We start from the raw sequence: 144,179 nt of genomic DNA, 5'->3' as shown, positions 1-144,179 counted from the left end.
CAAGAATTTTGGACCTAAGGGTTTTTAATTAATTAATTAATTAATTAATTTTTGGCTGCGTTGGGTCTTCGTTGCTGCATGCGGGCTTTCTCTGGTTGCGGTGAACGGGGGCTACTCTTTGTTCCGGTGTGCAGGCTACTCATTGTAGTGGCTTCTCTTGTTGCCGAGCATGGGCTCTAGGTGCGTGGGCTTTTGTAGTTGTGGCTCGCGGGTTCTAGAGCCCAGGCTCAGTAGTTGTGGCGCACGGGCTTAGTTGCTCCCCGGCATGTGGGATCTTCCAGGGCTCGAACCCGTGTCCCCTGCATTGGCAGGCGGATTCTTAACCACTGCGCCACCAGGGAAGCCCCAGACCTAAGAGGTTTTGAATTTTAGATTTGGGATTTCTTATAATGTCCTTACTGTCACAGTAGTTATGGAGCTGAAACTTGGGTCCATGAAAAAAGAAGTATTGCCTTTCTCTCCTCCCTTCCTCTGTATAGCCTAGCTGTCACATAGACTAGTTCATATAACAATGATTAGTCCAGGGTGGGATCACATCAGATGGGGATAGAATTATAATATAAACAATCGTATACAAATGAAGTAAAGGTTAACGAGAGGCAGGAACACACATATTTAGCTAATTTCACTCGGATGGGTAAGTCTCCAGAGACATTTGGAAGGGGTTAATATGACGAAAAAATTGATGAGGAATATAATTTGGATCATAGATTAAAGGATTTACGGGAACTGGTGTACATAGGGCAGACACTACAGATCTGCTAATTCTCCAATTTACTTTGGTCAGTTGTTGTAAGTAATAAATAACGTAGATTTTCTACATTTTCTCACAGGTTCGAATACTCATTATCATTTCCGACTGAAGGAAACCTAGGAACTCAGAGCTGGGCAATCAATTAGCTTTCCTTTAGATGTAGTTCTCTCAATGCTCAGCATTTGTTTTATGGAGACTAAAACAATCTGGCAATGCGACAATGGAATTGGGAGCTATCGGGGAACTGAAATGTGTTATAATTATTTGTGCTTTTGTATTTTATGAGCTAAATCTTGTGGGACACAATATACTCATTATAAAAGTATTTCGGATGGCTAATATATCAACTTTCTAATCAGGAAAATAGGCATTTACAAATTGTAGTAGTTAGCATATTTATTTGATAATTCTCAGTATTAATTTGGATTTTTTTCAGATATCTTTTGTCTGGGTTGGGAGGACTTGGAGTGATAAATATGTAACTAAGGTTTTCTGTAAAAATCAGAGTTCACTAGAATTCTTGTTCCCCGAATGAGCATTGATAAAGGGAAAGGAAATTAGAAAGTAGATTAAAATAGTAGATCTCAAATATGGGGTTTTAAGCATGTATTTTGGTTCTTGGGAATGAAAACTGGAAGATTTTATGCAAAAACCTTGAAACTCAGTTATTGTTATTTTCCACTGAGTGCATGGGTTTAATTTGTTGGTCTAAGTGCTGTATGCCTTTAATATTTTCGTGTTCCTCTGGGACTAGTTTGGCTTTCTTTGACTTTTTAGAGAGGCTGGGCTCAGGTGAAGCTGACACAGTAGTTTATCTAGACCTGTACAGTTTCGAGCCAACTTCAGAATAGTTTGGCCACTGATCCAAATGAACAAAAAGAAATACTCATGAAAGGAGGAAATACTCATGAAAGGAGATTTAAAGTCTTACATGGGATGGGGGGAAATCACGATAATTTTAATCACATACACAATATATAGCATGGTATCTTTAAGAGTGGATAACTCTAAAAGACATCACTCAACAGAGAAAAAAATAGTGACATAATAAGCTCTCAGAGTAGAGTCTAAAGATAAGCAAAGGTAGAACTAAGTTGGAAAAATCAATATGAACGCCTGACCTTCTGACAAGGGAACTCTTCGTTTTTCAGGAAAGTGACCTAAGTAATCTCTGGCGCCATCCTGGCTACTGAGGTCATTAAATGCAGCATTCTCCTGTGCACTCTAGTCTCCCCTATTTTTGAACCCAGCATTATATTCCACTAAAAGGAAGAATTTCTTATTTGGGGCAGAAAAAATAAAGATAAGCTTAGAATATCTTATTATCATGAGAAAGCTAGGATTCATCTAGAGAAGACAAAGTGGTCAGCGTAGAAAGAGGGCTGCAATTTGCCAAGAAGTGAAAATTTGACATTAAAAAGGGATAGAATGATTAACGTCAATTAGAATGAGTTTAGAAGAAGTTCTGGTTTCATGTTGATACTGTAAAGAATAAGAGAATTCACAACCTGTTAAATGAAACTGTAATGCATAAACTATAGCTATGATCTAATAGTGTCTATAAAATATGTTATACATCAATTACCATAAATTAGATAATTCCTATACTGGACTACTGATAGATCATTAGGCTGTAAAATACAAACTTTTAAAAACAGAAGAATAAAAACTTTAATATGAGAATGCTGAGTGGGAAGTAGAATGGGAAGTAATAAGGGAGATCTAAAAGGGCAAGCTATTGTATAAGAGAAGGGAATAACATAAATGATATCTTATAAAAATAAAAGGAATAACTTTATACATTTAAAATAAATTTTAGAGATTAGGCTGACCTTTGGGAGGAGGGAGAGAAGAAAAAAACAAGCAAAACTGTGGAATAGTTTGCATTCTTTTGACCACAGGAATGAAGGCAGTGAAAAACACAGTAAAGGTCAAACTAAATGGAGTGATTAACCAGATAGTGGGTGAACTGTGTATGTTCCAGTTTTGTTACAGTGGCAGTGGGTCCCAGTCCTCATGCTAATGGAAACGTGATTAAAGGAAAAACATCACATTTAAATTGTGTTTGTTGAGAAGTGAGGATAGATGTTGTCTCTCTCTTTTTTTTTGGATCTAGATGTAAAGTCTAGGACCAAGTTTGGCATGGATTTGTATGGGAGACAGAGAAGTGACGTCATTTGGGAAATCTGAGTTATGTACAAAAAGATGAATATAAGCCAGCACACTTAATGAGGTTTCTAGGTACTGCAGACCTGCCTCTCCTATTCTCTCTGCTCAAATCAGTGGGGTTTTCAAATAATGTAGTTGATCTATATTGTCTTAGACACTGCACTTGTGGGTTTCATTGTTTGGGAGAATCCCTTAGGAACTCAGCCTGGAGAAAGACTGGGTCACTTGGCTTGAGTTGAGAGTAGTACAAGCAAGCAGGAGGGTTTGGTCCTGTCACTCAAGATAGGGTCGAGTGGAATAAGGGAAGAATAATTACAATGTCTTTTAGTAAATCCTTGCTATCAAATATCAAAAGGCTAAACCAGAATGTAGGTTCCTTGAACACTGGCAGGTAAAAGTTTCATTTCCTTATGTTACACATGGGATCATGAGGCCCGATGTGGTGAAGTGATTCACCCAAGATCACCCAGATGCTTCATGGCAGAGCACACCCTTTGGCTTTTCAGTTCAGTGTTCTGTCTTCTGTAACATGAACAGAGAACAAGTAGCTTCATGTGTGATCTGAAGATGACTTTTTTTTTTTTTTTTTTTTTAACCGGTACGCGGGCCTCTCACTGTTGTGGCCTCTCCCGTTGTGGAGCACAGGCTCCAGAAGCGCAGGCTCAGCGGCCATGGCTCACGGGCCCAGCCGCTCCGCGGCATGTGGGATCTTCCCATACCGGGGCACAAACCCGTGTCCCCTGCATCGGCAGGAGGACTCTCAACCACCGCGCCACCAGGGAAGCCCTGAAGATGACATTTTAAATGTTAACAGTTTCCCACATATAAATGATATACACACAAAGATAACCAAAGATTTAGAAAAGAAAGAGTAAATCAGGAGAAAAATATTAATATGACTTAATGTCAGAAATGCATAGACAGACTAATTTGTCTGAATTTTACCAAAGTTGGTTCCATTCACCATGTTAATGATGTGTAGAAATACCCAAATGCATCAAAATTTAAGCCTGGCAAATGAGAGAGGCCAGCTCGATTTAATGGCAAATCTGATTCCTAAAATATAATTAAAATTAATGGAGTGTTATTACTTTCAGAAGAGCATAGTAACTAGTCATCATATGAAGTGTTTTTATCTTTTGTTGTGCCAAATTACTCACATCAGAGTAGTTACTAATTAGTATTTTATTCCATATGGGGACTGCAAACATTTTTTAAAATACTTTGTTCTTTTTGGTATGTTAAACACCTCTCTTGCTTTTTAACGAATTGCTGTGAAAATTGCATTTACTAATAACTGCAAAGATAAACACCTCAGAACCATATATTTTAACTTTTATGTATTATATCTTAATAAGATTTTATTGAACTATAATGTGCAAAAAGAAAGTAGGTGTCCAGGGACTTCCCTGGCGGTCCAGTGGTTAAGACTCCGCACTTTCACTGCAATGGGCCTGGGTTCCATCCCTGGTCGGGGAAACTAGGATCTTGTACGCCGCATGGTGCAGCTGGAGTGGGGGGGCGGGAAAGAAAAGAGCAGGTGACCAGCTCAGTGTATCGTCACAAGTTGGGCACACACGTGTAAACACTACCCAAGTCAAGAAATAATAATTTACTAGCGCCTCTGAAACCCACCTTGGGCCCCTTCTTATTTACTAGTTGCTCCATTCCCACCAATAATTTAGCACTGTCCTTACACCATAGATTAGTTTTGCCTATTTTTGAGCTTTATCTTATAAAGCGGATGATATGGTAGATATATGTATTTTTCTGTTTGGCCTTGTTTGCTGAACTTTGTTTGTGACAGTCATCCATGATGTTGCATGTGTAAGTAGTTCATTCATTTTCTTTGCTATACAGTTTTCCATTAAATGATTACAGCATGATTGACTGTCAGTTTTACTGTTGAAGGACATTTGGATTGTCTCCTACCTTTGGCTATTATGAATATTGCTGTTTCACATGCTCTTGAGCATGTCTTTTGGGGCACTTATGTACCTATTTCTGTTGGATATATCAAGAAGGGTGTGATTGCTAGATCAAAGTGTGTGAGTATGGTCAGCTTTAGTAGATATCGAAAATCGTTGTACCAATTTATACTCCCACCTGTAGCATATTAGAGTCCAGTTAGCACATACATGTGTCTTAGAGTTGTCAAATTTTGTAATATTAGCACTTCTAGTGGGTGTGTAATAGTATGCCACTGTAGTCTGAATTTGCACTTCAGTGATTACAAATGAAGTTGAGAAACATTTTTATGTTTATTTACTACTCTGGGATCATTTTGAAAGGGCCTCTTCATGTCTCTTTCCCATTTTAACATCAGCTTCTAGATTGTGTCTTTTTTATATGTAGGAATTCTTTTTATATTATAAAGATTCCTTATATATTACATATTATGGTACGAGTTCTTTGTCAGTTACGTGTATTGCACATATTTTCCCCTAGTCTCTCTTAACTTTTTGCTTTCCTAATGTCTTTTCATTTAGAGAATGTCTTAATGTTAATCTAGTCCAATTTATTAATGTGTTACTGTATTGTTAGTGCTTTATGTATCCACTTAAGACATCTTTGCCAGATACTGAAGATGCATTCTAAAATTTATTTTATCACTGACATTTAGATTTACAATCTGTTTAATTAATTGACAGTGTCATTTATTATTATAAGATGATCCCTTCCCCACTGCTCTTCAGTTTTACCCTTTTGATTATGCAGGTGTCCATACATGTGTGTGTTACGTACTTTCTATTAAGTTCTATTGTTTTATAGGCTATCCTTGGGAGAATAACATACTCTCTTAATTACTGAAACTTCATAACAAGTCTTGATAGCAAGTGAAGTAGCTCCTTCAACTTGTTTGCCTCCTCGAGGATTTTCTTGCTTTTTCTTGACCCTTTACATTTCGATGTGAAGTATAGAATAAGTTTATTAATTTCCACAAATAAATTTCCATAGATGCTAGGTTTATAATAGAAATTCTGTTGAATACAGATCATTTTGAGGGAGAATTGATATCTTTCAACATTAGTGTTCCAATTGATGAGCATGGTGTATTCCTTCAATTATTTAGATCTTTATCTTCTCTTAGTAATATAGTATTTTTTGTGTAGAGGTCTTATGTACATTTTGATTTATTTCTATTTTATTGTGCTATTAAAAGCAGTATTGGTTCAAAACAGTTTTTAAAACTGTTCATTCAAGTAAAACATACATACATACATAAAACTGAACATACCTTATATGTACATTTTGGGGAACTTTCACAAACTGGACACACCTGTGTAGCCAGCACCCATGCCAAGAAAGAGAACTTTGCCACAAGACCTCACTGTTCTCCCTTTCAGCACCTAGAGCCCTAAGTGTATCCCCTATCCTCATTTTTACCAGCAGAAATTAGTTTTGCTGTAAAACTAGAATCATATAATATGTCCTCTTCTTGGTAGTTACTCTTTTGCTCAATATAGTATTAATAACTCATGCATATAAGTACATGTAATTGTAGATCATTTGTGCTGATAGTTGTATAGTGCTCCATTGACATATACTGCAATTTAATTATCCATTTTACTGTTGATGGGCATGGTAGTTTTCAGGTCGGAGGTTTGTGCTAGTATTATCCTTTTTATTTTAGCCAACCTAGCTGATCCGGAGTAGTATTTCATTGTAGGTTTAATTTCCATTTCTTCAGTAATGATATTCAGGATTTTCATGTGCTTATTTGCTATATACCTTTGTAAATATCTTTGTAAATTGTTTGTCTTTTCTCAATTTTTTCATTGATTTTTAGGACAGTAGAATGCTTTGTGTATTCTCCATACAAATTCTATTTGATATGTGCTTTGTGAATATTTTCTCCCAGGGTGTGCCTTCTATACTTTCTTGTGATGTTTTCTGATGAAGAGAAGTCTTTTAAAAATGATGTCAAATTTATAACTTTTTTCTATTGTAGTTAATGGTTTCGTTGTCCTATCTGAGAAAGCACTGACTCCCTCAAGTTTATGAAAATATTTTTTAATAGTTTCTTCTAGAAGTTATATATTAACCTATATATCTAGGTCTGTGGTCAATAGTGAATTAGTTGTTGTGTATTGTATTAGGTAGAACAGAGCTTCACGATATTTTTTCAGTATATATATTCAGTTATTCTAGGGTTGTTCGTCAAAATGATATGTTTTTCCTATTGAACTGTTTTGATGCCTGTTTCAAAATCATTACACTATATAGAACATCGTCAAAATCTACAAAATAGCAAACAGAGCTAATAAATCAGCAGTGTTTCAGAATAATAAGTTAATATGTAAAGATAATTTTATTTCTCTAGACTGAACAGTTGAAAAATGCAATTTATAGAAATATATAAAATAGCACCAAGAAATATAAAATAGTTAGGATCAATTTTAACCCAAGATGTGAAATGCTTCTATATAAATATTAATATTAATACCTCTATAAAATAGGATATTTTTGTATAGTGATAATAATACCTTACTTTAAAAATTAGAGAATAACTAAATTAATGTAAATATGTCCTATGTTCATGGATTAGAAAACTCACTGTTAACATATGAAATGTCTTCAAATTGATCTACAGATTCAGTACAATCCCAATCAAAATCCCAAGAAATTGAGGAAATGCAAACAGTATTGGCTTTAAAATTGACAAGGTTTACAGAAATTGACGAGGTTACTCTAAATCTTATGTGGAAATGCAAACAGTATTGGCTTTAAAATTTTTTTTTTTTTTTTCTGCGGTATGCGGGCCTCTCACTGTTGTGGCCTCTCCAGTTGTGGAGCACAGGCTCCGGACGCGCAGGCTCAGTGGCCATGGCTCACGGGCCTAGCCGCTCTGCGGCATGTGGGATCTTCCCGGACCGGGGTACGAACACGTGTCCCCTGCATTGGCAGGCGGACTCACAACCACTGTGCCACCAGGGAAGCCCTATAGAAATTTTTTTTTAAATGTATTTATTTATTTATGGCTGTGTTGGGTGTTTGTTTCTGCTCACAGGCTTTCTCTAGTTGCGGAGAGCGGGGGCTACTCTTCATTTCAGTGTGCGGGCTTCTCACTGCAGTGGCTTCTCTTGTTGCAGATCACAGGCTCTAGGCAGGCTTTAGTAGTTGTGGCATGCGGGATCAGTAGTTGTGGCTTGCGGGCTTAGTTGCTCTGCGGCATGTGGGATCTTCCCAGACCAGGGATTGAACCCGTGTCTCCTACATTGGCAGGTGGACTCCTAACCACTGCACTACCAGGGAAGTCCCAGATGTGTTGTTTTAATATAACCTTTATTGTTTCTATTTGAGGAGTATACTTGTGCTCCTCTAATTTCTCCCTAGGGTTTTCTCAGATAAATGTTGCAGTCTGACCATGGGAACTTACAGGGAAAAATCCTTCCTTATTTCTCTCCCTAATAAAGTTATTTGGCTTTGTTTCTAAGCTAACCAAAGAGTATCATCAAAGTACGTAGAGTTTGAAACCACAGTTTATCACTGTGTGTCAAAATGTGATATCATATGGAAGTGATTTTTTTCCAAAAATCTCTTGACTACTATTGAAGTGATAACTAAAATTGACATGAATTCTTATCATGTTTTTATTTCAAATGTGTTTGCAGGGACTTCCCTGGTGGCACAGTGGTTAAGAATCCGCCTGCCAATGCAGGGGACACGGATTCGAGCCCTGTTCCGGGAAGATCCCACATGCCACGGAGCAACTAAGCCCGTGCGCCACAACTACTGAGCCTGTGCTCTAGAGCCCGTGAGCCACAACTACTGAAGCCCATGTCTCACAACTACTGAAGCCCACACGCCTAGAGCCCATGCTCCACAACAAGAGAAGCCACAGCAGTGAGAAGCCCACGTACCACAATGAAGAGTAGCCCCCACTCGCCGCAACTAGAGAAAGCCTGTGTGCAGCAACGAAGACCCAGCGCAGCCAAAAATAAATAAACTTATTTTTTTTTAAATGTGCTTTGCAGTCCTCCTTAGACTCATATGCACCTGCCACTTATATGCTCAAGCATATATGGACTTGTATAACAATTAAATTAAACCATTAAGGATTGGTTTGCTTAAAGGTTAGACAGATGGGCTCAGAATTTGTACAGGGAGGGTAGGGAATTGAGAGCCAAAATTTAATAGCTGCTCATTTCTTTCTCAGGTCCAGACTCTGAACTTATGATTGAGTCTCAGGAAGAGAGTGCTGAACTCAAATTAGAAGTGGTGGGCATCAGAGGCTATGGTCTTCCCTGCAGTGTTGCAGAAAACAAAGGGCATTTCAACATATCTCCTTAATAAGGGATTGGAACAGGAGAGGAAGATCATGGCAGGTTCCACTCTGATAGGTAAGTTTATTCTATGTGCACATATGGGTGATTCCTTAGTGAATTGTGTCTTCAAAATGTAGTATATTTGATTCTTTATTTAAAACATACTGATGGTAGACAGTAATCAGAATATCAGATGAGAAATCAAGACTCAAACTGTCATTCTCTCTTTATTGTTGACACTCTTTAGTTAAGCTTTCTGTGGCACTTCGCCCCCCACCCCCACCCCCATCCCCCATCCCCCTGCCCCAAATTGATGATGCTGTCAATAGGTTAATTTACCAGCTGCTTCTATTCCTGGTAAGTTGAGAACCCTTGTGGAGATTCCCATATCACACAAAGAATAATTGTTAACACTACTCTCCTAACCTGGGTAATAATAATAGTTAGAAGCTGAGTTCCTTCCTTCATTTATTATTCATTCACCAACTCATTTGATACTCATGTTCTGAGCACTTTTGGTGGTCCAGAGACTCTGTAGCTCCCTAGAACTTCCTCTTACCTAGATCTCTACTCTTGTGTGAAAAAAAAAGTCATCATTGCCTTGATGGTTCTCTAATGCCTTCAACCAGATAATTTTTAAATGTGTCCATTTAAACTTTTAGTCCAGAATTTCTAGTTCTTAGCAGGAGATTGATTTTTGACCCCTAAAAAACTACAGGAAATACTCTGTACTCACTTTGTGTCTCTGCAGAGTAGTACAGGACCATAAAAATGATTGTGTGGTTTGAAATCATGGAAAGTGATCTTAATAATCAGTGGGGAAAATTATAATTATTCTCTGACCTTTGAAAATTCTTATCAAAATACTAAAACTCTTATTTTCAGTTATAAATGTAGAGAGAAGTAAAATAACAGTAAAACTAGTGTGTGTAGTACTCCATTATTTAAAACGCAGACTGTGACAATTAAAGTGTTTCATTTCTTTTTCAACAACTTAGCAAGAATAGTTTGAATAGTGCTTGCTTTCTTCTTGTCATGTAACTTATGACACAGAATAAGAATCTTTTCTATGCTTTGATGAATTATCATACCCTTTTTCTAAGATTGGATCAGCTTCCAGTGTTTTATCCATTGTTCATTCAGTGTCATGAAATATCTCCCAGAGTTCCTTGGAACTCTCGTGAAGATTTTGTTGCTGGCATCACTCCTTATGGAACAATATCATACTTTTTATCACAACCACTGCGCTTAATTATGTCACTAAGTTCACCTTCCCTAAGTTCCTCTGACTGCATAACGAGAGTCTCTTCAATGGTTGTGATACCATTCCCACAGTCAACTATTTCTTCTCTAAATCTATTTATGTTCTATTTGGATTTCACTTCTAGGGTTATCACTTTTTGTTTCTTTGTTGCACTTACATTTTGTTGCCCAATTGCCTATTTGTATTATCCATTAAAAAAATGTCATGTGGGTTTATCATGGGGAAACAAGGAGGCAACAGAACTATACACTTTGCTGTCTGTGTGTGAACTGAATAATACATGCTCAGTGACTAATCGCTGACAGATTTTGAAAGAAGGGACTTGATTTGTCGTTAATCATGATATAAAACTGTTTTTTACAGAATGATCTATGGAACTGAAGAGCTAACATCTTCGTTTGTAGTTTAGGCAATTTCTCACAGTTAATATTACTGTGGTAATTGAAATTTGGATCATGTGATTTCCAGGACTGGTATTTTTTAACTAAATCGGGGTAACTGAAATTTTTGTGTATCAGGACCATGCGAAGGGAAAGTTATATGTATAATATAAGCATTTTCTGCTCAGTGAAAACCTCTTACCGTGAGTGAAACTTAGGCTGGCAAAGTCACCATGAAGTGGAACTTTTCTCAGGACTTTGATCAGGCATTTCAGTAGATGACAAATTCAGTTGCTTAACTTTTGTGGCCTGCCGGCGTCTCAGTATTCTAGTTCCTCTTTGCATAATGAGGGATTCCTCTATTCAAATAACATTTAATGAGGCACTCAGTTTAGAATGCAATATTGGCCAAATAGACTAGGAAACAATTCAGACACTTGACAGTTCACAAATGCGGAATGACTTGTGAGTATTAGTGGAATCAAGAGATTTCACTTGACTGACTGTGGACCAAGTCTAAAAGGGAAGCGAGCCAGCTGGAAGATTGTGAATAAAATGAGACGGTGCTATTGTAGGTGGCTGTAACTCTGCAAGAAAGCAGAGCATGGTGCTGCTGGACACCAGCTGTGGTGCCACTACGAAGATGAGCCAAACTCAATTGCCAATGTTTTATTGTTTTCATCTGGTTCATTCATTACTTATAATCACCAAATTATTTTTAATATTTTCACTTAGAATAGTGTTGGAGGGATATCAATTATTATATGAAAGCCAAACAAAATATGTCCCCTGATGTGACATTGTGAAGTTGACTTATGGCACAGAATAAATAATGTCCTGTAATTCAAGCTGTTACTGTCACTGCTGACTCATTGAATGACAGGAAGAAGCCACTTAAATATTTTTATGTTTTGGCTTCTAAGCTGTTTAAGAATAGTTATAAGAGCTTACTCACTGCTGACTCATTGAATGACAGGAAGAAGCCACTTAAATATTTTTATGTTTTGGCTTCTAAGCTGTTTAAGAATAGTTATAAGAGCTTACCCACATCACAGAGATCTGGGATTTACGAAGTATTGGTTTTAAAATACTTTGAAATTTTTGGATAAAATGTGTTAAGGTTATTTAAACATTGTTACTAAGTTACTACTTGAATCAAACTATTGTAGTAATAGATAGTTTCCAAATTTTAAATAGTTTTTAATATTCTGCGCATGCCCAAATGAATCATTTATATATCAATCCAAATTAGGAATTTCATAGGGAGTGGTAATATGGGTAATATGACTTCTAATATTGAGGTGATATAATTGTGCTTTTAAGTGCTTTGTAGAAGGACGTATTAGACTGAATCGTATGAGTACCATTTTTGTAGGTCAAAATGTTAAAGTACTGGGACTTTCACATAGTTTAGCCTAAATTAAGGCCAAAGGTTATTCTATTTCCATTCTTTACCCTAGCTAATCATTTTAATCTCTAAGTCCTACCTAATTTTAAGTTGGGCGTGCTGTAGTCTGCCATTTAAAAGATGTAAGAATGAACAGGAATATTTTTCTCTATCATCTTCTCCCCTGTGTGCATCTCCTGCTTGCCTATCTATATATTAATGCTGATAAGTCCTTTGTTTACTGGCTCTGTGAGGTTGACCAAGTTATTCAATACCTTTACACCTTAATTTTCAACTATAAAATAATAATAGTAAATACTAAATCAGACTGCTATTCAGATTAAAAGAGGCGATCTGTGTTAAGTATATAAAATAGTACCTGGCACTTAGTACATGTTTAACAAATGTCAAGTATTAATTTTATAACTTCAGAGCAGAAGTAAAGCATTATTCCTCATGTTTAGTCCTATCTTTACATTTCTGTCTAGTCAGAAAACTTTCTGTTGTCTGGTATGATGTTGGTGTGATTAATAAAATATTCTGAGGAAGAAAAGTACCATATCTATCATTCAATTGTAGATAATAAGTAGGCAGTTAAAATGTTTAATTGACTTAATTTCTCATTTAAGAAAATAGATTACAGTTGAGTTCCAAATTATTCGAAATATAATTTGTTCACCCATTACTAACCAAGTACTTCAGAATGCTGTAAAGCCTGAGGGTCTTTCTTGTAACCATATGTTATGATTGCATTATGGATGTGTAGGTGGGTCAATATTAGTCAATAGAGTCTTGGATAAAGTAGATTGTATTGTGTGGTCCAACTGATTCATCTTTAATTCTTTAAAAAATTTCTCTCTTTCGTTATTGGAAGGCACAGTTTTCTTTTTCTGTTAATAACCTTTTCTCCATAAGTGATGATCTAAATGGAGTTTCTCATATTGGAAGTTACTGCTGTAATGCCTTTTCTGCAAATATCAGTGGTACCTATTGGAAGAGCACTGGTATCCATGTTGATCTTGCCCTCTTTGGAAGGCAGTTGTGCCAGAGCTGTCTTGTTTGCCTCCATTTGCTCACACTCAAATTCAGTATCCATCTGGCTTTTGACTCTTGGCTCCTTCTCTGCCATTAGTGAGCTTGCTTCTCTCTCTGGACTTCGTGCTTCTTTCTGGTCTACCTGGCTTTGACTCTTGGCTTTCCCTCAAAGACTTTGGCCTGACTTTGGACAGGAAGCTCTTCAGAGCACCCTGAATATTCTGATTTCTTCAGAATCTATTTCCTTGGCTCTAATAAGCTAGACCAATAACAGCTAGCTTGACTGGCCAGTGCATTCACTTATGCCAAAGAGCGTTGAGAAATGGGGGTGTTCAAAAGGCTCTATCAGAAGCTTTGAACTCATGCAGAATCATTTCCCTTAACAGCCTTCAATTACCTTTGGGGGAAAACAGACTTTGTAAGTCAAAATAAATGTTTGACATTTTAGGAAAAACATCATTTGAAGTATAGAGTTTTATTTAAAACTCTAGGGTTACATGGCTGTCATCTGTCTGTTTCTCTATAATGCATTGCTACCGAATACCACTTTTTTATAGGCATATAAAAATGCATCTACATACTTCTCCCTCTGCTGTAAAAAAAAAAAACCTGGCCCTAATGACATCTTCTATCCATGTTGATAATTATTAGAGGAGACTTGCTGTTTCTGCCACACAGAAGAAAATGCAAGAACACAAACCTCAAAGAGTCAGATTAGAGAGCTTTCATGATATTTGAGGTCAATTTTCCAACAAGCATTCTTGCAGGCATAATTAAATTCTGTGTGATTTTCAAGTATCACCCTAGAAATGAAAAGTTCCTCATTGTTTTATTTATATGTCTGACATAAACACTAACAGTTCCAAATAATAAAATACAATGGAAAGTGTTGACATTTTCAGTTTTCACGTAGCAATATTGTTTTAATTAATTAATTAATTTATTTTTGTCTGCATTGGGTCTTTGTTGCTGTGCGCAGACTTTCTCTAGTTGCGGCGAGTGGGGGCTACTCTTCGTTGTGGTGCGTGGGCTTCTCATTGCAGTGGCTTCTCTTGTGGAGCACGGGCTCTAGGCGCACGGGCTTCAGTAGTTGTGGCGCGTGGGCTTAGTTGCTCCGTGGCATGTGGGATCTTCCCGGACCAGGGCTCGAACCCCTGTCCCCTGCATTAGCAGGCAGATTCTTAACCACTGTGCCACCAGGGAAGTCCCAGCAATATTGTTTGAAGCACTTACTTTGAAGTAAAAATTTGCACAATTTTGACATTTATAAATGAAAGCATTCGGCTGATTGATTTTAATGGTTGAATCATGAGAGATGCATATTTCAGGAAACTGAAAACTACTTTTTTTCTCTATTATCTGGTTAGCGTTCCTGTGTAGCCATTTGTTTTAAACATGTCAGCTTTCTTTAATTATTCATTTTGAGCAATCACCGATTGCTGATGTTATTTAAGTGATCTGGGAACATCTGTAGACTAAAACCAAGGTCAGTGTTTTGAATATGGGAACAAGATTGGGACATTTTTCCTAAGGTCAAAGACTGACCTGAAACTGGGGGAGGTCATGTTATAGAAGAATCGAAACCAATTATAAGATCAAAGCCAATTGGTACTGGTGCTTGGCAGAGGCTAAAGCGCTTCAGAGGTGGCAGAAGCTCAAGCAGTTGCATTCAATGGGGAGCTCTGGTGGTGCGTTCTGGGGACCCAGACTCTAGGAAACTAGGCTGTAGGCGAAGTCAGTGAAGTTAGAAGAGTGGCTGCAGGAACAGTGGTAGAAGGTAGTCAAATATGATTAGGGAACGGTGAAGGGAATCCCCCTACTGAGGACTCAGAAAAAAACAAATGGTCAAGCCACGTTTGATGCTTTTTTACTGGGCTGAGTACTAACGTTGTCCCTGGACAAAAATTAGTCCCAGAGAATGGGGCTAAACCTTATGTGGGGAATAAGAATGATAACTTTTCTGTGTTAGAGTGTTATAATTAAAGAAGCCAGACTGCTGTAACATGAGCCTTGTCTAGGATCCTGGCAGTGAAAGAGAACATACAAAAGTAGACTTGAAATGCATCATGAGGGAAGAACTGATTGAATATGTGGATTTGTTGGAGGTTGAGAAGGTGCCTGTGAGCTTTTTAAACTTAGTGTGCCTGTGACCAGTTGATAGAAAAAGGATAGGCCAATAGGAGTGGCTCTTTGGTGTGAGGAGGAAGATTAGCTCTGAGTTAGGCCTACTGAGTTCAGTGTGATTGTGGAAACAGTGATAGAGACAAGTGCGCCGTGTGAGGAAAAATATTGCATGTCCCTCTACTGTGAATGTTCTTTCCTTATTTACATAACCATTTTGTTGGCATCAGTACCATTTCTATAGTTTGCAATCCTGAGTGAACTACTGAGATGATAACGAAGAAGACAAAACATTTAAACTTGCAAAGAATATTTGCCTTTCTTCTTAAAAATACAAATTAATTTAACATTAAAAATAAAGGATATTAAAGTATTCAATTTTTTAGCTAGAAAGCCAAATTCAATTAAGTATATTAAAATATTGAGGCTGCAGACAACTCCAGGGTGTATATGAAAACAGCACACTAGAATTTTACATTACACAATCTGAGCAGCTATCCTCAATGATGTGAGAAAAAGTATTCCTAAATAAATTTTAAAACAATGTTTACAGTTTGAAAGATAACAAATATAACCAGTTAGAAGTAAAATGAAACAAAATATTCTATCCCCTTCAAACAAATTTAAAGCCGAAGAACAAACTTAACGACAAATGTGCAAGACTTATATGAAGAAAATTACAAAACTGTAAACAGAGTCTTAGAAGGATTGGTTAAATGGAGACACATACTGTTCTCCTGGATGGATTCCTTAGAATTATAAAGATGATACTTATATCTCAAGTCGGTTTATACATTTAACACAATTCTCATAAAAATCCCAGTGGCATATTAGTTTTTTCTGATCTTAACAATAGGGATTCTATAGTTTATCTGAACAAATAAACACATGAGAATAGCATGGGCAAAATTTTAAAAGAAATGTATCGAGAATTATGTAACATTGCCATAGTATTTAATCTTAAACATATTATAATGTATTAGAAAACTACAGTAATTAAAGTGGGTTTTGGTTTACATATTGATAGACAACTGAGTTGAGAAGAATTGAAAGTACAGAACGAATCATAATTTGAATACAAATTTATCATACTTTGAAGTTAGCATTTCAAATAAGGGTTAAAACGTTGCACTATCCACTAAGTTATATAGAAGCAACAAGTTAAGTATATAAGGTAATAAATTTAGATGGTTATGTTATCTGAGAGAAATTGCAGATATGTCAAAGATACAGATACAAAAATTAAGCAATAAAATGCATAGTGAAAATAGTGTTGAAAATGTTATAATTTTGACATGAAGGGGGGGTTTCATTAGGAGGGGACATGACAGTAAACAATAAAAGCCACGAAGAGAATTATAACTTGAATACCTATGTATTAATAATATCTAATTACCTAAAAACATATAAAATCTACTGGAAAAAATATAGCATAATGCAGTAGTCAGATTTATAATAAAAATTCTTCCTAGTTAATAAGAAAAATATGTATCCTCAAAGCAAAAGATGTGAAGGACATGAAGAGGTAATCCACAAAATACGAAGACAAAATACAAACGTGTAAAAATCCCAAATCATTGTGGTAATCAGAGAAATTGAAATTTGCAAATATAAGTCAGCATAACCTTAATATTAAAACAAGACAGACAAGAAGGGCATATTACAGTCAAATCTCTCATGAAAATTGACGTACAAATTCTAAACAAAATATGTTTATATATCTGTTATGGGTTAATTTATGTCCATTCTCCCTCCCTACCTCCCCCACCCCCACCCACATTCCTATGTTGACCTCTTAACCCCCAGTACCTCAGAATGTGACCTTATTTGAAGATATGGTCTTTACAGAGGTAATCAAGTTAAAAGCAAGACATTAGAGTGGGCCCTAATCTAATATGACTGAGAACGTTATAAAAGGGGGAAATTTGGAGACAAACAAGTATACAGGGAGAGTGCCATGTGAACATATAGACGGCTGTCTGCAAGCCAAGGAGAGGGGCCTAGAACATATCCTTCAATCATAGCCCTCAGAAAGAAGCAACCTTGCCAAAATCTTGATTTCAGACTTCTAGCCTCCAGAACTGGGAAATAGTAAATTTCTATTAAGCCACCCAGTTTGTGATACTTTGTTATGGCAGCTTTAGCAAATGAATACAATTGCTAATCTAGCGATGAAGAAAAAGGGTAATAGATTAAAACAAATAGGATTTATTCTTGGCATGAAAAAGCAATTTACATCTAAAAATCAAGCAATGTAATACAGTACATTAACAGAAAAAGGGAGAGAAATCATATGATTATAAAATACCTTAGGAAAAAAAAAGAAAAAAATACCTTAGTAGATCAGGAATAGTAGGGAATTCCATAATTAGATAAAGAATATCTACACAAGTTCTAAAGCAATCCATATAGTTGATGGCAAAATATTGAAACCTTTCCCCCAGAGATTGGGAATGAGACAGTATGCCTGCTCTCACCACTTCTATTCAACATAATAAAAGAAGTTTTAACCAGTGTAGTAAGTAAAGAAAAAGAAATAGTAGGCATATGGATTAGCATAGAAGAAATAAAAAGGAATATGGGCTGTAATTGAAGAAATAAAACTGGAATAAAAATGAGAAAAACTCAAAAGCATCTACAAACAAACATAATTACTTAGCAACATACAACATATACAAAAACCAATTATATATAGCAGAAGCAAACACACAGAAGCACACAGAAAATGAAATATACTACTTACAATAGCATAAAATACCCAGGAGTAAACGTAACAAAATATGCCAAAATGTGTGCAACTATGTACAATATAAACTACAAAACATTCTCAAAATAAAGACCCAAATAAATGGAGGCATATACTACATTTATGGGTTGGAAAATGCAGTATCCAGAGATGGCAGTTTTCCTAGGTTTTCTCTGTGGACTCAATGTAATCATGGTCAGAATCATAGCAGATTATTTCTTTACTTTTGGAGAATCTAAAAAACTGATTCTAAAATGTATATGGACATCAGTGGGCCAAAAAATAAGCCAAGGCAATCTTTAGGGAGAACTAAGATGGAAGATGTTCACCCGAGATATCAAGTCCTACTATAAAGCTGTGATGATTAAAAGTCTGGTGTTGGTACATGGCAGACAGACTGATCAATGAACTAGAATAGCTTAGAAACAATCCCACACACATATGATTGTGTGATTTATGACATTATGGTGCATTGGGAAAGGAACAGTTTACTAGATGGTGTTGGGTGTATTTGTTATATACATATTGAAAAAGGCCAATCTGTACTCTACCTCACAGTATATAAAATTAATTCCAGATTGATTTCAGTACTAATTACAAAATTAAAGCCACCATAATTTTAGAGGGAAACAGAAAATACCTTCATGATTCTGGAGTAGGCAGAGATTTTCAGAATAGAATATGAAAAACATTACTCATAAAGGAAAGAAAAATGACAAATTAGAGTATACTAGAATTAGGAACTTTTGTTCGTTGAAGGACACCAGTAAGAAAGTGAAAAAGCAACCCAGAGACTATAATAAAATACGTTCAAGATCTATATCCAAGAGAGACTTGTTTCCACATTACAGACAGATTCCTGCAAATCAGTTAAAAGCTGTACCATAATAGAAAAAAATGGGGAAAAAGTTGAATGGGCACATGACAAAAGAAGACATCCAAAAGCCTAAGAAATATATGAAGAGGCCCTAAAATATCACCAGGCATTAGGAAAAAAAAAAAAAAGTGGACAGGGAACAAACAACAGATTTTGCTTTCCCAGAAGCCTTTGCACAAAACTACTATTTATATCTCATTGGCCAGAACTGTATCACTTGGTCAACCCTAGTTGCAAGAGAGGATGATGAAGGATTACCTGGCTTCTCTAATTTCTCTTCTGTTACTGGCCAAAGAGGAGGAGGTTGGATATTAGTGGTGAATTGCGTGTGTCACAGTGCGTGATCGAGTCAAGTGAAACGTCTAAGAGCTGTACTGAATACACAGGTCTGGAGCGCAGCAGAGAGGTCAGGCTGGAAATAGAAAGTGAGGTTCATAATTGTGCAGAGGGCATTTCAAAGCTATGCCTATGGATATAATTACTAAAGAAGGTAGAGTGAGTAGAGAGGTTAAGATAGAATCCTGGTGTAGACAAAAATTTACCAATCGTTCAGAGCAAGAGAGGGAATCACAAAGGAGTGTGAAGGACTGCAGGAGAAAAGTCAAGTGAGAGTAGTGTTTGGGGAGCAAAGGGAAGTGAGTTGCAGGGAGAAATAAGGCAAAACTTCAAATACTAATGCTGGATCTGAATAGGCAAACTCTGAAAGAGTTCTCTTTAAAGCCAAGAACAGGTGGAAGTGTTAACTTAGGCTAATCAGAGAATACTTAGTAAGTTGAGGGCATTTTCACCTCAGTTCTCTACGTATTTTATGTCAAGTGTATGGGATTTTTGGGCTCAGCAGGATTCGAAGGTATTTATTCAGATGATAATAGTTGGTACACATTTCATAATTGAACACCGTCCACGACAGTTACACTGTCTGGTCATGGACCCTAGGGTTGAGTGACACATTTTAAGCTCATAATGGTCACCTGTGCAATTCAAGACAAAGTGGAGACTTTCTAAATGTGTGGTCTCAGGGCTGCCATATTAGCCTAATGGGAACTGGGATTGATATTGGCATGGTTCTCATTGTCTTCACTGAAGGTGATGATAGTTTCTTTCTCCCAAGTTTCCTCATAGCCATAAAGAGACTCTGGGTATGAACTAATGGCCTTGCTACTGCAGTGCTGAGTATAGATGGGAAAAAAATCAGTCATTTGTCTTGTAGCACACTCATCAATCCATTCCCATATCCCTGCCAACAGTACTGATTTTCAAGTGTACTGTAAACTACCTAAGTAGAAATGGGGAAAAAAAAAAAAAAAAAAGTTGGTTGAACAAAATTGTTACTTTTAGTGACATTTTGTGCCATTGATGTCATTAAAAAAAACCTTCCTGTGGCTTTGGATTAAATTAACAAATTTACAAACACTATAAAGCTATTTCCTAGCAGAGAGGGAAATCAACAAGGTGGACATTGAATATTCTTTTCCAAATATATTGAGGAAAAAGGGGTCTATAAGCTAATATGTCTCAATGAGAATTTCCCACTTCATTGTGTTGTGTTTTAACTGGTGTTTCATTTTAGGTTGACTTCTTCTGTTACCAAAGTTGTAACCTTCCTCTTCCAGGTTATCAGATGGTATATGCTTGGCGAATAGAAAATGATTATTAAGAAACTGAGGAATTAAAATGGAGAATGGCATTTCTAAGAGCATATAAAAGTTTGCAGACTGTCATCTCTCGGTCTCCCGTCGGCCCGATGGAGGAGGAAGCGAGGGCGCTGCTGCCTGGCGGCCCCAACGAGGCCGGCAGAGGCGCCCCCGTTACACCCCTGCCCCCGGGGCGCTGCCGGCCCTCTGCGACCCCAGTCGCCTGGCGCACCGGCTTTTGGTGCTGTTGCTGATGTGCTTCCTTGGTTTCGGCAGCTATTTTTGCTATGATAATCCTGTTGCCCTTCAGACTCAGGTTAAACGGGATATGCAGGTGAATACCACGAAATTCATGCTGCCGTATGCCTGGGATTCTTGGCCCAATGTAGTTTTGTGTTTCTTTGGTGGCTTTTTGGTAGACCGCGTATTTGGAATACGATGGGGCACCATTATTTTTTAGTTGCTTTGTTTGCGTTGGACAGGTTGTTTTTGCTCTGGGTGGAATATTTTGTGCTTTTTGGCTGATGGAATTTGGAAGGTTTGTGTTTGGGATTGGTGGGGAGTCCTTAGCAGTTGCCCAGAATACATACGCTCTGAGTTGGTTTAAAGGCAAAGAATTAAACTTGGTGTTTGGACTCCAGCTTAGCATGGCTAGAATTGGAAGTACAGTAAACATGAACCTCATGGGATGGCTGTATTATAAGGTTGAAGCTTCGTTGGGTTCTGCTGGTCACACAACCCTTGGGGTCACACTTATGATCGGGGGTATAACATGTATTCTTTCACTAGTCTGTGCCTTGGCCCTTGCTTACTTGGATCAGAGAGCAGAACGAATCCTTCATAAAGAACAGGGAAAAAAGGTGAAGTTTTCAAGTTAACTGATGTGAAAGACTTCTCCTTCCCCCTGTGGCTCATATTTATCATCTGTGTCGGCTATTATGGTGCTGTGTTCCCTTTCATTGGACTTGGGAAAGTTTTCTTTACAGAGAAATTTGGCTTGTCCTCCCAGGCAGCGAGTGCTATTAACAGTATCGTGTATGTAATATCAGCTCCCATGTCCCCAATATTTGGGCTTCTGGTGGATAAAACAGGAAAGAACATCCTCTGGGTTCTGTGTGCAGTGGTGACCACTCTTGCTTCCCACATGATGCTGGCATTCACTCTGTGGAACCCTTGGATTGCTGTGTCTCCTGGGACTCTCCTACTCATTGCTTGCCTGTGCATTGCGGCCAATGGTGGCGTTTGTAGTTCCCGAACATCAACTGGGAACTGCATATGGCTTCATGCAGTCCATTCAGAATCTTGGGTTGGCAGTCATTTCCATCATTGCTGGCATGCTATTGGATGCTTGGGGATATCTGTTTTTAGAAGTTTTCTTCATTGCCTGTGTTTCTTTCTCACTTTTATCTGTGGTCTTACTCTACTTGGTGAGTCGTGCCCAAGGTGGGAACCTAAATTATTCTGTAAGACAGAGGGAAGAAATAAAACTTTCTCATGCAGAGTGAGAAGTTTAAATGACTGTGTCATGAGAATGGGCTGCACACATCATTGGTTTGAAAACCTCCAATTTTTTTTTCTTTTAATTTAGAGTTTAGTCGTTAGGAAAAATAATGGTCTGGAGAATTATTATATTCTGAATATCTCTATTTTGAAGTATAACTGTGAGGACTGTTTTAGCCTGTGTCTTTTGTATTGCTGAAGAATTCTGCTTTGGAATAGGCTAATCACTGATGAAGTTTAGAAAATTGCATCTGGTACATGCAGGTGATTTTGAGTAAGGACAGTAAATAATGGAAATCTTTGGATCTTGTAGTGAGATAATTTTCACAAAGTGTATCTTAGGGATGTGGCCTTTAATCTTAAAGCAAAAAAAAAAGCTTTTGAGGGATTAGCAAGGATATTTTATATAGAATAAACAATGGCATTTTAATAGGCATTCCCTTTTGTAATAGGGAATATTTGAAAGATATTTTTATGAAGTCTCATTTCCACAAATAGCAGATTGTGTTCTGCTCTCTTTAGTTACCAGAGGTTGCTGAGCAGTGACCCTTTTGAGCTTCTTTATTTCTCTGTTACTGAGGACCCTAATCCCTTAGGGACATAATTTTGTGGTACAAACTTCCTGTACGGTTTTTCTTATAGTCCAATTAATTACTAAAAAAACGTCCTGTAAATTATGATAATTGCGTATCTACAAGGATACATAAAAACACTGCAAGAGGAAAAAAGAAAAAAAAGTTTGCAGAAATCTAGTCTGCCATCTCCATGCCCAAAAATTTAGTTCCTCTTTCCTGTTTCTCTTAGTAAAACACTAGTTTTATTTCCTTGTATATTCTGCCTGCCCCTAGGAATTAAGGTTTTAAAATATTCTATTTAAATTAATATTTGTGATTTTTTTTTTTTTTTTTTTTTTTTTGCGGTACGCGGGCCTCTCACTGCTGTGGCCTCTCCCGCTGCGGAGCACAGGCCCCGGACGCGCAGGCCCAGCGGCCATGGCCCACGGGCCCAGCCGCTCCGCAGCACGCGGGATCCTCCCGGACCGGGGCACGAACCCGCGTCCCCTGCATCGGCAGGCGGACCCTCAACCACTGCGCCACCAGGGAAGCCCCAATATTTGTGATTTTTGACAAATAAAAATTTCTCACAATTAAGACTTCTCCTTCTACATACAGATTCCTTAGACATTGCTACAGCCTGGAACCAGAAAGACAAGATTGAGTCTCCACAGTTGTTTACAGATTGCATTATGGCATTGGCTTTTGGATGACTGGATGAATATATTTTTATTTTGGACTTGACTTATTTTTCAATATGGAGACCTAGTCAAACATATGTTTCAGGGTCTTCATTGCCAGTATTGAGGCTTCCTCTTGGGATGACACAACTTGGAGAAGTAGCACGCCCCAGAAATTATACACTTACGATTCCTCTGGTGGCAGTATCAGCTTCCCACTTTATAGAGCCATTTAATTGATGTGTTTCATCCCCTTTCCTCTCATTTCATCCGTTTGTATTGAGATGTATGTAAATGACACGTCATTTCTGAGCAGTTCTCAGGGAATTGAACATGGCTTTGCTCTCCAGATTCCTTAACTTCCTTCCTTCCCTTCCATTCTTCTTTGCTTCCTTCCTCCATCTCTCCCTCCCTACTTTCCATCTTTACTTCCTTATTTTGTCCTTCCTTTGACAAAGATTTACTAAATGTCTACTATGGGCACTGAACTCAAAAGCAAAAAATATAAGCAAGCACAGCCTTGGCCTGAAGGCACTTAGAGTCTGACTGCTTTCTTCCACAGGTGCCTGAGGCTTACACAATGAAAGTCTCAGGAAATCCAACTGGATTTGTTTAGCAGATTCTTTACTTGTGGTTGAGATTTTGAAAATTTGGAGGACCATGTGCAAAGTCCTTCATAGCTTTCTGAAGCATTTTTGGAAGGATACATTTATGTGCAATTGGTATGCTTCTCATAAATCACTCCTACCCGAACACCAGCTAGACAGCAGAACGAGTGAACTCTATGAGCTTGATTTGCATTTTTTATTACACTCATTTTAAAAATGAGCAAAGTTTTGAGAATATTCTTCAATTCATATTTTCACAGCCAGAATCATCTTTGCCCTAGTCCTAATTAGTGTGTTTTCCTGCATTTTTGTCTCACAATTACACTGTGCCTCTTTTTCTCATCATTGTGTCTTGGTAAGGGATGAGTGGAAAAATGTGAAGATTAAACATTCTCTCTAGAAGAGTTTTATTTGTCTATTCATAGTCTAAGATTTTTTTTTATTAATGATTTAGAAGTACATGAGTAAATTTGATGATGTTAATTCTGTGCTTATATGAAGATCTCCTAACATCAAAATAGATTTTTGTAGCTATGTCTCAGCTTTAGTGAGATGGAGTTCAGTGATGTTGCCAAAGAGCTGATTGATTAATTTTATAAAGTCTAATGGTTTTTGTCTTTGCAAAATTTAGGTTGGCCTGTCAGTTGTGCTTATTTTTCCCTCAGAAATTTGAAATGGCAGCTGGATGTTTTACCAGGTTTCTTAAGGGCTTTTTATTTCTGGGATAGCTGCTGGGCCATCAAACTAGAAGGAGAACTACCATTTGGCAAGATGGTCACTGCATGAGGTTAAGGAGTTCGAAAGTTCTATCCTCACTTTGCTCCAGGCAATTTTGCAATCGTAATAGATTTTTACCCTTTTAACATGCTGTTCATCTTCAAAAACCATGCAGAAGAGCAAAAACAAATTAAAACCTCATTGAAATAAATTTTCAAGCATGAAAATAATTGTTTAAAATAAAATGTTGTCTATGCCTCTTATGTTAATGATGTTAATTTTTAAATAAATTATACATGGTCAAAATTAGAGCAGAAGTACAAAAAAGAAATGAACTCATCCGAAATACAAAGAAAAAATAAAAATTTTCTTAATAAATGGAATGAAACTATAGTATAATTAATTTTTTCATTCCAAATATCTTATTAATAGATACGGAGAGAAGGATATCTGGAAGGATAGAGAAAATTCTTACAAAAATAGGATTATACTGTGCATGCAAATTTCAAATAAAATCATTAAATTTTATTTGAATTCAACAGGAGGAATAAGAGAGGTGCAGGTGTTTGCTAAACTTCATTCCTCAGAGGTAATGACTTCCCCCCACCAACTTTATTTAGATATAATTGACATATAACATTGTGTAAGTTTAGGATGTACAACATGTTGATTTGATGCACTTATGTACTGCAAAATGATTACCATGATAGGTTATCTAACACCTGCATGATGTCACATAATTACTATTTATTTTTTAAGGTTAGAACCTTTAAGATTTATGAGATTAGCAACTTTCAAGTACATACTACAGTATTATTAACTATAATCACCCTGTTGTATATTAGATCCCCAGAACTTATTCATCTCATAACTGGAAGTTTGTACCCCTTTGACCAACATCTCTTCATTTCCCCCACCCCACCCCTGGTAATCACCAACGTACTCTGTTTCTATGAGTTTGGCTTTTTTAGATTCCACATATAAGTGATATCATACGGTATTTGTCTTCCTCTATCTGACTTATTTCACTTAGCATAATGCCCTAAAGATCCATCCATGTTGTCCCAAACCGGAGGTGATGACTTTTGAATGTTTTTTAATACTTCAGGATATTGCCTACTAACTCTAAAGGATGCATTTGCTTATCTCTTTGCTTTGGGATTTATCATCATTAGGCAATATGCATTGGCTCCAAGTTATGAAAGAGGATTAGCTTCCTTATGCCATATATCACTCTCCTATATTGGGGTTTGTTAAAAATCAAGTTTTTGATTACTGATATTATACTTTTACTAATCTCCATAAGCATATGTCTCCTTCTTCATCAACTTGGGAAAGTATCTCTTGACTTCCCACCACGTAAAACAAGGAACTTAGACCCTGTATTTCCCTCCAGCTCTACTTCCCTCTTTCACCTATCACTTTCTGTCAGTCATAATATCATTTTTATATTGTCAAGGTATATAATATGTACCTTCTGGTTAAGTGCTTCATGCTATGGGTTGATTCTGATAAAAAAAATTTCAAAACTCATAAAATACATTAACAGAATCAAGGAGTATGGCTTCTGAGGTAGCTCTAGTCATGGCCATTCCAGTGAGGAGGGAGGATGAATGAATAGAGCAAACTTATATCTTCTTTGGTACAAGTCCCTATGACTTCTGTCCATATTTCACTGGGAAGAATTTAGTGGCATGGTCATACCTAACTGCAACAAGGGTTGGGATGAGTGATGATCTGAAATATCTGGTTTGTATCTCATTTTGACTGAGCACACGTACATGTGTAGGATCAATGCCCAGAGGTGGAAATGTTCGGTAAAGCAGCCTATGTATTTCTCAATTGATAGGTATTGCCGAATTGCCCTGCATAGGGGTTCTCCCAATTGAAATTCTTACAGTGTGTAAGAATGCCCATTTCACTATATCTTCAAAACAGAGAGGCTTACAAAATGTTGGATTTTTGCCAATTTGAAAGATGAAAAATGGTATTTCGGTGTCATTTAAATTTGTATTTCTTCTATTTTGAGTGACGTTCAGCATACTTTATATATTGAATATCCATTTGAATTTCTTTTTCTCTGAACTGCTTGTTCACATCTTCTGCCTACCTTTTTTTTTAAATATAAATTTACTTTATTTATTTTTGGCTGCGTTGGGTCTTTATTGCTGTGCACGGGCTTTCTCTAGTTGTGGCGAGCAGGGGGCTACTCTTTGTTGTGGTGAGCAGGGGGCTACTCTTTGTTGTGGTGAGCAGGGGGCTACTCTTTGTTGTGGTGCACGGGCTTCTCACTGGGGTGGCTTCTCTTGTTGCATGCAGAGCATGGGCTCTAGGCACGTGGGCTTCAGTAGTTGTGGCACACGGGCTCAGTAGTTGTGGCTCGTGGGCTTATTTGCTCCGTGGCATGTGGGATCTTCCAGGACTAGTGCTCGAACCCATGTCCCCTGCATTGGCAGGTGGATTCTTTTTTTTTTTTTTAAATTACAGTACATACAAAGCTGCCCCTTTCTTTCATTCTCTTCAACTTTTTTAAAAATTTATTTATTTATCTATTTATGGCTGTGTTGGGTCCTCATTTCTGTGCATGGGCTTTCTCTAGCTGTGGCAAGTGGGGGCCACTCTTCATCACAGTGCGTGGGCCTCTCACTATCGCGGCCTCTCCCGTTGCGGAGCACAGGCTCCAGACACGCAGGCTCAGTTATTGTGGCCCATGGGCCCAGTTGCTCCGCGGCACGTGGGATCCCCCCAGACCAGGGCTCGAACCCGTGTCCCCTGCATCGGCAGGCAGACTCTCAACCACTGCGCCACCAGGGAAGCCCAGCAGGTGGATTCTTAACCACTGCACCACCACGGAAGCCCCCGCCTACCTTTCTTAATAGGCTACTGGTATTTTTGCTTAGTTGTAGGACCAATGAGTATTATGGAGCATTTGTCAGCAGTGAACAAGAAACTAACATACTTATTGACTTAAATGAAGGCCAGCCCATTTGAAGCAAGCCATTTTTTTTTTAAAGATAGAATTTTCCCTGGCATATTTGGACTTTTGAATTTTATCTTCAATGAGGCACAAGTCTGGGGAGCAGGGGGTCCACATTTCTACACAGAACTTGCCCAAGGTAGGAGCTAGCTTTGCCTTTAATTCTGTTTCACCTTAAATTTTGTTTCACAAATGAAGCACCTTTGATGCTCCACCTCTATGTTTGGAATGAAGACAAGAAAAACTAAAATACATTGAAAAGAGTTTCCCATTTTCTATTAAGGAGAATCTAGAGCTGGTATGGGAACAAAAGGAAATGACTTTAAATACCAGCAAACTGATACTTTCCCCAAATTTAGAAAATAATATCCATTAGGGTCCAACAGAAGTCAGAACTAATGTATAATCATTAGTGGAAAAGAATTGGTAAATTGCAGTCTGTTGAAAGCTCCAAAATTTGTAACTTTAGGCAGGGCAATTTTTAAGTCATTTATTATACAATTATAAATCAATATTATCTGGAAAACCCCTAAAATTTATAAAGATTATGTTAATGACATAAAATGAATTGAGGGGAAAGAAGTGATATTAAAGAGCAAAGTTATTTAAAAATTGACATGTCTACAAAAGTAATTCCTGCATCTTCAATCTGTTTTATTATCTTAACTCAATGTAGTACAGTATTCAGTTTTATTAGGTAAATTATTTCTTTATGCTGTATATTTTATTTTTTTTTTATTTTTTATTTTTTTTGTGGTACGCGGGCCTCTTACTGTTGTGGCCTCGCCCGTTGCGGAGCACAGGCTCTGGACGCGCAGGCTCAGCGGCCATGGCTCACGGGCTCAGTCGCTCCGCGGCATGTGGGATCTTCCCGGACCGGGGCACGAACCCGTGTCCCCTGCATCGGCAGGCGGACTCTCAACCACTGTGCCACCAGGGAAGCCCTATGCTGTATATTTTAGAAATGAATAGGCAATTTCCTTTCATTGGCAACTATTATATCCTACATCAGTAATGTACGATTTTTGAGGACCGTATGCACTAATAATAGTGTGAAGAAAACTGGTGAGTGGACTTCTAAACACAGTGCATTGCTACTATCTATTGACAGAATGGAGACACTGGTACCAGTAAGTGCTTCCAGTTAATATAAAATAGTAATAAGATCATAGAAATAAAGAAATATTATTGATATAAATAGTAAGTACAATTAATATTGTACAAATGAAATTACTTTGTGATCGAATGACAGCACTAAATGGTTAAGTCAGAAATTAGCAGATGTGGAAGAATGCAGACACTGAACTTAATTTAAAAGTAATGGTTATGGGAGTTATAAGCATTATTAAAATTTTGGGAGAAGGTCAAGATGGCAGACTAGGAGGATGCGGAATTCGTGTCTCCACACAACTAGGGCACCTCCCAGGCACCGGTGGGGGACCACAGACACCTTAAGGGGATAGGAGGAACCCCCAGTGACCGGGTAGGATGTGGGAGGAGTGAGGGGGGAGGAGAAGTGCAAGCAGGATGGGACTGGCGCCCCTGAGGGGTGGCTGGGGGAGGGGAAGGGATCCCACGACCGAAGGGGGAAACTGGGGGACCACTGGGAGGGCAGAGGATCAAAAGGGAGCGTGGCCAGGTTCCCCTGCCCTCTTGGGCCCCCAGGAGCCTGCTGAGATCCCAGGGCTGACCCTCTGCTCACCGAGGCCCCCTGCAGCTGTGCGGATCCTGAGGGACTGGGAGGGAGGGAAGGGGGAGCAAAAGTAGAGCCTGGACCTCTGGGACGACACCCCTGAGGGGTGGCTGGGGGGAGGGGAGGAGTTCCTACACTCACCAGGACCCATCCACGGTCAGGGGTCCAGCAGCGACGGGGGAGACCCTGGGGGAAACGGGGGACGTGGAGGAAAAGAAGCGAATGCGGCCAGTGCTCTCCTGTCCACTTAGGCACCAGGGAAGCCTGCTGGGCTCCCTGGCCTAATCCTTTGCACCCAGAGCCTCCCTCCTACTGCGCAGAACCCAAGCCCCACCCCTACACCCCCACCCAGGGCCCTACCTCTAGACTTAGAGACCCCCTCCAATGCACTGGGCCTAAACCCCACCCACACACCCTCACTTTAAATCATTTTAAATCATTTAAATCACTTTAAATCATTTTTTATCACCTGCCAAAAATGGCACACTGGTTTGCCTATAATAGATGCTTAAGTAGGATTTTCTTGACTTGTATTGCTGTAGATACATTCAGCTGGCTGATGGTATTGTGGAGCCATTTCCTTGCTGGATCATAATTTTTGTTAGAATTCTAATCATCAGTACACTTGCCATGGTGTGGGGCACAAACCTCAGGAGATCATTATTATCTGTGAAAGAGACTGTTGCACAATTTTCTTTGTGTTTCATACTTTCTCTTCCTTCCCTGCCTTATTCTGAGATGTTAAGGAGTGAAATATGCAAAAGCTGAAAACAATGTGGGTTTTGCATACATTTGTAATAAGAACAGGTGACGGAGTTTTTATATCCACAGATTGGATAATTAATTTCAAATTTAAACGGAGTCTACTGATTCCTTCCTTCCTCCCTTCCTTCCTTCCTCCCTTCCTTCCCTCCCTCCCTTTCTTTTTTTCTTTCTTTCTTCACCTTAAAATAGAACCTAAAGGGAAAGGCAGATAAACTAATAAGCAAATAAACTAATACGAATCGTTTATTTGAAAATTGAGAAATTTTCTGTGAAGGTCATCTGTGGGAAGATGTGATGTGTACTGAGTTGGGAGGTAACTGTTTCTGAACATGATTACAGAAGGCCTGACTTAGAAGATCTTCAAACCAACACTGGAAGGATGAAAAGAGCCTGGAGGACTGTGCAGGCAGGATCATCTAGGTGAAGGGAAGAGCATGTGCAAAACATCTAGGAAGAATCAATTTTGAAACTGAAAGGAGACCAAATATTTCTCTTTAGGTTTTTTTTTTAATTTTTTAAATTTATTTTTGGCTCCATTGGGTCTTTGTTGCTGTGCACGGGCTTTGTCTAGTTGTGGCAAGCAGGGGCTACTTTTTGTTGCGGTGCACTGGCCTCATTGCAGTGGCTTCTCTTGCTGCGGAGCACGGGCTCTAGGTGCGTGGACTTTAGTAGTTGTGTCACACGGGCTTCAGTAGTTGTGGCTCACGGGCTCTAGAGCACAGGCTCAGTAGTTGTGGCGCACGGGCTTAGTTGCTCTGCCGCATGTGGGATCTTCCCGGACCAGGGCTCGAACCCATGTCCCCTGAATTGGCAGGCGGATTTTTAACCACTGTGCATCCGTGGAAGTCCCTCTCTTTAGGTTTTATTTGCATATATTCAGTATCTTAATGAGACTTCTTCTTGGTTCAGAAGGAAGGTGAACTACAATTTCCTGACTGTCTACTATGGGCCAGGCTCTTGATGTTTTACATTTCTAAATGAACGTCTTATGAACCCCTCACATTCCGGAGGCTTATCAACCAACTCACCGTCTTCCCATTTCTATATGCTTCTTTTGAAATTTCTTATGTTGGTGAGGAACAACTACCATCCATTCAGTTGTCCAAGTCCCAATCCTAAATCTCCTTCTACATCTCCTCATCTTCCATACCCAATTTTTCTGCATATTTATTCAGTCTGCTCCATAATAAATTCTTGATGTATTTGTCTCCATCCCTTCTGCCACTACTCTCACCAGATCCTACCCACAGCATTGAATGTCCTGTTCACTGTGCTCTCCTCCTTAATTTTACCCTTCTCCAATCCATCCTCTAACATCTCTTGAGAATGATCTTTTGAGAACAAATATGACGTCAGCTCTTTGCTCAAAATATGTCATTGGCTTCTCATCATCTTTAGGAAAAAAACCCAAACAAACAATTCCTTGGCATGACATACCAGTCTCTTCCTCCTCTGGCCCTTGCCTACCTGATCAACCAAATTTTCTATAACTGCTCTTTAATATCCTCTTACAAACCTCTTGCCCAAGAGCACTCTTACACCTTCCTGTCATTTACACCATTGTTCTTTTTGCCTAGAATGTGGTCCTTAAGTTAGTATCTCTAATAAATGCCTATTTGAATCCTTGAAGTCTCAGCCCAAGCCCAAGGTTATCTTCCTTGTGAGGAGTTCCTCGATTCTTCCAGGCATTTCTGGACTTCTTTCCCCTGTCTTCCCACTACACATTATAATGACGCTGATTACCATATTCTATTATAATGATTTATAAGTCTGTATCCCTACCACCCGGTAGTCCCCTTGAGTGCAGGGTTTGCCCTTTTATCTGCATCTTCACAGCCCTTGTGTCATCCATGAAGTACAGTAAATGCCCTATAATTATTCGTTGAAGAACACTGATCTTCTGACCTGACAAAATACCTCTCAGTCTTCTCAGCAGCTCCTCTCTATTTTGCTAATGATCATCTGAGGCTTAGATGTCTTAAATTATTAGTAAGTAGTAGAGTTATCATTTGGTATCAGGATTGTTTAATGGCAGAGTAATTGCTTCCTCGTATAGGGGACTGTTCCTGTATTGGTTGACTACACTTTAACTTAACAGATCCCTGAAGACATTCTTTAGTTTAGCTTCAGGAGTTCCAGAACTTTGCTTGATCAAATCTGTCAGGCAAATCAGGATGGAAGCATACGGAATCAGTAGGCAAGTTCCCTCTCACATCTTCAATTCTTTCCACATAATCTTATTAGTTCTGCTAGATTCTAAGAATATGTCACTCCTCCTGAATCCTAGGAGGCCTCTGGGGGGTGGGCAGGGAGGAAAACATCTTTTTAACTAGTCGTCTCCCGTGCTCTTGCCCTTATTTATGAGCAAGCAGAACTATGGTGAGGTGAATGCACACAATAGAGACTTTAAATAATTGTTAAAAATGTTATGGTGATATTTGCATCAAGCAATTTACAACATAGTGCTTTCCCACCATTATATTTCAGTATTTCTAGGGTTATCACCTTAGTAGAAACATAATCACTTTGTGAGATGCCATTTGAGGAATTTCTTAACACAAGTAATAATACATCTATCTCAACTGAAGGAAATACTGAGGTCTTTCACTGGTCTTCAACCAGTGTCATTAAAGAATGAGCGGTCTTGTCAAATATCAACCAGCTAATAAGAAAGTTCTTACTTTAAATATTGAGAGGCGAGAATTAACTGATGATGTCATAAATCAACTGTACCTTCTAATAAAAAAAGAAGATTCAAAAGTCCTCTATTCTCTGAGAATTGAGAGCCTATCAATGAGACAGCTGTAATATCGCAAGCAGAAGGACCACTGAAAGAACTTATATGGCTATTAGCTATGAAAAAGGCCAACTATCCAATATCTGTCTAGTAAAGCTGCTACATGGGAGGTATTTTTTTTTTTTTTTTTGGTGTGCGGGCCTCTCACTGTTGTGGCCTCTCCCATTGCGGAGCACAGGCTCCGGACACGCAGGCTCAGCAGCCATGGCTCACGGGCCCAGCCGCTCCGTGGCATGTGGGATCTTCCCAGACCGGGGCATGAACCCGTATCCCCTGCATCGGCAGGTGGACTCTCAACCACTGCGCCACCAGGGAAGCCCACGGGAGGTATTAACATTCACTGATTCCCTGTTCTTCTCTAAACTCCCAAAGGGAATTGTGTGTGTGTGTGTGTGTGTGTGTGTTCACAGCTTTCTTGCTGATATGCTGCAGCTGTATCTGTCCTTCATCCCATTACCATAGAGCATTCCTCAGAGTAAAGTTGTGAAGTTGTTTGAAATATAAGAAGCAAATAAAAATGACTGGTATTAAGTACAAAAGAGGCAAATAGAATTTAAGTAAAAAAATCTGGTTGTGCCAAAATGTGAAAGATGACAGTAAAACACACACGTGCATGTGTGCGTGTGCGTGCACACGAACACACACTTGAGGGTGTATAGCAAGTTGTGGAAGGCTTGAAGGGAAATGGACTTAATTTAATTCACTTTACTAGAACCACTAAAAGAATATGGATTTCTAGCAATCTTAAATTCTTTCCCAAATCCTGGCCTGAAACTTATTTTGTGATCCCTGTCAGAAAAATGTCCCTTACTTCTGTCTATCACAATACCTACAGATTTAATAGATAGGATATATTTTAGAAACGGAACTTCCAGATAACATTTACTTCAAAAATAGTATTTTTAGAGTTTAAAAAAAGTTTGTATACATGAACAAATTATAATTGATCTAGACATTAATCAACGTACACTATGTATGATTCAAGAATCAACAGAAGAATTAGCTATGGTCTTAGAATCCCTATGGGAAAAAGACTCCATGAAGACATCTAACTTTATTCCTAGCAAGTCCATAAGCAGTATCAGCTGAGGGATGCTTCAATCTCTATTTCAATAGTTTAAACATAATTCCTACATTGATATTTCACTAGACTTGAAGCATCATGTTATTGGTTTAATTTAACAAATATTCATTGAACAATTACAGTGTTTATCTGTAAAGTGTGACTCTTCAGTGTTCTCTAACTCATTACTATTAGCTAAAATAGTGGTTCTCAACATTAGAATCTCTTAGCTTTTTACAAATCCCCTTGTGCAGTCCATACACCAGCTGAATGTAAGAAGAATTCCTGGGGCTGGAACCCAGGCATCAGTGGTCCCATAAGGTCCTCAGGTGATTCCAGTGTGCATCCATGTACTGAAAACCACTTCTTTTTATAATTTCTGCATATGGTAATCTGACACCTCACTTTGGAATTTCACATTTATTTGGCATTGGTGGCTTGGTTTAAACTTCAATTTTAACATGTTGTTATATAAGGGATCTAAATTAGGTTTTATTTTTCTTCTCTAATCTTGTCACTGAGATAAGGAGAATAAAACACAGGGGAAGAAACCTTATTCCCAATGTTTACAAGCTGAATCTAAAATATGTACTAGATTGAGTTGAACCGTTATTCATTTGAAGTCTGAACTTTCTGCCACAGATTCTGAAAAAACAATATGAAGAATGAAAATAGTGTTAGAGGCAAAATTGGAATGAGAACCCATAGTTTATACAGTTTGACATTATATTATACAAAACTAAACTAATACATTTTTTTACTTCATCCATTTATCAATGTATGATAGAAGGATGAGTCAGAAAAAGAACTATGAAAAAAAGGAAGTGGAAATATAGCTAGACTTAGTGGAATTGGAATAGGAAGATGAAAAGCCTCAGAAAGAAGTGTTTACACTCAAAGTGCACTGCTTTCCTCATCAATTTATGATCACGTGTTCCTAGCTTGTAATTAATGTAAAGAATGGGTGTAAATTCATGTCATAATCGTTAAGTTTTCAGAGCTTAGAAAATAGAATGATCTAGGGTTACCTGCTACTCTGATGGAGCATTTCATCATCAATGAATCTAGCTTTGCTAGTGTCCTTTATAAAAGCTTAAACCTTGGAATATCTAAGTCAGTTTTTAGGGTGAATCCTACCTAAAATAGTTGAAGTTATAGAAAGTGGCTTGTTGATAGAAAGGGTATATATCTTCATGGTAAAATGTCTGAGGAGGATAATTTATTTCCCTTATGTCTATGAGTAACTTATTATTATTCAAGATGACTCATAAAAGATAAGATTGAATTCCTTATTGTGTTCAGTTGGTCTGATTAAGCCCCTGCACGAGGAAAAATAAAATGTGAGTCAGAATCTGGGCTAGGAACCTTAGAATTTTTTTTCCTTGATGTTTAGCATGTGAACTAAGTATATGTCATGTTTAGAACTGCCCTAGAACATTGAAGTCATGTTCTTACAATCCATATTATTTCCCTATCAGGATCATAACTAATCGTAATATTAAAAAGAATGTTTTTCCCACAAAATAGTATTTTATTTTGAACAGTTATAGGAGAAGTCTATGCGGAGAAAGCGCTTATACAATCCTGAAATCATCAGTAATAGAATTCACACGTGTGCGTGGGCACGCTCGAAGTGATACTGTATATACAATTTGGGTCAAGTTGACATCAATATTTCAATCATTTTGATAATTATAGCTTTACATATTATTTTTCTTCACTTTACATGTGAGATACAAAAGAGATACATGTGAAAAATATTTTGACTCAATACTTTCAATAAGTTGAATTCTCTTTAAAATGTATTTGTTGGGCTTCCCTGGTGGCGCAGTGGTTGAGAGTCCACCTGCCGATGCAGGGGACATGGGTTCGTGCCCCGGTCCGGGAAGATCCCACATGCCGCGGAGCGGCTGGGCCCGTGAGCCATGGCTGCTGAGCCTGCGCGTCCGGAGCCTGTGCTCCGCAACAGGAGAGGCCACAACAGTGAGAGGCTCGCGTACCGCAAAAAAAAAAAAATGTATTTGTTTCTATAAAGTTAAAGAACTATGAAAATGGACCACCAGGCCCTTGCCGACCTGGTCTGTGCCCTTGTCCCCAGTTAACTGACTGACATGCCTGCCATTCTACCTCTCATTTACTCTTCGCCAATCTTACCTGGATTTCTTGTGAAGCTCCACAAACCATTCTGCCTCAGGCTTTTGCAAATATTCCCCTTGCGAAACATTCTTCTCCACCTCCACTCTCTTTTCTCACTTTTAAGAAACAAATTTTCCTCTTTCATCTCATAGGATAAAGTCACTTCTTGGAAAAGCATCCTTTGATCCCCAGAGTGGGTTCCTTTCCACTGTGTTATGTTCTCCCTGCTACCTGCACTTCTTTGTAACTGTTGTCGTGAGTGAAAGTATTCATGTGGTTATTTAACATCATCTCCCAGCTAGATTGAAGGTTCCATGAGGATAGGGCTGTGCTACACAGGACATTTATAAATGACAGTATTACTGTTCTCTAACTGGTTTCAATTTCCCCCAAAATGTGGGATCCATGAAGATAATGCCCTTGTCTTTCTTATTCACTACTCCATTCTTAGCCCCCCTTGGTATAGCATCTGGCTTATGGTATTCGTTCAATAAATGATTTTTGAATGAATGGATGGGTGTATGACTGAAACTCATTAACTTTTAGTATGCAGGAGAATTGTCTCTTTGTTCTGTCAAGTTTTAAAAGTTTCAAATAGCAGGTTTTTAAAAAATTTCTAGTTTTTTTGATACTTGCATATTAGGTATGTTAAAGAGACATTGCAATTCATGTCAACTTTCAATCTTGGAATATCTTTTGTAAAAGTGAGACTGCATAACATAATTTATAAGCAGGAATGCTTCATTAATTATGAATCGTGATTGTAACACAGCAGCTCAATAGCAAGATATGGTTGTAAATATATATGTTCAATAATTAGTAGAAATAGAAAGTCAGGATTTGAGAGCTGGAGCATCCATAGGTTTAATTTAGCACAACCAAGACATGTTAAAAATAAATACTTACAAATGATGATCGATTTACCCAAGGTTGTAAAGATAAATTAGTACTAGAAGAATATTTTAAGTCCAATTCTTGACTTGTTTTTATATTGGACAATACTCCACTGTTCTCCTATATTTTAAGTATCAAATTTTGAGTGATTATGAGGCCAGGCCAGATTTGTTCATTTCTCTTAAAGTGCAATCAGGAGACTGGAATAGAGGCATTCAGCAAGAGAATACAACTCCCTGAAACTGGACCAAAGAGCCTTACCTTTTACCATGGTGTGGCATCCATGTGTGACAAACTTCCTTTTCTTGGATCTCAAAATGGCTAACTTGCCCGTCTCTTATTGCTAACTTGCCACACACATCTCTTTGAGTGATTTTCCTGGCAGCCCTGAAAACGTCCATCTCTCTGGTTGGATCTTTGTTCTGTGGCCGGCCCAGAACTCTGTCTTTCCAATCCTGCCCCACAGAACCTGGCTGAACCATGCGAAGTTTTTACACTCCACTGTACTGCGACTCTGGCGCCAGAGTTGGCAGAGGTCCATGTGAACCATGTGCTATTCTCTTCACCACTTGAGATTCAGGGTGTCCTCTGGTGACAGCGGGTTTTCAAAGGGAATTAGAAGCCACACAAGTCAAGCTGTAAACCACTCAGGTTTACCTTTTAATATACCTATTGCATTTTGCCTATTAGAGGGAATCATAGTAGCCCTTAATAACCATGCTTGCTAGGGGCCAAAATCGTAACATTTGAGGAGCTTTGAGGAAATCCTGAGGTAATTGAAAAATTAGTACACGGTGTTTTGGAATCAAATACCTCAACATCTCTTGGACGTGGATTATAACATAATACATTCTAACACATTTGTCCCTGATTTTCTTCCTACTAGGAAAAGGGAAGTTATGCACATAAACTGTAGTGTTGAGGAGGACAAAGAAAATCTTTAAGAAGACTTGGTTGAGCTCTGGGTCAGAGAATCTGAAGACGCCCCAGATCAGTGTCATTAAAGGAAATCGAAGTTATTAGGAGAATGCCATAATCTGAAACACTGTAGACACTGTTCTGAGACAACTATTGATTCTTTGCTTTCAGGCTATTCATTTGTTTAAGACTCAATGTGTAAGCTACACCACAGAACAGCAAATCACCTTGGAGTTGCTGCCTCGGCAGTGGCACCACAGCTAACAGAGACAGGCCTGCATTTTCTCCTGAAGTCTTCTGTCTTCCTTTAGTGTCACTGAACAAGGGCTGCTTGAGTGTCAGAAAAAATACTTATTGCTGTTCCGTATGCCACTGCCCTCCTGCCAGTGACATGTGTACTCATCAGTCAAACGGAAACGACCCACCATGTTTGATTTACTGCAGTTGTAGGAGATCTGTTTGTTGGTTCCTGCAACATAAACCATTTTGCTAGAGATTAATGCTCTGATTTGTATGCAGCTCATGGGAGTTACATCATTAGTTTTCATGATGTGTCAGGACTAAATGTAAGAAATGCAAGTCTATTTTTTCTCCGTGGGGTCCTGCTCTTTTCCTTTCCCCTCCCTCACCTTTTCATTAAGTTTCCCCTTGTTGTTCAGTAAAGCATTATTTTTTTTAACATCTGTATTGGAGTATAATTTCTTTACAGTGTTGTGTTAGTTTCTGCTGTATCACAAAGTGAATCAGCTATATGCATACATATATCCCCATATCCCCTCCCTCTTGCATCTCCCTCCCACCCTCTAGGTGGTTGCAAAGCACCGAGCTGATGTACCTGTGCTATGCAGCTGCTTTCCACTAGCTAGCTACCTTATGTTTGGTAGTGTATATATGTCAATGTTATTCTCTCACTTTGTCCCAGCTTCCCCTTCCCCCTCCCCGTGTCCTCAAGTCCGTTCTCTACATCTGCATTTTTATTCCTGTCCTGCCCCTAGGTTCATTAGAACCATTAGTAAAACATTATTTACTTTGTGCTTTCTCGGGACCTGGTAGAAGACTAAGTGATTAAGTTTTAGCAATACGGGAACTATGAATAAAGTCCTTCTTCAGAACATGGAAAATGACTTGAATAGCAACAAACCTCTAATCTTGCCAATGGACTTTGAGCAAACATACGCTGGTGAACCTGCAGAAAAATAAAATTGACTTTTCTCACTGACATCTCTGTTCCATTTATATTCTGTGAGACATGTGGAGTAGGAAGGTTTTCACAGCTTTCAGAGTTGCTCAGTTTGAAGAAAGTTTTCTAATACACTACAATTCTACTGTACAGAACTCAAAATCTATATTAAGTGACATTTTTGTGCTCTGAGTAAAGTTCTGTAGGTGCATAATTGAATCTACTTTGACTGGCCACACCTGATTGCCACATTGCTCTCTGTGGCAACGGCAAGATGAATAGCAGCTCTTTTCATTTAGTGCAGCTTTAGAAGTGGGAAACAAGTTATTGAGGTATTTCCTCCATATCCCCACATCTTCAAGAAAGCTCCTGAAGCATATCAAATTCTGTTTTGCTAGTGCTCCTGCAAGGAAAATATTTTTCTAAGTAAAATAAGAAAGGGTTTTATTGTAATATACAAAAATGGAATCTTTTACATTTTTCAAAATGTAGCCAATACATTATCAAGATTTCACAGTTTAAAGTTAGGCAAGTGAATGATGTGGGTCCTGAACTTGTATCTATAACAGATACTCTAAATACTTAGACATTAGAGGGGATATCCGTGATCTGAATGTGTCGAATGGTCTAAGAATATTTCGCTGCCTGACTTCACACAGACGTATATTGAACTCATGATTGAGGCCGGAACTAAATGCTATCATCATATGTCCAATGAGCCACATACTGAACAAGCTGTCTGTTAAGGCTCCTTGAGTGTTACTCTTGTTGACATAGGTCTTTACCTGAAATTTTTACTTCTTACATGTGCCACCTATGGAAGCTTAGTTTAAGAACCCTTGCTTGAAGTCTCTAGTAACCAATTAGGTCCTAGGGTATTCTGTGATTCTAGAATTTTCTGAGTTGTGCTCAGTATATTCTGTTTCACTTCAGGTCATCAGGAATTGGCTTACAACCAGTATATCTGTAGTTGCATTTGGACAGTAAGCAGTGAAGGAGTGATTAAGTGCTTGTTATCTTGAGTAGGACATACAAAGAGTTCAAATTCCAGCTCCACCTTTATTATCTGGGTGGTTTGGAATAAGGTATTCAATCTTTCTAATCTTCTGTTTCTTCTTAAATTTGGTTGATAAAATGTGTGAAACACTTAGCAAAGTCTTTGGCAGATAGAAATTGCTAATCAACATTAGCTATTATTATTGTTATAAATAATATTTAGCTCTATAGAAGTTTCCCAGTGGCAGACCATAACTGCTGTTCAAGCCACCTCTGGACTATTGAATGCAAATGGGAAGTGAGAGAGTGGAGGGCAAGATGCAGGGAATGTTTACTTGGTGAATCACAGTAGGTACTTTTCCAAATTCGTTGGGAGAAATCCACTTAGGCCAGAAAGGAAGCTTAGGGAACATCTACTCAGAAGACTGAGGCATAGACTAGAATATTGGGCATGTGAAACTTTACTTCTGTGTGCTAGACATGGAGGTATGTTAATCAAAATGACCTGAGCCAGCCACCATCTTGCTGGGAGACCTACCACTACTGTTGCTAGGAGTTTTGGTAGAGTGTATGTAGCTGTGTGTATCTCGAGGGTGGGCACTGTATCATTCTGTTTTTTATAATGATCAGTATTACCGGCCTTCTCTGATATTAATTTTACCAACAGTTCATTAAAAATGAAGTAGCTAATGCCACTTTAACAGTGCTGCTTCTAAGTGGGAAACTTACTCTCTTTCAAATTTTTCAATTTATGACAACATATATGTATAACAACAAAGAAGAAAGATGATATTGATAAAAAAAATTTTCCCGCAATTTTCTATTGAAAAAGTGAATAATTTTGTATTAGCTAAGTTATTTATTCTAGAAAGTATGCAATAGGTTTTTAAAGCTTTCTATGTGTATTACCTTTTCAATCATGGTAATTATGGAATCATTAAATACATATTGCAGGGCTTCTCTGGTGGCGCAGTGGTTGAGAGTCCACCTGTCGATGCAGGGGACGCGGGTTTGTGCCCCGGTCCGGGAGGATCCCACGTGCCGCGGAGAGGCTGGGCCCGTGGGCCACGGCTGCTGGGCTTGCGTGTCCGGAGCCTGTGCTCCGCGACGGGAGAGGCCACGGCAGTGAGAGGCCCGAGTACCGCAAAAAAAAAAAAACATATTGCATTTATGGTGGCAACACATTTCAGGGTTTCATGTGTGGTCCTATTTATTGTTTGTTTTACTTTCCTATTCTCTCATTATGCTTTCTTCACAGCTGTGAAACAAATATCTGTACAGTGGTGATAGTATGTCACCCTCTTACAGACATTCTACCAAGAAACAAACAAAAAATGCCCCTGGAAATATCATAGAGGAGCATAGCAAGCATTTTAATATAAGCAGCAGGAATTCCTTTGGACTACACAATCCTTTTCATAAGAACTTCCATTGAATAATTTAAATATATATGGAAACTAACCTACAGCCTAAAACTTAGGCGATCAAGATCGCAATCTTAAAGTAAGCTTTACGTCTCATGTCCACTTTCTAAGCTGCACATACACAAGGTCACACAGTCATACACATAGCCAGGGCTTATATTCTATTTTACTCTCTTTTCTGTGCTGTTTTTGAGAGATTATCATCTTCTGTTTCGGAGGGATTAAGCTATTAGGGTTAAATAGGCATCTTAGAAATAGACCACCTCACTGATCATGATTAAAATCTTTAGCCATTCCAATTCTAAAGGCTTTAATTTGACCTCTTTTTCTGTTTCACTAGCTTTCATGTTAAGAGTTTCTCATGATTCCAAGGGTAAGTTTAATGCCCTTGTGAGCCAGTTCATCCAGCTCTCTCATAGCTTCTGACTACATTCAGGTATTCCCTTTAGAACAGTGTGCTGTGGTCACTAGGGGGATTATGTACAAGAGAGTAGAGACAGACTGGGTTCCATTACGCATGTAAATGTTCCTTACCATTTGAACAATGACTCAGGGAAACCTAGCACCACTATTGCTAGGGGTTTTGGTGGAACATACAGTGGTATGTGGGTATGTATGTCTTGAGATTTGTGTGATGAGTGTCTTACAGATATGTGTGCCTAGTGATGGTGTGCCCCATAGTGCCGTCTTTGGAGTGGAAAGGATATAGAATTAACTCATTTTACATGGCCTAAATCTAAGCCCATATGAAATACAGCTATTTATCCAGTGCTGCATGTATGAAGGAAAGGAAGTTCCTTACTTCATGAGCCACCTCCCTTTTATATTCTCTTCTGAACAAATTGGCTCTCTTAAAATCATTAAGAAGTTCTTGTTGAAAAAAATAAAAATGAATTTTCCACCCATGACTTATGATTTAGGCTTATAAGATTTAAAATATTTAAACAAACTTCCAGTTATAAAATAAATAAGTTAAAGGGATGTGTTGTACAGCATGGTGCTTATAGTTAATAATACTGTACTGCATATTTGAAAGTTGCTGAGAGAATAGACCTTAAAAGTTCTCATCACAAAAATAAAAATTTGTAATTATATGGTGACAGATGTTAACTAGGGTTATTGTGGTGATCATTTTGCAATATATACAAATATCGAATCATTATGTTGTATACCTGAAACTAATATAATACTGTATGTCAATTATACCTCAATAAAAAGGCAGGATAAGCACATAAAAATATTGTAAATGTTTTCCAGTTAATCTTTCTTGATTCTTGGTAGAACTGCTTTCAAATCAATTCAGGTACATGGATATCCCTGATTTAAATACTATCTTCATGAAAGGATTTGTTCTCTTTTCCAGGGTCTCATCATGATTCCCTGGGGAATTGAATTTTACACATTTCCCTCAAGTCTCCTTCTCATTATTCTCTGTCTATTACAGGACTCCAACATGTGATTTTAGGCTTTTTTTTTTTTTTTTTTTTTGGTGGTACGCGGGCCTCTCACTGTTGTGGCCTCTCCCGTTGCAGAGCACAGGCTCCGGACGCGCAGGCTCAGCAGCCATGGCTCTCGGGCCCAGCCGCTCCGTGGCATGTGGGATCTTCCCGGACCGGGGCACGAACCCGTGTCCCCTGCATCGGCAGGCGGACACTCAACCACTGCGCCACCAGGGAAGCCCCTAGGCTTTTTTTCATTTCTCATTTCCCTCATTTCAAACTTGTTTTGACACCGAGACAAGGTCTTAAAGAATTCTTTCTTTGTTTCCAGAATCCATGCTTTTTACCTATCATTGTTAACAGATTTACTGTTTGTCAGGCCTGTTTCTTGGCCACTTATCTCCCTTATTCTAGCCTCACAAAAGTGAGAGCTTAGCCACTTCAGTCAATAGTAAAGATTGTGGTAAAACCTAGACTTGCTGCGCATCTAGCTTGATGTAAATCTATACAAACTTTTCTGTGTACTGCCTTTTGTACTAAGGAAATTTATGGTCTTTTTCAATGCCACCCATTCATTGATCCATCTACCTATCAAAAAGAGAGGATCCTATAATCATTTTATTTCCTCTGTAAATAATACCCAACACACACATACATATACACACATGCATGCACATCATCTAAAAGCTTATATAGTGTGAACCTGGGATGAATAACTCTTCCTGTTGTTCTGTAGGATCTGACATTAAGTGTGCTTTAAATTGATATTTATTGATAATACTCTTAAAAACCCAAAAGTGAAAAAGATTTTTGTCATGAAAGATGGTGCATTATCTTCCTAAATTGAAAGCATTGACTTCTCAGTTGGAAGTCAATGACACTTGGATGGTTTTTAAGGGATTGTAGGATTAAATCTTACAAGTAGATTTATTTCTCTGTGGATGAAACAAATAAGAATGTGCTATTCAGTCTCTAACTTTTCAATTTTATGGGCCTGCTAGGCAATTATTAATGGATTAGGAAAAAGGCAAGCTAAATAAAATAAACTCTTCAACTGTTACCAGCATTTTTCTGTAAAGATACCCAGTACATTCAAAGATGTCCAGTGATGGGAAAATAAGCTGGAGGGCTAAAGGGGACAGGATGATACAAGTGAAGTAAATCTTTTTCAAATGCAAAGGAAAGCTAAAGGGCTAAAAGATAAAAAGGAATCAAAACTGGGAAGGAAGGGACCAACAAGATCAGATACAATTTCTAATTATGTTATTAAAGGTGAATTGATATATTTCACATGAGAGGTAAAAGTGCGCAATATACACACAGGGTTGGGAATAGGGCCTGTTTCCACCAGGCAGACTGGAAAACCTTATGACTCATGGGGAATTAAGTAGAATACACAGAAGAGTCTTATTTTAATAGGGAGGAATAATAAGCCCTAGACTAAGCACTGCCCTGGTCCTGCCAAACAAGTCTTTAAAGGAAAATCTGAAAAAAATCAAACTATTCCAAGAACTTAATGGCATCCTAGAACAAAGATGAAGAATGTTTTAGGCACACAAGAATATCCAGCACCCAACAAGGTAAAAATCGAAATGTCTATAATACAGTCAAAATTTACCAGGTATGCAAAGTGGTAGGAAAATAAGAGCCATGATGAGGAGATAAATCAAAACTGACCCTGAATTGACACAGATATCTACCTTATTAGTATCCATATATGTGTGATTGGTAGATGTCCTTTTAGATGATACTCTATATATCTTTACCAACATATAGACGTGCCAGCAGTAACTGAGTATACTGGGTCTTAGTTATCTGAGTGTTGATCATCGAAGTCCCCTCTTTAGTTATTCTATAGGAAAATAAAAGTCATTGCCACATTGGAATGTCTGCTAATGAATAAAGAGTTATGCATATATGGCCTTCACTATGTTGAAGTATATTCTTTCTATACTCAATTTGTTGAGAGATTTTTATCTTGAGTACATGTTGAATTTTGTCAAATGCCTTTTCTGCAGCGATTAGATGATCATATGATTTTTATCTTTCATTCTATTAATGTGGTATATCACATTTACTTATTTGCATATATTGAACCATCCTTGCATCTCAGGGATGAATCCCACTTGGTCATGGTGTCCAGTCTTTTAAATGTACTGTTGAATTAGATTTGCTAGTGTTTTGTTGAGAATCTTTGCATCTATAAACATCAGGGATACTGTCTTGTAGTTTTTTGTTTTGTTTTGTTTTGTTTTCCTGTAGTGTCCTTATCTGGCTTTGCTATCAGGGTAATGCTGGCCTTGTAAAATGAGTTTGGGAGTGTCGCCTCCTCTTCAATTTGTTGGAAGAGTTGGAGAGGGATTGGCAGTGCTAATCATTTAGCAGTATATACATCTATCAAATCATTATGTTGTATATCTTCAACTCATACAGTGTTATATGCCAGTTATATCTCAATAAAACTAGTAAAAAGAGAGTTATGCCATTAGTCTCCTATCCCGCAAATCCTTCTCTGCTTAACACTAGTGTCTCTTATGTTGGTCTTTCCCTCACTGTCATAAGCTGCAAAGATAAACTGAAATCACAACTCAAAACAACTGCAAAAGCTCTTCAGAAATGAATGACTTGAATAATTAAGGATTAATAGAGTATATTGAAAATAAGTATAAAGCTCTCAAATATTTAAATGCATTCTGAGGAGTTAAGGGGCGATTTTGAACCTTTCATATATACTACGATTTTAAATTAATTTTGCCAACTTCTGTTATTTTTTTCTGTGTAGTGGTATACTTTCTATATTTTCTCCTTCTTCCCTTTCTGGCTTTTTGTTGGATTTATTGAATTTGTTTATTTCTTTTCATCTCCTATTTTCAAACTTTAATTTTCCATTCTATTCTAATTTTCTAATATTCTAATTTTTATTATTCTGTGAATTGCTCTTAAATTTTCAAATATTTAACTTATAATTTTCCAGTAAATCTGTAATTAAAACTCTACAGCAAACAAAACAAAAAACTCATCATGGTTTCATTATTGTCCACTCTTTCCCCTTATCATTTCAAATTCTAATGTGGCTACTATTTAGAATTTTAGTTCCAGATTTTTATAAGCGTGATATTTTACAATAAATACTTAGATTTAACGAGTTCCTGATTTTTTGTTTTGCTTTGTTTACCATTACTTCTTGTACCCCATTCCTAACTTCTAATTTTATTTTCTTTTTTTGTTGGAACACATCTTTTACTTGCTCTTTCAGAACGTGTTCTTTAATGGTTAAGGTTTTGAGTTCTTGAAGGTATGAAAATGTTTTTCTTTCTCCCACTCTTTAATTACATATACAATTCTATGTTCAAAGTTTTTCTCTTTTTACCTCTTATAATTTTAAGCTCTCTTCACAGATTTTTTATTTCAGATACTTCTGATTAGAAGCTTGATGTCTATTTTTTACCTATTATAAGTAATCTCGCTTTTCCCTGTATCTTTTGTCTGACATTACACTCTACTGTACCTAGGAATGGGTTTTAAAATCCTGCTTTGCAGTATAGTTTTTGGTTGTTTCAATCCAGAATATAGTGAATATTTTCAGCTTGGAGAAATTTCTAAGCATTATATTTTCTCTCTCAATTCTTTCTTTGTTGCCTTTTTGGAAGTCCCATTAGATGGATGTTGAAGTGTCTGGATTCATTCTGCATTCTACTTAGCATGTTTTCCATACTTTTTAGTACATTATTGCTTGCTCTATATTTTTGGATACTCTCAGTCTCATTTTCTAGAGTTTAAATTCAATATTTAATAATGTAAAATCCTTAATTCTGCATATATATATACATATATATATATTTATTGCATATTACTGCATATTCTTGTTTCAACATAATTGCATATGGGTGGAGACACTTGATTAGCTCTGGACAATATATTGGGCTACATTTCTAGGCCTGTGCTCTTAAGTTTTTCTTACCATTCTGCATGTTCTTTCTCTTTATCAGCCAGCCAAATGCACAGCCATTAGATGGTTGGAAACTGGATTCATGAGTCACCACGTGGAGGAGAACCTTCTGACCAGGACTCTGCATGAGAGAGAAATAAACATTGATTGGGTAAGTTCCTGAGATTTTGGGGTTATATCCTGAAGCACCTGGTGTTCTTTAAATAATGCAGATATTATACAATACTATCTAGTATAATGCTGACATTTGATAGTATTAGATAAAATTAAAAATCTAACATAGTCTTATTTGCATCTCATTTCTTCTCATCCCATGGTTTCAGACTTCACTGTCTTGTCAAGAATGGTGCAAAGGCACTTATCTGTGCCTTTCCTATAATTATTGTACCATTCGGCACCCAACACAATTCACTACTCATTGTTAAGTTTTCAGTAGCTACTTTAAAAATAAAGTAAGTTTATTCTGTATCTTAGAAATAGATTCCTAGGCTTATGTAAAATCAGTATTTCAAAAAATTGTCCTCCATTTGGAATTTGAGTTTTTGCTATATTGTACACTTTACATACTTTTTAAAAGTATTTAAATCTTTAAAAAATTAACTCTCACCTCTTAAATTGTCCATAGTGTGGAATTTCAATGTCCCATAATATAGTGAGTTAAAGGTGACAAAACATTTAAACATACTTGTTGTTGACACAAACTATACTTATATTTACATTTATGTACTTTATAGTATACTATAATTTACATTTAATGTGCTGCAAAATATAAGTAGAGCAAAATTCATAACAAAATATACTAAGTACAGTGGTGGATACCATGAAAATGATGATGAACAATATAATGATAATGGATGATGATAATAATACCTGTATTAGATGGGATAGACTTAAGTATGCTAGGATAATACCGTAACTGCTAAATCTCAGTGACAGTACAACGTTTTATTTCTTCACTCAAAGTACACGTCCAAAATAGGGCAAGGAGGAACCCAGTGCCACATAGTCACTAAGAGACCCAGGCTTGGAAAGAGGCACCAACTTGTCACAACACCATCTCAACATGGTCTTCCAGGGTTGCCACAGCAGAGGACGCTGGGCAGGGCCTTTTCACACTTTCTCTCACTAAGTAACTTATGTCACTTCATTTTACACTTCATTAGCTGGAGCTATTCCTATGGCCACACCTACTTCAAGACAGCTGAGAAGTCATCCTCCCATGAGTCAAAGAAGGAGAGGAGAACCAGTTATGGGTGAGTACTAATAATATGTCCAGAATAGCTAACACTTATTGAGTATACAGCATGTACATTACATTTAACTTTCAAAACTAACATATATTGTATCTACTTTTAATATTGCCATTTTACAGATGAGAAAACTGAACCCTAAAGATGTTAAATGACTCACCTATAGTTTGAGTTAGTAAGTGGAAGATCCAGAACTTAAAACCATGTTTATATTAATGCAAGGACCATGTTCTTATTCCACCTCCCAACAATAAATAGTTTTTAGGTTGATATTTTCCAACTGATGGATTGCCAGATTATCAGGAACATTTAAGGGAGATCGAAGTGACCAAACTAACTCCCATTTATACCTCTTTCCAGCTCCCATGGTTGGGATAGGGACCAGAGCCCTGAGGTTTAAGCTACCCTTCTGCTGCCTATGAGACTAATCTTTATGTTAGGACATAGTGGGTCAAGAGAATACACACCACCAACAGGGTCAGTCCTGTGCAAACTCTGCCGTTCTAAGAAGTACTCTTTTGTTCGTGTGTCCAAACGTCCTGCTCCTATTGTAAGTCTTAACAGTGTGGGCTTCCCTGGCTGTCCAACCTGGGCTTAATTCCAGGTTCCAACACTTATTAGCTTTATGACTTAGGAAAAATTATGTTACCTTCCCAGATTCTGTATTTTTCAGTTGTAAAATGAAAGCAATAATGATAATAATTATTATTGTTAAAACTGACATTTTTTTGGTACTTACTATATTGCCACCACTGTGCTAAGTGCATTAGCATGAATTATCTTATTTAATCCCCTCATAATTCCCCTGAAATAGGTACTATTATTCTGCATATATGATACATGAGAAATTATATAATTTGCCCACAGTTAAATAGCTAATAACCAGAGTCAGACCTAGAATTCACTAACTCTAGAACCACAGTCATTACTTCTAAAAAGTATTTATTTTTATTAACATTAAAATTATGTATATGTTCGCTTATTTTCTCCCATGTCCCCCAGTAACTTGATTTTTTTGGCTCAAATGTTTTTTTGTTTAAATTTTTACTAGTTCAACTACACTCAAGTTGCAAACATAAGACCCAAGATGGTGTCCCATCTTGCTTGGTTCCCATGAACACAGTTCATTTGCTGTGTTCCTCTATCACTTATAAGGACTTTCTGGCTCTTTCTCCACTGGATCGAATGTCCAGGTATCTCCTACCTTGAACATCTCCATTCCCAATCCCTTTTTTTGTTTTAATTGAAGTATAGTTGAACTACAATGTTGTGTTACTGCTATAAAGCAAAGTGACTCAGTTATACACATATATACATTTACATACATTCTTTTTCATATTCTTTTCCATTATGATTTATCATAAGATATTGAACATAGTCCCCTGTGCTATACAGTAGAACCCGGTTGTTTATCCATTCTATATATATCACTTTGCATCTGCTAATCCCAAACTCCCAATCTAACCCTCCCCCACCCACCTCCTCCTTGGCAACCACAAGTCTGTTCTCTATGTCCCTGATTCTATTTCTGTTTCATAGATAGGTGCATTTGTGTCATATTTTAGATTCCACCTATAAGTGATATCATATGCTATTGGTCTTTCTCTTTCTGACTTATTTCACTTAGTATGATAATCTCTATTTGCAACCATGTTGCTGCAAATGGCATTATTTCATTCTTTTTTATGGCCGAGTAATATTCCATTGTATATATGTACCACATCTTTTATATCCATTCATCTATGGATGGACATTTAGGTTGTTTCCATGTCTTGGCTATTGTGAATAGTGCTGCTATGAACGTTGGGGTGCATGTATCTTTTTGAATTATTGTTTTGTCTGGATATATGCCCAGGAGTGGGAATGCTGGATCATATTGTAATTCTATTTTTAGTTTTCTGAGGAACCTCCATACTGTTTTCCACAGTGGCCGCAGAAACTTACATTCCCACCGTGTAGGAGGATTCCCTTTTTACGCATCCTCCCCAGCATTTGTTATTTGTAGACTTTTTAATGATGGCCATTCTGACTGGTGTGAGGTGGTACCTCATTGTAGTTTTGACTTGCATTTCTCTAATAATTAGTGATGTTGAGCACCTTTTCATGTGCCTAGTGGCCATCTGTATTTCTTCTTTGGAGAAATGTCTATTTAGGTCTTCTGCCCATTTTTCGACTGGGTTGTTTTTTTGTTGTTGAGTTGTATGAGCTCTCTGTACATTTTGGAAATTAAACCCTTGTGGGTTGCACTGTTGGCAAATATTTTCTCCCAGTCTGTAGGTTGCCTTTTCATTTTGTTTATGGTTGCCTTTGCTGTGCAAAAGCTGGTAAGTTTAATTAGGTCCCATTTGTTTATTTTCACTTTTATTTCCATTGCCTTGGGAGACTGACCTAAGAAAACATTGATATGATTTATGTCAGAGAATGTTTTGCCTATGTTCTCTTCTAGGAGTTTTATGGTGTCATGTGTTATGGTTAAGTCTTTAAGCCAGTTTGAGTTTATTTTTATGTATGCTGAGAGGGTGTGTTCTAACTTCATTGATTAACATGCGGCTGTCCAACTTTCTCAACACCACTTGCAGAAGAGACTGTCTTCTTCCCATTGTATATTCTTGCCTCCTTTGTCAAAGATTAATTGACCATAGGTGTGTGGGTTTATTTCTGGGCTCTATTCTGTTCCATTGATCCGTATGTCTGTTTTTGTGCCAATACCACACTGTTTTGATTACTGTAGCTTTGTAGTATTGTCTGAAGTCTGGGATGGTTATGCTTCCTGCTTTGTTCTTCAGGATTGCTTTGGCAATTCAGGGTCTTTTATGGTTCCTTATGAATTTTAGGATTATTTGTTCTAGTTCTGTGAAAAAGGTCATGGGTAATTTGACAGGGTCCATTCCCAATCTTTACTTGGCTGATTATTATGCACTACATTGTCTTTAAGTGGTCTTTTCTGTTTTAAACATATCCATCCAAATAAACATTTACTAAATTCCAACTAAGAAAGATACTCATGGATCAGACATATATCCTGCTCTCAGTGAGCTTACACACTAATGCAGGAGATAGGATGCATGTAGAAATAACTATAGTGCAAGTAGGAAGTAAATTATGCCTTAAGAGAGACATAAACATTTGTGTGAGTGTTCAGAGAAAGAATTGAGTCAGCTGACATCTTTGAGTGCCTAAGATATACCAGATACTGTCACATGTCTTATTTCAATTCCTCATAACCCTGTGAAGAAAGCATTGTCACACCTATTTTTCCAACTAAGGAAATTGAGGCACACAATTATGAGGTAATTTGCCCTAGAACATTGCACAGCTTGGCCACAGTGCTCAGCTCGTCTGAATAGACCCCTTTTGTTCAGTGGACATGTCTAATCTCCGTACCCTAGTCTTCTTCCATTCCGCCATTTGGTTAAGGCCATTCTAGACTTCCCAAGGAATTCAGTCTCTCCACCTTTACACCTCTTTTCTTACCTTCCTCTGTTGATTTCTGATTGGAAAAGGAGAGGGAAAAAGCAGTGAGGAGGAAGGGATAAGCAAGTAATTTAAAGATATGCATCCCTAAACTTTATGAAATCCCATTAATATTGTGATCCCATTAATACTGAGTATTCCCCAGCGCCGGCCCAGTGTAAAACTGGTAAGTAGGGGAAGTTTACCTGGAGTGGCTCTGATACCTGACTTTGCACCTTCTCCCCACTGAAAGTGTATTATAATGTTTGATTTGTCACTGCCTGTTTTCCAGGGCTCCCATGCTAGCCTGGCATGAGGAAAACTTCTTCTTAAATGGGTTTGGCCTCCTGCCCACGCAGACCATGAGTATGTGATTACCTCCCACAAGCCTTCACACAGGTTTATTTGGCATTGACTCTGGGGGGCTGAATAGGAAAGGTAGGTGCCTTATAGGTTCAGAAACATCCTTTCTGAGGTTTAAGTACTGATGATCTGCTCTTTACCTTATTTGCTTCCCTTGCTCTAATTTCTAGCTTTCTTGTACCTGCTTTCCCTGAATCTTAGACACATTTTGTTCTTCCCCATCGCCAAGTTCCTGATCTTTTCCTTGGACTCTGGATGCCTAAACTGTTCCATCTTCCTTTGGAATATGCCGGTAGGGGCCATTGGTCTTAAGATGTTCAGTTGGTGTCAATGGTGTCAACTTAGTTTTTTGACAAACCAGTCTTTAGGGAAATTGGAGCTTCCTATAAGTAATTATTCTAGGTTGTGGGTGTTGAAGATAGTTCTTATTGTTCTTGAGAGTCCTGTGTGGGAGCAGTGAATAAATTAGAAGTATTTTGAATATACAGGCATATGTACGAATCTGGGAAACAATAGGGCGTGGTAGTTAAGTAGGTGAACTTCATTGTCCCTCTGCCTGGGATCAGATCTTGGCCCCAACATTTGACAGTGCATGGTCTTAGGAAAGTTACTTAACCTCGCTATACCTTATTTTATTTATTAAACAATATCAACCATAATAATAATATAATTTATCTTATAGCTTTTCTTCCTTTTTGGGGGGTGAGAGGTAAATGAGATTATACATACAAACCACTTGGGTTAGATAATGGTATATGTAAGCACTCAATAAATTTTGGGTATAAAGGAAAATATACTTTTCTTAAAAATATTGTACAATTAGGTTTCAGTGGGAATTATTTTTAAAACTCTGAGATGTCAATTTTACTTTAAGAGTTACATGTATAGGTAACTTCAGGAGAAAGAGACAGGGGATCTTATCTTAGACACTGAGACACTTCTAAGGGTACTCTGGAGGAATTAACCATTTGCACAATACAGTTGACCCTTGAACAATGTATAATCCATGTATAATTTATAGTCGGGCTTCCACATTGGAGTTCCTCAGCATCCACGATTCGACCAACTTTAGACCGTGTAGTACTGTAGTATTTACTATTGAAAAATATCCACGTATAAGTGGACCCCAGGCAGTTCAAACCCACATTGTTCAAGGGTCAGCTGTACAATAATTTATCTGAAAGCACAAAGATGCTTCACATAATCTGCAGTTTAGTCTAAAATTAAAAAGTAAGATGGTATCTTCTATTTTCTTGTGATATTTCAAAATGTTTAGAAAATATCAAAATAGAGAAAAACAGGAATAGAGAGGAATAAGAGAACCGAGTGAGGTTCAACAAAGATCTGTTGTTTACTCAAGATTTAAGTAGTGTGAGAAAAAGGAACTGCTTTTTCTGTAAGCAAGAAACCAGGATGAGGATGATGAGGTCATTGCAAATTTAAAGTGGTAGGAATACTTTAAAATACTTGTCTATCAGAAAAGAAAGTGGGTTTTTTTGGGGGGGTTGGTTAAGGATCTCATTGTTGAAATGGATATATTTCTATGAAGAGATAGTGCCAAATATTTGGATTTAAATACTTATTTATTTTTTATTAGTTTCTGCTTTATAACAAAGTGAATCAGTCATACATATACATCTGTTCCCACATCCCTTCCCTCTTGCGTCTCCCTCCCTCCCACCCTCCCTATCCCACCCCTCCAGGCGGTCACAAAGCACCGAGCTGATCTCCCTGTGCTACGCGGATGCTTCCCACTAGCTATCTACCTTACGTTTGGTACTGTATATATGTCCATGCCTCTCTCTCGCTTTGTCACAGCTTACCCTTCCCCCTCCCCATATCCTCAAGTCCATTCTCAAGTAGGTCTGTGTCTTTATTCCTGTTTTACCCCTAGGTTCTTCATGACATTTTTTTTTCTTAAATTCCATATATACGTGTTAGCATACGGTATTTGTCTTTCTCTTTTTGACTTAAAAAAACTTTTAAAATGAGCTCAAACTGACAGAATTAAAGATGCTGAATATAAGTTTATTTTTTCTGGTGATGTGTGTCTTCTAGAATTTGAATCAGAAGTGCTTTCATTCAGATGCTTGTATGATAAATACCCGTAAAACTGTAAAACTTTGCTATAGCTGTCAGAGATCACAGTTGAGTGCAGTTCAAATTATGAGATCATTGAAAGCACTTTACAATGTAGTAAACTCATTTCTTGAGCTGTTGGCTATCTACTGGTGAAGATAGTAATAGCCTCCCAATCTTACAGTGTATGCTTCTTAGCTCAGTTACTATGATGTGGTCAGAAATATTGCCTGTACTTTAGTGATGAGGTTTTTTGAAACGTGGATTAACATTCTCACTCAACACATGGTAGAATTTCACTCCTGTCACTTTTAATAATTGTTCTGCCTTTATTAATTCCACATAGCACAGAAAAAGTCTGGATGAGTCATATCAGATTGCTAAATGTGGTATCTGACCTGTGGTAAGAAACAGGTTAGAGTCAGGTCCCTTAAGTTCTTACTTTGTATATCTTTTTAAATGGTGAGCTTTTAAGTGATTTATTTCGTACTACATTGCTTTTTTCCCCCATTTTTCAATATGGAAAATGTATTTACAAATTAGTAAGGATATATAACCTAGCAATGCCATTCCTAGTTGTATACTTACATATTCACTAAAAGGTACACATTGGAATGTTCCTAGCATCACTACTTATAATAGCCCCAAACATCACCACTTGTAATAGCCCCAAACCCAAACTACTCACATTTCCAAAAAAGAGGAATATACAATACATTATGAAAGTGTATACTCTCTGTTTCTCTCTATGGAATACTATATGGCAATGAAAATGAACAATCTATAACTACATGTAGCCATGTAGCTGAATCTCACATGCATAATATTGGAAGAAGCTACTAACCAAAGAGCCCATGATGCATGAATCTATTACATAAAGTACAACATCAGGGTAAAGCTTATCCATTCTGTTAGAGGAAGGATAGTAGTTACCCATGGAGGTGGGGTGACTAGCAGGGGGAATAAGGAGCTTCTGGGATGTATGTAATACTCTGTTTCTTAATCTGAGTGTTGGTTATATAGTTGTATACTTGGTAAAGATTTATCTGGGTGTAAACTTATGAAATATGTCCTTTTACATATTATAATATACTTCAGTAACAAATTTTAATAAGGAGAAAGTCTCTTGATCACCAGCTTAAGAGTTTTTGATGTCCTAAAACATTATGAAGAACTTCCTGTTTGGAGGAAAACAAGACAAATTTTAGACTTGAGATCTAGAACAGACTTTGACAGTGCCTTACACATTATATGTAGTTGCTGAATAAAGTGTTGATGGACCAATGTGCTTTATTCTGTTGCTGTGATTGTTCTAAAGCATAATATTAACACTTTGCTATAAATATTCACTTTAAAACCAGGTATGCGAAGTCATACTTTATAAACTCCTTAAAGGTTTTCCCTTGGAGTATTGAGTGGTGCCTAATGTATCATTCTTTAAAACATGGAAGGCTGATAATGCCTGTTAAAATGCATATGTTCAATTTCAAAGGACATTGCTAACTCCCTGCTTTATCTTTATTAGTACTTTCTATTTGGCTTCAGTCCTCCTTTTAAATGGTATTCACTGAATTTACCAAGGACAGTAATTTGTTTATCATTATGATGATGCCTTGCCCTAACAGATTGGTAGCTTGATATTGTTGTGGGTTTTTTTTTTATCACGAGCAAGATATCTTTTACAGTGAATGAATAATTTATTTCATTTAGGAAAACATTTATTTTAGCAAATATATAGTCATTGTTTAAATTAGGATGGAGAGAGATTTACTTTAGATGCTGCAGAAGATTTTTTTTTAAACAAATGTGTAAGTTTTTGAGTGCGTCCTGGGTGTAAAAATAATATCTCATACATACAGAAAATTTTTTAAAATTTAAAGTTTATATAAAAATAAAGCACTCAATCACTAGAATACAATTTGATTGTCAGCTTTCAATTTAAGGATTAGTTTAAGGGTTTTTTGAAATTTAGCAGACTCTGTAGGCGTATCCTTGGATACGATTATATCAAAGTCTCATAATTGTGAAATGCTTTTGTTTTGGCACTCTTTGTGGCTAACTAATCTATATTTTATATGGAAATATTTTATGCCTCATTAAAGCCTAAGTATATATAAAGGTTAATTGAGATATATATATATATATATGTATATATATATTTTTTCTCATATAGACCAAGTAAATGTTTTCACTGAATGTTTTCAACCCTTAATTAAGCATTGCATAGAAATTAAAAAAATTTTTCCATCATCTTTTGTTTATTTTCAGATCTAATTTATGTATTTTGTTCAAATGTAATTTACATGTGTTACCTTTTTGAATATCTTCTATTTCCTTGACTTGGGGGGCTCAATTTTTTCCCCCCTTTTTTCGTAGAACTCTAACTCCATTTTCCTCATAACGATCTCTCCGATAAGGGTTGACAGGCCTTCTTCAAATGCAGCCCCAGTGAAAAGTCTTGAGCTTGTTGTGTTTTATGAGAATGTCTCCTGTACTGATCCCAGGAGGCTCTATAAATCTTTGTTGAGGGAAGCTTTGGAAGGATGAGCTAGGTTTAAAAATCTAGTTGCACTTTAAAGACACGAAGCACCAGCATCTGAAAAATACACCAGGGAAAGCAGAATAAATGAGGGTTGTGAAGAAATAAAAGTTACAGAGGTTGAAGCTTGGGCTACTGAGGTTTTTAAATGCAAACCTAGAGGTATTGGATCTCAGAGGATTTTGGAGATATTGCAGAAGGGAATGAAGAATAATGAATTTGAAACAACTCATGACTGATTACTGTTCCTTAAAAGCACATTCTAAGTTTATAGGATATATAAAAGAAAGGTGGCTTTGAATTATGTAAAAATTAGATTTTAAAAAGCAAAAGCCCTACTATTTTTAGTAATACAAATTAAGTTAATCAGGTTTGATAGAGAAGCTGGAGTATTTTTCAATACATCACAGATCAGAAACAATGAAAAAATGTTAGATAGCTTTACATAGTCTTCATCACAGTCATCTAAAATATAGTGTCCAAACATCATGCAATTTTCAAAGAGTAGAGAATATTTAAATTAAATATAGACCAACTCCTCATGTTACATTTTATAATGACGAGTAGTTAAAATGCGTACGCAGTTTGAAGCATCACTTTAGAATTTAACCTGCTCTAACCTGCCTTCCATCTTGTCATGAGAAGACTCACTCAATTCTTAGTCTTCTCTTCCCACAACCATGTGGGACTTTTGGTTACAATCTATGATCAGTTCTTACAATGATGTGCATCTTCATGTTGTTCTCTATTAATGTACGGGAAATCAAGGCAATTGCTTTCTCCAGACCCAAAACGTTGATATGTTTCCAAAGAAAAGAGCACATTTTCAAGATCTCCTCTCAGTAAGGGTGATTTTTAGTGCTGTAGTTAGATGAAAATTATGGTCATGATGCTTAGTAAAAATCAAGCAATTATAATGATAATACCTATAGTGAAATTTAAATACTTTATATTTGATTTTTAAATTTACTTCTGTTTTTCCTATGCTGTTATTTAAAAATTATACTTTGGTATTTCCAGGGATTCTGATATAGTAGTAACTCACCATTCTGTTAGATAGCCAACCTTTCTCCAAGTATTACAAAGAGTAGACATTCAAAACCAAAAGGACTAGCATGTACTTGGGCTTTTTAGCATTTTTAATCCTCTGTAATATGACATTTTCAAGTTAATTTTATTTTAATCTAACAGATTTTGACATGCAATAAAATATTTAAGCAATTCTTTTTGTTAAAGTTAGAAAGCACAATACACTGTTCAAGTATAATCTTCATGAAATTTTGCAAATGTGCATATTCTTAAGTCAACTGAACACCAAATTTTTAAATTATCTTTGCTGCTGGATGAATTTATTAATAGAGTAGGAACTATTTCATATCACATGAAAGTTTCTGGTTAAGTTTCTGGTTAAGTTTCTGGTTTCTGTTAAAATGAGAAATAATTTAAAAAGTACAAACCATAACCTTAAAATTTTTATTTACTTAAATGTTAAGAGATATGCATCTACTCACCAACCTTTGAGTTTAATCCCACCACAGGAAGTTTGCCTTTTTTTTTTCTCATAAACTACAACCATGATAGATTGTATATAATTTCCAGTTTTGTTTATATAAAAAGAAAGCAAGATTCTAAGGACACTTGTGAAACAAGCTGAATACAGAATCCTCCTAACAGGATGCTTTACCATGTTTTGACTTCCCCTCCGCAATCTTCTTGCTTTTGTTTACTTACCAGAGCCCTCAGGTAGTTGCTTTTTTTTTTTTTTTTCAGTTGAAGTATAGTTGACATACAATATTATGTTAGTTTCAGGTGTACAACATAGTGATTGGACATTTAAATACATTACAAAAATGATCACCATGTTAAGTCTAGTAACCATCTGTCACTGTACAAAGTTATTACAGTATTATTGACTATGTTCCTTATACTGTATATTACATCCCCATGAGTTATTTATTTTATACCTGGAAGTTTGTACTTCTTAATCCCCTTCACCTATTTTTGTCCCCACACTCCTCTGCTCTGGCAACCACCAGTTTGTTCTCTGTATCTGTGAGTCTGTTTCTGTTTTTGTTTGTTTTGGTTAGTTGTTTTTTTAGATTCCACATATGATTGAAATCATAAGGTATTTGTGTTTCTCTGTCTGACTTATTTCACTTAGCATAAATGGTGATGGGAAAACTGTATAGGTACGTGCAAAAGAATGAAACTTGATTACTTTCTTACACCATATACAAAAATAAACTCAAAATGGATTAGAGACTTAAATGTAAGACCTGAAACCATAAAACTCCTAGAAGAAAACATAAGCAGTAAACTCTTTGACATCAGTCTTAGTAATATATATATTTTTTGATCTGTCTCCTCAGGGAAAGGAAACAGAAACAAAAATAAATAAATGGAGCTACATTAAACTAAAAGGCTCTTGCACAGGGAAGGAAACCATCAATAAAACAAAAAGGCAACCTACTGAATGGAAGAAGATATTTGCAAATGATGTATCTGATAAGGGGTTAATATCCAAAATATTTAAAGAACTCATACAACTCAATATTAAAAAAACTAATAAAAACATGGGCAGAGGACCTGAATAGTTTTCTAATGAAGACAAACAGATTGGCAATAGGTAGTTGTTTTTTATGTTTTGTCCAGAGATCTTGTAACCAGTGGAGAAATGGGCTGCAGTGGGCTTATACTTCTATAGTGGAACCAGAACCGTGCTGTTGTTTTAATTTTTAACTTCTAATGTGAATTCAAAAATGAAAGATACAGAAGTAGTACAGATCTTCCATAATCCTTTATCAAGGTCACCAATTGTTTATGTATTTTGCCCCTTTTCCTTTATCATTCCCTCTCTCTCTGTGTATATATGTGTATGTATGCATATATTTTCTGAACTTAAAGTGCTGTCTCCCAGAATTCATGAATATAAAGTAACTATATTTTTCTTTGTAATGCATAAGTAATTTGTGGAGTGATGCACTGAGGCTACAAAAATATCCTCTCTCGCATCACATTTTATCCATTAATTTTATTTCTCATTGATGACATTCTAACTACATTATTTGTTTACATCTATTAGTTTGCATTCTCCTATGAGGAAGAGCTTTTCCTTCTTCATTTATTTGCTCATTTATTTATTTAATTTGGAAACATGGATTCTTATTTTGTTCATAATCTTTTGTTATAATCTTTTATTATTTATTTTGATGCTCAAATTTCCCCAGATTTGACCTGTGTGAGTCCCTTCTAGCTGGCTCTTCTGTGCTTTGATGTGTTCTCATGATTGTTTGAGCACTTAAGTATTTTCTGGCATAGTCTCAGTGCTGGTGTCAGCCATTTTTCTAAGGAGTTATATTTCCTTTTAGTGGAAAACAGTACTCAGAAACCAAGATCTAGGTGCTAGATATGTCATGTTGCTGGAGAGCTCTTGTCTCTTTCAGTGGCCTGAACTAGGAAAGACACACACACACACGCACAAACACACATGCACATTTATTTACCTGACAACTCTTAATTGCCACACTAAAGACTTTATTCTAGTCTTCTCTTTCCATCTTTGTATCTCTCTTCTCAACAATGAAAAAACTTTTACCTGTTATCTTTAATATACTTATTTGTTCACACCTGGGATACAAAATTAGTTTCAGAATTGCTAACCCATGCCCCTACAAAAAGAAAACCTACTAACTAGAGTTCAATATTTGTTTATCGTTCTTCATTGAGGCAGCATTTACACACAGTGAAATGCTCAGTTATGAAGGGTATAGTTTGATAAATTTTAATGAATGTATACAATTCTATAATGATTTCCCTATACAATAAATAGGACATTTCCTTGATCCCAGAAAGTTTCCTCTTGCCCACTTAGAGTCAACCCACACTGCTCATTGTCAACCTCTTTTTGAATTCTATCACCATACATTACTTTTACTTATTCCTTGAACATCACAGAAATGGAATCATTCAGAATATACTCTGTTGTGTCTGACTTCTTTGACTTAACATACCCTACTTGAGATTCATTATTGTTATTATGTATCCCTAGTTCATTGTTTTTGTCAGTGTATGCTTCCATTTCATGGATAAGCCATAATTAATTTTCCTTCTTGATGGACATTTGGGTTGTATCTGAATTTTAGCTACCACGGAAAAGGTGGTATAGACATTGTTGTTCAAATATTTTGGTCAGTATGTGTTTTCTTTTCTCTTAGATAAATATCTAGTGGACATCTTGAGTCATAGAGTAGGAGTACGCTTAACTTCATAAGAAAATGCTAAAATATTGTGCAATATGGTGATACCATTTTATGTGTCACCAGCAATGTATAAGAGTTCAGTTGTGCCACATACTTCCCAACACTGGTGCTGTCAGATTTTTGTTTTCGTTGTAGCCATTCTAGTGTTTGTGAAATTGTATCACATTAGGTTTTAATTTGAATTTCCCTGAAGAAAAATGATGCTGAGTTCTTTGACCCATGGCTATTTAGAAGTAAATTGATAATTTCCAAATATTTGTAACTCTTCCAGATAAATTATTTTCACTGATTTCTAATTTAATTCCATTGTGGTCAGAGCACATACTCCTAAGATTTCAGTCTTTTGAAAGTCTGATCTGTCTTGGTCAATGTTCTGTTCTGTGCACACTTGAATGAACATGTATTCTACAGTTTGTGGGTATAATGTTCTATATATTCCACTTGAGTCAGGTTGGTTGATTTTGTTATACAACTATTCCATGTGTTTTTGAATTCTATTGAAGTCTACATTGTCTGACAGTAATATGGCCATACCAAGTATCTTAAGGCCAATGTTTTCATAATATATCATTTTCCTTGCTTGTATATATTTTCCCCCTTGTTGTCTTCACACGGTGGGTAGCCTATTTTTAAGGATTTCATTTTGCTTCCAGTATTGACATTTTAGCTGTATCTAACATTTAGATATTTAGGTATATGGTATTTCTTTTGCTATTTTATTTTATTATTATTATTATTTTCTGCGGTGCGTGGACCCGCTCACTGTTGTGGCCTCTCCCGTTGTGGAGCACAGGCTCTGGACGCGCAGGCTCAGCGGCCATGGCTCACGGGCCCAGCCGCTTGGCGGCATGTGGGATCTTCCCAGACCGGGGCACGAACCCGTGTCCCCTGCATCGGCAGGCGGACTCTCAACCACTGCGCCACCAGGGAAGCCCTCTTTTGCTATTTTAGTGGCTGACCTAGAGATTACAATATACATCTTTAAGTTATCACAGGCAAATTTCAAATAATATTTTACTACTTCACAAGAAGCATAAGGACCTTACACCTTTGTAACTCCATTTACACCTACTGCTGTTTTTGTTTTTGTTGTCTTATATTTTTCTGATATTTCTATGAAGCTCACAATTACTTTTTCTGTTTTGATTTAAACACTCATAGGTGTATTAAATAAATTTAAGAAAATAAAATATATGGCACTAAAAAGTTATCCTTTACATTTACCCAGATATTAACCTTCTCTGATGCTCTTGATTTCATCCTTAGCATCTGGGTTTTTATGGTATAATTTCCCTTTAAGTTGAAGAAATACTTTAAGCATTTTTTTTCCCTAATTCAGGTTTTTTTTTTTTTAAAGAATGCCTTTATTTCAGCTTCATTTTAAATGGCATTTTCACTGGATATAAAACTCTGGGATAAAAGATTTTTTTTCCTTTCAGCAATTTAAATATGACATCTAGCCTTTATTGATGAGAACTTAGTCATCATTCATATTAATTATTCCCCTGCATGTATAATGTTTTGGCTTTTTTTCCTTTATGCTTTAAAATTTTCTGTTGATGTTTGGCTTTCAGAAGTTTGACTATGGTGTGTCTTGGCATGTTTTTCTTTGTATTATCTACTTTGGGTTTTCTGGGCCTCTTGAGTCTATAAGTGAATATTTCTCATCAAATTCATAAAATATTGGCCATTTTTTTCTTATTCTTTTCTGCCTCATTCTTTCACAATATTCTTTTTTTTCCATAGTTTTTTTTTTTTTAACTTTTATTGGAGTATAGTTGATTTACAATGTTGTGTTAGTTTCAGGTGTACAGCAAAGTGAATCAGTTATACATAAAAATATATCCACTCTCTTACAACATTCTTTTCTAAGATACCAATTACATGTGTCTTAGACCACTTATTATTGTCCCAGAAGTCACTGAGTCTCTTTTGGTTTTTCAATATATTTTCGTCCTGTTTTCCTGATTAGGTAATTACTATTGATCTAACTTTAAGTTTACTGAAATCTTTCTTTCCTTTCCGAATCTCTTATTAAGCCCATCCACCGAATTTTTCATTTCGGATATTGTTCTTTTCACTTCCAGACTTTCTATTTGGTCCTTTAAAAAACAAACAAACTTCACTTTCTCTCCTGACATTTCTCATCAGTATACTCATTACGACCATAGTTTTTCTTTAAGTATTTGAACATACTTCTAATAGCTGATCTTTGCTTGGTAATTCCATTACCAGGGTCATTTCAGGGTTGATTTCTATTGACTGCTTGTCTTCTTGAACATGAGTCACATTTCACTGTTTCATGTCTAATAAGTTTTGATTCTTTAGTAGACATTTTGGGTTATATGTTAGAGACTCTAGATGCTGTTTTCTTTCCCTGAACAGTGCTGATTTTGTTGTAGCAGGCAGTTACCTGTGCTGGACTCAAACTCTGTCTTCCCAGAAATGGGAAACAGCTGAAATCTCTGTTCAATTAGTTTAGCCTTCCATATGTTGCTCCTGGAGTCTCCTGTGCACATGCATAGTCTGAAGGTCAGCCAAGTATTTGAATGGAGTTTCTATGCAGATTTTGGCGCTCCCTTCTCTTTGGCTTTCTTTTCTGGAAATTCCCTCTTTAATTTCCAGCCACCCAAGTAGCCTAAAACTTTGTCTTCTGACTCCTCAAGCCAGTTAAGACTATTTTGCATTGTGGAGACTGAAGAGTGCCCTCAGGTAAAAAGGTGTTTAACTGTTCACAAATAGGAGATTCCCTTATTTCAAGATCCAAATTACTATCAGTTTCTGCCTCCTGCATACTTGCTTTCCCTGTGAGTCTTTAAAAGGGAATATTCACAATGCCAATGAAAAAAATCTAAACAGAGGTGGTGAGATTAGTATCTGTTAACATATATGCTAATCAAATGAAGTTTGTGATTAAGTTTCCATGACACTGAAAATGATATTTGAACTTAGAAAATCAAAGTGTGAATTATCTGTGGCAGTCAATCAGAGGCTATCATTACAGGTGAAATTTTAGGTTAGAAAAAAACAAAATTAATATTCTGTTATTCTATTTATATTTAAGGACAGAAATTATTACACCTATGAAATTACTACCTGTGAATGGATTTACATTTGAACACATTTCAGTTGTACAGAGGTACTATTAAATTAACAAAACAGATAGGTAATCTTTATCATTCTTTTGAACTGTTTCTACTGAATATAAATTGTACAAGATAGCTAATAATTATCTGCGTTACTTGCTGTGTCTAAACAAAAGTACAACGAATTACATTTCTCCACTTGTGTGGTTTACATATAATTCAAACTGATTTGTAAAGTAGCACAAAGCATACATCAGGAAGAGGGAAAGCTCAGAGATTCATGGCTCTACTATAGGGTTTTAAGAAATATATTTTATTCCTTTAATTGACATGGATAAAGGGAGAAGTATTCAGATTTATTCATTATTTATTGCATATCTGAGAGGCATTTGAAAACTTACCATCGAATTTAACCTCAGAGCAGCTGCCTTTTATTATCATTTTTTTTCTAATTAGAGGGAATGCCAAATCATGACGAGTAAAGTTAAAACAGAATTGGCAAGATCCAATTCGTGGTTCAAATGTAGTTGTATTATTTAGATAATCATTTACCAAACACAGTTATTGGGAGAATTTACCCTTGTAAATACTCTGCATTAGTCAGCAGATGGCATACATTGTACATTAACCATTCCACCCTGTTATCGCACGTACTTCAGAACAGAAAGCTTCTCGTTTTCTCAAAAAGACACATTATTCCCTCATTTGCAGTTTAGGGTTAATTTGTGAACTATTTACTGATAATCAAAGAAGGTGATATGTCATCTTCATTTAGTTTGTATAGCAGATTCAATCAAGTATAAGATGGGGTAAAAATACATGAGCAATTCCTTAGCAAGCTTCAGCATCTAGAAAAAACAATCCTGAGCAATTGTTTTCCTGCTTTGGCCAGAGGCCTACACAGGAGGACAGAAGCCTTTTGGATGCAGTTTGAGTGCCTTCCATGAATTTCAGGAATATAAAAACCATTTCCTGCTGCGTATGAATAACCACATAAATTCAAAATCCAAGAAACAAGTAAGTCAACAAAAACGGGCAACTAAATTTACTTCTAAGTCATCTATTTAACACTGGAATAGCCTAATTGGAAAATCTCTTTATGTATAAAAGCATGCATGTGTTCACAGGCTTCCCTTTGAGTGGTTTCAAAGGAGAATTTGGCTGGTAACGCCCTAACCTAACATAGCCTAGCATATTTCTTGTCAAACTGATAACCATCTGTCAGCCTGGCCTGATGCCGATCCCCAAGGCATTGGGTCACTCTTTGCAGGCTCTGAGTTGTGTCTGGTAAAATTATCTCCAGGGAGCTAAGTTCTATAATATATAAGAGAGTAAAGACACAGAGAAACAGAAACAGGAACTGCATACACCTCACCAGTCAAAATGGAGAGAACAGACATTTGCCTCCCTTCACACTAGAGTTTTTTTATACGTTAAACATAGAATGACCCTCTTAGGTTGGGATTGATGCCCTTTTAACGTTGAACTTGCTTCAAGTTCTATTGTATTGGGGGGAAGCAGAATAACTACATAATATTAAAGTCCCTTATTCCTAAAGTTAGATATTGATTAAATAACCATTGAAAAGGAAACCAAAACCAAAAACAAACTTAACATTTTTCTTTAGATGACAGAAATAAATTGAAATATATTTCCCTGAGGAAATAGCACATGTATCTCTATCTCCATCTCGTAGTTCTTGTATCCCTTAGCAGTTTAGATCTATGTTTCATTTGAAGGAATATTTCCATTTTCAAAGAAGAGTAAGATATTTCAAATAAAAAACATTACTTTGGTGCTAAAGGACTTTGGGGTTTGATTTATTCAGTGTCTGTGTTTAGAGTTGTAGGAGATCAAGGACATTAATGAACATGTTACTTATTCAACTTATTGATATGCTTCAAAAGACTTTAGAGATGTTAAATAATCAGCCAAGAAGAAAAAGCTTCTCGATTTTACTGTGTATGTAGGAGCCTGGGTATGCACGTGGGAGTTCTGAGTGGGACTAGCTGTTGGCTTCCAAAGACGCTAAAAGTTGCTCAGTGGGGGCTGTTATTGATAGATGACTGTATTTTGTTGTCCATTCCTTCCGTACTGTGGACTGCCAGGAGCATTTTGTTGGGAGGGGTATTCCCCTTTTATCGATTTCTTAAGGAAAATGGAGGAATATACAGGAAAGGAGGCGATATGTATGGGCCAGGCAAAACTGTAGCTGTTCTGTGTACCTAAAAGAATTGGGAGGGTTATTCCCCTTTTATCGATTTCTTAAGGAAAATGGAGGAATATACAGGAAAGGAGGCGATATGTATGGGCCAGGCAAAACTGTAGCTGTTCTGTGTACCTAAAAGAATTGGGAGAGAAATCTGTATTGTAAAATGAGCTCTCTGTACTTGAGGGTTTAGCCCTGAGTCTTTCTTTGTTGATTGGCTTGCATTCCAAGTTTCCTCTGGCCTAAGGCTGCACTGTTTCAACAGCTTGAGAAGAAATTATGTCCGTATTTTGAAGGAATTTGTCCCATACAGGTGCCTTGAGGTTACTGGCGCCTTCAGGAAAACCTGTTTTCATTGGCAAGTAAACTGACATGGTTTAAAAGAAAAAGAAAAGTCACCAATTCCTTCTCCTAATGACAGGAAATGGATGCCATAAGCGCTGTGAGTCTGTTTCATTGTAATGATAAGAGATATAAAAATCAAATTGTCACTCCTGCCTGGTGGCTGTAGGTAGCCTGTAGGTGCCAGATACTCCAGGGTTTGGCATCAGGCCCATGTTATGCTCTGAAGCCAGCTGGCTGGGCACCAGGGAAAACCAAGGAAACTTCAGCTAATTGGGGGTTAAAATATGGCTGTATAAAAGATGCATTAAAAAGCAACGTGTCTTTTCTAACTAAGTATAATCATTTGGATTAAGAGAATAAACAAACATCAAATGTATGAACTCACTCCTCATTTCTCACATTCTCCCCTATCTCATCCTGCCTTGGTACCTCCACACCTGCTCAGCAAGGCACTAAGCAGCGTGTAATCATGTCACTCTGTCACCAAGTCTCCTTCTCAATGAAATCCAGGTGTCTAAATAGAAAGGAATGAGGGCAGATTTTTCCCCTCTTTCAGCAGAAAGCCAAGGAAATGCTTTCAGAAAGATGAAAACTACACTTTTGTGTCATCACAAATCATCTGTATAACACTTGATGCACAAATATTGAACCTCTGTGTCAGCTGTTTATTGCTTCGGTTAGGACAGGAATACATTTTCTGTGTCAATACTTGATTAGGTGAAAAATTCCCTGCAAGTAGAAGCTGAGTTACTTGTGAAGAAATGGGCTGTACTGAAGACAAAACAGAAGCCCTTGTGAGATAATTAATATTATTTGCTTAAGAAAAATCAGTATTTCATAAGAAAATGGTATTAACAGACTTGAAGTTTATATTTAATATGCTTTCCAGAAACTTCAAATGTTTTAAATAATCACTTAGACAATAGGCCTGTGACAAACGTGGATCAAGAAATATCCTTATTAATGGATGAAGATACAAATGTTACAATAAAATTAATTTAATGCTCACCTTCTATGCATTTTTACATTCTATGAAAATTCTGATACTATCCCAGTCATGCAGGTTATTCCCATTTTGGAGATGATTAACCTGGAAGCAGAATCTGCTTCAAATTTAGGAATCCCTAGTTCAACCCCCAGGTACCATCTTTAATATCAAAACCAGATACCGTTCATCCACATTTATGTTAGTCTTTAACATGCAACCTTTGCTAGTATCCTAAATCCAATTTACATGTTTATATGCTTTAAAATTTGAGGTCTGTGTGCAGCTTTGATTGAATTTTCCATCTCTATGATCACTGTCATAGCTTAATTTACTGTTAGAGTTGGTAAGATATCTACTAGGACATCTGCTGGAATGTTGCCATTGGAATGCACTAGTAGTTTTTCCAACTGCCCAGAAAAATATATTGTTTGCTTTACTATGGAACCTTAAGGCAATGAAGTGAGTTTATTTACACGTAAATAAAATTGCCATACTGCATTCTGCATTTGGTCTGAAGAAGGCTGGCAGGTAACAGCATCTTGACAGTAAGGGAGTTAGTATGAATGGGTGACAGTCTTTGAAATACTGAGACTTTCACTGAATTTTTTATTTAAAAACAACAAATGCATACCATTAAAAATTGATAATTAGGTCATATGAACTCCAAATACCATAGATTCCCGTCAGAATTTTCACAACTCTGCCTGCCAGGCTGACATCTGTTAAGACAGAGCAAAACCCATATCGGAACCTCTACACTATGAAGGGATCCATCACAGAACAACTGCGGCATATTAAGAAATGAGTCACGAAAACCTTTAAAGAGTGTGCGAAGTTTTGGATCACTGACCTGGAGGGGCAGGTATAGAAGTGTTAAGCTTCCTTTTAGTTAAAGGATCCATAAAGTGTTAGAATTTGCAAAAATGTCTTGATAGTGGCATATCTTCTTCCCTCTTGGATCGGTTGTAAGTTTAAGGTAGACAGAGACAGACTTTTTAAAAGAAAAATTACCAATCCTGTCTCTACATAAAAAACAAAGGTCAATATGAAATATGCTTTAGCTTGGCATTCAAGTTCACCTATCATTTGCTAACACTATCCTTAGCAGGAAAAGCATAATATACACACTTACTACTTTTTAGCTCCAGATTTACTTTCTATTCTACCATATTTATACCATTTATTTTTTCCAAACCTAACAAGTACAGTCTTGCTTCCTTCTCTGCAGTGCTATTCCCATTTGTCTGACATGCCCTACCCACTGTCCCACTCCCTCCTCCTTTACATCTTTTAAAATGTCCCCAATCTTCAAAAGCCATCTCTTCTAAAGAGCCTTTGTGGATGTCTCCACAAGCTGTGTATGTTCACTTTTTCCTGCTCTGATCTCTCATATGTACAAATTATCTGTATGTCTATATAATGACAAATCCTAGTATTTTTGCCTTTGGCATTATGGTTCCTAGATTCTATGATCTTTTTTTTTTTTTCCCGAAAATTAAGGTGATTTTCTTTTTCTTATGTTTCCTGGCACCTTTCCTATTTTTCTATTGAAAAAAAAGTCTCAAAAATTACATTTGCTGGGTTTGCTAGTTCTTTCTGTGCTCTGGGAATTGTTCTATGTATCCTGTGTGACTTGAACTTGTTCTCTTTTGTCACCTTTCATGGACTTCAAATATCTCTGGACCATGTTTGTTTTATTCTTTTTAGCTTGAAGATCATGATCCTTGATAGCAAAGATTCAATCAAAATAAATGTTGAGAGGTTCTGCATTCTCAGATAAAACTGCCTGCTTTCAGACACCATGCTCTTTTCTGGATTCATAGAGTCATCTTTCTTGCCCCTAGAATTATAAGTTGAACAAATTTTGAGCTTTAACTTTCCCAGATAGCTTTTATCCTTTAGTATGTACCTTCTGTTTGTAATCTCCAGCCAGTACAACGCAGTGGCTTTTACCCTGAATTTTCTAGAAGCTGTTTTCTTGTGGTGCATTTTCGGGCTCAGTACATTCCCTTAATTTCAGTTGGAAATTTTCACCTGACCCATCACTTTCTCCCAGAGTTTTAACTCTTGTACTTCATCCTCAATTTTCTAGTGGGTGGAAATGAGCGTGTTTGCATGCCGTGTCTTCAGTTGGCAGAGTAATGGAATTATCAGCACTGAAAGTCACAAATTTATTGTATAATCTGCACTTAACAGAATGTGACTTCTAGCAGATTACCAAATGCTGCTATGTCGTGTCTCTCTGACAGTTTTAAAATGTGCATTAATGAGAGACTGTCTTTGTTCCCACTTGGAGGTTAAGGGAAATCACAATAAGTATTAGATTTAAGTCCATTCCTTCTCTTCAGGAATCATCTCCATTCCCCTGTTAGATCTGCTCTCCCCTCCCTTGTCTACTTTCTCTCTCTAAACTGAATGCTTCCTCTGCTTAAAACATATTCAGAAACTGCCACATCTAGAGCACATGTCCCATAATAAGCAGTGTTCAACTTCTCTCCTTCCTTTTCAACAAAGCTTCCCAATGAGATAGGTTATATATATCGTCTTGGCAATAAAGGTGGCTTTTGTTCTCACCTTTCTTAGAAAAATGTCCAACAAATCACTTAATCCAATGACTTTTCTTATTTCCCTTAAAAATGTTTCTTTCTTAGATTTCTGTGAGACTACTCATCTTTGTTTTCTTTGTATCTATCTGCCAATGATTTTATTTCCCAATGTAAGTTTCTCTTCCTCTAAGCTCAATTTTAATTGTACCTAAGGCAAAATCCTATCTTTTAGATATTGCCTAAATCCTATGTATTCGTCCTGTGTATTCTTCCAGGGTAACCTCCCCCTTACACATGGCTTCAGCTCATTCGTAAATGCTGTTGAATTCCTAATGAATCTTCTAATCTAGAATTCATTTCTGAGCTCCAGGTACCTATAGCCACTGTCTACTTGCTTTGCCTCTTCCAAAGGCTCCACAAATTGCTAAAGACAGAATCTTAGTTTGGTTAGTCACTGCCCTCATGTTCTCCTTTCCCAGTCTTATCTCTTGACTGTCATGCTATCTAGTTTTAGATCTTTGTCTAGATCTGTCTCCCCTCCATCCAAATCCTAATTTCAGTTCTCTTTTGAGGATACTGGTGTTGCCTTTAAATGGGAGCCTCATGCCTTCTGATGGTGTGGAGAGGCCATGGCGGTACATGGAAGAGTGGAGGATGGGAGGATGGACAGCATACAGTATTGATTCGGTGCTGGTAAAAATAATTATTTTCCCACATACTGGATATTACCTAATCCTAAATATTTCCCTTCCCTTCTCTCTTGTAACCATGTGATAGATTTAAATAATTTTGGTGAGGTTACAGCCAAAACTGGCAGTTAGTTTTAGTCACTATGTATCACATATGTGACAGGCAATTATTTAATTTTTTCAACAACCATAAACAGAAGATCACTGTTGTAAAGATTAACAAACAAACAAACAAGAACAAAAGAAAAGAAACTCAGAGGTTAGTTAGCTTTCTTGAAGACAAATAGGATTCAAACCCAGGTATTTGGATTCCAGTGTCCACCCTCTTTCCATTTGAGCACATAGCTTATTTATAGGTTTTGACAAGAAACCTTGTAGGCAACTCTTTTGTTTGTTAATGGATTCAACTGTTGGCATAATTATGAGAGAGACACACAGTCATTAACCTAAAATTTTTTAAATAATCTATGTCCTCAGACAAATGTCAGTATCTATAATTATGCTTAGAATCACCTAGTGGTATAACCCATGGAGTAACTTTACTTTGAGCTCTGAGATGAGATAATCTTTAAGGAGATGATGCCCAAGTAAAGCTTTTATTCCGGGGTATGTTTGATTTGCTCTGGGAAGGTTAATGATTTTTCCACTGTAACTGTACAAGAGTGAGTATTACCTAAGTTTGGCTATAATTAAATGCTGACAGAAATGGAGCTTTGAAATCCCTTGCAGATTATTAAGCATCTCAAACATGATTTGAAATCAGCAGGTTGCCTCACGAGGGACAAGACAATCATTTGGAGAAAAGACGGAAATTAAAACAGCATTTTTAAGATGTAGTTTAAAAAAATTCAGAGTAAAAAAACCCACATATTTTGCAAACAGACGCATTAACTTTGTACTAAATGTTTCACTGAAACAAAATAATTAAGCAAATATTACAGTTTGAAGACAGAAGAAGGAAGGTTTTCTTTATTTTATTTTATTTTATTTTTTGCGGTACGCAGGCCTCTCACTGTTGTGGCCTCTCCCGTTGCGGAGCACAGGCTCCGGACACGCAGGCTCAGCAGCCATGGCTCACGGGCCCAGCCGCTCCGCGGCATGTAGGATCCTCCTGGACCGGGGCACAAACCCGTGTCCCCTGCATCAGCAGGCAGACTCTGAACCACTGCGCCACCAGGGAAGCCCGGTTTTCTTTATTTTTGTGGCAGACGATTAGTGTGTGTGTATCCTCCTAACACAGCCAGTTAATGATTAATAGCATCAATCGTGCAGTGAATTGTTCAGTTTATGTCTAAAATCAAATAATTATTGTGAAATACATTGCAACTTGGTGAAGAGAGAGTATTTCCTAGTGCTTTGGGGAAGCTGGTATGGTTATTTCTGTAACAAAGATTTTAGCATTTCACAGATTGAATTAGAGTTACATTTGACCTGCTATGAAAGAAAGATGCTCTTGATGGCAGTAGAATTCTTGTCATCGACTTGCCAAGTGCATGGCATTATTTCAATTTCAGCTTTTCATAGTATCTACCTCTGCCGTGTGGGCAGCCGAACAACACCTATAAGATTAGTCCCTGTTAGGAGAGCATCTAGATTGAAGCTGCAGCTTAGAACAGTAACAATTGATAAACTTCAGTTGTACGAAGCAGTGTCAGCATATCTTTATTTTAATAATGTTGAAAGGGTGGCATTCACATTTCTATTTCTGGGTGTACTCACTCGAAGCCCACCCTCACACATGGAATTCCTCTAAATAAACTCAATGCTGGTAATCATCTGACTCATTAGCAAGTGTTTCTTTCTGCTTGAAACTAAGTGGGTGCAGTGGAGGATAGATTAATCTTTAAATCCCGTGGAATACACATCTGCTCTCTTTGCTTCCTGATTTTTTTAATGTCAGTAGCATAATTAAAAATAAAAATGTATGGCTATGACAGTAGAGACAAGCTGCTTAATATACTAGAAAAGGAATATAATCATCGAATAGTTAATAATCATGCTGGTGAAATATTTCGATATTTATGGAGAATTTATGCTTTAGATAGAAGGAAGAACATCTACCTAGAAACTCAGAAAAGTTCCTTAAATTTTTATCTTTCTCTCTGCCTGGAATTTGTTCTCCCCCTTTTCATTGCTTATTTGTCACTATTTTCAAGACACTTCTTCAGGAAACCCCAGACCACAGTTATGTATCTCTCCTCTGAGCTTGTAGCTTCTTAAATATACCACCCATGTGGTACTTGTTTAAATAAATATAGCCTTAAGTGAATCATATTATTTTTCATTTTCATAAAATAGTCCATTATAGAATTTCTCATTTATTTGGTTTAAATCCCCAACTAAATTATTATTTCACTGAAGGTGAGGGTCTGTGTTTTGTTATTCTTATCCAGCTCCTTCACATGGTTCATCCTCAAGGGTTCTTTGGAAATTTATATTTCAAAAACCATGGTATATTATATTTCAATCGAATGACATAATATCACTTACCAAAATATTAGATCATTAGAATTATTAAATGATGCTCTTTAATTTCTTTATATCAGTGACTGAAGAAACAAGGTTACCCCTCATTACCCTGAGTCTCATCCCCACATGACTCTGTACATCCCCTAACCTATCCTCATATCCTAAAGCCCACCTCCCCCAATCCTTTCCACTGGTCTCTGGAGCTCATGTTATTCCTACATCAGAAAAAATTCCATATGTCATAACTCTGTATATCCTAATTCCCTTTTTATTTTTTTAGTTTTTCAAATTAACTTTTATTGGCGTATAGTTGATTTACAATGTTGTGTTAGTTTCTGCCATGCAGCAAAGTGAATCAGTATACAGATACTAAGTCTCTTTCTAAAACTGTCCTTTCATCTTCTTACTCTATCCCAAGCCTGACTTTTCCCTGAGAACATACTTCCTCTGCAACTTTCTTCTTTACTGCTCTGTTATTTCACAAACCCCATGCTTGTACCATGGTCCTAGAGATGGGTACCCTCCTTGTTCCTCACTGGTGCTTCCAAACTACGCCTCTACCATCTTCCCTGACAACTTTCCCCCTGCCCCCCACATGTGCTCCTCCCAATCTCAAGTTGAGTTGCTTTGGCCCCAAACCTTAGAGGGATTTTTGTTTGTTTGTTTTTTTACGGTGTGCAGGCCTCTCACTGTTGTGGCCTCTCCCGTTGCGGAGCACAGGCTCCGGATGCGCAGGCTCAGCGGCCGTGGCTCACGGGCCCAGCCGCTCCGCGGCATGTGGGATCTTCCCGGACCGGGGCACGAACCCGTGTCCCCTGCATCGGCAGGCGGACTCTCAACCACTGTGCCACCAGGGAAGCCCTTAGAGGGATTTTTGATTTTCACTCTTTCTCTCTCAACTCCTCAGCAAATACTGTTGTTTCTATTTTCAAAATATGTCCAGAATTCAACCTTTTGCCACCACTTCCACTGCTGCCACCCTAGTCCAGTCATCACCGTCTCTCACACAGATTATTACATTTTCAGAAATGGTCTCGGGGCTTCCCTGGTTAAGAACCTGCCTGCCAATGTAGGGGACACGGGTTCAAGCCCTGGTCCGGGAAGATCCCACATGCCACGGAGCAACTAAGCCCATGCGCCACAACTACTGAGCCTGTGCTCTAGAGCCTGTGAGCCACAACTACTGAGCCTGCGTGCCACAACTACTGAAGCCCGTGCGCCTAGAGCCCGTGCTCTGCATCGAGAAGCCACTGCAATGAGAAGCCCGCGCGCTGCAACGAAAATTAGCCCCCGCTCGCCACAACTAGAGAAAGCCTGCGCACAGCAATGAAGACCCAATGCAGCCAAAAATAAATAAATAAATAAATTTAAAAAAGAAAAGAAAAGAAATGGACTCCCTGCTAAGCCCCCTGTCCACAAACGACTTATTTATGACTCAAGAGGCTGGAGTAATACTTTTTTTTTTTTTAATTTTTTTGCTTTATAACAAATTTAGTCAGTTATACATATACATATGTTTCCATATCCCCTCCCTTTTGCGTCTCCCTCCCACCCTCCCTATCCCACCCCTCCAGGCGGTCACAAAGCACCGAGCTGATCTCCCTGTGCTATGCGGCTGCTTCCCACTAGCTATCTACCTTACGTTTGGTAGTGTATATATGTCCATGCTGCTCTTTCACTTTGTCACAGCTTACCCTTCCCCCTCCCCATATCCTCAAGTCCATTCTCTAGTAGGTCTGTGTCTTTATTCCTGTCTTACCCCTATATTCTTCATGACATTTTTTTTTCTTAAATTCCATATATATGTGTTAGCATACAGTATTTGTCTTTCTCTTTCTGACTTACTTCACTCTGTATGACAGACTCTAGGTCTATCCACCTCATTACACATAGCTCAATTTCATTTCTTTTTATGGCTGAGTAATATTCCATTGTATATATGTGCCACATCTTCTCTATCCATTCATCCGATGATGGACACTTAGGTTGTTTCCATCTCCGGGCTATTGTAAATAGGGCTGCTATGAACATTTTGGTACATGTCTCTTTTTGAATTATGGTTTTCTCAGGGTATATGCCCAGGAGTGGGATTGCTGGGTCCTATGGTAGTTCTATTTGTAGTTTTTTAAGGAACCTCCATACCGTTCTCCATAGCGGCTGTACCAATTCACATTCCCACCAGCAGTGCAAGAGTGTTCCCTTTTTTCCACACCCTCCTGGAGTAATACTTTTAAAACATGTCAATCCTTTTCAATTATGTCACTCATTTTCTCTTTATCGTCCAATGGCTTTTCCATTTCATTCAGAGCTAATACAGATCTCATACAGTGACCTAAGGCTTGCTCTTGATCTAGTCTTCTGCTCTGTTGTTGTCCTACTACTACCAACCTTGCTGCCTCCACTTCTCCCCCACTGGCATCCTTGCTCTTATTGGAACACATCACACAGGGGTTTTGTACCTCACCTCCCGATGCATGGAACAGCCAGTGATCCTCTTGGCTCTCTGCTGCACTTCCTGCAGGTCACTGCTCAATTCACCTCATCGGTGAAGGGTTTGCCAATAACCTTCTATGAAGTAACAGTTTCCTTCACCAGCATTCTCTAGCCAATGCATCCTAATGTCTATTTCTCCCTAGCACTTTTCACATTTGACACATTGCATATTTATTTATTTTCCTTTCATTTCCACTGCAATGTAAACTCTGGGAGGACGGGGACTATATCATTCCTATTCACTCTTCTATATGGAGTCCAAGGAGTCCCTGACATATAATAAACATTCAATAAATACTGTTGAATAAGTGAAAAGTATATTCAACTATGTTATTTATTTTTAACTAAGCACTATTGTGTCCCACATCCATTTAATGAGCTAGTTATACTTGTATAGAATTTGCTTCTGAAGTGATCTTGGAATTTCAGAAACTTATTAGTCAGTACTCCCTAGCTTCACTTTGTCAAAATAAGTCTGATTTTTTTTACAAAGGAGAAAACCCAGTTGGAAATTCACTTGATATATCTACTTCCAAATAAAAATAAAGCATACATAGACTATAAATCTCCCAACTGTTTTATCAGGCCCTAATGCCAGCAAAACAGTTTACAGCATCTCAATATAGATATAGCTATTTAATTGTGTTTTATATGCACATGTAATATAATAGTATATGCATTTTTGGAAAAACACCAAAATAGAAATGGAAAAGAAGGTAATCATCAACTTAACATTATTTTAAATAATGTTGTCACTAATGTACATTAAAAGCTTTTTATTTCCAATTATAGAGGTTTGCATGTTCTAGATGTTTAGTTTTTTAGTGTCTTATAATTTTTTATGGCTTGAAAGATTAGTTAATATCTCAAGGCAAATTATACCTTCAGGTCAAAGGTCACTGTGAACAGTAATGAACGTAAATTTATTCTTCTAATAGTATTCTCCAAGATTTGTATTTTTTAAAACTTTGATCAGAAACAATTGACATTGTTTTCCTTCCTATCTCGGATGAGAAACCCTTGCTAGTAGTGCCAGCTCTGCCACTTTGCTGTTCTTTCCTTTCCTGAATTTTTCGTATCTTCACTCTAATGTTACTTTTCAGATATCTTACTAGGTCACATCCATTTGCAAAGGGTTAGATTGGTTAAAAGTAGACAAAATAATCAATGAATCTTAACTAGGCACACAAAAAGCTACAGATTGTCTCAAGATGCTTTAGATGAACAGAGGTGGGAGGGCATGGCTACTATTATCCCTCTCATTATGGAACTCTACCATTGCCCTCAAAGTAGTTCACATACCAGCTGTGACATGTGACCAATATAGGGAGACAAAATTACTCAATCTAAAAATATCAATAAAGCTTAATTTCTTATTTTTAGAATTAAAGTAAATAGCAATATAAACTGCATTTTCACAAAGTGAATATCTTGCAAGCCTGTTGGATTACACACAGTCCACTCTGGAGAACAAAACTATCATTTAATGTGGTTGTATTAAAGGTGTTATGTGAAAGTCCAAGTGGACCAATAGATATTTGAACAGTTATTTAACATAAATAAAACTTTAAAGAAGTTAGTGTATATCAGTCTAATTGTTGTCATTAAAATGCCATGAAGAGTAAGATGTCTGGCTGGAATTGTAGAAATCTAGCCGACACTTTTTGAGGTGGGTTATGAAGTATATTCTGGGCATGGGGAAGGGAGCAGTAAATATCTTTTCATCAGTTGAACTAATTCATATCTTTTGTTCTTCAGAAATGAGAGTAACAGATGTCCACCAATACTTAGGGGCTCTGCACTGACCCTCCATAAGGTTTTGAAATCTTTCCTCTGTGTGCAACCCAGAATTGTACACAAATAAAAGGTCCTTAAGCTGATTCACTGCTGATGATGGCAGATTCTACTCATACCCAAGTACACAGGAATTATATATCTCTAGTAACATTTTTATGTTTCTACTAACATTTTCTATTGGCTTGTATAGCATTCCAAACACATTTTATTTTCTAACTACTACATCAGTGATAAACATTCTGTTATGGATTGAATTGTGTCCCACCACAAATTTATATGTTGAAGTCCTAACCTCTAGTGCCTCATAATGTGACCTTATTTGGAGACATGGTCTTTACAAAGATAAACAAATTAAAATGAGGATATTAGGGTGGGCTGTGGTCAAAGATGACTGGTGTCCTTATAGTAAGAGGAAATTTGGACACAGACATGTATAGAGGGAAGATGATGTGAAGAGAGACAGGCAGAAGATGGCCATCTAAAAACCCAGGAGAGGGGCCTGGAACAAATCCTTCCCTCACAGCCTGCAGAAGGAACCAACCCTGCTGATTCCTTGATTTCAACTCCCAGCCTCCAGAACTGTGAGATAATAAATTTCAGTTGTTTAAGCCACCCACTCTGTGGTACTTGATTATGGCAGCCCAAGCAAACTAATACACAATCTTAGAGTAGTTTCAGGGTCTCATATCTACTTTATGTTCTTGCCATCCTCTCCTCAACCTGCCATACAAATCTTCATTTGCGTAACTGGTTTGTTCTCTGCTTTGCATCTCAGAACTGTCTCTTCCTTAATGTTTTCTGACATTGTGGTATTCTATCTCTTTCTATATATATCAACACAGTTGCTCCTTGCTTCCAAACTTGGTTCAAACCCAATCCACATTTAACCACTCACTGTACTTAATGTAATTACTGATATATTTGGATTTGAATCAACTATCAAACCATATACTAATTTCCCCCACCTTTTCGGTTTTTTTTTTTTCTTTTTTTCCTCCGGTACGCAGGCCTCTCACTGTTTTGGCCTCTCCCGTTGAGGAGCACAGGCTCCAGACGCGCAGGCTCAGCGGCCATGGCTCACGGGCCTAGCCGCTCTGCGGCATGTGGCATCTTCCCGGATCGGGGCACGGACCCGCGGCCCCCGCATTGGCAGGCGGACTCTCAACCACTGCGCCGCCAGGGAAGCCCCTCCTTTTGGTTTTTTAAACATAGCCCGTTTCCCCTGTATCAGCTTATACATATTTTAAACTTTGTTGAGTATTAATTTTAGTGATTACAGTATTGATCACTGATTCATTAGAGTCTATCATAAATTAGTACCTTAATCACTTCCAGAACAACACAAAGACCATAGAATACTTTAACTCCTTTCACTATCCTCTCATATTTTGTTACCATTTTTATGTAATTTTATAATTGATATATATTTTAGACCACACACCACAGTATTTAAATTTTATTTTTATTTTTTAAATGGCCACTATTCATTTAATTTTTTGGTAACGCTTTATTTCTTCCTGCTTCCATATGAGTTCATTTTGATGTGCCTAAGTACTTCCCTTAATATTTTTATTGTTGCATATCCTCTAGAGATGATTCCACTCACTTTTTGTATCTCTGAAAATGTCTTTATCTTACCTTACTATTTGAAGGGCAGTTTTTTCTGGGTATAAAGTTCTCTGCTTGCAGTTTTTTCTTTCATATTTTGAAGACTCATTCCACTGTCTTGTGGCTTTGACTGTTAATGTTGAGATGTTAGCTGTTAGTCCTAATTTTTCCCCTTTAAAGGCACTGTGTCTTTGACCCTCTTGTTGCTTTTATGATTTTACTATTTTTTGGCATTTTTACTATGATAAAACTTGGAGTGATTTTCTTTGTATTTGTCCTTCTTGGTGTTTGGGGTGTTTCTTGAATCTGTGGCTTGATGTCCATGAATTTGGGGAAATTCTTAGTCATTATTTATTCACATATTGCTCTTGTCCTTTTCTGGCTCTTTCTTCTTTCTGAGATTTCTGTTACTCATATGTTAGACTGTTTCCCCCGTGTCCTTTATGATTCTTATGATTTCATCTGTATTTTCTACTCCTTGTCGCTCTCCATTCTTCAGCATGCATTTTTTCCCACTGATCTATCTTCCTGTTTACCAAACCTTTTTTATCAACTGTATCTAATGTGCTGTTAAACATGTTCATGGAGTTTTTGATTTCATTTTTTGCCTTTTCTAGTTCTAGAGATTTTAATTTTTTTCGTAGTGTGCTCTTCTCTGCTGAAACTCTCTATGCTGTCAACTATTTTCTTGAACGTATTAATTACAGTCATTTTAAAGTCAACCTCTGACAACCTCAGTATCTGGATCTCCTGGGTTCTGCTTCATTTGTCCTCTTGCTTTTTTGTTCATTTGGCCTAATTTTCGTATGCCTGTTTATATTTTATGGATTGCGGGACATTATATAGAAAATGCAGTAGAAATAATTTGAATCACTGAATGATTTCCTCCTGAGAGAACTTGCTTTAGGTTCCAGCACATGTGATGTTTGGGGCAAGTAAATGAACAATCTTAAATCCTGCAGATTCAAAATAGGTCTTTAGTATTCGTACAGGCTACTCTATTTCTTTGTCACTCTTAGTTCTTTGGCCATCACAACTGTATGTCTGGAGTTATTATCAGGGACCCTCATCCTTTGTGGGCCGCAACCTCAGTTTTTGCCCTGTTAGCTATATAAAACCACTAGAAGCTCTGCTCACCTTTCCATCCTCTCAGTCACTGCTTCCTGCTTGGCTTCTCAGTTAGGAAATGCAGCATGGGATTTGAGGCTTCCTACTCTGGATTTCCTTCTCTCTGGTGTCTTAACCCTTGAGGTCCTCATTGCCTTGGTATTTCTCCAATGTCTTCAAGCAGAGACCTAGAGATGTGTTTCCTTCCCTATGTTTATTATAGTTGTTCTAAAATAATACAGTTAATTACCCTCAGGGATAAGCATACTTCCTATTTTGCAAGTAAGATTAAAAACCTCATATAGAGATAAAGGAAATGGTATTTATGTCTCATATTTGCTTTCACTCAAAGTTCTAAAGAATAATATAGCAAGTTAAGGGGTAATATCAGATCTTGAGTGAGTTTTCAAAATATGCATCCTCATATGTCAGTGGAAATTAAAATTACTATTGTGAAAAAAAACACCATTTGAAACTAGCTTATACAAATGTTAAATTAGAGCCATTTTAGTATGGTAATCAAAATTGCATAGCATGGATAAATTTAGAGGGCTTAATTTTTATTTGCTATCAGTCTTTTTTTAATGTTAGTATTTTTCTCAGTATTCTTTCCTACTAAATGGATATTTTGTATTGTCTTAAAAGATGATTTTTAGTTAATTCCTTATGCATGTTTGATTGGAAAAAATATTGATTTCATGATTTTGTATAAGGAAAAACAAATGCAAAGTTAAATGAGAAAGAAATGGTTTGATAATAAAAGGCTTCATAAATATAAATAATGTTAAAGAAAAAGAATTCAAAGCTATCTCAGAAGCACTAATTTTTATAGTTATATTTTAAGGTACTTATCTGGTCTTCTTAACATTAAGTCCCTTTATTTAAGTTCATCTTCTAGTTTTCTACCAGGTTATCTAAAAACTTCTAATCTTATCTTCAAATTGCTGTCAGTTTCCTGGTGAATAAACATACACTCCTCCAGCTCCATACAGAAACACATTTCTTTGCAGTGTAATTCTATCTGTATTTGTAACCCTCTCTACTACCATTTTCCCCTAAAAACGCTATGTTTTAACTTCTCCCCAAGTTTCTACATTTCTAATCCTGTTGCTTTTGTTTTTGTTTTTTTGCGGTACGCGGGCCTCTCACTGTTGTGGCCTCTCCCACTGCGGAGCACAGGCTCAGCGGCCATGGCTCACGGGCCCAGCCGCTCGGCGGCATGTGGGATCTTCCTGGACCAGGGCACGAACCCATGTCCCCTGCGTCGGCAGGCGGACTCTCAACCACTGCGCCACCAGGGAAGCCCTGTTGCTTCTTTTGAATCGCCTTTGTCCCACTGTTTACTCAGGAACCTCCTCCTCATTTGTATGCCCCAACAATACATCACCTTGCCTAATTTTCCAAGAAAAGTTTAGTTATCCACCTCTCTTTTACATTCATGGCACTAGGTATAAATTAGAGTGATAGAATTGCTAATATTTTTAGCATTTCCTATATGGTAGTCAGTGGCAAATGATTTACATAGCAATCACAGGATTTGCAATATTGTCTTGTGATAGATTTATACCTGTCTACTATATCACTAGATATTCATAAGTTTTTGTGTTGTTTCCTGTGCATGCTCAGTGAAGAGAAAGACAAATTAAGAGACAGAAAGACATTAATTTCAGAAGTATTAACACCAAGATTTCAAAGTTTTAATCTTGTGTGATAGGATTAGAAGTCATTTTCTTTCCTTTTTTTCTAAATTTTCTTCTATGGAAAATTTTCTTCTATGGACCTCATTTTAAAAAAAATCTTAGCAGGAAGCCAGTGGATTTTAAAAAAAGAAACTGCTCACAAGAAAGACTATAATATCTGTTATTTGGATGTTAGTGTGAATTTATATCAACTTGTAACAATCTTTAGGAGCAGAGAGCTTTACCTCTTAATATGTAATTAAAGGCTTTGATCCTTTTAGAAGAATTTTGGGTGTCAGAAAGCAAGTGGGTTTTTGTTGTCTGTGTTAATAGACTCCTTGAAACTATCAGATTCTATTTTTACTCTTCTATAGATCAAATTCCTTGTAAACATATATGGTGTCTTTTATCTCATTTTGATTTTTCCACAAGCAACCAGAACCCATCCTAAGAATGATGCTGACCAACCTCTCCATTTATTACCTATTTTGTATCTGAGTGCTTCACGGTTTGAAATTGTTCCCTAAGGATCCTCCTTTTTCTTGCACTTTTAACTCTTAGGAGAGTTATGCATAACTTTTAAGGTCTATAAGACCCTTGTAATTCCAGTTACTTCTCTAAACCAAAAAGACTCTAGTGCATCATCAAAAGCTATTCTGAAGTCTGATACCCAGATAACATTCTTTTCTATGTTAATGCATTTGTCAGAGATGATTTGTGAATGTCATTTGAAGTCATTCAATTTAGTGGTTAAATAGGACACCCTCAAAATTTAAAGAAGGCAGATTTTGAAACACATAATCAGTCCACTCAGGATCTGTTTATGTGGATAATGCAACAGAACATAGGAAACCAAACCTTCCCAGGCAGTGTGCTGTGTATGATTTTTCTAATTTAAGAGAGGAATGAATCCGTAGGTTGAGCAGTTACAAAGGACTTGTGAAGACAATTTATTGACATACATTCATATTCTTTTTCTGAGAAAAACAATGCAACCAAACATGTGTAGATAGGAACTGGACATGTGAAACCTTTTTTCATTATGGTTAGAGAGTAGCACAGCATAGGTATGAATGGAAATGTTTAAAGGCAGAGCGTGTTTATTTATATGTGCTGTAGGTATCAGGAATACAACCTCAAATACACAGACCTTGCTTTCTATTCCTCAGTGGAGTTCAAAATCGAGAGGGAGAGGCCAACAGAAAAAGAAGAACTTGTAAGTGATCCAAGAAGAGCCATGATACAAGCACACAAGGAAAACAAAGGGAGCAGGGGGTATCCCCTCCAAAACCATGACAGGTGAGGTAGCAAGGCGTCCAGGCAGAGACCAGTCCCTAGGCTAGAACCCTTTCATGATAAATTTGATTTTGATTTTGTTTGATTCCAAAATTATGAAAGCACAGTATATAATCAAATCTGGAAGATGCGGAAAACATAAATAAGAAAATATAAACAACCCATGATTTTACCACCTAAAGCCACATATTAGTATTAGTTTCAAATATTTCTTTGAAGATTTTTGCATATATTTTAAATAGTTTTGTACTTATTGTGTATACATAATTTTGAATAATTTTTAATGTAGAGAATTAGATCATGGTGATATGATTGAAAGTCACTGAATAGAATTTTATTTTGAGATTTTTAATTTTTATACAATTTTTAAAGGTTACTTTGCATTTACAGTTATTACAAAATCATTGGCTATATTCCCCATGGTGTACAATACATCTTTGAGCCTATCTTACACCTCACAGTTTGTACCTCCCACTCCCCTACATAGCCACCCCCCCCCCACTGGTAACCACTAGTTTGTTCTCTATATATGTGGGTCTGCTGCTTTTTGTTATATTCACTAGTTTGTTGCATTTTTAAGATTCCACATATAAGTGATATCACACAGTATTTATCTTTCTCTGTCTGACTTATCTGAATGGAATTTTAGATGGGGTGGTCAAGGAAGGCTCTTTGTGGAGGTCATATGAAACCTTAGAATATATGGCAGGTACTGTAATCAGTTGCATAAAGAGCAAGGAAAAATCACTGGAAGCAATGGAAACAGCAGTGCACAGACCTTCTGACAGAACTAAGCTTGGCATGTTTAAGGAAAAGGAGAAAAGCCAGTGTGGCTGAATCATAGTGGAAGGTTCAAGAGAAGCAGGAGATGAGATTGGAGAAGTAGTTGGAAACGAGATCATGCATGGCCTTTATTCAGAGCTAGGGAGTTTTGTAAATGGGCAATGGTGGAAAGGGAACACTTCGGTAGCCATTACAGTAACCTAGGTGAGGGGCCATGCTGGCTTGGCTTGTTATGGCTACAGGTAAGAGCTAAAAAGTGGTGAGTCCAGGAGATGTTTTCATGGTAGAGGCTTCAAGATGTACTGATAATTTAGATTTGGACAATTAAGGGTAAGGAAGACTCAAGGTTGACTCCTAGGTGGTAATTTCAACAATTACATGGATGATGGTTTAAGGTGCCTGTTATGCCTGGCACTTTCTTGGTTTTAACACTGAAAGTTCTGTGTCCTGGGAGGCTCCTCAGTCCTAGGCAAATTGGGAGAGTTGGTCAAACCAAGTATGATTTGATGTGTAGTAGGCTTTATTATTATGGCTGGGAGCAGCAAGAATCAACAATTATATTTTGTTCTTTTGATGGCTGTGATGCCTTTATACACCAAAGTTGAAGGGGGAGAATTAACGGGACTGGAATAAGAATAATGAAGTATCATTTAAATAATATCAGAAAACAATAATGGAGGGAAGTATCCAGTTCAGATATCTTGTATTTCAATTGTTTTGTATTGTTGGAACTACCACATCATCATAATCTGCTTAAGAAATTCAGATGTATATTGTTAACTTATGGATATTGGTAGATTATACCCACTCCTCTGCTTCCTGCATTACATATTTAAGTAGCTGAATTGTTATTGAATAACTCAAAATATTTCTATTTAAACTAAGTGCTAATGGTATCAGATTCAGAGTACCAGAGTTACTGATTCAATGAAGAAATTGTGTACATCTACATAAATATTACATATTCATTAAATGTCAAGAATTTCAAGTATCTCTCTTAGTTATAGCTACTCTTCCTCTATACCTCGGTATGGTTTGTCTTCAGTGTGTCCTGATCTTTTCTTCACAAAGTCTTCAAGCACTTTGGATGTCAATTTACATAACTTATTCCAAGGTAGAGAACTGAAGCAAGACCTACTTTATGTTTAGTTTCAACCACTGATTAAGTACTCTAAATGTGAAAGAGGTACCAGAAAAGGAGGGGGGAAATAAACTAGGGATTCTGTGATAGTAAAATTCTTCAAAGAGCAAATCTGGCCTTATGGTATCTTGCTACACTGGCATTTATTTTGTTTATTGAAGAATAGAAAAACAAAACTTTGCAAAGTAGATGAAAACTTTTAGAGGCATAGGGTACAGATGAACGTTCTATTTGAATTGGTATGTACATACACATTCATATTGAAGAATTTCTATGTATGTAATCATTAAATCTTCTCTATCTACATCCTTAGTAAACACTTAATTGATCATTTTGTTGGAAGAAAACTCTTTAAATTTTTATTGGAGTATAGTTGATTTTCAATGTTATGGTAGTTTCTGCTGTACAGCAAAGTGAATCAGTTATACATATACATATATCTACTCTTTTTTAGATTCTATTCCCATATAGGTCATTACAGAGTATTGAATAGAGTTCCCTGTACTATACAGTAGGTTCTTCTTAGTTATCTATTTTATATATAGTAGTGTGTATATGTCAATCCCAATCTCCCAATTTATCCCTCGCCACCCCCCCTTGATAACCATAAGTTTGTTTTCTACATCTGTGACTCTGTTTTGTAAATAGGTTCATTTGTAACATTTTTTTAGATTCCACATATAAGTGATATCATATATTTGATATATTAATTAATATCCTCTATAAATCAACTCTAATTTCTAACTTTTGTCTATTTGATAACATTATCTCAGTCACTTTCATTTGTATCATTTTTAAAAATTAGATTCCACATATGAGTGATATCATGATATTTATCTTTCTCTGACTTACTTCACTCAGTATGACAATCTCTAGGTCCATCCATGTTGCTGCAAATGGTATTCATTGTTTTATGGCTGAATAATATTGCATTGTATATATGTACCACATCTTCTTTATCCTATTCCTCTGTTGATGGATATTTAGGTTGTTTCCATGTCCTGGCTATTGTAAACAGCACTGCAATGAACAATGGGGAGTTTGGATCCTTTCAAACCATGTTTTTCGCTGTATATATGCCCAGGAGTGGGATTGCTGGATCATATGGTAGCTCTATTTTTACTGTTTTAAGGAACCTCCATAGTGTTCTCCATAGTGGCTGTACCAATTTACATTCCCACCAACAGTGTAGGAGGCATCCCTTTTCTTCACACCCTCTCCAGCATTTATTGTTTGTAGATTTTTTGATGACGGCCATTCTGACTGGTGTGAGGTGATACCTCATTGTAGTTTTGATTTGTATATCTCTGATAATTAGTGATGTTGAGCATCTTTACATGTGCCTCTTGGCCATCTGTATGTCTTCCTTGGAGAAGTGTCTATTTAGATCTTCTGCCCATTTTTTGATTGGGTTTTATTTTTTTGATAGAGTTGCAGGAGCTGTTTGTATATTTTGGAGATTAATTCCCTGTCGGTCACTTCGTTTGCAAATATTTTCTTCCATTCTGTGGGTTGTCTTTTCGTCTTGTTTATGGTTTCCTTTGCTGTGCAAAAAAGCTTTTGAGTTTACTTAGGTCCCATTTGTTTATTTTTGTTTTTATTTTCATTACTCTAGGAGGTGGTTCTAAAAAGATCTTGCTGCAGTTTATGTCAGGGAGTGTGTTCTGCCTATGTTTTCCTGTAAGAGTTTTATAGTCTCTGGCCTTACGTTTATGTCTTTAATCCATTTTGAGTTTATTTTTGTGTATGGTGTTAGGGAGTGTTCTGATTTCACTCTTTTACATGTAGCTGTCCAGTTTTCCCAGCACCACTTATTGAGGAGGCTGTCTTTTCTCCATGTATATTCTTGCCTCCTTTGTCTTAGATTATGTGACCATAGGTGCGTGGGTTTATCTCTGGACTTTCTATCCTGTTCCATTGATCTATATTTCTGTTTTTGTGCCAGTACCATACTGTTTTGATGACTGTAGCTTTGTAGTATAGTCTGAAGTCAGGGAGCCTGATTCCTCCAGCTTTGTTTTTCTTTCTCAGGATTGCTTTGGCTATTTGGGGTCTTTTGTGTTTCCATACAAAATGTAAAATTTTTTGTCCTAATTCTGGGAAGAACACTCTTGAAGCTAATCTTATTCATAAGCATGCCCCTTATTGATGTGAATGGAGGGATTCTGAAATGTGAATGGAGGGATCTTGAAAATTTCCTTACGCCCCAAATATTTCCTCCCTCCCAGTCCTTCAGGTGAATCTATGATTTTTTACATGGTTGTATACTTGGATTCTTTTAGTATAGTCATTGAAGACTGTTTAAAATTAAATTCTTACTAGTATGGACAGCATAGTAATGAGTAATCTTTAGCATATTATCAAAAAAAATTAGTCATTATCTCTATAGAGACCTGAATAGTCAAGGCAGAGGACAAACATCCTTTTGATTAGGGCTGGAAATCAGTAAGAAACAACTTCATAAAGTGCTGCTCCCCCAGTAAATAAAAGCTTGAATATCCTACTACTATAGGGTTTGCTAGTCACTGAGAACAGCAAGAAAGAAATGGAATGCAGATTTTTCCAGGACATGCTGGTATCAATGCTTATGGATTTGAATGGAATGACAAATAATGTAGAGACTGCCACAGGATCATATGTGGTAGGGCATGTTATTTACCTTCTAACCTATTTCCTGAAATGGGATATTAACATATGTTGCTGTAGCCCTTCTTAGGTCCTGATCAAAACAAAGATAGGACAATAGTAAACTGGTAAGATGGGAAAAGGAGCCAGATACTATTAGAATAGAAACATATTGGTGTTATATTATTAAATTATCAGTTTTACCAAGAAAAATATTTGTGATTTTTTTCATTTATACCATTTTATTCATCCCTGCCTCCTCATTCACATTCTGAAACCCCATACCCCAGTTGGGCAATGGGACTGAACCAAGAGTTTAACAAGAAAAGGAAGCTGGGCTTGTGAGGATGGAAGGGATCTGAGAAGACTCAAGGAAATATGATGGAATAAAGTGGAGGGAATGAGACCACTGGATGGTCCAATATGATGGGGATTCATAAGGACAAGAGGAAGAGACTTGGGGATTGAAGTAAATTAATGGCCTGGGTTATATGTGACAATCATCAAAGAAAAAGAAAAAAATGTTTGCTTCTAAGTAATGGCAGCTCTTTTCCATGATATTCCCATTATATATATCTTTAAAAATATGTGGTTCAACTTTTTCACTTTAGAGAAGAGTAAATTGAGTTTTATGGAATTTAAGAAGCCTGCCAACAATTACTAGTTAATTAAATTTGCATTCCTCAAGAACTGATTTTTTTTTTCCATCTATGCTATAGTGTTTTAGTGACTATCATTCAGAAAGATAACTGTAAGGGAAGAGAGCAGCTTTCTGAGATTGGGATAAATCTGAAAACACTATTCAAATCTTATATAGACCTCTATCCTGTAACATGCTTAGGCATATTATTGGGGACTAGATGGCCCCCAAATCCAACATTATCATCATCATTATTATCATCTAGGAATGAAAGTACAGGAAAATTTTTAGGGTATTTCATAAGATGTCTTGTTTCAGACAAAGATTCTTAGGAATTTTTTTCTAAAATGAAAAAAATGTAAAAGGATAGAATATGATTTTCTGTAATGGGAGATGAGAGAATGAGACCCACTCTTCTGTCCTTATGAGTGCCTATTCCAATTACTAGGTTTATATGAACCTAGGAGTAGGGTAGGTACCTTGTACCAGTGTTTGGATGGATATCCATTTTAAAGGGATAACTAATTTGTATTCGTAGTGTGAATAAAAGCTAATCCAGTGACAGCTCCTCAGAAGTGAGAACATACTAGATAAGGTTCATGGTCATTTAAGTATTCTTGTCTAAGCAACAACACTCTTTTACTAAGAAGGGTTGCCTGAATTTGGTCTACTAAAATCAAAACAGGTCAAGAATATGATAAAGTTAAATATGGTAATTTTGAAAAGGGGAAAGCTAGGCAACAGTTGGAAAATATATAATAAAATATTTAATTGACCAAGACTGGAAATAAAAAGTGAGCATAGGGAGAATATGTGATAGGAAACTTAAAGCAAGGCATTTTAAAAAGATAGCAGGTACTGTTTAGTTAAAGAATATTTGAATGACCAAAAAGAAAGACACATATGTATGCGCACACTTAGCATCTTTACTCTTTAAGGGAGGAAAGTAAATGCAAAAACAAACAAACAAACAATAAAGAAAAATAAAAAAAAGACAGAAAAAACCCACTTTGGTTCCCTAGGAAAAAACTCTAGTCTGGTTCTGGTTAAGGTAAATTTAAATTTGGGGTAAAAGTTATTTTATCTGTACTTTAACCACATTTAGACACAAATAATAAATACACCATGGACAGTGGCTTCCTTTTCATTGTTTAAATCAATTTGGCAAGCTTGTGGTTTTAGGATAAGCCAGGCTTGCATTTCACTCATTATGGAAATGGGTTGTGTAACTGACATACTATGTGTTTATTTAAAACCTTTTTTTAAATTGAAGTAGAGTTGATTTACAATATTATATTACTTTCAGGTGTAACAACATAGTGCTACAAAATTTTGATACATTGTACTCCACTTAAACTTAATACAAAACATTTGCTATATTTCCCTGTGCTGTACAGTATATCCTTGCTGCTTATCTACTTTATACATCATAGATTGCATCTCTTAATTGCATACCCCTTTCTTGATGCTCTCCCCTTTCCTCTCCCCACTGGCAGCCACTAGATTGTTGTTCTCCATATCTGTGAGTCTGTTTCTGTTTTGTTATATACATTCCTTTGTTTTATTTTTTAGATTCCACATAAAAGTGAAAACATACAGTGTTTGTCTTTCTCTGTCTGACTTATTTCACTAAGCATAATACAGTTCAGGTCCATCCACATTGTTGTAAGTGGCAGAATTTTATTCTTTTTAATGGCTGAGTAACATTCCATTGTATACATATATGCACCATGTCATCTTTATCCATTCATCTGTTGATGGGGATTTAGGTTGCTTCTGTATTGTGGCTATTGTAAATAATACTGCTGTGAACATTGGGGTGCATCAATCTTTTCAAATGAGTATTTTCATTTTCTTCAGATATATACCCAGCATTGAAATTGCTGGATCACATGAAAGTTCTTTTCTTAGTTTTCTGAGGAAACTCCATTACTGTTTTCCACAGTGGCCACACCAATTTACAATCCCACCAACAGTGTACAAAGGTTGCTTTTTCTTCACAACCTCGGCAATATTTGTTATTTGTATTCTTTTTGATGACAGCCATTCTGACAGATGTGAGGTGATATTTCATTGTGGTTTTGATTTGCATTTCTCTGATGATTAGTGATGTTGAGCATCCTTTCATGTGCTTGTTGTCAATCTGTACATCTTCTTTGGAAAAATGTCTATTCAGGTCTTCTGCCCAGTTTTTAATTGGGTTGTTTGTTTTTTTGATATTGAGATGTATGAGCTATTTATATATTTTGGATATTAACCCCTTATCGGTCATATCATTTGCAAACATTTTCTCCCATTCAGTAGGCTGTCTTTTCATTTTGTCATTGGTTTCCTTTGATGTGCAAATGCTTTTAAGTTTAATTAGGTTCCATTTGTTTATATTTCTTTTGCCTTAGGAGACAGACCCAAAAAAATATTCCTGTGATTTATGTCATAGAGTGTTCTGCCTATGTTCTCTTCTAGGAGTTGTATGGTTTCAAGTCTTACATTTAAGTCTTTAATCCATTTTGGGTTTATTTTTGTATATGGTGTTACAGAATGTTCTAATGTCATTCTTTTACATGTAGATGTCCAGTTTTCCCAGCACCACTTATTGAAGAGACTGTCTTTTCTCCATTGTATATTCTTGCCTCCTTTGTTGTACATTAATTTATGTTATTTATTTCTGGGCTCTCTGTTCTGTTCCATTGATCTGTGTCTGTTTTTGTGCCAGTACCACGCTGTTATGATTATTACTGTGGCTTTGTAGTATAGTCTGAAGTCAGGGAGCTAGATATCTCCAGCTTTGTTCTTTTTCTGAGCATTGCTTTGGCAATTCGGGGTCTTTTGTGGTTCCATATAAATTTTAGGATTTTTTTTTTCTAGAACTGTGAAAAATGTCGTGGGTATTTTAGAGATAGAGATTGCATTAACTATGTAGAGTGCTTTTTATCAATACTAATTCTTCTAATCCAAGAGCATGAGACAGCTTTCCTTTTTTTTTTTTTATCATTTTCAAATTCCTTCATTGTTTAATAGTTCTCAGAGTATAGGTCTTCCACCTCCTTGGTTAAGTTTATTCCTAGGTATTTTATTGTTTTTGATGCAACTTTAAACCGGATTGGGTTTTTGTTTTTGTGTTCTTTTGCTTTTTCTTTCTGATAGTTCATTTTTAGTCTTAGAAAAGCAACAGATTTCTGTATAAATCTTGTATCCTGAAACTTTATTGAATTCATTTATTCTAATAATTTTTGATGGATAATTTAGTGTCATATGTATATAGTATAATGTCATCTGCAAATAGTGACAGTTTTACTTCTTTCCTTCCACTTTGGATGCTTTTATTTCTTTTCCTTCTCTGACTGCTGTGGCTAGAACTTCCAACACTATGTTAAATAGAAGCAGTGAGAGTGGGCATCCTGTCTTTTTCCTGATTTTAGAGGAAAAGCTTTCAGCTTTTCACTGTTGAATAGGATGTTACCTGTGGATTTATCATAAATGGGCTTTTTATTATGTTTATATGTTCTATCAATGCCAACTTTGATGAAAGTTTTTATCATGAATGGATCTTGAATTTTGTCAAATGCTTTTTCTGTGTGTATCAACATGACCTTGTGATATTTTTGTTTACATAGTGTTTCACATTGATTGATTGATTTGCAATATCGAATGGTCCTTGCATCCCTGAAATAAATCCCACTTGATCATGGTGTATGATCCTTTATATATATTATTGAATTCAATTTACTAATATTTTGTTGAGGATTTTTGCATCATCAGAAATACAGGCCTGCAACTTTCTTTTTGTAGTGTCTTTGTCTGGTTTTGACATCAAGGTAATGGTGGCCTCCTAATATGAATTTGGGAGTGTTCCTTTCTCTTTAATTTTTAGAATAGTTTGTGAAGGACACGTTTTAGCCTATTCTTTATATGTTTGGTAGAATTCCCCTGTGAAGCCATCCAATCCTGAACTTTTGTTTGCTGGCAGTATTTTTTTTTTTAATTACAAATTCAGTTTCATTACTAGTGATCTGTCGTTCAGATTGTCTGTTCTTTCCTAGTTCAGTCTTGGCAGGTTGTACGTTTCTAGAAATTTGTCCATTTCTTCCAGGTTGTTGGCATATGTAACTGGTCGTAGTATTCTCTTAGGATTTTTCGATTCGCTGTGGTACTGGTTGTTATTTCTCCTCTTTCAGCAGTAATGGCTGCCCCCACTCTCCTCACATGGCGTTTCAGGTCTGAGTCACTGCTGTATTTCATAACCGAGTTCTTTCCTCATTCATGGCAGTGCTCACTCCAGCATGGAGCTGTGACATGAAGTACATGGGGCCAGAGTGTTCGCTTGGCTTATGCTTTGGTGTGCGCTGGTGCAGTTGTGGGTAGCAAGTCAGCTGCCCCCATGGTTTCAATCTGCCCTATCTTGCTTCAGGAGAAGCATGCACACATGTGCTTGTTCCTGAGCAGAGTCCAGACTTCCCAGAGCCCTCCTGTTAGTCCCACTGGCCCTCCAAGCAGCCAAGGTGGCTTGTCTTCCCTGTGTTGTATCCCAGGGCAGGGGTGCCCAATATGTGACTTGAACCACTCACTCCCCAGGGAGGGTGTCCACCTGTGTAATCTCCCCTTTCCTCTGAGTCCACTCTCTGGGGCACAGGTCCCAACCTGATCGCTTCTCTTCCCTTTCTATCTGATTCCATGTGGATCTTTCTTTCAGCCTTGGTTGTACAGGAATCTTTCTACCAGTTTTCAGTTAGTTTGTAGTGAGAACTATTCCACATGTAGATGTATTTTTGATTTGTTCATGGAGGGAGGTGGGTTCCATGTCCTGTTGCTCCACCATCTTTATCTCCTCTCCATCCTGTGTGTTTATGATGAATGAGAACAAAGCCACTCCAAGTTATTTGACAGTTGAAGCTAAGCAATTATTGGGGTTTTTTCTTCCTTTTCCACCCTACTTTTGACCGGAGAGGCAGAGAAGAGGATGATGGCTAGTGAAACTATAACTGGGACAAATACTTGTCTCAGTCATCTCTCCCCACCTCTAAAATTCTTTAACAAGTTGTCTGTGTTACAAATTTGGTACTTACTTTAGAAAAACATTATGCATTTTCTATCTAAATGTCTCCTTTATAAGATGGAAACTACTTGAGGGCAAGGACTTTGTGTCAGTTATTTTGTAACCCTCCCACACTCATCACACAGCCAGAGATTCCACAAGCTGGTCCTTTGTTTACTCTCAGTGAAATCCATACTTGGTGACACAGAGCTAATAATATCTCCCTTTTATTTGTACATCACAAGCTGGAAATTTTAATCTTCTGTTATCTAGCATCAGGTATATTAGTAACAATCCAGAAATATTTTGTATTTTGTGAATTTTAAAAAACGTCAAGGGCTTCCCTCGTGGTGCAGTGGTTGAGAGTCCGCCTGCCGATGCAGGGGACACAGGTTCGTGCCCCGGTCCAGGAGGATCCCGCATGCCGCGGAGTGGCTGGGCCCGTCAGCCATAGCCGCTGGGCCTGCGCGTTCGGAGCCTGTGCTCCACAATGGGAGAGACCACAACAGTGAGAGGCCCGTGTACCACAAAAAAACAAAAACAAAAAACAAATGAAAAACAAAAAAACATCAATAATTCGATGCTAACACCCCACATCTAGAAGCAGAAAACAATCTTGAATTGTCTGGATTGGTACCCATAGAAAACGTGGCTAAATTTCCTCCAAAAACCAAAAAATCTTTAGGTCACGTGAAGTCATTTAAAAAGTGGTAACCCACTGGTTGTTGAAAGGGGCTTCCAGATGATGCATGGCTCACTTACTTGTGGTAAAATGTGGCGACAAGCCTTCAGTTCCATTCTTGACCACAGGCATGGAAGTAAATAATTTAAATGTGTCAGAAAAATGATCTGCTGTATTTTAACATACAGTTTCATGCACTGTCTTACCTTCTACCTGGCTACTTACAGGGGTTTTAAAAAAAGGCCAGGAAATATGTATCCTTGGAACCACACTCAAAACGCAAACTCAGCTTCCAGTGTCCTCAATGAGCCTGGGGTTTAGCTTGAGTGACAGTGGAGAATCCCCCGCCAGCCAATGGGAGTGTGGTTGAATTGGAGGAAGACTGAAAGATGCAAGAAACAGAGTCACGCTAGAACGTACGGGAGGGTGAGGAGTGTTCGGAAGTGCATTGTGGCTAGCAGAAGTGATTAGGTTTGATTTAAATTGGGTTTTCTAACACTGGTACTGGAGCAGGGAGCGGCCAGATTTATGTGAAATGGATGGACTTTTTCTGAACAGTAGCTGCCATAAAGGCAGAGTCAGAAATTAGTATGATACAAACCATTGGGAAGGGCTCATTAGCTACTTCACTTTTATTACAGTCTGTAAATGGCATCCCATATAGCTTTTGCCTGGGTTTCTTTCAACCTGAAATCAGGGTTTCTGTGAGTTCTAAGTGTGCAACTAATGTACCTTTTTAGAACTGGTCTGAAAGAAGAGTATTTTTAAGGCAGTTAATATTTCTGAGAATTTGTGCAGTTTGTAATAAGTAAATATCAGTGCTAAAACCTAGGATGTCTTTTTTTTTAACCACATTAGCTATCGTTTTCATGTTTTTTCTCTAGTATGGTTTATAAAATCAGAGATGACCAATATGAGGGAATTCTGTCCTTGGATAAAGAAAGGAGTATGTAATTTTTTTTTTATTCTAAGTACTGAGTCTCTAAAATATGTGGACAGAGATCTGATTTTTGATTGTTGATTAAGTAGTTCATATTCCCGTCTTACTATTTTACAAAGTACATCCCTCCTGCTTTCTATAAGCAGCCTCTTTAAAGTAGTACATGAGAGTGGGATGTTTCTTCTCTGCAATGTGTGTATGATAGGTCTCTGTAATTAATCCAACTTGTTTTTGACTTGTCTAATAAAGATGCTATTTTAATGATCTCAGTGGCAGTCTTCTATATCAATAGGAGATGTGATAGTTAAATTGTAAAGCACTGTAAGTAACATACTGTATTTTAGAATATAAAATATATATATATATATATATATTCCCTGCCCCTGGTACATGGGCCTCTCACTGTTGCGGAGCACAGGCTCTGGACGCACAGGCTTAGGGGCCATGGCTCACGGGCCTAGCCGCTCTGCAGCATGTGGGATCTTCCCGGACTGGGGCACGAACCCACGTTCCCTGCATCTGCAGGTGGACTCTCAACCACTGCGCCACCAGGGAAGCCCTAAAATACTATTTTTATATGCCTCTTGAAGGTGTCTTATTTCAAAACTTGCTAATAATTTCCTTAAAAAAACAGATTCATGTCATCACAAAATTGATGTTAACCAACTATTATTTTTTCTCTGAAAAACATAATCAAACTTGTCCATCTCATCAATGATCAGTACAGTAACACATTATAGGTTTTCCATTGATTCCTTGGTGCCAGTAGCTGAGAGATATAAGTTGAAGATGTTACAGCTGTTCAGACATTTATTCTGTACAACCCATGGAACATATTGAACAGAAGCTCAAACTTCAACTGCAAAAAGTAGAAGAAAACCCAACAATATGGTATGCATCTTTTAAGTTTAAATTTAATCAATTATATACTGTTAGTGTTTGCTAAGGATATTATAATTAATACCAAAAATAACACATGGATGCATTAGCAATATATGGTGTGTATATATCTAGGTAGATAGAGTTATGAGATAAACAGGCTTACTAAATTTGGGAACTATCTGATTCTAACATGATATTCAAAACTAATTAGTTTTAAAGTACATCTAAACCTTCTTGTTTTCTACATTTTGTTTGTATATTTTAATCTCTATTTTGCATATAATGACCAAAATCAGACACTGGAAATATACTTCATTTAAATGGATACTGCTGTTTATGCTGAGAGCACATGTATCTTTTTTCTTCCTTGTTTCAGCTATCAAGTATATATTTACTGTTTTATTCTATATTTAAGGGATAGATTTACGAACATAGACTTGGGAAGCCAACTTACTTGGTTCAAATCCTAGCTCTGAAACTTTGTTAATTAACTTACCCAAAGACACAAAACTACAATTTTGCCTCAGTTTACACCTCATCTGAAAAATGAGAATAATATGCAGATTCTTTTAGATTGCTATGAAAAACTATTAATCAAATACATATGATATTGCTTCAACTATATTAGCACTTAATAATTAGGCCTGGGTTTTAGATGCAGCATCTCCCTAACAGCCCACAAACATATCTGTGAAGTTACAGTGAAAAAAAAAAGTGCCTAGTACTGAAAAGTAGTGTTAAGCACTAATGTATTAACAATATAAGAGCAGTTACAAGTAAGTAAACATTCTTAAGAATTCTTTAAAATTTCAATATCATTTCCATATGACCCAGAAATCCATATCTAGTTATTTACCTGAGAGAAAAGAAAATATATGTCTATTCAGCTGTTCACAGACTCTTTATACCTAATAGTGAAAACCTGGAAACAATCCAAATGTCCATCAACAGTGGAATACTACTTAGCAGTAAGAAAGAACTACTGATAACATGTAATAACATGGATGAATCTGAAGACATTTAACTGAATGAACGAGGTCAGGCACAAGAGATAACTTATTGTATGATTCTATTTATATGAAATTCTAGAAATAACAAATCTAAATTACAGAGTTGTAAAGCATCAGTGGTTTTCTGAGGCTGAGGATGGGATGTAAACAGTTCCTTGTGTTAAATTCCATCTGTTTTAAATGCTTAATGTGATTGCTATTTTCCTGACTGAGGAAACAACTTTGTCAAGACATTTGAAAAAGAACAGCATATTTATTATGCACAAATAAAATAAAAAGGAATTATAAAGATACTAGAAATTAGTAAAATAGAAAATTATAGAGAACATGAAGGCAAAAGATAGTCCTTTGAATAATCTATTGGGAAGATTAAGTGAAAAAGTGAAATATATTTATGTATCAGGAATGAAAAAAGACAATTCATTACAGATTACACAGACACTTTTAAAACAGCAAAGAAAGAGGTTGTTCTATGACTAAAGGCTTCTCTCAAAGAAGACTCCAGGTATACATTACTTCACAGATAAATCCTTCTAAAGATTTAAGGAAAAAAGACATCAAGCTTATATAAATTCTACCAGAGAACAACAACAAAACAAACGAGGAATGACTTCCCAACTTTTTGATGACTTTAACATAACTTGAACTTGGAAAACTTGAAGATATTATGAAAAAGGAAAATTACAGGCAAATCTCATAAACATAGGTACAAAAATCCTAAATGAAAAATTAGCGTATTAAATCCAGCAATATATACAATAAAATGTATCATGGTTAAGTAGCTTGATAAGAATTGGATTCATATTTGAAAATCGATTAATGCCATTTTGCACACTAACAAATGAAATATAAAATCACATCTCAGTAGATGTAGGAAAAGCATTTGATGAAATATTATGTCCAAATATGACTTAACAAAAAAAAATCTTAGAAAACTAGGAATTGGAGACAACCTTCTTAATCTGATGATAAAGATTTTCTACAAAAGCACAACAAAACTATCAGACACTGTACTTAACAGCAAAATGCTGAAAACTTTCCTTCCGTGATAAGGAATAGAAAGATGTATTCTGCAGATGGCCAATAGGCACCTGAAAAGATGCTCAACATGGCTAATTATTAAATAAATGCAAATCAAAACTACAATGAGGTGCCACGTCACACTGGTCAGAATGGCCAACACTAGAAAGTCTACAAATGCTGGAGAGAGTGTGAAGAAAAGGGAACCCTTCTACACTGGTTAGTGGGAATGTGAGTTGGTGCAGCCAGGGTGGAAAAAAGTATGGAGGTTACCCAGAAAACTAAAAATAGAATTATCATATGACCCAGCAATCCCACTCTTGGGCATATATCCAGACAAAACTATAATTCAAAAAAATACATGCACCCTATGTTCATAGGAGCACTATTCACAGTAGCCAAGACATGGAAACGACCTAAATGTCCACTGACAGATGAATGGATAAAGAAGATGTGGTACACATATACAATGGAATACTACTCAGCCATGAAAAAGAATGAAATAATGCCATTTGCAGCAACATGGATGGGCCTAGAGATTATCACACTAAGTCAGAGAAAGACAAATGCCACATGAGATCACTTATATGTGGAATCTAAAATATGACACAAATGAACCTATCTGCGAAACAGACACAGAACCACAGACAGACATAGGACATAGAGAACAGACTAGTGGTTGCCTAGGGGGAGGGGTTGGTGGAGGGATGGAGTGGGAGTTTGGGGTTAGCAGATGTAAACTATTTTATATATAGAATGGATAAACAACAAGGTCATACTGTATAGCATAGGGAACTATATTCAATATCCTGTGATAAACCATAATGGAAAAGAATATGAAAAAGATATATGTGTGTAACTGAGTCACTTTGCTGTACAGCAGAAATTAACACAACATTGTAAATCAGCTATACTTCAATAAAAATATTGATAAAAATAAAAGATGTATTCTATAATCACTTCTATTCATCATTGAATGTGAGTTCCCAACAGTGCAAACATGCAATAGAAATGAATAAAAGTATATAGATTTTTAAAGGAAGAAATAAAACTAATCCTATGACATCATCATCTATTTAGAAAATTTTAAATAATCAACAGAGACTACTAGAAGGGTATCAGCAAGATCATAATATGTAAGGTCAACATATAAAAATCAATTATATTTCTATGTACCAGCAAAATTGGAACATGAAATGTTAAAAAATATTACCATTTATAATAGCGTAAACCCCACATATCTTCTCAAAATAAAGGTGCACAGAAAAACATACTAGGATATTTATAGCAGGTTTATTCAAAATTGCCAAAATAAGAAACAATCCAATGTCCATCAGTAAAATGGGTAAAAAATTAATAATATAATGAAGTATTATGTAGCAGTGGTTGATATACTTTTTTGATATCTGGAAACCCATGCACTCTAACAAAAGGTTGATGATATTAAAAAGACTTTATTCCAATGGCACCTTTCACAGATCAAAATCTTAAAATTTGTATGGAGACACAAAAGATCCCGAATAGCAAGAGCAATCTTGAGAAAGAAAAAATGGAGCTGGAAGAATCGGCTCCCTGACTTCAGACTGTACTACAAAACTACAGTCATGAAAGCAGCATGGTACTGGCATAAAAACAGAAATATAGATCAATGCAGCAGGATAGAAAGCCCAGAGATAAACCTACGCACCTATGGTCACATAACCTATGACAAAGGAGGCAAGAATATACATGGAGAAAAGACAGCCTCTTCAGTAAGTGGGTGCTGGGAAAACTGGACAGCTACATGTAAAAGAGTGAAATTAGAACATTGTTTACCACCATACACAAAAATAAACTCAAAATGGATTAGAGATCTAAACATAAGACCGGACACTATAAAACTCTTAGAGGAAAAAATAGGCAGAACACTCTATGACATACATCACAGCAAGATCCTTTTTGATCCACCTCCTAGAGTAATGGAAATAAACACAAAAACAAACAAATGGGACCTAATGAAACTCAAAAGCTTTTGCACAGCAAAGGAAACCACAGACAAAACGAAAAGACAACCCACAGAATGGAAGAAAATATTTGCAAATGATACAACTGACAAGGGATTAATCTCCAAAATATACAAACGGCCCATGCAGCTCAATACCAAAAGAACAAACAACCCAATCCAAAAATGGGCAGAAGACCTAAATAGACATTTCTCCAAAGACGACATACAGATGGCCAAGAGGCACATGAAAAGATGCTCAACATCGCTAATTATTAGAGAAATGCAAATCAAAAGTACAATGAGATATCACTTCACAGCAGTCAGAATGGCCATCATCAAAAAGTCTACAAACAATAAATGCTGGAGAGGGTGTGCAGAAAAGAGACCCCTCCTACACTGTTGGTGGGAATGTAAATTGGTACAGCCACTATGGAGAACACTATGGAGGTTCCTTAAAACAGTAAAAATAGAGCTACCATATGATCCAGCAATCCCACTCCTGGGCATATATACAGCGAAAAACATGGTTTGAAAGGATCCAAGCTCCCCATTGTTCATTGCAGTGCTGTTTACAATAGCCAGGACATGGAAGCAACCTAAATGGCCATCAATAGAAGAATGGATAAAGAAGATGCGGTACACATATACAATGGAATATTACTCAGCCGTAAAAAAGAATGAAGTAATGCCGTTTGCAGCAACACGGATGGACCTGGAGATTATCATATTGAGTGAAGTAAGTCAGACAGAAAAAAGACAAATACCATATGAGATAGCGTATAGGTAGAACCTTAAAAAATGATACAAATGAACTTATTTACAAAACAGAAACAGACTCACAGACTTATGTAATGAACTTATGGTTATTGGCAGGGAATGTTAAGGGGGAGGGACAAATTGGGAGTTTGGGATTGACATGAACACACTGCTATATTTAAAATAGATAATCAACAAGGGCCTACTGTATAACACAGGGAACTTTGCTCAATAACCTAAATGGGAAAAGAACTTCAAAAAGAATAGATACATGTATATGTATAACTGAATCACTTTGCTGTACACCTGAAACTAACACACTTAATCAACTATACTCCAATATAAAATAAAAATTTTTAAAAATTAGTGTATCGGGCCTTACACTTGTTGAATGAATAAAAAGCCTATATGTGTGTTATATCTATCTATCAATATGTACAGTATTAAAACTGAGACTGAGATATGGTTTAATAAACTGTTTAGAGCTGTGATGCCTCTGAGCTTTTACAAGTTAGGCTGCCACAGTTCCATGGATGCTGGCAAAAGAGAAATTAGAAAGGAAATAACTCACATTAATAGTGGTCAGAGTACTGTAATTTTCTTTTACCAGTTCTGAGCACCACTTCCCACAGGGCAACATGAAGAGTGCCAGATGACATGAGCACATGCAGCGTGAGTCATGTTACAAGAGAGGAACCTTGAGTTTTGGAGCCCGTTTTTTTTTATAATGGGCAGTAAGCATAACTGCTCTTTGCAATTGAGGAAGACATTATCTCTGTCTCCCAGGCTGTTTACTACATAAATAAATATCCTTGAAAAAGTAGTCCAGAACAAAGGGAGTGAGTGCCTCCGCTCACAAGAAAGTGCAGAAACATGACAGAGCCATAGGTAAATATCTTCCAAACCATTCATGTTAACATAAATAACTCATTTTATGAAAAATAACTTTTCTGAAAACAAAATTAGTCAGAAGAGTGTTTTACAATTTGATTTACAATTTTGCAGATCTATTTAACACCTGGTGTAATAAAAGGAGCAACCTAGATGTCTAATAGTAGATGGCAAGTTAAATTAAGATACAATATTGGAAGTAAATAAATTCTTTTAAGACTGAGGTAGACTTATATGTGTTGATATGACAAAATACTCAAAATATATCAAGTATACGTGTGTGTGTGTGTGTGTATAATGCATGGTTTGGAAACTAATGCACATATATGTGTATGTCTATGTGTCTACTTGTAAAGAAACAAAAGAATTACCAACAGTAGTATTTTTGTGGTTGAAGACCAGAAAAGGAGGGTATCTTTTTTTTGTTTTTAGTTTAACCTTCTTTGCTTTGATTACTTTTATAATGATCATGTAGAGTTTTTATAACTGAAAAATGCAAATCTGTTCCCTCATTGTCCAAATCCCTTCAGTGCATTTTCTTTGCCCATAAGATAAAGGCCTTACTCCTTATCCAAGGTCCACCATGATGCTGCTACCCCAATCTCTGCATCCTTGGCTGTACCACTTTCTGCCCCTGTGTTTTACACTCCTCTTTCAGAACTACTTTTTAACTCCTTCCACTAGAATGCAAGCTCCAGATGCAGGAACTATATCATCAATTGTAATACCTCCCCCCACCCCCAAAATAGTGCCTAGAACGTAGAAGGTACTCAAATGTGTGTTGTGTGAACAAATTCATTGATTAATTAACTGTTCCAGTCTCCATCAGTTTAATAGGGCAGGGCCTTCTTTTTAAATAGAACACTTTCCACTTTACTCCATTTAACTGTCCCTTTTACATCTTAATGGCCTCAACTTCAATATTTATGTTAGGAAGACTTCTTGACATAGCAAATCTGGCTAGGTCCGTCTGGCTTTATGCTCCTACAATATCCTCTATTTATCCCTCTTAACACTCAGCGCAGTGATAATCCTGTAATTACAACCCTGACTACCACCACCACCAATCCTTCCAGCTCACTCTGTACCCTCACTATCACTCCTTAACTCCATCTAAACCTCTACTCTATTTATATTATATATTTCTGTACCCACCATCACACCCCTCATACTCATCCCTCAAGTAAGCGCACTTCCCCTCTTATCCAGCATAGTTTCCAGAGTCCTTCATTATAACAAATTCCTTACCATCACTAATTCACTTACTCCTTAGTACTTCCATTGCACTTGCTTGGCAAAACGCTATACCCTGCACATGATCTCTTGACCCATTCGCACTTGGCTTTCTAAACAATTTTCTTCTTGAAATAAGACACTCTTTCTCCTGTGTCATCAGTTATTTCTTCCCTAATATATAGGTATAGAAAATTTTACCAAAATAGTTATCTATAGTTGCTGTCTCAACCTCCTCACCTTCTGTTCTTTCCCAAATCCATTCCATCAAGGCTTTTCTGTCTCTTCTGCTTCACTGAAACTGTTGTTATCAAGGTCAACGACAATCTCCATGTTCCTAGTCCTCACTAAGCGACATTTCACCAAAATATTAACTCTTCCGTTTCTGAAATACTTTCTCCTTTTGGCTTCTAAGAGCCCTTCCTCCGCATTAACAGGCAGCTTCTTTGATTCTGCTGCCGAATCTTTAAATGTTGGTTTGGTTGCTCCATGACTTGGTCTTGACCTCCCTTCTCATTCTTACCTACTCTCCCTTCTTAGATTATTTAACTCAGTCCCAAGACTTTAAATACCATTTCCCCAAATACATGTCTACAACCCTGACTTGTCCCTGGACAAAACATTTGTATATCAAACTGTCTATTTACCGTTTACTACTTTTAAGGTTTTCTTTTTGATTTTCAAAAACTCTTAACTGTAACATATTCTTGATTACTGGAGCATACCCCACGATCAACCTGCTGTCTGCACAATCCCTCCCCTTATCACTCAGCCAGAGGCACAACCATCCACCCAGTTGCTCAAGTGACAACATCTAGAAATTATTTGTGCTTCTCCTTCCCTCACATTAGAAAGTTTTATTCATTCCACCTCCAAAATATATCCCCAATTTTTTCAGTTTTCTCCATCTTCTTTTCAGTTCAAATATACTATCATCTCTAACCTGGAATAGAATGACTGATAGTCTCTTGCTTGTTTCACTCTTGCCTCTGGTAATTTCCATTAACTACGTAGCACCCAAATAAATCCTCTTGCAAATACAAATAACATTATGTTACACCATAGAATCAAATTCTGTTTCCCAATATAATTAGAATATATTCCCAAACCTTTGCCCAGTCATATAAGGCTCTATATTATTCAGTCCTTGTCTTATCTCTCTCAAATTATTTCTTCGTACTCCCCCACTGCTTCCCACATTCCAGCCACACTGACCTTGTTTCCATTTCTCTAGCATGCTAACCTTCTGATGTCTCAGCACAACCTCTATAGTTTCTATTTCCTGAAAATTCCATGGCTGATTCATCCTTGTTTAGAATTCTTATCTAAGCCAATTATGGTTTATGAAAGAAGAACCCAGGTCACTGGGTTCCTAGCTAACCCAGTGATCTCTATCACAATACTGTTTTCTTCCTAACACTTATCCATGCCTGAAATTTCAATTTCATTTTTTTCTCTGCCTCCCCCACCATAAGTAAAGACTTTTTATGTCTTGTTCAGTATATTTTTTAGCACACACAACAGTGCCTGATGTATCAAATAAATGATGGATGTATCAATTCAATGATTGTTTTCCTGCTGGATCCTAAGGTCTATTCTGGCAGGATTGTTTCTCATTTGCTCAGAGCTGCATCCTCAAAACCTAACATAAACTTATGCACCTAGTGGGTGCTTAATAATATGTGTTGAATTGATACATAAATAAGTGAAAAGTTTAAAGATGCGGCTCTTAACAAGATCTTGCCTTTGTTAATGCTTCAGTTTTATTTTGCCATCCGTGTACCAACATGCAGGCCATTATCCTGCTTAAAACAAACAAACAAACAAAACTTTAATAGAAGCTTTCTACTATTCTTGGAGAAGTTATAACTTTGACCATAGATACAAGGCCTTCCATGAATCTTGGCTTTTGATACATTTATAATTTTATTTCTTACAAAAATAGTTCCAGGAAATAATCTCTACCAGGAACGCTTTTCCTCTCTACTTCTCTCTTTCTCTCTCTACTTGCAGATCTCTTGATCTTTCTTTAAAAATTGTTAAAAAGTATACAGTAAATGATTTTATGCCTGGGTCCTTTATTAGAATATGAGTCCATATAGGGCAAGGACGATTTTACATGGCTTTAGAAAAAGGCATCTCCAGGATATGTTATATCAATGTAGATTTTATAGTACTTCACTGGTAAACTTCTATTATGCATAAATTGTTACTCGAAGACTTAATTTGTACTTCAAAATAAAAGACCTGTTTTTACTTATTAAATCATGACATTGCCACAAAGATCCAATCTTTATGTCTTCAGCAGTTAGCATAAGGGCTGGCCTGAACTCAGTCTCTCGATAAGCACAGAAGAAAGGGAGAGAGGGCAAGAGAAGACAGAGGAGAATGAAATATTTTACGACCATCTGAAACATATTTTGCAATTTTTATATCAATCATCTTAGTACTCTCAACATTTTCTGACTTTTTCGTGTTTTTCTTTTCTCCATTTCAATCCTGACTTCAGCAGACGCCCTCTTCTCTCCTGTAAAATGTATCACTCCTTTGAGGAACTCATTCATTTCTTAGTCTAAAGACCCAGTTCAAAGACTCGAATCAAGAGAGCAGAGAAGGAGGATGCAGAACTCACCTCCGCCCAAGTACACATCAAAAATACATCTACATGTCACACAATTCTCACTGAGAACTAAGTGAAGATTAGCAGAAAGACCCCTGTACAACCAAGGCTGTAAGAAAGATACACACAGAATTGGGTAGGAAAGGAAGAGAAGTAATCAGGTTGGGACCTGTCCCCTGGGAGGGAAACTCGGAGGAAAAAGGGAGTTACATGGGCAGAAACCCTCCCTGGGTAGTGAGTGGTTTGAGCCACATATTAGGCACTCCAACCCTGGGGTCCTACAAAGGGAAGACAAGCCCCCTTGGCCGGATGGAGGGCTGGTGGGACTGCCAGGAGGGCTATAGGAAGTCTGGTCTCCACTTGTGAGGAGAACATGAATACTTAGTTGCTCCCAAAGCAGAGCAGAAAAGGTAGACTGAAGCCATTCAGGTGGCTGACTGGTTTTCCACAACCATGTCGGAATGGACCCCAGCCTGAACCAACCAAACGCCTTAGCAACACTTGCCTCATGTCGCTGCTACACACTGGAGCAAGGACTGCCACAACTGAGAAAAAAACTCAGCTGTGAGATGCTGAGGTGGGCTTAAACCCTAAGCTGCATCTGAGCAGGGAGAGGGCAGCCACTAATGGCAATTGTACAGGTGGCCCATCAGAGGCAGTCCAGATCCCTAATGTTAGCTACACTGCCACAACCCAAGACCTGACCCTCATCAAACATTAACACCCACTCCTCTTGTTCCAGCACTAAACCCCTCTGGGGCAAGGCTGCCAATGTTGGGAGGGGGAAAGCACATGCATAAAGGGAACTGAGCCAGCTTGGACCTGAACATCAGGGCTTCTGCTCAAGCAATGTGGGGCCAGACCCCACCCCCAATAGGGCAGTGACAGCCACTGAGCAGAGGGGACGTACTAGCCCCTCCATCTCCTGCCCCACCTTCTAACAAGGTGACAGCTGCCAGCACACCCTTAGGAAAGACATGACTTCTGTTCACTTCAAATACATATCTCACAAAACTGACCTAAAAGAAAAGTTAAAATGTCTTCTCTAAGTGGAAAAGAAAAGGCTATAACAAGAAGTAAATATCTCTAGGAAAGGAAAAATCCTACTGTTAAAGGCAAATATGTAATAAAGGCTGAGGATCCACCACTTAAATAAGCTAGCATGAAGAGTAAAAGAGAAAAAAATTGTAAAATCAAGTATAACTAAAGTAATCAGTAAAGAGATAAAGATGTAAAATATGATGTCAAAAACATATACATACACTAATATGTATTAAATGGATAACTAATAAGAACCTGCTGTATAAAAAAAATAAAACTCTAAAAAAACCCCACAAGATGTGGAGGAAGTAAAAACATCGATCTTTTAGAATGTATTTGAACTTAAAGGACTACCTGTTTAAAACAAATAGATATAGGCCAACATATATGATGAGTTCCATGGTAACCACAAATCAAAAACCTACAATAGATACACAGAAACAAGACAGAAAGGAACACAAACACATCACTAAGGAAAATCATTAAATCACTAGGGAGGAAACTAAAAGAAGAAGAAAACAGGGAAGATCTACAAAAACAACCAGAAAATAAGTAATAAAACAGCAGTAAGTACATACCTATCAATAATTACTTTAAATGTCAAGGGACTAAATGCTCCAATCAAAAGACACAGGTTGGCTGACTGGATTAAAAAACAAGACCCACCTATATGCTGGTTACAAGACTCACTTCAGTGCTAAAGACACACACAGAGTGAAAGGGAGGGGATGGAAAAAGATATTTCAAGCATATGGAAACAATAAGAAAGCTGGGGTAGCAATACTTGTATCAGACAAAATAGACTTTAAAATAAAGACTGTCACAAGAGACAAAGACAGTACATAATGATCACAGGATCAACCCAATAAGAAGATACAACAATTGTAAGTATATATACATTCACCATAGGAGCACCTTAATATAGAAGGCAAATGCCAACAGCCATAATAGGACAAATCAACAGTAATATAGTAATAGTGGGGGACTTTAATACCCCACTTACATCAATGGACAGATACAGGCAGAAAATCAATAAATAAACAGTGTCCTTAAATGACACGACAGACCAGTTGGACATAACAGATATCTACAGGACGTTCCATCCAACAGCAGCAGAATACACATTCTTTTCAAGTGCACATGGAACGTTTTCCAGAATAGATCATATGCTAGGCCACAAAACCAGTCCCAACAAATTTAAGATGATAGAAATTATATTAAGCATCCTTTTCTGACTACAACAGTATAAAAGTAAAGTCAATTACAGGAAGAACAATAGGAAAAGCACAAACACATGGAGACTAAACAACATGCTTATAATAAAACCAATGGTTCAGTGAAGAAATCAAAGAGGAAATTGGAAAATACCTAGAGGTAAATGAACATGAAAACACAACTTTCCAAAATTTATGGGGTGCAGGAAAAAAGCAGTTCTAAGAGGGAGTTTATAGCAATATAGGCCTACATAAGAAACAAGAAAAATCTCAAATAAGGAAGTTAATCTACCATGTAAAGGAATTAGGAAAAGAACAAATAAAGCCCAAAGTCAGCAGAAGGAAGGAAATGGTAAAGATCAGAGAGGCAATAAATAAAAGAGAGCAAAAAAAAAAAAAAAAAAAACACAAAGAAGATCAGTGCAACCAAGACCTGGTTTTTTGAAAAGATAAACAAAATGGATAAGCCTTTAGGCAGGCTCATCAAGAAGAAAAGAGAGAGGACCCAAATAAACAAAATAAGAAATGAAAGAGGAGAAATAACAACCAATACCACAGAGAACCGAAAAATCCTAAGAGAATACTATGACCAGTTATATGCACAACCTGGAAGAAATGGACAAATTTCTAGAAACATACAACCTGCCAAGACTGAATTAGGAAAGAAGAGACAAAATAATAGCTAATACATGTCCTTCTCAAACTATTCTGAAAAATTAAAGAGGATGGAATACTCCCAAATTCATATTATGAGGCCATCATTACCTTGACATCAAAACCAGACAAAGACACTACAAAAAAATTGCAGGCCTGTATTTCTAATGAATACAGATGCAAAAATCCTCAGCAAAATATTAGTAAATTGAATTCAATAATATATATAAAGGGTCATACACCATGATCAAGTGGAATTTTCCAGTATCGCAAATCAATCAATGTGAAGCACTACATTAACAAAAGGAAGTATAAAAATCACATGATCATCTTGATACACACAGGAAAAGCTTTTGACAAAACTCAACAATGAGGTAACAGAAAGAGAAAGCAAAAAATCAATACTGTTTAAAACCACATCAAAAAAAATAAAATACCTAGGAATAATCTTAACCAAGAAGGTGAAAGACCTATACTCTGAAAACTATAAAACACTGATTAAGAAATTTGAAAATGATACAAAGAAGTGGAAAGCTATCTCATGCTCTTGGATTGGCAGAATTAACACTGTTAAAAAGCACTCTTCATGGTTAATGTAATCTCTATCAAAATACCCATGACATTTTTCACAGTTCTAGAAAATATAATCTTAAAATTTATATGGAACCAGAAAAGATGCCTAATTGCCAAACCAATGCCCAGAAAAAAGAAGAAAGCTGGAGGTATCTAGCTCCCTGACTTCAGACTATATACCACAAAGCCACAGTAACCATAACAGCATGGTACTGGCACAAAAACAGAGAAATAGATCGTGGAACAGAATAGAGAGCCCAGAAATAAACCCATGCACTTAGGGTCAATTAATGTACAACAAAGAAGGCAAGAATATACAATGGAGAAAAGACAGTGTCTTCAATAAGTGGTGCTGGGAAAACTGGACATCTACATGTAAAAGAATGAGATTAGAAAACATTTACTCACACTATATACAAAATAAACTCAAAATGGATTAAAGACTTAAGTGTATGTCCTGAAACCATAAAACTCCTAGAAGAGAACATGACACTGTGACATAAATCATAGCAATTTTTTTTGGATCTGTCTCCTAAGGCAAAATAAATAAAAGCAAATATAAATAAATGGGATGTAATTAAACTTAGAAGCTTTTACACATCAAAGGAAACCACCGACAAAATGAAAAGACAGCCTACTGAATAGGAGAAAATATTTTCAAATGATATGACTGATAAGAGGTTAACATCCAAAATACATAAACAGCTCATACAATCCAATATCAAAAAAACAAACAACCTGATTAAAAACTGGGCAGAAGACATGAACAGACATTTTCCCAAAGAAGATATACAGATGTTCATCAGGCACATGAAAGAATGCTCAACATCACTAATCATCAGAGAAATACAAATCAAAACCACAATGAAATATCACCGCACATCTGTCAAAATGGCTATCATCAAAAAGAACATAAATAACAAATATTGCCGAGGTTGTGGAGAAAAAGCAACCCTAGTGCACTATTCTTGGAACTGTATATTGGTGTGGCCACTACGGAAAACAGTATGGAGTTTTCTCAGAAAACTAAAAAAACTATCATGTGATCCAGCAATTTCACCTCTGGCCATATAGCTGAAGAGAACAAAAACACAAATTTAAAAAGATACATGCACCCCAATATTCATAGCAGCATTATTTACAATAGCCAGAATATGTAAGCAGCCTAAGTCACCACCGACAGAAGAATGGATAAAGATGGTGTGGTATGTGTATGTATATAAGTATGCACACTCACACACACACACACACACATATACACAAAGGAAATTACTCTGCCATAAAAAAAGAATGAAATTCTGAAAATTGCCACTACATGAATGGACCTAGAGAGTATTGTGCTTAGTGAAATAAGTCAGAGAAAGACAAATATTGTATGTTATAACTTATATGTGGACTCTAAAACATAAAACAAATGAATGTATATAACAAAAACTGAATCAGATATAGATAACAAACTAGTGGTTACCAGTGGGGTGAGGGTAGGGGGGAGGTGCAAAATAGGGGTATAGAATTAAGAGACATAAACTATCATGTATAAACAATGAAATACAGCCATTATTTTGTCATAACTTTAAATAATCTATAAAAATACTGAATCACTATATTGCACACTTAAAACTAAGCTTATGAATCAACTATACTTCAATAAAAAATAAAACATAAAGATCTAGTTCAATCCCTCTTTCTATATTTGGCAGAATCAGAAATGGACCCACATTTATTCTTGACTAGTAGTCAGAACTTCTTCCATTGTTACTGTTTATTTTATAGACAGGGAAAATCACATACACCATCTTTGGCTTTTGGCATACCCTCAGATCTATGCTATATTATAAATTTGACTCTGCTGTTTCTTTGTCATGGACATATCTAATCCTGATACAGCTTTAGTGTACAATCCATTAAGATTACTCTTGTTTCATGAAAAGATGCTCAACATCACTAATTTTTTGAGAAATGCAAATCAAAACTACAATGAGGTATCACCTCCCACCAGTGGTCAGAATGGCTATCATCAAAAAAATCTACAAATAATAAATGCTGGAGAGGGTGTGGAGAAAAGGGAACCCTCCTACATTGTTGGTGGGAATGTAAATTGATAGAGCCACTATGGAGAACAGTATGGAGGTTCCTTAAAAAACTAAAAATAGAGTTATCATATGATCCAGCAATCCCACTCCTGGGCATATATCTGGAGAAAACCATAATTCAAAAAGATACGTGCACCCCTATGTTCATAGCAGCACTATTTACAATAGCCAGGACATGGAAACAACCTAAATGTCCATCAATGGAGGAATGGATAAAGAAGATGTGGTACATATATACAATGGAATATTACTCAGCCATAAAAAGGAGCGAAATTGTGCCATTTGCAGAGACGTGGATAGACCTAGAGAGTGTCATAAAGACTGAAGTCAGAAAGAGAAAAACAGGGGCTTCCCTGGTGGCGCAGTGGTTGAGAGTCCGCCTGCCGATGCAGGGGACACGGGTTCGTGCCCCGGTCTGGGAAGATCCCACATGCCGCAGAGCGGCTGGGCCCGTGAGCCATGGCTGCTGAGCCTGCGCGTCCGGAGCCTGTGCTCTGCAAGGGGAGAGGCCACAACAGTGAGAGGCCCGCCTACCGCAAAAAAAAAAAAAAAAAAAAAAAAAAATAAATAAATAAATAAATAAATAAATAAATAAATAAAAAGAAAGAGAAAAACATATATCGTATAATATCACTTATATGTGGAATCTAGAAAAATGGTACAGATGAACTTATTTGCAAAGCAGAAATAGAGTCACATATGTAGAGAACAAAGGTAAGGATACCAAGGTGGAAAGGGTGGGGTGGGATGAATTGGGAGATTGGGATTGACATATATACACTACTATGTACAAAATAGGTAACTAATGAGAACCTACCGTATAGCACGGGGAACTCAGTGTTCTGTGGTGACCTAAATGGGAAGGAAATCCAAAAAAGGGGGTATATGTATACGTATAGCTGATTCACTTTGCCATACAGTAGCAGAAACTAACAACGTTCTAAAGCAAATATACTCCTGTAAAAATGAATTAAAAAAGGTTATTTGTGTTTGATTATTAAATTATGTGTATGTACTCAATGAGAAGATACTACAGGAAAAATTCAAAAATTTCCAAGATAACAAATGGCATATAGCCCACTTATTTTTAATATTCACATACTGTGTCTAAGATTTAGAGTCTGAGCTCTCTCTTTTTATACTTTGTTGAGTTCACCTCTACTGAAAATAGCAGGGAACAATCCAGTAGCAATTATCAGAGCAGAAACTCTGTACTATTTTAAAAATCCGATAATATAACAGAATACTGGAGGGGGTGATCAACTCATGTGAAATATACAGAGAATGCTTTCCTTTGTTATTCTAGTAAACTCACAACCCACCCAATGAATCCCTTTATGATCATGTGGGAATTGGCCTGGAGGCAATAAAAATAGAAAAGGGAACAAAGATTTTAGTCTTATCTACATGGCAGAAAATAATCAGCTATGTAAACATGGAGTGTCCACATTACATGTAAAAGTTTGCTCATGAAACCAGGTTTTGAAAGTAGTTCATAGAGTACCACTCACATAAACTAGATCATGGACAATACTGTAGTTAGTTCTCAATAAATGAATAATATTTCAACTTTGTTGGTGAAATGAAGAATACAAACAAATAAATAATGTTAAGGCTTGATCAAGTGCTAAAATAAAGGGTTCAGGCAGTAGATATCCAGGAAATTTGAGCAGAAATCACTGAACTTTAGAAGAAAAGTAGAGGAATGAATTATTCCTTAGGTCAATGATTCAGCAAGTATCTCTTGAGCCTCTACTATATGCAAAGCATTGCCCTAAACACACAATTTGAACCTGTGAGAAGGAGTGAGGCGACCGACAGTACCTCTGGTTAGTCTACCATCCGCCCACCCATTCTTTCATACTCTGCAAGTCTCAATAAGAGAATATTTTCTCCCAGCCAGTTAAATATTTGTCATTATGTTGATAAAGTAGCCTTTAACTGGTCTCCCCACCATCAATCTGTCTCCAGAGGAAACAGTTTTTAGTACAGAGAATAATGGCCTTCCCCCCAAAGATGTTCACATCCTAATCCCACAACCTATGAATATATTATACTTCATGGCAAGGGGGAATTAAGGTTGCTAATTGGCTGTCCTTCAAATAAAGAGATCATTTGGGATCATCTGAGTGGGTCTTATGTAGCCACAAGGGTCATTATAAATGGGGATGAAAGAGGCAGAAGAGTCAGAACCAGAGAGATGGCACTGTGAGCAAGTCTTGTTTTGCCATTGTTGGCTTTGAAGATGTGAGGGAGCCACAAGCCAAGGAATGTGACTTGCCACTAGAAGCTGGAAAAGGCAAGAAAATGGATTCTCCCTTAGAACCTCTAGAAAGGAGCACAGTCCTGCCTACCTTTATTTTAGCTAATGAGATCCATTTCAGACTTTTGACCACCAAAACTGTAAAATAACAAATTTGTTGTTTCAAGCACCTGAGTGTGTGAATTTGTTACAGCAGCAGTAGGAAACTAACACATTCTTCACAAGGTCCTTTTCGAACCACATCCCTTAGAATTGCATTTTTCACAGAACTAGAACAAAAATCTGAAAATTTTAAGCAGACACAAAAGACCCTGAATAGCCAAAGCAATATTGAGAGAGAAAAACGGAGCTGGAGAAATTAGGCTCCCTGACTTCAGACTATACTACAAAGCTATAGTCATCAAGACAGTATAGTACTGACAGAAAAATGGAAATATAGATCAGTGGAACAGGACAGAAAGTCCAGAAATAAACCCATGGGGACTTCCCTGGTGGTCTGGTGGTTAAGACTCCGCACTTCCACTGCAAAGGGTGTGGGTTCGAACCCTGGTCGGGAAACTAAGATCCCACATGCCATGAGGTGCAGCGAAAAAATTAAAAAAAAATAACCCACACACCTATGGTCAATTCATCTATGACAAAGGAGGCAAGACTATACAATGGAGGAAAGTCAGTCTCTTCAATAAATGGTGCTGGGAAAACTGGACAGCTACATGTAAAAAAATCAAATTAGAACATTCTTTAACAGCATACACAAAAATAAACTCAAAATGGATTAAAGACCTAAATTAAGACCGTACACTATAAAACTCTTAGAGGAAAAGATAGGCAGAACACACTCTGACATAAATCGCACCAATATTTTTTTGACCCCTCTCCCAGAGTAATGGAAAACAAAAACAAATGGGACCTAATTAAACTCAAAAGCTTTTTTGCATAGCAAAGGAAACCATTAACAAAATGAAACGACAACCTGCAGAATGGGAGAAAATATTGCAAATGATGCGAGCAACGTGGGATTAGTCTCCAAAATTTACAAACAGCTCATGCAGCTTAATATAAAAACAAACAACCCAATCAAAAAATCGGAAGAAGAGCTAAATAGACACTTCTCCAGAGAAGATATACAGATGGCCAAGAGGCACATGAAAAGATGCTCAACATCACTAAATTATTAGAGAAATGCAAATCAAAACTACAATGAGATTATCACCTCACACCAGTCAGAATGGCCATCATCAAAAACTCTGCAAACGATAAATGCTGGAGAAGGTGTACAGAAAAGGGAACCCTCCTACACTGTTGGTGGGAATGTAAATTGGTAGAGCCACTGTGGAGAACACTATGGAGGTTCCTTATAAAACTAAAAATAGAGCTACCATATGATCCTGTACTCCCACTCATGGGCATATATCCAGAGAAAAACATGGTCCAAAAGGATACATGCACCCCAATGTTCATTTCAGCACTGTTTACAATAGCCAAGACATGGAAGCAACCTAAATGTCCATCAACAGGAATACAGAAGATGTGGTACCTATATACAATGGAATATTACCCAGCCATTAAAAAGAATGAAATAACGCCATTTGCAGCAACATGGATGGACCTAGAGATTGTCATACTGAGTGAAGTCAGTCAGACAGAGAAAGACAAATATCCTATGATATTGCCTACATATGTAATCTAAAAACAATTGATACAAATGAACTATTTACAAAACAGAAACAGACTCACAGACTTAGAGAATGAACTTAAGGTTACCAGAGGGGAAGGGTGGGGGGAGGGACAGATTGAGAGTTTGGGATTGCCATGTACACACTGCTATACTGAAAACAGATAACCAACAAGGACCTACTGTACAGCACAGGGAACTCTGCTCAATATTCTGTAATAACCTAAACAGGAAAAGAACTTGAAAAAGAATAGATACATGTATATGTATAACTGAATCACTTTGCTGTACATCTGAAACTAACACAAATTGTTAACTGTATTCCAATATAGAATGAAAAGTTAAAAAAAAAGAATTGACCCCTTATATAGCCTGTGACTTAGCCACATGGAATTACTTGGGAGTTCCAAGAACATCTCAAACTCTTTTCCACTCTATTGCTTTTGCACATGGGTCTCCTGTCTAGAATGACTTCCTCTGCCTTCTTTTATCTTCTTTAATTTTTGTTTTGTATTGTTGATATTATTATCACTTTGTTTTTTACTTTTTTTTCCTATTAGCATGGATTGTACTTTTTCCAGTTTTTTTTCTTTCTGGAAAATTTCATAATTATAAAGAATAAAATAAAAATCTCACCATCCTAATATATCTAGAACTTTTTATTTTGGTCTATATAATTCTAGTTATTTATATTAAACAACCTCATAATTTAAACTATTATAAATTACTGTGAATGTTATTTTATATTTCACCACTTCTAATAATATTGTAAGATTTTCCTCATTATTATGCTTTGATAATTTAATTGTTGCTCATTGCAACAATTCATTGCAATTATAATTAACAATTTAATTGATCAATTTCCTACCATTATTGTATATTTTACTGACCTCATGTTGTAAAACCTTCTGCAATGATCATCCTTATGGTTACATCTTAGAACATTTCTTTTTTTTTTTTTTTTGGCTGCGTTGGGTCTTCATTGCTGCATGTGGGCTTTCTCTAGTTGTGGCGAGTGGTGGCTTGTCTTGTGGCACAGCAGGGCTCTAGGCACGTGGGCTTCAGTAGTTGTGGCATGCAGGCTCAGTAGTTGTGGCACACGGGCCCTAGAGCACATGGGCTTCAGTAGTTGTGGCATGTGGGCTCAGTAGTTGTGGCTCATGGGCTCTAGAGCACAGGCTCAGTAGTTGTGGTGCATGGGCTTAGTTGCTCTGTGGCATGTGGGATCTTCCTGCACCAGGGATCGAGCCCATGTCCCCTGCCTTGGCAGGTGGATTCTTAACCACTGTGCCACCAGGGGAGTCCTTAGAATATTTCTGATGATTTCCATAGGATAACTTCCCAAAGTTAAATAGCTGAGTTAGGCTCTGAGCAGTTTTGATATGTTTTGGAAAGCAGTTTGATGGAAAGGTTATACTTTACTCTTTCTTGGTAGTATATACAAGTGCCAACACACTGATTGTCATTACAGTACAAATAAATGAACAAAAAGTTTTGGTCAGTGGTATTTCACTGTTACTTTAATTTACTTTTCTTGGACACTTTGTGAATTTGCATGTTTATTAATGTTTCTTATTTATTTTTCATTATAAAGTTCCTAGTTCATGTCCTTTTATTAGTTTTAAGTGTTTTTATATAACAATATTAAGACCTACTTTGCTGTATAATTGGAGAGTATTTTTCCCAATGTATCTATTTTTGCTCATGTTTATTTTTAAGATAAAGACATTTTAAGTCTTTACGTAGTCATATATACTATTTAAAAAATATATTTATAAGGGCCTTCATTGACCAGGGATCAAATTAATATTTACCCACACGTTATTATAATTATTTAGTGTGTGAGGTTTTCAACTGCATTTCTGTATTTAATCTACTTGGGATTGATACTGTTGTACAGGTGAATCTATATAATAATTTTATTTTATATTTCCAAAAAGAATAATTTATCCAAGACTTACTTATTAAACGACCATTCTTGATCAAATAGTAAGTGCTTAGATAAAGCTTGGTCTGTTTTTGGACTAAGTTTTTTAAGGATGTCTGTATGCCTGCACATATACACAGTATTATAAAAATTGTCATTTTTAAAATGCATTCCAATACTAGGCACTGGAAATTACCTTATTCTTTCCTTTTAACTTTTTTGTTCATTTTTCGAAAAAACACTTCGGAATCATCCTGTCAAGTCAAAAAAAATCCTAATGGATCCAAAATACATTTATAATTTAAGCAAAGGAGAATTTATGTCTTTATGTGATTCTTTTACATCTAGGAAGAGATTCTCTTTCCACTCACGTATCTCTTTTATTTGTTTATTATTTTTTTAAATAGTTTATTTTCCCTAGAGTTCAATTTTTTAATTGTTATTTAATTTATTTTTGGCTGTGTTGGGTCTTCATTGCTGTGCATGGGCATTCTCTAGTTGTGGCAAGTGGGGGCTACTCTTCGTTGCAGTGCATGGGCTTCTCATTGTGGTGGCTTCTCTTGTTGCAGAGCATGGGCTCTAGGTGCGAGGGCTTCATTAGTTGTGGCATGCAGGCTCAGTAGTTGTGGCTCACAGGCTCTGGAGCACAGGCTCAGTAGTTGTGGCGCATGGGCTTAGTTGCTCCGCAGCATGTGGATCTTCTCAGACCAGGGCTCGAACGCCTGCCCCCTGCATTGGCAGGTGGATTCTTAACCACTGCACCACCAGGGAAGTCCCATATCTCTTTTAATTTATCTTTTAGTAATTATATTTTTAGATATAAAATCCCATATCATTTAAAATATTTCATTAAGTTTATTATTACCAGGAGTTTTATATTTTTGGTTATTAGCAGTTTCTTTTTTCTAACTCCTTATATTAGTAAAGGTTCCTATTGCTAGTCAGGGAAACTTACTCCGGTTAGTTTACACCTACAAAAGGTGGCAGTCATATTTAATGGCAGGATTCGGAGGTATCTCAGTGAACTTTAAAGGCAAGGGTTTTTTCAGGACTCAGAAATGAATTATAAACAAATTCTCCTGGGATTCCGGATTGCTTCTGCACATCTTGTTTGTTACTCTATGCTTGTCTGCTTGTTTTGTTTTGTTTTTCCCTCTGAGATAGGCTTTCACTTTTTTTTCCTAGAGAAAAAGAAATGTGGTGGATGATTTGCTATAAACAACTCATAGCTCCTGACTTTTTGCTTTAGCAAGTGAATCCATTCCTTTTCTCAGCCTGACTTCCAAACTCCCAAGGAAGAGACCCTGATTGAGCCAAGTTGGGTCAGTGGTGTGCCCAGGGCTGGTCATCTTCCCCTTCCAGGGTTCACTAGAAACAAAGTTTCTGTGGAAATTTTACTTTTTTCATTTCCTATACTTGCCTGCATGCAGCAGTTGTCTGGAATAAGGAGCAGAGGTGAAAGTGTTAGTCTGGAGATTTGCAATGATAGTTAGCTCTCTTGTATAGGCCTGTTTCTTCCTTGTGTATACTGTTACTGTTTCCAAGGACAAAATATTGCACCTTGAGGTTAATATTTTCTAGGGAGGTATCATTTCTTATGGAGGCTGTCTGTTCAGGTTTGGAAAAGGGTGAGTGAAGAAAAATGATGTCTGTCTTGCTAATTTAAAGAGATAACTGAATAAGGTACTGGTACAAGACAGCTGACTTTCAACTTAATCACAAAGCAGTATGGATTCCTTGGTGTTAGGAACAAACTGCAGCTTTAGATATTTACAGCTGTTCTGAAATCACCTTTCTCAGAATGACTTACATTGAACAAAACAAAAAGGCTGTGCCTTCAAGTGCTCTATTAGTCCCAGTGTAGATTCCAACAGGGGGCACATCTCTCAGTAAACAGTGAGCCAATTAGCACTTCTAAGCTCTCACCCTAAGCTACCCTGGCATCAGGGATGTAATGTCCTCTCTAGTCCCAGATCCGTGGTGGGTGCTCCTGCTGTTCAAAGCTGTTTCAGAACTGGTTGTCTTTTTCCACCATGATAATGATCTTGGGTATCTCACAAACATCATCACCAAGTGACATAACCTTTGAAACTTAGAAGCAGTATAACAGATTTTGCCTTCTTATCCTCACTTGGTGGACAGATCTGAATCCCAAGCACCTAATTACCAACTGAATCTTTGCTTTTGACCATTTGGCTCCTAAGTCCCTACAGGCTTGATTCTTAGTTCATGCCTCCTCAGAAGAAAGCCTGTAAGGGGTCCCAGCTTTACTATCTTGAGCCAGAGAAGATTTAAGACAATAATTCCCCAACGAAGTTATATTCCTTCAACTCTGATTACCTGGCACTACGTTTTGACGCTTCCTTATCTCAGTAATATCTTTCAACCAGGGAGATCAAAATGACCAGAGAGAAATCAAATCTTCACTTTAGATTCTCCGTTCAAAACTCAACTGTTTATTGCGCATGAACAAATTAAGCCTCGTGTTTACTCTCACTTTTAGAGAGATAATGGTTGCCTTCCTGTGGTTGTTTATAATGGGTTTTCTGGACAGCTATGAAATAATTGCTGCCACTGAAATTCCTTTATCTAAAATAATATACCTGAGAGGTGAGAAGCAAATCACTTAACAATTTTTGAATGATAAAAAAGTGCCAAAATTACTTTCTTTAGATGTTTCAGAGATTTCTCATAGTAGGAAATTCTTTTGAATACTGGACCTAAATGTCTAGTGGTCCATATGCTATAAATAAAATCTTCTGCGTGTCAAGGTAACCTGTATTTGGTGGAGAAGGAAAAAGGCAAAGGTGCAGAAAAGGCTCCCCCTTCCTGGGATAGCAGTGGTTCCCATAATTTTGGAATGTAATGCAAAGCTCTTTTGATTCATACTTTATAATCCTAAGAAGTACATGGACTAGAAAAGAGGAAATGCTCTTATGCTTTCTGAGGGTTAACTTTCCTCACAGCAGTTTGCCAGAAGCCTGTTTTTTCTTTTTTTAATTGGGGTATAGTTGTTTTACAGTGTTGTGTTAGTTTCTACTGTACAGCAAAGTGAAGTAGAGTTCCCTGAGAAGTCAGAAAGAGAAAAATGTCGTATATTAACGCATATATGTGGAACCTAGAAAAATGGTACAGGTGAACTGGTTTGCAAGGCAGAAATAGAGACACAGATGTAGAGAACAAACGTATGGACACCAGAAGCCTGTTTTGATTGGACCAGTACCTCCATCCACTTGCCACTTTTGCTCCCCACTACCTGCTGCCCCACCCCCTTTCAGGTTCAGCCTAACTCTGATTCCTAGGACTGTAGCTTTTACCCTGGTGGTTCATATGAATTGCTTGTGCAGTTTTAAAATGCACAGTTGTCCAGGCCAAAACACGGGATTCTCATTAGATAGTTCTTGGATCTATAACAACAACAAAGATACTCCAAAGATAATTCTGACAGGCAGCCTCAGTGAGACCCAGCTCAACTAGAAGCAGGAGGGATTTAGGAGGCTCCAGCACATGAAGTCATCCTTTCTTCCAGTAGGTTCTAACATATGCCCCCACATCATAAGCCAAGGTGAGGTTCCCTGTTTGTGAGTTCCTGATTTGGTAACTTTCCTAAAAAAGAAAAATTAAAAGAAAAATACCACCTTTTCTCCAGCTGGGTGAAATTCTGCCCTTAAACCAAAGACTAATACTTGGAGCACTGTTATCTACTTATAAGATTTCATGATACCCAAATCTGTCAATCCTGATTTCCCAGTATTGACTGTTGTTTCCTTCATTGAGATTGCCATTCACTAGCAAATCAGCACAGTTTCATTTTGGATCCCTCAATAAAGAATTCTCCTAGGGAGTACCATCCCTGCATTTCCATTTTGGTTCCCCTTTTTCCCCTGGGCTTGGATTTGCTATCTAAGCTAACATTTGAGATTAGAATATCCTCTAGAATACCCCTGTCAGAATGGGTATGTCTAGCTTTAGATGGTAGCTCTTCTTAATCTTCTCTGTCTCACTACTGTCAGACCATAAAGCTGAGAGTTCAATCACACACACACACACACACACACACACACGTAGAAATATTTCATCATTTTACTACCCCAGACCACAAAGGAAGAATTTAAAGAAGTTCATAATGAGCTAGTAGAGGCTATAGGAATCACTGAGATTTGGGATCAGGATTAAGCAGAGGGATTACTGGCAGCCAAAGCACATGGGAGTCTGAGATTGTGACTGTGATACTGGGAAGGGACCAAAAAGTGGTCAGCATGATCAGGTGAAATTTGTGTCCAGTGAGGATGTGATACCTGGAGCCATGCAGATAGACTTGAGGACACTGGTATCCAATCTGTAATCAGGCTGGCAGTTTACAGCTCTTGCTCAGCATCCAACTTCTTGATTTTAGGAAGCACCAGGTTTAAAAGTCACCAGAGGAGTAGTTTTCAAACTATGGTGTTTGGATAGCTTATACAAATGCAGATTCATAGGTTCTACACACCAAATATTCTGTTTCTATAGGTCTCTGATAGGCTGAGGAGTAGCATTTTTGGGGAAAGAAGCCTACATGATTTTAATACAGCTGGTCAAGGACCATTCCTCGAGGAACTCTGACCACATAAACTATGTCGTAAAATTTGAAGCATAAGATAGGAGGCAAATTGTCCCATATGTTGGAAGAGCAGAATGTAAGCCTGGGATACCAGGCAGGGCCTGACAACAACTGCCAAATTGGTTACAAGTGTTAGAAAATAAACTAAGGTATATTAAACTTTCAAATGTTTACTTGAGCAAACATCAATTTGAATCAGGCAGCACCAAAACAGAAGTGGTTAAGAGCACTCCACATACAGGAGCTAGGGCAAGGGTTTTATAAGAAAGAGGAGGAAGCAAAGCAAAGCAATTACTTGACTGGGTATAGCTTAAGTGGCTTCCTTATTTCAAAAAGCCTAGTGGCTGTTTGTGATTGGTTGTTTTGCAGTTTCATTTCAACGCATTTTAGAGTGTGTCGGCTCTCGCTTAGGTTTAGGTTTGCTTGCACAGACTACCAAGGCATTAGGGCCACCACAGTCTAATGGCATCATAAACTAAGAATTTTTACTTTAAAATATGTAGAGTAGAAATAGCTAAACTGAATGACCTCAACTGCCTGACCTTCAAGATGGCAGAGGAGTAAGATGTGGAGATCACCTTCCTCCATCAGAGATACATCCACATGTGGAACAACTCCTACAGAACACCTACTGAACGCTGGCAGAAGACCTCAGACTTCCTAAAAAGCAAGAAACTCCCCACGTACCTGGGTAGGGCAATAGAAAAAAAGAAAAAACAGAGGCAAAAGAATAGGGACAGGACCTGCACCTCTGGTAGGGAGCTGTGAAAGAGGAAAAGTTGCCACACACACTAGGAAGCCCCTTCACTGGTGGGCATGGGGTGTTGGTAGGGGGGAAGCTTTGGAGCCATGGAGGAGAGCACAGCAACAGGGGTGCGGAGGGCAAAGCGGGGAGATTCCTGCACAGAGGATCGGTGCCAACCAGCACTCACCAGCCCGAGAGGCTCGTCTGCTCACCTGCTGGGGTGGGTGGGGGCTGGGAGCTGAGGCTCAGGCTTTGGAGGTCAGACCCCAGGGAGAGGACTGGGGTTGGCTGCATGAACACAGCCTGAAGGGGGCTAGTGCATCACAGCTAGCCAGGAGGGAGTCCTGGAAAAAGTCTGGAACTGCCTAAGAGGCAAGAGACCATTGTTTTGGGGTGCACGAGGAGTGGGGATTCAGAACACTGCCTAAATGAGCTCCAGAGGCGGGCACAAGCTGCGGCTATCAGCATGGACCCCAGAGACGGGCATGAAACGCTACGGCTGCTGCTGCAGCCACCAAGAAGCCTGTGTGCGAGCACAGGTCACTATCCACACCTCCCCTCCCAGGAACCTGTGCAGCCCGCCACTGCCAGGGTCCCGTGATCCAGGGACAACTTACCCGGGAGAACGCACGGTGCGCCTCAGGCTGGTGCAATGTCACGCCAGCCTCTGCCACCGCAGACTCACCCCGCATTCCGTACCCCTCCCTCCCCCCGGCCTGGGTGAGCCAGAGCGCCCGAAGCGGCTGCTCCTTTAACCCCCTCCTGTCTGGATGAACAACAGATGCCAGAGGGCAACCAACATGCAGTGGCGGGGCCAAATCCAAAGCTGAACCCCAGGAGCTGTGAGAACAAAGAAGAGAAAGGGAAATCTCTCCCAGCAACCTCAGGAGCAGCAGATTAAATCTCCACAATCAATTTGATGTACCATGCATCTGTGGAATACCTGAATGGACAACGAATCATCCCAAAACTGAGGCAGTGGACTTTGGGAGCAACTGGAGACTTGGGGTTTGCTTTCTGCATCTAATTTGATTCTAGTTTTATATTTATCTTAATTTAGTATAAAGAGCTTATTATCATTGGTAGATTTGTTTATTGGTTTGGTTGCTCAGTTTTTTTAAATTACTTTTTAATGTTTTGTTTTAATAATTTTTATTTTAATAACTTTACTTATTTTATTAATTTTTCTTTCTTTCTTTCTTATTTTTTTTCTTTTCTCCCTTTTCCTCTGAGCCGTGTGGCAGACAGGGTCTAGGTGCTCTGGTTGGGTGTCAGGCCTGAGCCTCTGAGTTGGGAGAGCCAAGTTCAGAACACTGGTCCACCAGAGACCTCCCGGCCCCTCATAATATCAAATGACAAAAGCTCTCCCAGAGATCTCCGTCTCAACGCTAAGACTCAGCTCCACTCAATGACCAGCAAGCGCCAGTGCTGGACACCCCATGCCAAACAACTAGCAAGACAAGAAGACAGCCCCACCCATAAGCACAGAGGCTGCCTAAAATCATAATAAGGTCACAGACATCCCAAACACACCACGAGACGCACGCAATCATGCCCAACAGAAAGACAAGATCCTACCTCATCCACCAGAACACAGGCACCAGTCCCCTCCACCAGGAAGCTGACACAACCCACTGAACCAACCTTAGCCACTGGGGGCACACAGCAAAAACAACGGGAACTATGAACCTGCAGCCTGTGAAAAGGAGACCACAAACACAGTAAGTTAAGCAAAATGAGAAGACAGACAAATACACAGCAGATGAGAAGGAGCAAGGTAAAAACCCACCAGACCAAACAAATGAAGAGGAAATAGGCAGTCTACCTGAAAAAGAATTCAGAATAATGATAGTAAAGATGATCCAAAATCTTGGAAATAGAATGCAGAAAACACAAGAAACGTTTAACAGGGACCTAGAAGAACTAAAGAGCAAACAAACAATGATGAACAACACAATAAATGAAATTAAAAATTCTCTAGAAGGAATCAGTAGCAGAATAACTGAGGCAGAAGAATGGGTAAGTGACCTGGAAGATGAAATAGTGGAAATAACTGCTGCAGAACAGAATAAAGAAAAAAAGAATGAAAAGAATTGACAACAGTCTCACAGACCTCTGGGACAACATTAAACCCACCAACATTCAAATTATAGGGGTCCCAGAAGAAGAAGAGAAAAAGAAAGGGACTGAGAAAGTATTTGCAGGATTATAGTCGAAACTTCCCTAATATGGGAAAGGAAATAGTCAATCAAGGCCAGAAAGCACAGAGAGTCCCATACAGGGTAAATCCAAGGAGAAACATGCCAAGACACATAATTATTCAAACTATCAAAAATTAAATACAAAGAAAAAATATTAAAAGCAGCAAGGGAAAAGCAACAAATAACTTACAAGGGAACCCCCATAAGGTTAATACCTGAACTTTCAGCAGAAACTCTGCCAGCCAGAGGGGTGTGGCAGGACATATTAAAGTGATAAAAGGGAAAAACCTACAACCAAGTTTACTCTACCCAGCAAGGATCTCATTCAGATTCGATGGAGAAATTAAAACCTTTACAGACTAGCAAAAACTAGGAGAATTCAGCATCACCAAACGAGCTTTACAGCAAATGCTAAAGGCACATCTCTAGGCAGGAAACACAAGAGAAGGAAAAGACCTACAATAACAAACACAAAACAATTAAGAAAATGGGAATAGGAACATACATATCAATAATTACCATAAATGTATATGGATTAAATGCTCCAGCCAAAAGACATAAACTCGCTGAATGGATACAAAAACAAGCTGCATATATATGCTTTCTACAAGAGACCCACTTCAGACCTAGGGACACATACAGACTGAAAGTGAGGGGATGGAAAAAGATATTCCATGCAAATGGAAATCAAAAGAAAGCTGGAGTAGCAATTCTCATATCAGACAAAATAGTCTTTAAAATAAAGACTATTATAAGACACAAAGGACACTATATAATGATCAAGGGATCAATCCAAGAAGAAGCTATAGCAACTGTAAAAATTTATGCACCCAACATAGGAGCACCTCAATACATAAGGCAAATGCTAACAGCCATAAAAAGGGAAATTTACAGTAACACAATCATAGTAGGGGACTTTAACACCCCACTTCCGCCAATGGACAGATCATGCAAAATGAAAATAAATAAGGAAACACAAGCTTTAAGTGACACATTAAACAAGATAGACTTAATTGATATTTATAGGACATTCCATCCAAAAAAAACAAAATGCACTTTCTTCTCAAGTGCTCATGGAACATTCTCCAGGATAGATCATATCTTGGGTCACAAATCAAGCCTTGGGAAGTTTAAGAAAATTGAAATTGTATCAAGTATCTTTTTCAACCACAACACTGTAAGACTAGATATCAATTACAGGAAAAAAAAGTAAAAAATACAAACACATGGAGACTAAACAATATGTTACTAAATAACCAAGAGATCACTGAAGAAATCAAAGACGAAATCAAAAAATACCTAGAAGCAAATGACAATGAAACCATGACGACCCAAAACCTATGGGAAGAGGCAAAAGCAGTTCTAACAGGGAAGTTTACAGCAACAGAATCCTACCTCAAGAAACAAGAGAAATCTCAAACAACCTAACCTTACACCTAAAGCAATTAGAGAAAGAAGAACAAAAAAACCCCGAAGTCAGCAGAAGGAAAGAAATCATAAAGATCAGAGCAGAAATAAATGAAAAAGATATGAAGGAAACAAGAGCAAAGATCAAGAAAACTAAAAGCTGGTTCTTTGAGAAGATCAACAAAATTGATAAACCATTAGCCAGACTCATCAAGAAAAAAAGGGAGAAGACTCAAATCAATAGAATTAGAAATGAAAAAGAAGTAACAACTGACACTGAAGAAATACAAAGGATCATGAGAAGCTACTACAAGCAACTATATGCCAATAAAATGGACAACCCAGAAGAAATGGACAAATTCTTTAAAAAGCTCAACCTTCCAAGACTGAATCAGGAATAAACAGAAAATATGAACAGACCAATCATAAGCACAGAAATTGAATCTGTGATTTAAAATCTTCCAACAAACAAAAGCTCAGGGTCGGATGGCTTCACAGTCGAATTCTGTCAAACATTTAGAGAAGACCTAACACGTATCCTTCTCATACTCTTCCAAAATATAGCAGAGGGAGGAACACTCCCAAACCCATTCTATGAGGCCGCCATCACCCAGATACCAAAACCAGTGAAAGATGTCACAAAAAAAACTATAGGCTAATATCACTGATGAACATGGATGTATAGATCCTCAACAAAATACTAGCAAACAGAATCCAACAGCACATTAAAAGGATCACACATCATGATCAAGTGGTTATCCCAGGAATGCAAGGTTCTTCAGTATACACAAATCAATCCATGTGATAAACCATATTAACAAACTGAAGGATAAAAACCATATGATCACCTCAATAGATGCAGAAAAGGCTTTTGACAAAATTAACACCCATTTATGATATAAACCCTCCAGAAAGTAGCCAGAGGGGGAACTTACCTCAACATAATAAAGGCCATATATGACAAATCCACAGCCAACATAATCCTCAATGGTGAAAAACTGAAACCATTTCCACTAAGATTAGGAACAAGACAAGGTTGCCCACTCTCACCACTATTATTCAACATAATTTTAGAAGTTTTAGCCACAGCAGGCAGAGAAGAAAAAGAAATAAAAGGAATCTAAATTGGAAAAGAAGAAGTAAAGCTGTCACTGTTTGCAGATGACATGATACTATACATAGAGAATCCTAAAGATGCTACTAGAAAACTACTAGAGCTAATCAATGAATTTGGTAAAGTAGCAGGATACAAAATTAATGCACAAAAATCTCTTGCATTTGTATACACTAATGATGAAAAATCTGAAAGAGAAATTAAGGACACACTCCCATTTACCACTAAAACAAAAAGAATAAAATACCTAAGAATAAACCTATCTATAGAGACAAAAGACCTCTATGCAGAAAACTATAAGACAATGATGAAAGAAATTAAAGATGATACAAACACATGGAGAGTTATACCATGTTCTTGGATTGGAAGAATCAACATTGTGAAAATGACTCTACTACCCAAACCAATCTACAGATTCAATGCGATCCCTATCAAACTACCACTGGCATTTTTCACAGAAGTAGAACAAAAAATTTCACAATTTGTATGGAAACACAAAAGACTCCATATAGCCAAAGCAATAATGAGAAAGTAAAACAGAGCTGGAGGAATCAGGCTCCCTGACTTCAGACTATACTACAAAGCTACAGTAATCAAGACAGTATGGTAATGGCACAAAAATAGAAATGTAGATCAATGGAACAGGATTGAAAGCCCAGAGATAAACCCACGCACATATGGTCACCTTATGTTTGATAAAGGAGGCAAGAATATACAGTGGAGAAAAGACAGCCTCTTCAATAAGTGGTGCTGGGAAAACTGGACAGCTACATGTAAAATAATGAAATTAGAACACTCCCTAAGACCATACACAAAAATAAACTCAAAATGGATTAAAGACCTAAATGTATGGCCAGACACTATCAAACTCTTAGAGGAAAACATAGGCAGAACACTCTATGACATAAATTACAGCAAGATCCTTTTTGACCCACCTCCTAGAAAAAGGGAAATAAAACCAAAAATAAACAGATGGGACCTAATGAAACTTCAAAGCTTTTGCACAGCTAAGGAAACCATAAAGAAGGTGAAAAGACAACCCTGAGAATGGCAGAAAATATTTGCAAATGAAGCAACTGATAAAGCATTAATCTCCCAAATATACAAACAACTCATGCAGCTCAGTATGAACAAACCAAACAACCCAATCCAAAAATGGGCAGAAGTCCTAAAGAAACATTTCTCCAAAGAATATATACAGATTGTCAAGAAACACATGAAAGGATACTCAACATCACTAATCATTAGAGAAATGCAAATCAAAACTACAATGGGGTATCACCTCACACTGGTCACAATGGCCATCATCAAAAAGTCTGCAAACAATAAATGCTGGAGAGGGTGTGGGGAAAAGGGAACCCTCCTGCACTGCTGGTGGGAATGTAAATTGATACAGCCCCTATGGAGAACAGTATGGAGGTTCCTTTAAAAATTAACAAAAGAACTACCGTATGACCCAGTAAGCTCACTACTGGGCATATACCCTGAGAAAACCATAATTCAAAAAGGGTAATGTACCACAATGCCCACTGCAGCTCTATTTACAATAGCCAGGACATGGAAGCAACCTAAGTGTCCACTGACAGATGAATGGATAAAGAAGATGTGTCACACATATACAATGGAATATTAGCCATAAAAAGAAACGAAATTGAGTTATTTTTAGTGAGGTGGATGGGCCTAGAGTCTGTCATACGGAGTGAAGTAAGTCAGAGAAAAACAAATACCATATGCTAACACATATATATGGAATCTAAAGAACAGCAACAAAAGTGGTTCTGAAGAACCTAGGGGCAGGACAGGAATAAAGATGCAGTACTTTTACTAGAAGAAGGGGGAAATGGATAACTTACCAGGCAAAAACAGCATTCTTAGTAGTCTCAACATATAGTTACTGTCTCTGTACTCAATGGATAATTTAAATTCTTTTGGAAGTCTTCACTTTCATGTATTATCAACAGTACCTTCCTTTGTGGTGAGGGTACGCACTCATTCACATAGTATATTACCTGTTTGCTAACTGGAACAATAACAGGTAATGTCTATCAAGCTAAGTAAATGTAGCATCAGCTTGAAGCCTATTTTGTCTTATAAGTCTTTTTTTTATTCATAGTATTTTTTATTAGTTTCTGCTTTATAACAAAGTGAATCAGTCATACATATACATCTGTTCCTACATCCCTTCCCTCTTGCATCTCCGTCTTATAAGTCTTGTTGCCATCTCAAACCTGTAACTCCAGTTGTCCTGTAGCACACTGTCCCAAGAGCTTTATGTAAAACTTCTTTATTCCTTTTGGAAAATTCTATTAATTTGGTATGATTTAGGGATGAGCAAGATGAGGCCTGAAAGGCTGCACCATTTACTCATGGATATGAAGGCAAAGTGTAGAAAAACCAGGATCACATCCAGATAGTCCAACCTAAGATTCTATACCCTCAGCCAATATGCTTTGCTGGCATATTTGCCCCAGATCACCTTTAATCTCTTTTATGGTAATGATCTCATGTTTTTGCAAAGTTTTTCTCACATCTGAAAAACCAATGTCATCTTATCTTTAGGCCTGAATTTTACTAACTTAGGTCACATCAATGGGAGCTGTTAAAAAAGTGTTTTCTTATTGACTTTTTGATAGGCCTGTTCACCCTATAATCTGGTGACACACATTTGTTTATGCCAAGTTTTGGAAAACTACTCTATTTCTACCTCCTGCAGCATTAACAAAGTTTGTTCTTTTAATATCTTTCTTACTAGATTTCTTTTCTCTTGACTGAAATTTCTACCCACATAGGCTTATTAGCTAAAATCCTTTTTCAGGCACTTTTCTTACTACCTGTGAAAGTAATGTGTACTCCCTCTTTCTAACTGGAAACCATCCATCTGGAAATTTCGAAGCTTGAGTATTTTAATGGTGGAAACTTTTTTACAATGTAAGTATATCTTTCCTGATACAGGTGATTGGTTATTATTTCAGGCACTGATGATTTGAAAAGCAAGTGGTGGAAATAACATTCAACATTTTAAAATGGTACCTTTACCTAATATTCAAATTGTATTTATGAATTCTAATTGTATATTGTAATTAAGGTGAAACAAACATTTCATTATTTTTAAGTTTAAAAAAAAACTTTTTAAAGTTTATAAAAATGAAAACCCAAATACCAGGGGTCTCAACAGAAGGGATAGGAGTAAAATAAAAAATACATTATTTATTCAACCTAAGTTTATGGGGGAATAAACCACACCCTACTTGTTTACCGTAGAACTTTATCACCTAAGTTAATCTGAATCAGATTCCAGTTACATGTGATAGTTTTTAAGCTATAAGTTGTAGTAGTAAAGGACCTGTGTAGTCCACTGAAAGTTCTAGGTTGCATTAAAATTGCCTCAAATAAAATCAGAAAATAAACTGTATTGAAATTGTCCTTCTGGATGTCAATTTGACCCATCAGAAAGTGGTCATGGATAGTGTGCAAAAGCTAAAAAATCAGCATGTAAAGTAGTTTGGGATTTGGGGAGGGTTTTTTGTGATACTATTCACTATTCAATAAATATTTATTGAGTAGCTATAGGTGCTCACATAGTAAGGGAGTGACGTCAGAGCAAAGTTACAAAAGAGACCTGAGAAAGGGAGAAAATGGGGAAGAGCCAGCCCTGTCTTTGTATTAGAATGAGCCCTGGGTACTATGAATTTAATAAAACACACAAAAATGTAGAACCACATCTATCTCCAGATTTAAGGAAAACACAATGATTGGGCCTTTCCTAAGTAATCGGCAAGATACACCCTGTATTCATTATTTTCAGGGGTGCCTTTGTCAGTCCAAAGGATACTAAACCATAACAGACAGTGATGCCTCCAAATAAACTGTAGTTAGAAGATGGGTTCCAGAAGCAATTGCATGCTTGAAATATTCATGATTAGAAAGACTTTCAGTACTTTTTAGATTTTTATCTGGAGTTCAATAAAACGGGTACAATACTATAAAGGGTACTTCTTTTTTTACCCATAAGACCTTTACTGATGAATTGTTAGTACCAAGGAATTATTCCTTTTCTTGGTAAGCTACTACTACAGCCTACAATCGATCCAAGGGACATATTTTGCTGATTGGTGCATTATTTTCTCATGTAGTGTTAGATTAAAAAATGCTTTTAAAGGTTTTTCTTTTTTTCCATTATTATTTCATGTTCAATTACATTGCTTTGGGAATATATTTCACAAAAGGATAGTTGATATTCAGAATCGTATTCGTGCATGTAAGAATTTTTACTCCCAGCAGGGCAAAAAAGGAAAATCATCTGTATAGATATAGCCTGTCAGTGTCATAAACCTGGCACTAGGTGTTATGATAGAGAGATTATATATACAGTCTGTGGAGCTAGCCTGCTTGGGTTCAAATTCTAGCACATTAGAAAAGTTACTTATTTTCTCATGACATTTTTCTCATCTGTAAGATCAGGAAAAGAATAGTACCTGCCTCACAGGCTTGTTTTAAGTAGTCAATACATGTTAGCATTATATAGTACTGTGGTATTTTCTTGTGGTTCTGTATTTTTCCAAGTCAATCTTTAAAATTCAATGCATTAAGTAAGAAAAGATTTATTTCTCATCAGATTAGATCTCCTCTGTGTCATGGCTGTTATATCACGTTACTTTTCCTGTTTTGTTTTTAAGGTAGGATAGTTACTTGGACTTTACGTTTATTTGGAATAATGTAAAAGTATTCATAATGACAAATGTTAGATATCTGTTTACATGTAGTGTCCTTTTGGATGTCAATATGATCCAGTAGGGAAGTAGTCATGCATGGTGTTTGAGTGAATATATTCATTCATTTATAAGATCATGCACTGAAATGTGCTAATACTCAGAGGGATGAAAAGAGAGAAAAATGTCCAGAATCTTACTAACTAGTAGAAGAGATAAGAATATTAGGCAAATAACTACTGAAATTATTTTACAGATGATAAACAGTAAAGCTATGATACGTGTATTAGTAGCAGCACTTGATAAATATTAATTTATTCTAAAATTTAGAAAATCTTATTTCCATGACAGATTGGAGATTCCATAATTCATTTGGGAGATAGAGGTTTTATTCTCATCTCAGGGGACTAAAATCAATTTAACATGAGGGTTAGATTTTAAAGTCTGTGAACATGATATCATTTGAAGTCAAAATTACCTTTGATCAATCTCAAGATTGTAAGGGTTGGTTTTGTCTAAACACTCCATCTCATTGACCGTTTTTCATCCAGTTTTAGAAGATCTCTCTTTCCTCAGTTTGGCAACAGATTAAGCAGTTGCCTTATATTTAAAAGTCATACTGTATGAAAAATATGTATTTTTAAACACTGGAATCACTCTCATAACAGAAAGAAGTTTACACAAGTAAAGGAATTCAGAGATGGGGTGAGGTGGATTAAAGGAAGAGGAGAATTATAACTCCTACTACACCTTTATTCTGTGGCACATTTGGATGAATAGAATTACTAAAAGAATCACTGGCACTATCTTTCTCTCTGTCTCATCCCTCAATTCCTCTCAATTGTCCTGAGTGTACATACTTGAATTAGTATGATTTAAATGCATGTTTGTTGTGCTCCAACAGTATAAGGACAAATACACATAGCATGGAATAGATGCACAGCGTGCTGAGGGATTCATCCAGACCAACTATACTGCCTCAAGTTCATAATCGATTGAATTTGCTTTATACACATGAAAGTACGTGCTACTGAACAAGTGTTTACTTCATCGTTTGGATGAAGTGGTAAGCTCTGAAATGTCAATTTCTTCTTCCCCTTCATGATAACGCCCCTAAATTCTAGTGCAGGTCTGAAAGAGACCCTAAATCTAGTGGGAAGCCTAGAAATGGCTGAACTAGCCCGATTCCACTCCATTGAAGAGAATCCCCTCTTCCTTGCATTAAAATTATTAATTTGGGCATTTCTTAGGAGAACTATGCCAGGGACAGATAGTGAACAACAGAAACTATCCTTACCAATCTGTACACTTAGTTGTATCATGTATGTGAGATATAGGTGTGTAGTTTGTCTTAGGCATTTCAATTAATACATGGAGCAGCCATCCTTCAGCACATTAGCCTTGATCCGTTTCTTTTCTGAGTTACTTAAGAAATATAACAAAGAAATGATGAGACAATATGATAACCATAATTTATGGGGGGAAAGTACATGAATGTACTACTAGATTCTTTAGTTTAGCTAGTTTCATTTAGTTATTATAAATGGCATCTGAAAGTTCATGTTAAGCTTGCAAATTCAGGTCATGGGTATATGGATGTTCCCCATACAGTTCTTTCAATTTATCTGTCTTTAACTTTTCATAATAAAATACTGAGAAGAAAAGTACTCAAAGTTTAGGCTTTGAAAGTAGATCTTTTCATATATTCATTTCATAATCATTTGTAGACTACTTACTACATGTACTTGGATAAGTACATGGTGCTATGGACAAACTTGAATTCAACATGGTATCTGCCTTTAGGAACTATATCAATTATCTGTTGCTGCAACAATGCTTCATAAACAACTTGGTGGCATGCAACCACAGGCATTTATTTTCATACTCATGGGTACAAAGGTTGACTGCTAATTGGGTGCTCTCTCCTGACTGCTTCAAATTGCAAACTCTGCTGGATATGGTTCCTTGCTCCATTTTACTCAACGTATGTTTATTCTGAGATCCAGTCTCTTCTCATTATGATGGCAGAATTGCAAGAAGGTAAGCCCTACCAAAGAAGTATAGATTACATGCCTCTGTTTACATCACTTCTAAAACATACTGACCACAACAAATCACGTGGTTGAGCCCAAAGAGAGAGAGAAAGTAAACTCTGTCTCTAGTGGGAGGAATTGCAAAGTCACAGGGGAAAAGATGATACAAGGAGAAAAGCATTGTGACCAAACTTAAGTCTACACCAAGAGGTTTGGAGGTTAGTTCTTAACAAAGCAGACAAAATATTGCACTGCTGGCTAATTGCTCCATTTGTTCAAAGGATAAACGAATATTATTGAGTACTAATCTGTGGGCCCATTTTCCATATTCAGTGATATTCTAACCTTAGATCATTTGAGGTCTGCATATACTAGTCCACCTTATTCTCAGACTACATTATAACATAGGATAAAAACAATTCAAGAAGCCCTTGTTATTTTTTCTAAGATTCTTTTCTAGACATATGCAAACAGTGATAATTAATGTCTACCTCCCTTCTCTCAATATAGTGAAATATAAGGATATTTTAAGTTTTATATCAACTACTTCTTTAGCAGTATATCTATGAGTCTTAAATTACAGACTTTAATTTCCGAACAATTTTTAGGAATAAGCTGAATTTTCCCTGTGCTTTAATGATTTACATCTATTTAAAATTAGACACCTACACGTGGAACACCTCCTACAGAACACCTACTGAACGCTGGCAGAAGACCTCAGACTTCCCAAAAAGCAAGAAACTCCCCAAGTACCTGGGTAGGGCAAATAAAAAAAGAATAAACAGAGACAAAAAGATAGGGACCAGACCTGCACCAGTGGGAGGGAGCTGTGAAGGAGGAAAGGTTTCCACACGCTAGGAAGCCCCTTCGCGGGTGGAGACTGCCGGTGGCGGAGGGGGAAGCTTCAGAGCCGCGGAGGAGAGCACAGCCACCGGGGTGTGGGGGGCAAAGTGGAGAGATGCCCGCACACAGGATCGGTGCCAACCGGCACTCACCAGCCCGAGAGGCTTGTCTGCTCACCCGCCGGGGCAGGTGGGGCTGGAAGCTGAGGCTCAGGCTACGGTCAGAGCGCAGGGAGAGGACTGGGGTTGGCGGCGTGAACACAGCCTGAAGGGGGTTAGTACACCACGGCTAGCCGGGAGGGAGTGCAGGGAAAAGTCTGGACCTGCCGAAGAGGCAAGAGACTTTTTCTTCCCTCTTTGTTTCCTGGTGCGCGAGGAGAGGGGATTAAGAGCATTGCTTAAAGGTGCCCCAGAGATGGGCGCGAGCCGCGGCTAAAAGCGCGGACCTCAGAGACGGCCATGACGCTAAGGCTGCTGCTGCCGCCACCAAGAAGCCTGTGTGTGAGCACAGGTCACTCTCCACACCTCCCCTCCTGAGAGCCTGTGCAGCCTGCCACTGCCAGGGTCCCGGGATCCAGGGACAACTTCCCCAGGCAAGGCACGTCTCAGGCTGGTGCAACGTCATGCTGGCCTCTGCCGCCGCAGGCTTGCCCTCCCTCCCCCCGGCCTGAGTGAGCCAGAGTCCCCAAAGCAGCTCCTCCTTTAACCCTGTCCTGTCTGAGCGGAAAAACTGACACCCTCGGGTGACCTACACACAGAGGCGGGGCCAAATCCAAAGCTGAGACCCGGGAGCTGTGAGAACACAGAAGACAAAGGGAAATTTCTCCCAGGAGCCTCAGAAGCAGCGGATTAAAGCTCCAAAATCAACTTCATGTACCCTGCATCTCTGGAATACATGAATAGGCAACGAATCATCCCAAATTGAGGAGGTGGACTTGGAGAGCAAGATTTATGATTTTTTCCCCTTTGCCTCTTTTTGTGAGTGTGTACGTGTATGCTTCTGTGTGAGATTTTGTCTGTATAGCTTTGCTTCCACCATATGTCCTAGGGTTCTATCCGTCCTTTTTATTTTAAATTTCTTTGTTCTAAATAATTAGTTTTTTTAAATAACTTTATTTTACTTTATCTTCTTTCTTTCTTTCCTTCCTTCCCTCCCTCCCTCCTTTCGTTCCTTTCTTTTTTCCTTCCCCCTCCCCCTCCTCCAATTCTTTCTTTCTATTTCTTCTCCCTTTTATTCTGAGCCGTGTGGATGAAAGGCTCTTGATGCTGCAGCCAGGAGTCAGTGCTGTGCCTCTGAGGTGGGAGAGCCAACTTCAGGACACTGGTCCACAAGAGACCTCCCAGCTCCACATCATATCAAACAGCGAAAATCTCCCAGAGATCTCCATCTCAACACCAGCATCCAACTTCACTCAACGACCAGCAAGCTACAGTGCTGGACACCCTATGCCAAACAACTAGCAAGACAGGAACACAACACCACCCATTAGCAGAGAGGCTGCCTAAAATCATAATAAGGGGCTTCCCTGGTGGCACAGTGGTTACGAGTCTGCCTGCTGATGCAGGGGGCACGGGTTCGTGCCCCCGTCTGGGAGGATCCCACATGCCACGGAGCGGCTGGGCCCATGAGCCATGGCCGCTGGGCCTGCGCGTCCGGAGCCTGTGCTCCTCAATGGGAGAGGCCACAACAGTGAGAGACCCGCGTACCGCGAAAAAAAAAAAAAAAACTCATAAAGGCTGCAGATACCCCCAAACACACCACCAGACGTGGACCTGCCCACCAGAAAGATAAGATCCAGGCTCATCCACCAGAACACAGGCACTAGTCCCCTCCACCAGGAAGCCTACACAACCCACTGACCCAACCTTAGCCACTGGAGGCAGACACCAAAAACAACGGGAACTACGAACCTGCAGCTTGCAAAAAGGAGACCCCAAACACAGTAAGATAGGCAAAATGAGAAGACAGAAAAACACACAGCAGATGAAGGAGCAAGATAAAAACCCACCAGACCTAACAAATGAAGAGGAAATAGGCAGTCTACCTGAAAAAAAATTCAGAACAATGAGAGTAAAGATGATCCAAAATCTTGGAAATAGAATAGACAAAATGCAAGAAACATTTAACAAGAACCTAGAAGAACTAAAGATGAAACAAGCAACAATGAACAACACAATAAATGAAATTAAAAATACTCTAGATGGGATCAATAGCAGAATAACTGAGGCAGAAGAACAGATAAGTGACGTGGAAGATAAAATAGTGGAAATAACTACTGCAGAGCAGAATAAAGAAAAAGAATGAAAAGAACTGAGGACAGAGACTTCTGGGACAACATTAAATGCACCAACATTCGAATTATAGGGGTTCCAGAAGAAGAAGAGAAAAAGAAAGGGACTGAGAAAATATTTGACAAGATTATAGTTGAAAACTTCCCTAATATGGGAAAGGAAATAGTTAATCAAGTCCAGAAAGCACAGAGAGTCCCATACAAGATAAATCCAAGGCGAAACACGCCGAGACACATATTTATCAAACTGTCAAAAATTAAATACAAAGAAAATATATTAAAAGCAGCAAGGGAAAAACAACAAATAATACACAAAGGAATCCCCATCAGGTTAACAGCTGATCTTTCAGCAGAAACTCTGCCAGCCAGAAGGGACTGGCAGGACATATTTAAAGTGATGAAGGAGAAAAACCTGCAACCAAGATTACTCTACCCAGCAAGGATCTCCTTCAGATTTGATGGAGAAATTAAAACCTTTACAGACAAGCAAAAGCTGAGAGAGTTCAGCACCACCAAACCAGCTTTACAACAAATGCTAAAGGAACTTCTCTAGGCAAGAAACACAACAGAAGGAAAAAACCTACAATAATGAACCCAAAACAATTAAGAAAGTGGGAATAGGAACATACATATCGATAATTACCTTCAATGTAAATGGACTACATGCTCCCACCAAAAGACACAGATTGGCTGAATGGATACAAGAACAAGACCCATATATATGCTATCTACAAGAGACCCACTTCAGACCTAGAGACACATACAGATTGAAAGTAAGGGGATGGAAAAAGATATTCCATGCAAATGGATAGCAAAAGAAAGCTGGAGTAGCAATTTTCATATCAGACATACTAGACTTCAAAATAAAGACAATTAGAAGAGACAAAGAAAGACACTACATAATGTTCAAGGGATCGATCCAAGAAGAAGATATAACAATTGTAAATATTTCTGCACCCAAAATAGGAGCACCTCAATACATAAGGCAAATACTAACAGCCATAAAAGGGGAAATCAACAGTAACACATTCATAGTAGGGGACTTTAACACCCCACTTTTACCAATGGACAGATCATCCAAAATGAAAATAAATAAGGAAACACAAGCTTTAAATGATACATTAAACAAGATGGACTTAATTGATATTTATAGGACATTCCATCCAAAAACAACAGAATACACATTTTTCTCAAGTGCTCATGGAACATTCTCCAGTATAGATATCTTGGGTCACAAATCAAGCCTTGGTAAATTTAAGAAAATTGAAATCGTATCAAGTATCTTTTCCGACCACAATGCTATGAGACTAGATATCAATTACAGGAAAAGATGTGTAAAAAATACAAACACATAGAGGCTAAACAATACACTACTTAATAACGAAGTGATCACTGAAGAAATCAAGGAGGAATTAAAAAAATACCTAGAAACAAATGACAATGGAGACATGACGACCCAAAACCTATGGGATGCAGCAAAAGCAGTTCTCAGAGGGAAGTTTATAGCAATACAGTCCTACCTTAAGAAACAGGAAACATCTCGAATAAACAACCTAACCTTGCACCTAAAGCAATTAGAGAAATAACAAAAACACCCCAAAGTTAGCAGAAGGAAAGAAATCAGATCAGATCAGAAATAAATGAAAAAGAAATGAAGGAAATGATAGCAAAGTACAATAAAACTAAAAGCTGGTTCTTTGAGAAGATAAACAAAATTGATAAACCATTAGCCAGACTCATCAAGAAAAAAAGGGACAAGACTCAAATCAACAGAATGAGAAATGAAAAAGGAGAAGTAACAACTGACATTGCAGAAATACAAAAGATCATGAAAGATTACTACAAGCAACTCTATGCCAATAAAATGGACAACCTGGAAGAAATGGACAAATTCTTAGAAATGCACAACCTGCCAAGACTGAATCAGGAAGAAATAGAAAATATGAATAGACCAATCACAAGCACTGAAATTGAAACTGTGATTAAAAATCTTCCAACAAACAAAAGCCCAGGACCAGATGGCTTCACAGGCAAATTCTATCAAACATTTAGAGAAAAGCTAACACCTATCCTTCTCAAACTCTTCCAAAATATAGCAGAGGGAGGAACACTCCTAAACTCATTCTACGAGGCCACCATCACCTTGATACCAAAACCAGGCAAAGATATCACAAAGAAAACTACAGGCCAATATCACTGATGAACATAGATGCAAAAATCCTCAACAAAATACTAGCAAACAGAATCCAACAGCACATTAAAAGGATCATACACCATGATCAAGTGGGGTTTATTCCAAGAATGCAAGGATTCTTCAATATACGCAAATCAATCAATGTGATACACCATATTAACAAACTGAAGAAGAAAAACCATATGATCATCTCAATAGATGCAGAGAAAGCTTTTGACAAAATTCAACACCCATTTATGATAAAAACCCTGCAGAAAGTAGGCATAGAGGGAACTTTCCTCAACATAATAAAGGCCATATGTGACAAACCCACAGCCAACATCATCCTCAAAGGTGAAAAACTGAAACCATTTCCACTAAGATCAGGAACAAGACAAGGCTGCCCACTCTCACCACTCTTATTCAACTTAGTTTTGGAAGTTTTAGCCACAGAAATCAGAGAAGAAAAGGAAATAAAAGGAATCCAAATTGGAAAAGAAGTAAAGCTGTCATGGTTTGCAGATGACATGATACTATACATAGAGAATCCTAAAGATGCCACCAGAAAACTACTAGAGCTAATCAATGAATTCCATAAAGTAGCAGGATACAAAATTAATGCACAGAAATCTCTGGCATTCCTGTACACTAATGATGAAAAATCTGAAAATGAAATCAAGAAAACACTCCCATTTACCATTGCAACAAAAAGAATAAAATATCTAGGAAAAAACCTACCTAAGGAGACAAAAGACCTGTATGCAGAAAATTATAAGACACTGATAAAAGAAATTAAAGATGATACAAATAGATGGAGAGATATACCATGCTCCTGGATTGGAAGAATCAATATTGTGAAAATGACTCTACTACCCAAACCAATCTACAGATTCAATGCAATCCCTATCAAACTACCACTGGCATTTTTCACAGAACTAGAACAAAAAATTTCAAAATTTGTTTGGAAAAACAAAAGACCCCGAATAGCCAAAGCAATCTTGAGAACGAAAAACGGAGCTGGAGGAATCAGGCTCCCTGACTTCAGACTATACTACAAAGCTACAGTAATCAAGACAGTGTGGTACTGGCACAAAAACAGAAAGATAGATCAATGGAACAGGATAGAAAGCCCAGAGATAAACCCACGCACATATGGTCACCTTATCTTTGATAAAGGAGGCAGGAATGTACAGTGGAGAAAGGACAGCCTCTTCAATAAGTGGTGCTGGGAAAACTGGACAGGGACATGTAAAAGTATGAGATTAGACCATTCCCTAACACCATACACAAAAATAAGCTCAAAATGGATTAAAGATCTAAACATAAGGCCAGAAACTATCAAACTCTTAGAGGAAAACACAGGCAGGACACTCTATGACATAAATCACAGCAAGATCCTTTTGGACCCACCTCCTAGAGAAATGGAAATAAAAACAAACAAAGACAAACAAATGGGACCTAATGAAACTTCAAAGCTTTTGCACAGCAAAGGAAACCATAAACAAGACCAAAAGACAATCCTCAGAATGGGAGAAAATATTTGCAAATGAGGCAACTGACAAAGGATTAATCTCCAAAATTTATAAGCAGCTCATGCTGCTCAATAGCAAAAAAACAAACAACCCAATCCAAAAATGGGCAGAAGACTTAAATAGGCATTTCTCCAAAGAAGATATACAGACTGCCAACACACACATGAAAGAATGCTCAACATCATTAATCATTAGAGAAATGCAAATCAAAACTACAATGAGATATCATCTCACACCAGTCAGAATGGCCATCATCAAAAAATCTAGAAACAATAAATGCTGGAGAGGGTGTGGAGAAAAGGGAACATTCTTGCACTGCTGGTGGGAATGTGAATTGGTACAGCCACTATGGAGAACAGTATGGAGGTTCCTTAAAAAACTACAAATAGAACTACCATATGACCCAGCAATCCCACTACTAGGCATATACCCTGAGAAAACCATAATTCAAAAAGAGACATGTACCAAAATGTTCATTGCAGCTCTATTCACAATAGTCCAGAGATGGAAACAACCTAAGTGTCCATCATCGGATGAATGGATAAAGAAGATGTGGCACATATATACAATGGAATATGACTCAGCCATAAAAAGAAACGAAACTGAACTATTTGTAATGAGGTGGATAGACCTAGAGTCTGTCATACAGAGTGAAGTAAGTCAGAAAGAGAAAGACAAATACCGTATACTAACACATATGTATGGAATTAAAAAAAATATCATGAAGAACCTAAGGGTAAAACAGGAATAAAGACACAGACCTACTTGAGAATGGGCTTGAGGATATGGGGAGGGGGAAGGGTAAGCTGTGACAAAGCAAGAGAGAGGCATGGACATACATACACTACCAAATGTAAGGTAGATAGATAGTGGGAAGCAGCCGCATAGTACAGGGAGATCAGCTCGGTGCTTTGTGACCACCTGGAGGGGTGGGATAGGGAGGGTGGGAGGGAGGGAGACACAAGAGGGAAGGGATGTGGGAACAGATGTATATGTATGACTGATTCACTTTGTTCTAAAGCAGAAACTAATAATAAAAAGAAAAAAAAAGAATTTTTACAACTATTGAGGTAATGTTTTAAAAATATGCTTATTGATGATTTCTATTTTATTTCTGCTGATTTAGCACATTTATGCCTTTTAATTAATTTTCTACTTCATGTTCATACTTTAAACTCTTTTCATACATTAAAGACATTAACACATCGTGTGACATAAATATTGCAAATACTTTTGATCACACTGCCAATAACCTTCAGCTCTTTTGCTGGTGTACTGTCAGATGTACACATTCTTATGTTTCTGTAATCAAATGTATGAAGTAAATTCATTTGCTGTTTTGGCTTTCGAAATCACCTATCTCACCAGTAGCTTTGATGACTTAATCTGCAGTTTTAATACCTTTACTGTTGTATACTTAACATACAATAAACATTACATCTTTAAATGATAAAGTTTGAATGGGTTTTGATATAAGTATATATCTATAAAACCATCACCAGGAATAGGATAATGAACATCACCTCTAAAAGTTACTTAAGGTTCCTCTGTACTTCCTTTCTTCTGCCCCTCACTTCCTATGCCCTCATTCCCAGGCAAGTACTGACCTGCTTTCTGTCACTGTAGATTAGTTTGCCTTTTCTAGAATTTTTCTATAAATGGAAACAGAGTACATATTCTTTTAGTCCAGTTTTTCTAACTCATCGTAATTATTTTGAGAGACATCAATATTTCTGAATGTTTATTGCTTTTTGTTGCTGAGTAGTATTCTATTGACTGGTATACCACAATTTGTTTATTCATTCACCTGTTAATGGAAATTTGGATTATTCCCAGTCTGAGGGTGATACAAATAAAGCTGTTGTGAACATTCATGTGTAAGTCTTTATATGTATATTCAATTTCTCTTCTAGAAGTGGAATGGCTGGATCCTATGATATGTGTATTTTTAACTTTCTAAGAAAACTTCCAAACCATTTTCCAAAGTGGTTGTACTATCTTACATTCCTATCAGCAGTTAATTGAAGTTCCATTAGGTCTGGTCCAGAGACAAGATGGCAGAGTAGAAGGATGTGAGCTTACCTCTTCTTACAGAAACACAAAAATAACAACTAACTGCTGAACAACTGTCAAAAAAAAATGCTGGAACCTACCAAAAAGCATACCCTACACCCAAAGTGAAGAAGAAGCCACAACAAGATGGGAGGAGGGGCACAATCACGATAAAATCAGATCTCATACACGCTGGTAGGCAACCCACAAACTGGAAAATAATTATACCACAAAAGTTCTCCCACATGGGACCAAAGTTCTGAGCCCCATGTCAGGCTCCCCAGCCTGGGGGTCTGGCAACAGGAGGAGAAGCCCCCAGAGAATCTGGCTTTGAAGCCCAGCAGAGTTTGATCGCAGGAGTTCCACAGGATGGGGAAACAGAAACTCCACTCTTGGACGGAGCACATAGGGCCTCGTGCACACCAGGACCCAGGGAAAAAAGCGATGACCTCGTAAGAGTCTGGGACAGACTTACCTGCTAGTATTGGAGGGTCCCCTGTGGAGGCGGGGGCGTGGGTATGGCTCACTGTGGGGACAAGGACACTGGTGGTGGTAGCTCTGGAGAGTACGCATTTGCGTGAGCCCTCTAGGAGTCCACCAGCTTTGCAACAAATGCTAAAGGAACTTCTCTTTACGAGACAAGAAAAGGCCACAACTAGAAATAAGAAAATTATGAATGGGGAAGCTCACCAGTAAAGGCAAGCATACAGTAAAGGTAGGAAATCATCTGCATACAATATGATATCAAAACTAGCAAATGTGAGAAGAGGAGAGCACAAATGCAGGATATTGGAAATGCATTTGAAATTCAAAGACCAGCAACTTAAAACAATCTTGTTTATATACAGTCTGCGATATCAAAACCTCATGGTAACTGCAAACAGAAAATCTACAATAGATACACACAAAAAAAAGAAAAAGGAATCCAAACACAACACTAAAGTTAGTCATCAAATCACAAAAGAAGAGAACAAAAGAGGAAGGGAAGAAAAAACACCTGCAAAAACAAATCCAAAACAATAAACAAAATGGCAGTAAGGACATACATATCCATGATTACCTTAAACATAAACAGATTAAATGCTCCAACCAAAAGACATAGACTGGCTGAATGGATACAAAAATATGACCTGTATATATGCTGTTTACAAGAGACCCACTTCAGATATAGGGACAATTACACACTGAAAGTGAGGGGATGGAAAAAGGTATTCCATGCAAATGGAAATCAAAGGAAAGCTGAAGGAGCAACACTCATATCAGACAAAGTAGACTTTAAAATAAAGACTGTTACAAAAGACAAAGAAGGACACTACATAATGATCAAGGGAGCAATCCAAGAAGAAGCTACAACAATTGTAAATATATATGCAGCCAACACAGGAGCACCTCAATATATAAGGGAAATACTAACAGCCAAAAAAGGAGAAAACAACAGTAATACAATAATAGTGGGGGACTTTAACACCCCAGTTTCATCAATGGGCAGATCATCCAAACAGAAAATCAGTAAGGAAACACAGGCCTTAAATGACACATTAGACCAGATGGATTTAATTGATACTTATAGAGCATTCCATCCAAAAGCAGCAGAACACACATTTTTCTCAAGTGCACGCG

The 144,179-nt window shown here is 37.3% G+C and overlaps 1 pseudogene across 1 annotated transcript; it reads left to right on the top strand.

The window, feature by feature from the left end:
* Positions 1-20,821: 20,821 nt before the first annotated feature.
* On the top strand, positions 20,822-22,757 carry LOC308608600 (lysosomal dipeptide transporter MFSD1-like; annotated as a pseudogene). Its single transcript, XR_014017886.1, has 2 exons — positions 20,822-20,970; positions 21,119-22,757. The product of XR_014017886.1 is annotated as a lysosomal dipeptide transporter MFSD1-like (transcript).
* The last annotated feature ends 121,422 nt before the right edge of the window (positions 22,758-144,179 follow it).

This window comes from Mesoplodon bidens, assembly GCF_964165515.1.
Source record: "Mesoplodon bidens genome assembly, chromosome: X".
Taxonomy (NCBI): domain Eukaryota; kingdom Metazoa; phylum Chordata; class Mammalia; order Artiodactyla; family Ziphiidae; genus Mesoplodon; species Mesoplodon bidens.
This window is presented reverse-complemented; position numbering and strand designations above follow the sequence as displayed.